This window comes from Platichthys flesus, chromosome 11 (assembly GCF_949316205.1).
Source record: "Platichthys flesus chromosome 11, fPlaFle2.1, whole genome shotgun sequence".
NCBI lineage: Eukaryota > Metazoa > Chordata > Actinopteri > Pleuronectiformes > Pleuronectidae > Platichthys > Platichthys flesus.
In genome coordinates this window covers 19009628-19150470 of record NC_084955.1, presented here as the reverse complement: position 1 = coordinate 19150470, position 140843 = coordinate 19009628, and the positions used below count along the sequence as shown (strand labels likewise).

At 43.0% G+C, this 140843-nt stretch overlaps 13 protein-coding genes across 22 annotated transcripts in view; 4 read left to right on the top strand and 9 right to left on the bottom strand.

The window, feature by feature from the left end:
• erfl1 (Ets2 repressor factor like 1) overlaps positions 1-4095 on the bottom strand; it is a 36075-nt gene extending 31980 nt beyond the window's left edge. The window contains exon 1 of the mRNA XM_062399990.1: positions 3932-4095. The gene's annotated coding sequence lies outside the window, so the exon portion shown is untranslated. The remainder of the gene's footprint in view (positions 1-3931) is intronic.
• Positions 4096-58102: 54007 nt separating this feature from the next.
• LOC133965406 (oocyte zinc finger protein XlCOF6) lies at positions 58103-61648 on the bottom strand. Of its 3 annotated transcripts, none has more exons than XM_062399945.1 (4): positions 61533-61648; positions 61143-61341; positions 60539-61023; positions 58103-59899 (listed from the first exon to the last, which is right to left on the bottom strand). In XM_062399945.1, the coding sequence occupies exons 3-4, from the start codon at positions 60981-60983 to the stop codon at positions 58515-58517; spliced, it is 1830 nt and encodes a 609-aa protein (XP_062255929.1). In that variant the 5' UTR covers positions 60984-61023; positions 61143-61341; positions 61533-61648; the 3' UTR covers positions 58103-58514. The 3 variants fall into 3 exon arrangements, with proteins under 3 accessions (XP_062255929.1, XP_062255928.1, XP_062255931.1); XM_062399944.1 differs by having other exon boundaries at positions 61172-61341; XM_062399947.1 differs by having other exon boundaries at positions 61244-61341.
• A 785-nt stretch (positions 61649-62433) lies between these two features.
• Positions 62434-81357, bottom strand: megf8 (multiple EGF-like-domains 8). Its single transcript, XM_062400089.1, has 44 exons — positions 80880-81357; positions 80142-80331; positions 79510-79673; positions 79204-79413; positions 78889-79069; positions 78538-78626; positions 77902-78115; positions 77632-77815; positions 77196-77341; positions 76998-77108; positions 76740-76891; positions 76540-76641; positions 76184-76331; positions 75641-75804; positions 75069-75272; positions 74530-74727; positions 74105-74362; positions 73850-73968; positions 73616-73747; positions 73365-73478; positions 73113-73196; positions 72493-72732; positions 72198-72382; positions 71823-72036; positions 71464-71704; positions 71215-71347; positions 70794-71044; positions 70413-70523; positions 70217-70335; positions 69897-70134; positions 69624-69795; positions 69275-69438; positions 69015-69150; positions 68690-68921; positions 68461-68587; positions 68163-68373; positions 67832-68046; positions 67524-67719; positions 67242-67410; positions 66957-67149; positions 66689-66859; positions 66123-66253; positions 65825-65957; positions 62434-65668 (listed from the first exon to the last, which is right to left on the bottom strand). The coding sequence occupies exons 1-44, from the start codon at positions 80901-80903 to the stop codon at positions 64169-64171; spliced, it is 8670 nt and encodes a 2889-aa protein (XP_062256073.1). The 5' UTR covers positions 80904-81357; the 3' UTR covers positions 62434-64168.
• A 609-nt stretch (positions 81358-81966) lies between these two features.
• Positions 81967-85968, bottom strand: trim35-28 (tripartite motif containing 35-28). Its single transcript, XM_062399991.1, has 6 exons — positions 85322-85968; positions 84963-85058; positions 84045-84275; positions 83910-83932; positions 83677-83795; positions 81967-83288 (listed from the first exon to the last, which is right to left on the bottom strand). The coding sequence occupies exons 1-6, from the start codon at positions 85730-85732 to the stop codon at positions 82753-82755; spliced, it is 1416 nt and encodes a 471-aa protein (XP_062255975.1). The 5' UTR covers positions 85733-85968; the 3' UTR covers positions 81967-82752.
• A 4636-nt stretch (positions 85969-90604) lies between these two features.
• Positions 90605-93793, top strand: cxcr3.1 (chemokine (C-X-C motif) receptor 3, tandem duplicate 1). Its single transcript, XM_062400013.1, has 3 exons — positions 90605-90662; positions 91892-92293; positions 92581-93793. Exons 1-3 carry the CDS (start codon positions 90639-90641, stop codon positions 93319-93321), a joined length of 1167 nt encoding a protein of 388 aa, XP_062255997.1. The 5' UTR covers positions 90605-90638; the 3' UTR covers positions 93322-93793.
• A 2013-nt stretch (positions 93794-95806) lies between these two features.
• Positions 95807-99259, bottom strand: LOC133965450 (C-X-C chemokine receptor type 3-like). Of its 4 annotated transcripts, none has more exons than XM_062400020.1 (3): positions 98825-99259; positions 97759-98108; positions 95807-97445 (listed from the first exon to the last, which is right to left on the bottom strand). In XM_062400020.1, exons 2-3 carry the CDS (start codon positions 98095-98097, stop codon positions 96690-96692), a joined length of 1095 nt encoding a protein of 364 aa, XP_062256004.1. In that variant the 5' UTR covers positions 98098-98108; positions 98825-99259; the 3' UTR covers positions 95807-96689. The 4 variants fall into 4 exon arrangements, with proteins under 4 accessions (XP_062256004.1, XP_062256003.1, XP_062256001.1 ...); XM_062400019.1 differs by having other exon boundaries at positions 97759-98111; positions 98825-99258; XM_062400017.1 differs by lacking the exon at positions 98825-99259 and adding an exon at positions 98318-98818 and having other exon boundaries at positions 97759-98111.
• A 1531-nt stretch (positions 99260-100790) lies between these two features.
• On the bottom strand, positions 100791-103515 carry cxcr3.2 (chemokine (C-X-C motif) receptor 3, tandem duplicate 2). Of its 2 annotated transcripts, none has more exons than XM_062400016.1 (2): positions 103366-103515; positions 100791-102535 (listed from the first exon to the last, which is right to left on the bottom strand). In XM_062400016.1, exons 1-2 carry the CDS (start codon positions 103399-103401, stop codon positions 101435-101437), a joined length of 1137 nt encoding a protein of 378 aa, XP_062256000.1. In that variant the 5' UTR covers positions 103402-103515; the 3' UTR covers positions 100791-101434. The 2 variants fall into 2 exon arrangements, with proteins under 2 accessions (XP_062256000.1, XP_062255999.1); XM_062400015.1 differs by having other exon boundaries at positions 100791-102538; positions 103366-103509.
• A 3927-nt stretch (positions 103516-107442) lies between these two features.
• On the top strand, positions 107443-108862 carry cnfn (cornifelin). The gene is made up of 4 exons (XM_062400085.1): positions 107443-107636; positions 107835-107960; positions 108045-108181; positions 108268-108862. The coding sequence occupies exons 2-4, from the start codon at positions 107837-107839 to the stop codon at positions 108355-108357; spliced, it is 351 nt and encodes a 116-aa protein (XP_062256069.1). The 5' UTR covers positions 107443-107636; positions 107835-107836; the 3' UTR covers positions 108358-108862.
• Positions 108863-108992: 130 nt separating this feature from the next.
• tlr21 (toll-like receptor 21) lies at positions 108993-114227 on the top strand. Its single transcript, XM_062399909.1, has 3 exons — positions 108993-109058; positions 109575-109710; positions 110769-114227. The coding sequence occupies exon 3, from the start codon at positions 110887-110889 to the stop codon at positions 113797-113799; it is 2913 nt and encodes a 970-aa protein (XP_062255893.1). The 5' UTR covers positions 108993-109058; positions 109575-109710; positions 110769-110886; the 3' UTR covers positions 113800-114227.
• A 138-nt stretch (positions 114228-114365) lies between these two features.
• si:dkey-250k15.4 (uncharacterized) lies at positions 114366-120262 on the bottom strand. Of its 2 annotated transcripts, XM_062399936.1 has the most exons (5): positions 119993-120262; positions 119630-119684; positions 115883-117092; positions 115166-115290; positions 114366-115043 (listed from the first exon to the last, which is right to left on the bottom strand). In XM_062399936.1, the coding sequence occupies exons 3-5, from the start codon at positions 117078-117080 to the stop codon at positions 114426-114428; spliced, it is 1941 nt and encodes a 646-aa protein (XP_062255920.1). In that variant the 5' UTR covers positions 117081-117092; positions 119630-119684; positions 119993-120262; the 3' UTR covers positions 114366-114425. The 2 variants fall into 2 exon arrangements, with proteins under 2 accessions (XP_062255920.1, XP_062255919.1); XM_062399935.1 differs by lacking the exon at positions 119630-119684.
• A 1894-nt stretch (positions 120263-122156) lies between these two features.
• Positions 122157-126296, top strand: pafah1b3 (platelet-activating factor acetylhydrolase, isoform Ib, gamma subunit). 2 transcript variants are annotated; one of them, XM_062400060.1, is made up of 6 exons: positions 122157-122313; positions 122477-122599; positions 123891-123980; positions 124127-124243; positions 124400-124522; positions 124922-126296. In XM_062400060.1, exons 2-6 carry the CDS (start codon positions 122519-122521, stop codon positions 125180-125182), a joined length of 672 nt encoding a protein of 223 aa, XP_062256044.1. In that variant the 5' UTR covers positions 122157-122313; positions 122477-122518; the 3' UTR covers positions 125183-126296. The 2 variants fall into 2 exon arrangements, with proteins under 2 accessions (XP_062256044.1, XP_062256043.1); XM_062400059.1 differs by having other exon boundaries at positions 122159-122313; positions 122474-122599.
• Positions 126297-126691: 395 nt separating this feature from the next.
• On the bottom strand, positions 126692-133508 carry LOC133965390 (carcinoembryonic antigen-related cell adhesion molecule 5-like). Of its 2 annotated transcripts, XM_062399912.1 has the most exons (12): positions 133454-133508; positions 133257-133345; positions 132769-133062; positions 131806-132084; positions 131423-131692; positions 130516-130791; positions 130067-130318; positions 129686-129961; positions 129317-129568; positions 128555-128824; positions 127709-127963; positions 126692-127229 (listed from the first exon to the last, which is right to left on the bottom strand). In XM_062399912.1, the coding sequence occupies exons 2-12, from the start codon at positions 133309-133311 to the stop codon at positions 127141-127143; spliced, it is 2568 nt and encodes an 855-aa protein (XP_062255896.1). In that variant the 5' UTR covers positions 133312-133345; positions 133454-133508; the 3' UTR covers positions 126692-127140. The 2 variants fall into 2 exon arrangements, with proteins under 2 accessions (XP_062255896.1, XP_062255897.1); XM_062399913.1 differs by lacking the exon at positions 133454-133508 and having other exon boundaries at positions 133257-133437.
• Positions 133509-134366: 858 nt separating this feature from the next.
• Positions 134367-138300, bottom strand: LOC133965456 (carcinoembryonic antigen-related cell adhesion molecule 5-like). Its single transcript, XM_062400027.1, has 6 exons — positions 138187-138300; positions 137755-138063; positions 136070-136351; positions 135719-135973; positions 135396-135476; positions 134367-134764 (listed from the first exon to the last, which is right to left on the bottom strand). The coding sequence occupies exons 1-6, from the start codon at positions 138239-138241 to the stop codon at positions 134730-134732; spliced, it is 1017 nt and encodes a 338-aa protein (XP_062256011.1). The 5' UTR covers positions 138242-138300; the 3' UTR covers positions 134367-134729.
• Between the last annotated feature and the right edge of the window lie 2543 nt (positions 138301-140843).

The window sequence follows — 140843 nt, the reverse complement described above, 5'->3', positions numbered from 1 at the left end:
GGATGCGCCACAGAAAAATAGAGGGAACCTTGACGGGAGAAAAGCCAGTATGAGAAAATGAAAGAAGATAAGGAGATGTGCATAAGCTACTTTCCCCTATGATGGAGAGCTGCTTAAAAAATACAGATGCATTCTGCACTGATGTGAGTCAATGAAATCATGTAAAACAATTTCCATTCAGCTGTCCAAAATATTGCTGAACAAAATCTATGACCTTGGTGTTCAATTTGTTCCATTCTTTGGCTTCATAATAACACACTGTTGTCCTGTAGTTATGTGGTGCAGCAATTATGGACGCATTCGAGTGTGCTATACACTGCTCAAGCACGTCAAACAAAAGAGGCACAAACATTGGAAAGGGCCTGAACAATAGAGATGGCAGCAGCAGAAGTAAACCTTTTTACGGCTACCCATTACTTTCCCACTTAACAAGACAGACCACAACCTCTCCCTCGCTCTGACTCTATGCAGAGTTGGCTGCTATCACCGCACTGCTTGAGTGGGAGATAAATGGAGTGAGTGTGTGTATGTGTGCGTTTGATTTATGTACTGTTGTGTACGTGTCAGGCGGCCTGGGCTATCAGGACCACCATCTCCCAATAGACACAGAAATGCTACAGCAGTGGAGGGACCTCTCTGTCGACCCCGAGACCTCTGATACACATCTGGAACAACAGAGCACACACCGAGCAGGGATTGGAGGGGTTCGGTGGAGTAGGAGGAGGAAGAAGAGGAAGAAGAAGAGGAGGGAGGGTGGGAGGGGTGTACCTTCATCGCTCCTGCTTTTGTCTTTTCTTCATTTTCATTCAAAGAAGATTCCTCCACTTTGTCCCTTACTTTTTTCATCTCTCCTGCCTCACATGGTCGAGAGGGAAGCGGCCACCGTACTCCCACCGCAAACTCAATCTCGAAAACTTCTGTCCGCTCTCCCAGAGATAATCTCACCGGTGGCGAAGCTCCATCATGCAAACTGAAGGTCACGTTTGGTTGTGTTCACATTAAGCTTCTGTCAGCAGGAGCCACAGCTGTATGATCCTGATCTCACGGGACATCCATGAAAGAAGTCCGTTGTTCAAAAGACACCGCGAGAGCTATGACCAAAACCTCATCCACACTTGAAAAAACACAGATGGAGGTTGATCTGACTTTAAGGGATATTGTGTGTATGTGTTAGAATGTGCGAAAGATGTGTGAGTTTAATGAACAGATGTTTTCTGTTTGTATTTCTTTAGTCCATTGCCTGATACCAAGAGTTCAGACACCTGTTTTATTTCCCCTCTTTCCTCAATCACTCTTTTCTTCCTTCCCTCACTGTCTCCTCTTTTTCTCCCCCTCCTCTCTTCACCCTCTCCATCTATTTCTTTCTCCCTAGGAAGGAATCAGTCTCACCTTAATTGCTCTTAAATCGGATTAATGACTGACCGGGGACAACTTGACTTAATCTCTCTTCTAGTAAATCTCTTCCTCTTCTCTCTTCTCGTACATCACTCTTCCACATTTTATCCTCTCTTGCCCTCCCTCCTTCTCTTCCTTTGTCTCCTGTCTTTTCTTTTTCTTTCCGTCCCCAGCCCTTTCTCCACTGCTCATTTAATCTTTGTCCATCCTCCTCTCTACAACTTTTCCCTCTTTCTGCTTTGCTCTCTGTCTGTTCTTCATTCCTCCCTTCTTCTTCTCTACTCTTTCACCATCCCTCTCTCTGTGAGTCAATCATTCTTTCATCTTTCTGGACGTGCATGTCACGCTTCGGCTCTGGCCGTCATCCGAGTCCCCTCATAATTTCTCTCTTCTTCTTTTCAGGCTCTTTCGACAAAGTTCTATTTTCCTTTAACTTCATCATCCTGAGACTTTGCTCAAACCCTTTTGAATCGGCTGTCACTCTCTCTCTCTCCATTCCCCACCTCGTCCCTCAATCATGTGTGTGTGTGTGTGTCTTAGTCTACAAGGTTGGCCAGTCGCAGGTTCTTGTTGTGTATGTGTTAGCGCATGTCGATGTGCTTCTGTCATTGACTCCTAAGTGCTTTGGCAATACTAGGCCTCTGCTGTCAAACCGGTGCAACTAATCTCAATCGAATAACATTGAACTTGTATTGAGATGGGGATAAAGGACATGAGCGGTTGTCTGTGTGATTACTCAAGCAGCTCCCTCGCACCCATGTGAAAAGAGCACATGGATGAAAAGTGCACCCCCAACACAAACATTCCAGGAATCCTTTTATATGACAGTGACACATTTGTGATATTTACCCAAATCCAAAGCAAGAAATAAAAAAGTTCACTGTGGTGATACCGAGGCAATGGAATCGTACCACCGTCCAAACCCCTGCAGTTCAAAAAACTGAGGGGAAAAAGGAGGCCAGCCTTGTGGACAAAAGCTCATTTTCCTCTTGGTTGCACACTGCTGCAGGCGGGCTAACATGCCACAGGAGAATTCAACCACTCATACACCTTTGTTTTCCTCTGGTTTTTCTCAACTTTACACACAGCAGCAGAGCCGTAACCGAGAGTGAACCAGGATTTCTGTCAGCCCAGAAGGGAGATGTGCCCGGCCTGTCTGGCCCGAGGCCAACTCAGTGATCTGACAGCCAACAAGTCGCCGCCATTTGGGTTTGGGACTGAGAAGAGAAGAATCTGTCATTTCAAAACGTGGTGCACATTTGCTCAGCTTCCAGTTTTGCTTCGACCACTTCCCACGTCTCCGTCTTTCTCTCCTCTCCACTCCCCGACTCTTCCAGTGTACCCCCACCGGCCCTACTCCCAAACTGTCTGCGTGCCCATCTGCTTCACAGCGCTCCTGTGCTTGTCCTCCCTCGATCTCACTCTCTCTCTCACAGTGCAGTCAGGATTAAGCATTTATCTCGGTGGTCCTCCTTTCGGCCCTAAACACCCGTGAGGATGATAAGAGTCGCTGGGATTTGTCAAATTGTGTGCCATTGATTAACTGACCTTTCACGCCTGCAAGTCTCTCAGCCACTCCACTAACTGCCGACAGGCTAGATAGAGAGATAGATGGATACATCTGGCTGTTATTGTTGTGTACAAGTTTGTAGTTACCAGGTGTGGCGGCGAGAGACGACACGGGGTATGAGGGCCACAGGAGAGAGAGGTGTGGGAGGGAGGGGGGAGGAAGGGCCCAGGCACGGAGATGGTGGGAAAGATACAGGGGGAGTCCTTCAATTGCCCTATAGGCTCGGAGTGTAACAGGCAGAAAGGTCTACCAGCAAACATTAATGAGTCCCGAATAATGAATAATGAAACACAAATTTTAAGGTGTGCCAAGGGGCTAATATCAGACAGGAAGAATTAGGGGGAACAGAGGACCCAGAGGAAGAGTTCAGACATTGGCTGGCTGGAGGTGAAGCTCACATGTGATCTGTAATGGCCAAGGGCTATTGCATGGAGAATTGGACACTTTTGATTTTTCACAGACAGGTTTGCACGGCTTCACCGCCAACACGTTTTCAAGATCCAAGAATTACAAATTCCCCAAAATTTACTACATATAAAAAAGTGAAAAAGCCTCCAAGACATTTTTGCATTAAAAAAAAAATACATTTATGATTTGTTCTGTATCTTTCGTTGTTCACTGTTTGCTGCCCTGTGAGTCTCTGAGTAACAGGCTCTCAAAGATTGTATGTGAAGTTTTCAAATTAAAATGTTACTCTTAGAAAATGAATTAAAATACAGCGCAAACCTAATTTTTCACACTTGTTTGCCCCAATGGATAAATTCACTGGGGTCTTCAATGTTAAATTAACTTTACCTCCTCCTGAAAAGATCTTGATCTTAGTTCAGCCCCTAACAAAATGATAGATGCGATGGATTGGTTGGTGTACATGAGTTGTGTGTTCCTTTTACACTCATGTAAGAGAAACAGGCAAATGGACATTTGGAGGCTTTTTCGCTGATGAAGATGAGGAGGAAGTTCACCCACCTGGACCTCCGCGTCGCCCCGCCTCAGAGATGCACCTGAGGCCGAAGCCCGATCACCGTGTCTCGGCCTGGATTCGAAGTTCGGTCGCTGCTGCGCTTGTTCCGACCCGGGTGGGAAGGAGGGAGGGTAGGGGGGAGATGGAAGTGCCTGTGTTGCACTGTACGGAGGCGTCACTAAAAAAAACACAACAGATAATAGAGTTAATTCTATTTAGGTCTGAACAAAAATCCTCCTTCTGCAAGAGAAGATCTAAAATATAATAACATAATAAACCAGGGGACAGGATACGCTTCGTGTGCCGCAGGATGGAGCCGATCCTGGGGCTCGTGTTGCGCTGTTTTCCCGCAGGACCACTTCTGCCCCATAGACCACAGATCAATCACCTTATTTACTCTTTACTACAGTCACCGAGACACAGAGAGGCTGGAGGAGAAGCTAGCACGAGAAGAAGAAAATCATTATAATATATATACTCATGCACTCACTTAAATTGTGCGTCTTTGGCACATCTTTGCGGATGACCTCATCGCAATTGATGATATTTATTCCTCTTCTCGAGTTGATGTCTCTATTATTTCCAAACAAAATTCCCCCCGGTGACAAATATTTTTTGGTGTATTGATATTGCATCCTCCCGTAATTTGTATAGGTATTAGCGCCTTTTACGCACGGGATGTATCCCGGTGTGTGCGCACAGAGAGCGGGCAGAGGCCCTGAGTGCAGCTCGGTGAGAGGCTCCGGCTCCGCTGCCTTGTTATCGATATATGAGAAGCTGGCTCGAAAGGATATTGACCGCACTAACTAGCCGCACTTTGATCATACGAAATTGCTTTCCAGATGACAACACATTAAGGATGAGAGCATTTTAAAGAAGAAGAAAAAATCAAACCCGCCTCTCGCACCTGTCAGAACTTTCTTTTCCGAGTGAGGTGGAGGTGAGAGCCCCAATAGATCGACTGGCGTGACGGAGAAAGGAAAGAGAAATTGTCTGTTTCAAAACGAGAGGATAAGATGAATAAGTTGAGGATATAACAAAGACAAGGAGGTGAAATTCCGAATTTTTTAAATTGCAGATGAAAAGAATCCCGATCGCAATCCGAAAAGTTGTAATCTGCGCATAATGAAAACTAAAATTAACTCAAACTAATTGGGAATAAATGGCCAGATAAAAACGACTGAAGAGAAAATGATCATGAAAGAATAGATGCTAGAACAAATAAAAAAGAAGCAGCCTGACAAATATTATTATGTTTTGAAAGTACACGTCTACGTTGGTTGTGCCCATGAAGTTGTTTTAGCAGTTTACAGGCGAATATTCTTCTTCTAAATTTTTTATTTAAAAAAGAATCTGTAAAATGAAGCTTGAATCGTCAAAAATTAAATTAAAAAAAATATGAACAATATTATAACATAATTTAATATCTGAGTGCAGTTTAAAATCAGGAGGCTTTGAGAAATTAACTGCAGATTATTCGTTCACATATAATTTGTATTATTATTGTTAATATGATTATTACACAATAACAATTATAATTAATACAATAGTGATATAATAACACATAATGCCCGAACAGGCCTTTAGGCTGGATGGAAATATTTGTCATACTGTTTGCTTTTGGATTAAATCGATTATTATTAATATTATGATTTAAATTATTATTATTGTTGAGGCTGTACTTTGTATCATTCCTGTAAATAAATGGGAGTTTTATCCGATAAATATTTATAATAACTACCTCCTTCTACTTTGCATAGTGCACAAACAGCAGCGGGCAGCCTTAAAGAGCTGATATTAGAACAAATGTAATTGGACGGGTTAACGAGTTCAACGCGGCCGAGCAGAGGTGAGGCATGGCGGAGGGGAGGGTGAGTGACGTGCGGTGGGGGAGAAAATTTCCCCGAATGCCATTTAATGTCGGAAATATTTCCTGCCAGGTATTGACAGCACGGAGACGGATGAGGCGGCCGGCGAGAAGCGACGCCAAACCAGGGAGGTAATCCAATTAAACGGGGGTGGACTTGGAGAGGAGAGAGGTTCAACACGTTGGCCTGAAAGTTCACACACGCACACACACACACACACACACACACACACACACACTCAGGGGGAGGGAGGACACGGGCATGGACGAGCTGTCTGTGGCCCAGACACTGGGGCTCGGGAGCCGGGCAGAGCGAAGCTGGCCGCTCGCTGTGGAGCATTGACCAAAAACCAAAGTGACTTCAAATTGAGCCGGAACAAAAAAATTAAACTTGGAATTTAGCATTTTATTCTATTTAGTCTGTTCGTCTTTTTAAAAACACTCACATCGTCGTTATCACTATATTATTATCATCAAAATTATTATTATCAGTTATTAAGTTGGGGTGAATTAATTTGTGCTCAGCTGTGAATTAAATCATTCTACCTAGACCCTCCTCACTTGCCAGTCCTCTATTTTCCACGCGCACGTTCTCCCACTGCACGCACGTTTTTTAAACTTTACTGAGGAAGGCTGGTGCGGTTGAAAGTTAGATGTGAATAATTGACGCCGGGAAAAAACAACAACATCGGTCGGGGTTAGGGGTGGATCCATTGATCGATCTCTTAATCTGCAATAGTTACATGCATGTATTGATTTACAGACACTGTTTATCTGGAAATATACAGGCACAAATAATTGATGGAGTTCACCCACGGCACACATAAATATGCATCAAAGTTGTAAGAGGGTAAACACCTAAAAAAAAAAGAGGAGAACGGAAAAAAACTGAGGCAGAGAGCAGCGAATCCTCACAGAGATTATTCCGAATATGTGTTTTCTTTTTTTTTTCAAGTTTGACTCACTGTATCGATGCGCCCACTAGTAACTCCCATGCGAGTCTGAACTAACTCACACACACACACGCACACACAACAAACACACACACACACCCAGAGTAAACTTCAGCATTTTGTTGGGATGAACATATTGACGGATGGCCACAGACAGGAGCTGCTGTTTTTGGAGAGGAGTGTTTCTGTGGAGAAAAATACTGAGGCGTAAAAAATGTTGCAGGAAGAAAATTCTTTGAAAAAATATTTTGGTGAAACTTAAATGAAGGAGAACAAATATCCATTATAGTATTTGCACGTGCAATTAAATCCCGGAGTAGCCAACAGAGCACGAGCAGCAAGGCACGGACACATTACGCACGCACGCACACACACACACACACACCCCAACAATCCTTATAAAGGTAAATTAGACGCGGTCATTCACACACGCTCGCAGAGATATGGACGAGAGGGAGAGACTGGAAAACGAGGGAGGGTGTGTGTATGTGTGTGCGCACGGCTGGAGTCCCGTGCAGCGCGCAGTGTGTGTGAGCGGTTGTTTAATTGACTGATTGATACGGCGGTGCGGAGGTGAGGGCTGGACGCCTTAACAAATAGAGACACTTAAAGGCTAATCCGGGCCAACGCCGGCAGCTGAACGCATCAAAGTGCTGCTGTACACAGTCGAGACTTCGACACCTGCTCACATGCGCGCCAAAAAAACACGGTATTCATCCCCCTTTCCAGCTCGCGCGTTTTGTGTGTGTGTGCGTGTGAGAGAGAGAGAGAGAGAGCTGCAAAAATATGTAATCGTGTCTAAAGTTACAAAAAGAGGAGTCAAAAAATGAGGAAATTACATCCAAGTTTCCAAATAACGGTCATGCGTAAAGTACGCACGGTCCAACTTTTTGGTACAAGGCTGCACCGCACACTGATCGCAATACAGGCAAAACAACTGTTCCAATAACAGCACAATTATGGCAACAATCAATAATAATATCGCCAGCACACATCGATCACAATATACATTTCAAACCCACTCGCAAAAGGACACAAATAACAACTTTTTCCGGGTTCATCTTCTCAAGATAAACAAAACAACTCCATCATCATTTGAAAAAAACATATATATATTTTCAAAGGCCGGTGTAATTGAAATGTGCAAAAAGAGGACCACGTACCTCCAGGTATTATTTTCAGGAAGCGGTGTTAAAGCTCTCACCGGCTCAAGTGCGACCAGTCTATCCACACGCGTTCACCCTGACGGCGCAGCGAGCCAGCGACCGGAGAGGCAGCATCACAACCAACCTGAACCCGGAGAGGAGAGCACAGGGAGGGAGGGAGGGAGGGGGGAGGAGGAGAGGAGGTGTGCATCCTTCCCTCCCTCTTTCTCTCTCTCTCACACACACACACCCACTGTCTCTCTCTCTCTCTCACCCAGTGTGTGTGTGTCTGTGTAAGTAGTTAATTAGTAAATCCCCATTCGCTGTGCCTCGGGTCGGTTTGTTTTCCCCGGTCGACAAGCCGAGAGGAAAGAGAATTTGAAGTAGGATTCGACCCGTTTCCGCTCCTGTGTCTCATATAGGAGGTTTGTGTGTGTGTGTGTGGAAGAAAGAGGGTGTAATGGTGTGTGTTTTTGAATCTTTTGGGGCTGTTTTTGGCATCACAAGAGGAGCCCCCACTCCTCATGTGTCACCTCTCAGGAGTGACTGTGTTCACCAACGTTCTGACCCCAGAATGCTCAGCTGGAATCCCCCACAGAAGACACAGTGAAACCGGCCACAAGGAGTTTCTAGTGCGAACGAAACAAGTGATTCATACAGTGCCCAAATCTAAAGCTGGATTCACATCTGGAGCTGGAGGAATCACTCCAGCTTCCTATCTTCATGGTGGAGTAAACTGTGAGAACAATATTTTCTCTCAAGGAAGCGTATAAAACACCAGTCACCGGAGGTCGAGCCCCACCTGTCAGCCTGGCTTTAGAAGATCACAGAGAAGAAACTCAATGCTGTTGACAACGTTTTCACTTGTGACCCTGCAGCAAGATCCACATGACGACTGAAGCTCGTTAACTGTCATCAACTCAATGCTTGACTTCTATCAACTGTCTGCATGAAACAAACACACACACACACACACACACACACACACACACACACACACACACACACACACACACACACACACACACACACACACACACACACACACACACACACACACAGACACAGACACACACACACACAGTGGGGGAGAATAGGTCCCTGCTCTCATGCCAGGAAATTGACTCGGCCCTTAATAAACTTTAATTATTTAATTGATCCCCAATCAGCAACTTAATAATCAATTAGGTAAACCGATGGAACTCACTTGAGTGCAGAGAACCAGCGTCTATATGACACAGGAATCAGGAGAGGAGAGGAGAGGAGAGGAGAGGAGAGGAGAGGAGAGGAGAGGAGAGGAGAGGAGAGGATCAAGGGAAGGGGAGAAGAAAGCTCTGTTCTCTCTCTCTCTCTCTGCTGGGTATCTCAGTTGTTGTCTAGTTGGGTCTGACAGTGGAATAAGGTCAGTTTCTTGTGCTGCCAATATGACCAGCTTGTAAACAAAGAACCAGGTGAAAGTGAGAATGACCACAAGTTCAGGATACGTCTCGTATCAGTGATGGGAAGCTGTTTGGTGATGATCAGTAGACTTAAACTTATCAGGGAACCTCCTGTTTTTCACTCTTTGTTGGACAAAGCAAGCAATCGAAAGAGGTCACCTTGAATTCTCGGAAACGGCAAATGGGAAATTTTCCACTACTTCTTGCCATTTAACAGACTAAATGTTAGATCACTTCATAGAGATAATAATCAGCAGATTAATCAATAAAGAAAATAATAACTAATTGCTCAAATGGACACATTTATTTGAAAAGTATCAATAAACTAAAAAAAGGGGACCGAAAACCTGTTTGACTGAATGAAGTTATACCGGTAAAACATGTCCATGGTCATGACCAAAGCACACTCACCATTACCACACACTCAGACACACAACCCAAGCACCTCTTTATTGCCCTCTAGTGTCGACTGCTAATCTGAGCCTTCCATCGCTGCTTGTTAACCCTCCAGCTGACACCTTCTCAACTCCTTGCCCAGAATTTTGGGGGTTCCCATTTGCACACAGCTTCACCAGTGGGTGTACAGGGTATGTATTTTTTTGTATGACCAATTTTTCTTTCGTACTGTATGAAAGGCGTTTGTGTGTGTGTGTGTGTATTTGTGTGTGTGTGTCAATAGCAGGGAACATCAGACACTCTCACACACTCTGCAGATGAAAGCTTTGCCAATACTCACAGTCCCCTGAGGGTCACGGCAATATTGATGTGACCACTGGTGTGTTTGTGTGTGCATGCTGCCGGTGCATGACAGTATGCGTACATGCATGCGATATGCGTGTGTGTTGCAACGGTGTATGTCACCTCTAAAATCCAAAAGGGCATAAGCTGCTGCGGACACACTGAAACATGTCAGTAACCTCTAACCACTGATCTCAGACCAGCTCATTCGAACATCCACCATCGGCGGTGGTTCCCCCCCCCCCCCCCCCCCCCCCTCTCCCCTCCCTCCTGCAGAGCTCTGTTCAGCAGATGGAGCGTCTGAACCTCTGACACCTGGGAGGTATATGTGACAGAGTGGGGAGGCGCTGGAAGAGGATGAATAACTGACCTATCACATCCCCATTGACTGAGTTAATTAATATAAGTAGAGCAGAGGATTCTTAGCTCACTTTTCACTGTATGGATTTGCTGTCTCCTGACATTTGGTGTGTTTTATATCTATTCGATGCAAATCCAATGTGTTCCGTCCCGCGGCCCAATCATGACAGCTAATTTTGGTGTGAGGGCTATTTTGATAGGGCGGATTTTAATTGTGGCACAACACAGGGCCTCAATGTGATTGATTGATATACCATCTCATGTGAATGGATGTCCAATTGAGGCAGAGTGAACGGGTAAAGGCTTGTCCTGTGCACCCTACCATCGTCTCAACTGTATACCATCGTCTCAACTGTATAATTGTCCACGCTTCCTTTAAGCTACAAAGTGGTGTTTGTTATTTGTTCAGACGTAGGACGAGAGGTTAGAGGAGATTCTTGTTGATGCAGACATCGGCGGGGGGGGGGGGGGGGGGGGGGTAGCGAGGGCAGGAGAGAGGAAGGACAAGGAAATCCTCATAGACTCTTTACACACTCTTCTACATGCAAAGACTCTTTCTTCCTCTTTGTGGCTGTGAAAGACAAGAGCGAGGGAGAGAGGAACACAGGGAGGAGTGTGTGTCTGTGTGTGTGTTTGTGGGGGGGGGGGCTGACACAAGCAGGACAGACAGGAAGACAGGCAGAAGAAGGTGGGAAATGGGGAGAAAAGGAGGGGAAAGAGAGCAAGAAAGAGCTCCACTGCCTAGTCTTAATCTGAGCTGTTCTGATCAATAGCCCATTTCCCATTGTTGCCAGAGCTGTTCGATCGCTACACCACGGAATTAACACACCCACTTTAATCTAGGGGGAGAGGAGCGAGGGGAGGGAGGCGAGGAGGAGGGGAGGCGGGGGAGAAAGGGGAAGAAGGGGGTTAAGGGGGCGAGAGGGGAGCAGCTGTGGAGGCATTCTCAAATGAAATCAAATCTAATTGTTATCACTGTAGCCGCTGCACTTATTACTACCACTGTTACAATTATCCAGCCACCATATAGCTCTTCTTTCCCCCCTCCTCTCATACCCCGCGTCATGTGGTGTAAACTGGACGTAAATAATCCAAATTAGTGTTTATTTGTTTCATTTTGCAGGCTGTAGATTGGATTGGGTTGGGAGGTTGGGGGGTGGGGGGGGGGGGGGCGGTGCGGTGGAAGGCAAGGCTTATTCCTCGGTGACAGGGAATGGGGTTTGTGGTCAGGTGTATATATACAGTGCCGGATACACTGAGACACATCTGGACGTCTCAATACAGCTCAGCTGCTGTGAGGCTGTTTCAACACGGCTTCAGGAGGAAATGTAGTTCATGGGCACAGTGTTTTATTTATTAAATGTAAGTAGATTTGACGCTGTGGCACCAATCAGCCATTTGTTTCTACTGTTCAGCTCTCGGGTCACGTCTTTTTATGTGTAGAAAACTAAAAAATATTTTTTCTTTTAAAGTCAGTTCAAACAAGGTACTAATAAACATTAATATGTATCTGAAAATACAGATACAGTAGTTTTTGTTTGATGTGGTCTTTGAGGTTCTCTACTTCTTCCCAAAACAGCAGAGGTGAATTGAACTTGAGATTCTGAAAGCATAACATTCAACAGTAACAGATCAGATCAGATCATTTCAGTTTAAATTACTGGTTATTCAAGATTGTCAAATCCTTGGTTTTCAATTTTAACTATTTCCATGGAAAATGTTCATGGTTCCTGTTGAAATCTATAGCCAGGTTAGTAACACAAATCCATGGATGGCAATGATGGTCTGTCCGTCCAGCTCTTTAAAATATCTCTGCAACTATAGACCTTTGTCGAGGCAGGAGAAGCACATGTGAAATAAATTGGTGCTGCAGTTATTTTAAATTGTATCAATTACACATGTTCTTGACCCGTTACGACAAGCCAAAATTTTGTCAAAGTATTTTGTACAGTTTAGTACCAAAGAAGAGGAAAGTTGTTAAATACATAAAAATCTGCGTCATTGGTTTTCTCTGTCATTGTTTACAGACCTTTTATCTGGTTAGATGTATTTTTTTCCTGTAAGAACAAGAATGTAAACATCAGTCACCTCTATTGTACCGGGGCAGAGGCAGAAATGCCAGAGACAAATCTGTGTAAATGAAAACACCACCATTTCCATTGGTAGAGATAAGAGAGAAATCGATTTTTTTACTCACATTTAGGTAACTTGACACTTTAAAAATCTTGGATTGTGCACAAAATGTAAAAGTATTTAAGTAAAAACATGTGTTTTGTTTAAGGTCACTTGAACCTGATATTCATCATGGTCACCATATTACTACACATGCTGCAGGGCTGATATGGTATGTCTGTTATTATTCATGGGCTTCAAAAGACCATGGCGTGTACTGTACAGCTATTACAGGTTGCCACTTTCAATAGACCAAATGTAATAAGCTTCAGCTTAGACAACGACCGTAATGTCATTTCATACACAGTGCAGGCAATCTATTTGAAATCCATTGGTCACACGAGCTACATCAGCGTTATCGCTGTGTATATGAAACATGATGTGATGTGTATTTCTTTATGTCAGGGACATGAAATGCAAGTTAAGATACGCGAGACATACAGAATATGTTTTAGCTGCTGTGGTTAAAGAAACTCCAACTGGAAACCAAAGTCTTCTCCCCTTTTAAAACAAAGCTTTCACACATTTTCTCCTCCATTACACTGATGTGAATATTTTCCCACCGCCAACACTTGAGTTTAGCTGTTGAATATTATAGTCTACAGCTCTGGGTGATGCCCGTGGAGTCTTTGCTTACTGCCTTCCACCGAGACCGCTTGAGGGGGGAAACGCGGCAGAGAAGCTCTCCCTTGCCACCCGAGGCTACCACCCAACTTTTCCTCCAATCCATTCTACTTACTCGAGTCCTTTTGAAGTCATTTCATAACAGAGCAATTTTCTCGTTAGCGTTGGCTTTAATTGTGGGTAATTAAGCGTGCTCCAGCAGTATAGAGAGCGCTGTTCGGAGGACTGGGGGGAAATTAGCCGTAGTTCAGCTGTGAAATACGGGGTTAAGTGGGAGACTGGGTAGGGAGAGGAGAGAGCCGAGGGGGGTCAGTGATTCCAAAACAGGGGGTATTGCTGTCTAAAAAGAATGCTGCTTTGGGTGGACGATGGGGAAGGGTGCGTGGAAAAGAAAGTCGGGAATACAAATCGGTAGTTTCAGCAACAGACACAATTCAAATCGAGACTCAAAGGGGCTGAAGGAGACGAGCTCCGAAGGTTGAGCTGGAACCAACAGACTAGGAAAGGAAAATCAAAATGGACAGCGGGACAAAGAGCGAGAAAGAGGAGGATGTTCAGCATCACCTCAATGTCATCATGCAAAAGTATGTAGGTGTCGTATGATGCAATAAGAGTGCATGTAGTGACTTGATATTGTTAGCTAATTTAAGGAAGTTTTCACTTCACGAATCTAACAACAAATTGCTCTTGCACATAAGAAAGTCTTGTTTACAGCTGTGCAACCAGTCCAAAGGATTCACAAATTTAAACTACGTGTCTTTCTGTTTTGTTTTTTCACAATGACAAACCAAACCGTTATTAATAAATTGTATTTGTGTGATCGATAGTTTGCATGACCTTTGTCCCATTTGAGGGACTAAAATTGCAAAAGAGAATTTAATTCATCGCCTCCCTCGAAAGCAACAAGCGGTCACCCTGAGATTGCACTTATTGCCACCAAGAGGATTATGGACTTCACACAGAGTAACCCTTGATTAAATGTAGCACCATGTTCAATAGAGCTGCTGCCCTTCACATCCGCTAATGCTTTTATTTTAACCCCATAACAGCGATAAACGTCGGTGCGACAATAAAGCACATGAGGAATGATTGGAGCCATTGACTGTACTGTCAAATACTCAGTGGATGGGGACTCACTCCGCGGGGCCCTTTATGAGCGCTCCATCTCCACCGGTGGAACCATCCCCACTGACGATAATGAACCTGTTAAAGCCTCTATAAATATTGGCTCTCGTGCTTAGTGGTCGTTTGAATACCTCCGAAAGAGAGCATGGTTTGCAAACAAGTGGCTGGGCGTTGGAGGTGGTGCAGCTAATACCTAATCAATGGAGGGATGCTCCCTTGCAGCGGGTCCGCACAAACACCCTGATTCATGCAGAGGGCGCGGATATAATGTGGTTTAGAATAAACACAAAACTCCGGTATTGATTAACAAATTATCAGTGTCTATTGGAGGTTCTTTCAGGAGGAGGACTTGAAGACTACAGGGACGTAGGGCTATTTAGGAAGAAAAACATCCAGACTGCAGTGGAGGGTAAATATCTTGCTACCAGCTTTAGAGAGGAATTCACACTTAATAACTTTGACTGCAGGACCAGTGTCACCATGTTGAGCACTGGTGTTACAGATGAGAACTGAGTTCAGGTTCTCCCAGGAAATCCAAACCCCTAAATCCATCCTGTTCACGATGAAGGGAGAAATTTAGGTTTACGGAGTTTTAAGCAAGTCTGTTCTGCTAGAGCTCAATTGATTTAAAAAGAAAAACAATGAATTTAAATACTCAACTAGGTTATTGGAAAATTTAGATCTATACAGTGTATTCACAGACATAGCCTGTGCCGCCATGACACTCCAAGGATGAGTCCATGTGATTTGCCACAGGGAATTTTTTTTTTTATCTCTAAACTTTTCTAAATAAAAGAATAGACCAATCTAAAAATGCCGCTCATCAGTTGCATTTTGGATAATTTGTAAGTATCTAATAAATGCAATAAATAATAGAGCTTGTCAAAAAAGAGGAGAAAAGCTGCACGTTGTGGCTTTTTAAGGAATAACAGATCAGCTGACGGTGCTAAACACAATATTAAATTCAAATGTAAACTAGCTCATGTGATGCAGGATTATCTTTGTGTTCAGTCACATTTAACAGCCAGTTCACAGAGTCTGTTTTGAACCTACAGCTAAAAACTGCAGTATAAGTTTTGTCGCATCAGTTAATGTTGATTTGACAATCTCAGTACTTTGCAAACCATTTGTTCTAATAATTTATTTTACTGTATAAAAGCTGTATAATGGTCCTATTATTATACTGTCAGCAGCAGCGTTACACTGCACCGTCACCGGCTGACATTTTTCCCGTGTAGCCGTTTGGATAGAACACACACAGATGACATGAGGAGTTGTATAAATTCACGCTTCACATTGGATTTTGATTTATAAATGAGGAAAAAAAGCAGCTGCCGCCATCTCAGTTTAACAAGGGAGGTTTTTTACCGTGCGCGACATGAACTTGAAATCAATGAAAAGGTCATGCTGACAGTATCCATGGGAGGCTTTGGACACAATGTGCGAAGGGGAGATGATTCTTGAATTGGGGAGCGTGGGAGAAGCCGTTTTACAGTTTTAACAATTTCAGGGTGAGCATCAGTGCAGGATTTAATTAGTTTTGACGAGTCGATATCTGAGAATATAAAAGCATCCGACCTGAATTCAAAGACTGGTATGGAAGGGATCTTTGAATGTTGTCATAATAAAACTGCACAAGTCACGGTGTAAAATAATTATACACAGCAAACTGCTCAAGGATGTTACCCATCGTGAAAGAGCCTGTCTGACCTTGACCTCTCGGGTACACTAGCTTGTTTGGCAAGTGACCCGAACGCTACATGGAGCTTGCAAAGCGTGCTCAACCAAACATTGTGAGTTCACAATGTCGCGGTCTCCCTTTCCGTATCAAAGCAGCAGCTCCGAGTGTATTTCAGCCGGACATCAAAGATCCGTGTCTCCCTTCTGTGCTCTGTGTGTTTGGGATGGAGTCCTCCACAATCACAAAGACCGAGTGGACCACCCCAGGCCACAAAAGATATGATGCTGGGTGAAATTCTCTTTCATCACAGCAACCAAAAGTTAAATTAGCCCAGATTTGATGCGATTGATGGAAAATAAAGAAGGTGTTTTTGCACCATGATGCACAATGGATGTTCTGTGTGTCTTCAATTAAAGCAGCTATCATGGTGTTCTGCTGAAATCTGATTTACTGCAAATAATTAAGGATGTGGGGATGCACCTACACGTATAAGTGAGTACATGACACTATCACTGCATGGCTATGCTTTCCTTAACGCATACAGAGGTAACAAATCACAGCATGAATAGGCAATCAGTAATAAAATACTGACATATGTCCTAGTGCACGCACGTGTAAGCGCACAGCCACCTGTAACGTTTAGAGTTGGATAACTTTTCGAAGTGAATAACCTCAGTCCCCCAAGTTCGAGCTCCACTCCCCCCCGACCGCTCTCACACTTTCCCTCTCATGTTTGTCTCCCATCATCCCTTGTTCCTTTTCTCGTCTGCGTCCCTGAGGCTGCAGCAGAACGCATCCTTCGCAAATGCAAAGCACAGACACGTTTTCACACTATCACACAGGAACCTGTTAAGAATTGTTGCCGATCTATTTGCGGGAAGACGCACTGCGTACTCGACAACTCTCCAGCTCACCAGCGCGCGCACACACACACCGGCTGTACATCAATCAATTTCTGCAGGAGGCGCACGTGTTTCCACCTCGCTAAAGTCCATAAAAGCCTATTTATTGTGAGGATCTTAATCCGGTTTCAGGTCTTAATTATGAATGCCGCTTGTCGGTATCAGAATATGCAGGATGCTTACCTTCACCGATGCATTGACCTGACCAGTAGCTCCCACTTGGTTCGCTGGGAATCCTGTGGAACGTGCGCAGAGGACTGATGGTAACCGGGGCAATTTAACAGGTCGTTCCGCGCATCCTTCCTCCAGCATGAAACAACACTGGTGAAGAGTTACACTGGCGGGATCTATGAGCAGCGTTGTGGAGAGACAGTGGGACGATCAAGACAGGGGAGACGGAGAGGGGCAGCGCACAGGACAAAAGTTGTCCACGGACCAACACAAAAAAAGTTGTCAGGAAAAACAGGGACTCCGCTGCAACCTGCAATCGTCCTAAAGTGGCGGGATGTACTTTACATTAGGAAAGATAAAGCAAAGTCTGAAACAGGGAAGCGCAGGCGGGTGTGAGCGCGCAGGGGAGAGATCCGGGCGCAGGGGAGGGATGAGAGGAGGAAGAGCGCTCACAGAGTGGGAGAGAGAGGGAGAGAAGGAGGAGGTAAACCACAAGGTGCTGAGCCCGAACCTCCACCTCGCATCAGCCCGACTTCAAGTTTTCTATCGGCTGCGGGACTTGTGTTTACGAGACAGCGAAATTGACCCGCACGTTGAGGGGAGCGCACAAAGCAAGAGAAATATATGTAGACGGCTGGTGGCCAGAGAGCGGATCGATCTGGTTATAATTTTGTCCAAAGTCGAGGGGGGGGAGGGGGGGGGAGGGGGGGGGGGGGGGGGGGGGGGGGCGATGAAGTTCATGGAGGAATGAAATTTGAAAACAGATGGCGAATCCCGTCGCCTCTAAATAAGATTCGATCTTTGGGAATGGAGTGTAGATAATATTTGGTTGGACGTTTGATGAAAATGACGGCTTTTTCATTTCGGACAGGTGGGGGTACACGGAGGGAGGGGTGTGTGGAGGTGATGGAGGGTGGATGTGATGTGTCGAGGGACAGAAACTAAACTTGGGGGAGAGTGTGAGAAGAGGACGCAGTGTTTTACCCCCCCCCCCCACCCCCTTTCAGATTTCATCCAAAAAGGACCTCATCCCCATCCAAGGATCTCATCCCCGTTCCCCATTTGCGCCCAGTGCGCACACAAGTCACACACGCGCGCGAGCACACACCTCCCCTCACTTTTCTCCAGCTCACCCCGCAAAGGGGGGGCAGTCGGTGGAGGGGGAGGAAAAGGAGAGAAAACAAGAATACCAAATAAATGAGAAATTTTCGTACAGGCCCCGCTTCCGTGCGTTCCATGCTAGCAATAACAATTAAATATCGACCGCTTTCCCGGCCAGAGAGAACCTGAGATACCCAGAGACTGCCAAGTACCGAGACCCCCCCACCACCACCACCCCACCGTACCCCTCCCCTCCACCCCTCCCTCCCCACCGTCCACATATGCACTCACTCACTCACTCACTCCGTGCTCCTTTTCTCGTCATCCCCTCCCTATATACCTCTTTTCCTTCTAATCCAAGTCCATCAGGCCAATCTCTTCTAATTTGGTGTATCTCATTTCTCTTGATTCCATCCCACAGCCCATTTCGGCTCCACTTTTATCATTGCTGATTTGGGGTCGGGGTGGGTGGGGAAGGGGGAAGGGGGGGTGGCCTCGCTTACGCAGTCTCATTTTCTCTCAGCGCAAAGAGGACTTCCTCACACCATGCATGTTAGTTTATCAAAATCAATTACGGGATTGAGATTCACGTTGCTTTTCCCCCTGGATGTTGAAACACACGCTCATTGGAGCTTTATTGGCACCGTCTGCCTCAGCCCTCACTCTGACGATGGACGTGTCCTGTTCAGCACATGCATGTGTGGGTCTGCTTTGCAACACTACATGCCCACAAAGACATTTATCTGACCCAGCGTTGTGTTAATAAGTATGCTGCGTTTTAAAAAGGTAGCACAAGTGCAGGTATGAATGTGTCGGAAATGATCTGTTTTCTACAGTTGTGTCAACCAGTCTGACATTCACCAGCACACCAGTAGAGCTGTTCTAAGATCCAGTTACAGCCTCTCACACTGAACTGTTAGGGCAGTACTTTCTTCTCTGATGAATGAAATCTGGGTACTTTTCTCAGTTATCCGAGAATCATTGTAAATGTTCCGGAGGTCACAACCAACCAAACTAAAGAAGTTAATATGACGAATGCCATGCTCTTGGCTATGATTTGCTATATAATGACAAATGGGTTGAGCTGCTAAGATCCAGTGAATCTGTGAGAACCATTTACTGGATTGTATTGTTTTCCTTTATGAACAGATTTTCCTTTTTATCATGGATGAATCCATGTTTGGCATTTTATCTGCGAAACATGTAAAGCTCATTGTAAAACAATGGTGAGTGAGCTATAATTTGGAGGACAAAAAAGATGTTTCAGGGGCTGATCATAGCTATGAAAACGAAAGAAATGAAAATATGGATCACTTCTGTGTCCACGAATCTCTTCTCACGTGACGTCTTTCCAGCAAATCTTCCTTGTGATGATAAATATAAATATGGATCCCTGTTATGTCTCTATTTACACATCTCCTTTCATGCAGTGTCTTTTCAGCCAATCATGCTTGTGATGATGAACGTGACCATGAAGTGTTGAGCTTGTTGTTCCTGTCTCATGTTTCAAAATAAGAGCCTTGTGTCTGGAAAATTATCGTTTCTGCACATTAAATCGCTTCGGAATCTAGACACAGCGCAGAGACGTCGGTATTGAGTGTCCTATCCTTACTCTGGTCCCATACGCACATTTTCCACAAATTGCGATAAATTTAAGCTTCTGGTACGATACTTATATTTTCCATCTGGCAACCCTGGACATGAACCTTGGTTTGGACCATGGTTCGGACTTTCAGGTGCTAAAAGTTCACAAGCAGTCGGAAATGACGGTGAGCGAATGCACCTTTAAAAACATGTGTGAACCCTTGTGCACTGTGCTCTATATCCAGCAGGGAACATTGCATCTGGGGGTTTGAGTCTTGAGACCACAAGACAAACAGGTGAACTCCATTCCTCTCCAACAACCTCCTTGTGTTGACTGACGGGCCCCTGGATTTGTGCAGCTCGTGACAGGACTGCCAGAGGAGTGGCATCATCACGGACTTACAAGTCCTGAGCACGCCGGTGCCAACTTTCCAAACGAATTGCACAACTATCAAAAGTTTCTCCATCATTGTCGTTGTGTCTTCTCTCACTCTCTATTATATATTTTTTTCTGCCTCAGAACTTCTCCTTGCTCACACCCGAGCCATTCAATTTTCTATTTATTCCCCCCACCACCCCCCCCCCCCCCCTCTCCTCCGCTCCTGGAGCTCTCCCGCCTCCGCCGCCACCAACACCTCCTCCCGGTCTCCCCCATCCTCTCTCTCATCTCTCCCCCTTTCACAGCTCCTCGCGTCGCTATTAAAACCCACTCTCCCCCTGTTGTCGCCCTAATTCTCCTGTCTCCGTCCCGCCGTCTTTTCCCTCTCTCCCCCTCGTACTTCCCTCCACCTCGTTATCTCCCCCGTTTGACTTTAATTAGTTAATGCATTAATTATCTACGCCCCAATACCTGCACCATTAACATACCCTCTCCTACCCGTGGCTCCCCTCTCTGCCTCACCCCGAGGCCTCTGGGCAGGAGATGCTTTATGGACACAGGGCGCACCGACGCACACGCACAGACACACGCAGTCGCTCTCTCCCCTTTTCCTCCCTTTTCTATTTTTTTTACCCCATGCCTCTTTTCACTCTATTTCTCGCTCTTCCACTATTTGCCCCCTACCTATTTCCCCCCAAGTCATCTCTCTCCCCCCGTCTATCTTTCTTCTGCCCCCCTATACTCTCCTCTTTCTCTCCCCGTGCCTTGCAGTCGCCTCTGCCGGCTGGTCTCTCTCCCCGGCGACGGAATTATGAAAAATGCGCCCATCGACAGAGCGCCTCAGCTTCGATTAGCCGAGATGGGACATGACAGGCCGCGATCAATACTTATACCGTCCTATAACGTGTCAACTAATGAATCAATCTCGGCTAAATTTTCCATTTTTCAAAAGCCGACGCGAGAGACTGGAATATCCTCTTTTGTAAAGATATTATTATCGATTTCGTCGGCAATTTGACATCGGGGGTAGTTAATTCCACTCTAGAATAAAATTGAAAACACTTGAGATTGAAGTGAGAGAGGGAGAGCGGGAGTGAGAGGGAGAGGGAGGGGAGGGAGGCAAGGGCAGGCAGGAGGGGAGGGGGAGACGGCTGTTGACTTGATAAAAGAGAATGGGAAGATGGAAGGAAGGGGAAAAGGGGGTAGGAGGAAGAGATACTAGTGGTGGTGCTGCAGAGACAGCAGCAGTATATCTATTTATCCATCTTTCTATCTGAGATAGACAATACTAAAACAACCTAAACACATGCAATTCAATATATCCCTGCATTAATAGGGCTGCACCATTGTAGTTAAAAAATAATATTGCGTTTATTGTGGACAATTAAAAAAAAACAACATTTTGCGTAGGAATGCTTAGGTATCAAAGCAAATGCAGTGATTAATGACAAACGTTGAAATTGTACAGAATGTCTGTTCAAGGCAGATAACTAAGTATCGAGCTGAGAAATGTTTGTAGAATAAGCTGTGAGTTAACTTGCGATGCTGGAACCCCCCCCACATATATGCAGCCTTTTGCGGTAAAATGCAGCCTTTTGCGTTTATATAATAGCACAGGCTAACATCGTGATTGCGATTAGATGAATCGTGCAGCACTCACACCTACTAACACTTGCTAGTCTGTTTTTGTTGTTGCTACTGTGTCACGGAGGCGTCGAAATACTCTGGTAATATTTAATGGGTTAGTTCCTGACTCCTGTTCTCGTTTCCACCCCCTGGATTTAGATACATAAAGAAAACAGGCTGCTCTTGCTGTTGCATTCCGATAATTCCTTCCTGAGACAAGTCATATATGTTCAGTCAATGAAACGCAAGTTGAGACAGTCATCATTTGAGAAAACTTCAAATATCGTCACAAACATACGAACCTTCTTCATCGGCACACGAACAAATACACAAGTTGTGATAGCAGCACCATTTGTGAGGTATCCGTGCACACACATGCACATGCATGGAAGTGAGTGTGTGTGTGCCAGACGACACAACAGAGAGTCAGCACGTGTGTCAGAGTGAAATATAGATGGAGGAGGCCGGTGTGTGTGGGGGTCAGCGAGGTGCAGTGTAACTGTCGACAATCACAGCCTTATTTACCTGTCAAAAACACTATCATCCCACACAGCCCCAGCCAAGCAATTTCTCCTGTCTCTTCCTCCCTCCTCTCCTCTCCCTCACTCTCTTTCTCTCCCTCTCTCTCTACCTCCAATTACAACCTAGAGGGCTATTTCTCTCCAGGACAAAAACACTACCCACAAGCCCTCCCTCTTCTTTCCGATAGCCCCTTCTCTCTCCCCATCGTTTCTACCCTTCTCTCTTGCTCTCTCCTTTTTTTTCTCCATTCCCCCCTTTCTTTTCCTCTGCTGAGAGTTGGAGAGTGGAAATGAACAAGCTGTAAACACACACCACTTATCCCAGTGTATGCTGTTGTGTGTTTGTTGGCGAAGCGAAGGCTGATGTATATGAGGCCGGAGGTTTGGGGCTACCTTACCAGACGGAGAGACGTGAAATAAAGATGCACCGCAGGTTGAAAAGCAGTTTGATCAATGCACCGCTGGTCACTCGTTACAGCCTCCTGCTATAAAACTGCACCTGCAGAAATGTGCACGGTTACAGTTGAATTTTTACACAGACTGTAGAAGAACTCTTGTGATGTCTGCTGTCTAACACTGTTTTACAAGGCTCCGCTGGTCTCAGAGGATACTGATGTCAATAGGAGCTTTTCTTACTGATGACAAATTCCAAATAAAAGAACAAAACCATAATTGAAAGTTCCTAACAAGCTTTTACTCTTTGTGCAACACGTTCATTGCAGGGCGAACAGTATAAAAAACACAGAAATGAGCCACTAAATATATATAAATCCATCCGTCAAAACAGCCGACGACATTAACTTTTCAATACAGTTTCAGTTGCAAAAATCTAAAAAAGACCTCAGCTGTTTTAAGAAATCACGGAAAAATTAAGCCGTTCATACCGAGTTCAGATGAATGGGATTTGAGCTAAGTACATATCCAAAGAAATGAAGTCAAAGATGATTAAGAAATGGACAAATACATCATGTAGTAGAATGATTATGTTGACATTGAGAACAAATACAGTATTAAAGATGACTTACCTCTGCCGCATGCTAATGGCCGATCTCATCACGTTGAAGAAACAAAATGAAATTCCGGGATCCACCTCTTTATTTGGATCCACTCCAAAATGTAATGGGTTCTTCCTTGAGGTCATGCCCCCCCCCCCCACAAAACCTATATCAGTAAAATAAGACAATCAGTCCAAAACACTTAGGTGCTGAACACTTTGAACTTGGTGTTGGTGCTAAGGTGGACATATTCCCAAAAAAAGGGATCTTTCATATTCATTGAATCCAGTGTTTATGGTATTGTTCAACTTGAGCTGACTTCAGAAATGTATCAACCGTAATGTTGAGGGAAAATCTGATGTATATCCAGACTGACACTGAGGTGGGAGCAGCACTAAATTAAATATGATTTTGTGTTCTTAACTGTGGGTTGTATATATGTGTTTGTGTTTGTACAATTTCACAGCAACTGTCATTTGATCCAGTAACATATCAGATTGATTAAGTATGTCAATGGGCTGAATAACAGACGGTGACAGACAGGAGCGACTGTCCCGCTGCCAGATTGAAAAGCCGCTATAGGAGGAATTGTGCTGATACATGACTCTGGCGGATACTAGTGTGGCCTTTTATTTCCTGAATCAAGTCTTGATGCATGTGACTGAAACACACAACCACGCACAAACACACACAGAGACACACACACACACACACACACAGACTGATAGCAGTCCCCTGTCCATCTTCCCGACTGGCTCTGTGAAAAGGCCATCTGACAAAGCCATTAACAGGGCGGTGTAATACCTGTGTCTGCAGTGAGCTGCGTGACACAAAAAGACATTTATGGGCACTGCCATGACAGGAGAAGCACGGCGACATCTGACTGACCGGATTGCGAGCTGGCTGACAGATAACGGCCGACAGAGACACTGACACCACCGAGACAGTGATGGAGACGGGAGACGGGCCCTGAATCATGTCAGAGGGAGAGGAGGAGGATTCACATGTGCGACACGGCTGCTGGATGGCTACACATGGGAAGACGTCAGCGGAAAGCCACTCGCTGTAATGACACCTCGGTGCTAAAGTTTTTCAAATCTATCAAAACAGGGGCGAGATTTTTACACAGTCGGGGTCAGCTGTGAGCAGAAGAGGGTTACGGCTAACGGTTCACTGAGCGTTGTATTTGGAAAATTTCACCCCAAAAAAAAGGATTTTCATTATCAATAAATGTTACACTCTGTGGTAAATTATGGGGAATTTAGATGTCATTTCATGATTCAGGCAGAAAATGGAAACATCACTATAAAGAGCAAAAGAGCGACGGGGAGAGTAAGACGAAAAAGAAAGTCTGAGCATAAATGTAAAGAGGGAGACAAAGCATGGGAGGAAGAGAAGGAAAAAGAATGATGCCGAAATGAGAGTGTGTGTGCATGTGTGTGTGATGGTGTGTGCAGCCAGGGCAGCAGGCAGAGGCAGCTAAGCAGAACCAGCCAGCCCTCACAAACCAATCAGGCCTTCATTAGGCTGGGCGGGAGGGATCGATGGCCAGCCCGCATCAATTAAACAGCACCCATACCATACTATACACACACATACACCTATTATATACACAACCATCATCACCATGTACACACACTCACTCACAATTTATACACGAACCTTTTCGGCAACACATATTGAAACTATTAAAAAGGCAGCAATAGATAAATCTGAATCCTACATATTGTTCATACCTATTCTTCACACTGTTCTCACATTATACACAATGTACATACACGTGATTTTCTTGTTTGACAAATCCTCACTCTAACAGGCTAAGGTTGGGAATATTCCTTGACATCTCAAGCCATTCAAACCTATCCTCACTTTTCCTATAGCGCCACATTCAAACACAAAATGAACAGAGAATAAAAGCTATTGTTATTTTTCATAAACCACCTTGGAATGAAAGAGAGAATTAAATGGTCCCTGCCTTGAAGACACTGAAAAGCACTGAAAAAAAAAAAGAATAGACTTTTAAGAGCACTTTCCAAACTGCGAGCACACTGTATCCTGTCCATTCGCTCCCTCACCCTTGACATACACTCACAACATCGATAACACCCAATTACACACACGCTCACACACGGTGGGTCCTGAAAACACACAATTACACAAGCTCCGGACACACTTTTTATCAACACTCAATTACACACGCGCATAAATCACTGACGCGCCGTGCAGCCACGAGAGCGTAACTGCGGAGACTGCCGCGTGAGGGATGGATCCTTTTCTTTAGTCATTGCTTTCACAATTAAGTCAAAATAATATGTAGGTATAACATCAGGACAGGCTACAGATCGTTTATAGTGGATAGACACCGTTTTGTCATTGTTGTTATGGTTTGGTTTTGGATTTCAGAAGAAAATGAAGCAGCACTATGGTGTCCCAGTACCAAAGTTCTAATGAAATTGAGATTCTCCTTTTTTGCATTGTTACCTCACAACTGGAAGGTGTTGTAGATTTCTACCCTGGTGGAGTGTGTCTGTGTTGTCCCAATGTTTCCCCTGAGTGCCCCATTTTCCTCTTACAATCCAAAATAGACTTGTCGTTCTGTTTTCAGACACACACCTGAGTTTTCCTTTCACATGTGAAGAATGCAGCCGGAGATTATCCGGGTCAGGGAAGTTCAGTGCATGTCTGAGTGCAGCTCTACTGACCCACTGTAGTCACATTCATTCATTCATTGTTTGATTTTGAATCCTTCTTTTCATCACTAAATAACTGGATTATAATGGTCCCTGATGTTGAAGGCATGTTCACATTAATAATGTGTTTAAACTGAGTTAAAATTTCCAATTACAATGAAGTGAAATAAGTGAAATCAGACAATGTATTTTGTTATTTATTAGTCAAATATTTCAATCATATAGGTGAATATCTGTTGTTTATAAGGTCAGATAAAGAATGGACAATTATAATTCCTTAAGGGGTTTTACAAATGTCACTGTCTAATGTATAATCAATCAATAATGGAATTAGAACTGCTGGATCAAATTGAATGCATAAACCCATCGCAAATTATTGAAGACAAAATAATATGGGATTAAATACTATATTTTATACAAATGTTTTTCAAATCCTCCAGTGATTTCTATTCATGTGACGGAAGCCTGATAAACAACCATTATGTTTGAAGGGAATTTCCTTGAATTTGAGGATCAACTGCAATACAACTCTGAGTTTATTATTTAATCTAGATTTATAATAAAGTTTAACACCAGCCAGGTATAGATAAGGTACAGTGCCCCTTCCTTGACCGATGGACAGAAGTTTCTTCCCTTAAATAGCCGCTTTGCTGCGGCAAAAAACGCTGTGGTAAAAATATTCAACTCCAAAATAAATGTGTCTGTATTGGGCGATTACCGGGCCACGCTTCCTGAGCCCCACGCGTCACCTGCTCGCCGTGGCATTGACACGTCAGTCTCCCGCAGCTAACGCAATGTGACAGTGTTGAGATTATAATATCTGGCCCGTATTACCGGGCATTAACGCCATTACCGCGCCCCACCCGCTCAGGTGGGCCACTCCGGGACTGAGGGATAGAAACAGAGAGATCAGGAAATTGAGGGAAGGCACTGTGGAAAAGCAGGGAGGAGGACGGTGAGACAGATGAATGAATTTGAGAAAATGAGAGAAGCTGTTTGGCTCCAGTAAAAAGGCCTGTACAATCGTGCAGTGATGGTTTAAACATCTGACAATCAAATGGGAGAGATGAGGCGTTTCTGTCTGATTTTATGGCATTTCAGGAGGATGCGTTTAAAGAATAACTGGGGCTATTACCAGCTGTGTGTGCTTGTTTTTGTGTGTGTGTGTGTGTGTGTGTTTGTGTGTGTGTACATATTATATCTCTCGAAGGATGCTAGGACATTTTGGACAGTCCTCACACCACTTGGTGTTACGGTTAGGAATTAAAGTAAGTGCTGGGTTGAGACATTTGGTTGTGCTGGTGAAGGTTAGGTTTAGGGCCTAAGTTATGTCAAATAGAGTAGCACTCGGAAGAGCACATAACTCTACCAAGGCCCAACAGTCTCCTTAAATTGAATAAAGCAGTACCCAATTGCACAATCTTATACCTAAACCTAAACGATATGAATTTTCCCAGTTGTTTATATGTCTATCTAGATTTTGTCATATACAATATACAACACATACGAGTGTGTCACAACTGTGCAAGAAATAGTTACAAATCTGTACACGTGTGTAGTTGAGATCAAAATGAAAACCAAGTTTGGTGAGGTGTGAGCAGATGGATTTGTCATCTGAGGTAGTTCTTATTGCACAGATTTTTGATCAAGTACTAATTCTTCCAGGAACCTAGGTTTTAAATAGTTTTCTGATGCAATAAAAAAAGGAGGTGAAACGTCATGATTGACAGCTGAGACTTTCTTGTGATCACTTAAACGTATCGGCTGGACATTGATACCATGGTTCCATCCTCAGATGACTATTGTGCCGCTTCTATCTTAAAACGTGCACATCTGGGATACTTTGGCTTCATTTTTTGGAAAAGAGGGATGAAGTGGAGATACATCGTGCATCTTTATCCAAGTCTATTGGTCTGACCAACGAGTCCTCAGAGCTCATGAGTCAATATGTTGGCGGGCATTTTATATGATCCTATCACACGATTATCTCATGTTGTGATCCTGCCTATGGCGAGTAAACTATTTACTTTATAATGATGAAATCTGCCTTCCACATCACCAGAGCACAAATGTCTCAGTGTGTGTGTACGTGTATGCGTGAGTGAGTGAGTGAGTGAGTGTGTGTGTGTGTGTGTGTGTGTGTGTGTGTACATATTATATCTCTCGAAGGATGCTAGGACATTTTGGACAGTCCTCACACCACTTGGTGTTACGGTTAGGAATTAAAGGAAGTGCTGGGTTGAGACATTTGGTTGTGCTGGTGAAGGTTAGGTTTAGGGCCTAAGTTATGTCAAATAGAGTAGCACTCGGAAGAGCACATAACTCTACCAAGGCCCAACAGTCTCCTTAAATTGAATAAAGCTGTACCCAATTGCACAATCTTATACCTAAACCTAAACGATATGAATTTTCCCAGTTGTTTATATGTCTATCTAGATTTTGTCATATACAATATACAACACATACGAGTGTGTCACAACTGTGCAAGACATAGTTACAAATCTGTACACGTGTGTAGTTGAGATCAAAATGAAAACCAAGCTTGGTGAGGTGTGAGCAGATGGATTTGTCATCTGAGGTAGTTCTTATTGCACAGATTTTTGATCAAGTACTAATTCTTCCAGGAACCTAGGTTTTAAATAGTTTTCTGATGCAATAAAAAAAGGAGGTGAAACGTCATGATTGACAGCTGAGACTTTCTTGTGATCACTTAAACGTATCGGCTGGACATTGATACCATGGTTCCATCCTCAGATGACTACTGTGCCGCTTCTATCTTAAAACGTGCACATCTGGGATACTTTGGCTTCATTTTTTGGAAAAGAGGGATGAAGGGGAGATACATCGTGCATCTTTATCCAAGTCTATTGGTCTGACCAACGAGTCCTCAGAGCTCATGAGTCAATATGTTGGCGGGCATTTTATATGATCCTATCACACGATTATCTCATGTTGTGATCCTGCCTATGGCGAGTAAACTATTTACTTTATAATGATGAAATCTGCCTTCCACATCACCAGAGCACAAATGTCTCAGTGTGTGTGTACGTGTATGCGTGAGTGAGTGAGTGAGTGAGTGAGTGAGTGTGTGTGTGTGTGTGTGTGAGTGAGTGAGTGAGTGAGTGAGTGAGTGAGTGAGTGAGTGAGTGAGTGAGTGAGTGAGTGAGTGAGTGAGTGAGTGAGTGAGAGAGAGAGAGAGAGAGAGAGAGAAAGAGAAAGAGAGAGAGAGAGAGAGAGAGAGAGAGAGAGAGAGAGAGAGAGAGAGAGAGAGAAAGGAGGGGCTGGTGTGATATAACAACAAAGAGAAGGGGTAAGAGTAAGGGCAGCCCAAATGGATAAAGCTATTCTAATAATGAACAGCTGAACAAGCACCATCACTTCACTTGATTTATTGTTTACACCATTCCACGCCCGGTTTCATATCGCTTTTCCAGGGCCTTCATTTGTTTCACCCACAGAAAACACTTCTATTCCACAGCCGTGTTGTTTTAATTAGGGAAATTAATAAATAAGAATAAATTAATGTAGCCTCCTCGCCCCCTCCTGTGCCCCCTCCAGAGCGGTGGCGGGCACCACCGCCTGCCTCCCTGCCTGAATGGGATGTATTTGCGTGCCATAATTAACGCTTAATAAGTAAGTGATTCATTATGATTAGCATGCGGATTCACCATAATGGCCCCCTCTCTGTGCTAGCAATCAACCTCACTGTTTATCCACACATAACCCCCTGATCCATCTCTGTCTGTGATCCCCAATCTACATCCACCACTGTACTCCATTCCTCTGGTCCTGATGCCGGGCCATTTGTTGGGCGGCTGGTGGAGGCCTCTATCAATCTGAGGGTCATTAGTCAAGCTGGGGGGGGGGGGAGGAGGAAGAGGCCTCATTGTCATCAGAATATGGGGGGGGGGGGGTCATAAGATGCGAGGATCACTCATTTTGGTGATTTGGTATAGATGTAGAAATGAAAATCCGTTTATACAAAAGAAGATTAATATGTTTGCAAAGTAGATGCAAGTCAGTGCGGAGAAAACTTCATGTGTCAACGGATCACTCATTACCACTCATCAAGTGAAGGATGTTGATCGGGGCTCAGCACAAACCCCAAAGAGTAAAGGAGATTGATTCATTATTGTTTCAAGTTTGGGGTGGGGGGGGGGTCTGGATGGGAAGTGCTAAAATACCGCGACTCTTGTAATGTGATAGGAATTCATTTAGTTAAAGTCTCCTGGGGGCAGTTTGTTTATTGTTTTGCATTCACTTACAGCCCCATGGGGTTGGTGTTTAATGCACAAGAGGCTTCTGTGACAGGAGCTGTTGATGACAGAAGGAGAACAATAACTTAAAATCACTGGTTTGGTAAATACCAATAAACAACAAGTCAATAATAACAGAGTACTCACAAGACATGCATGTGTTAAAATACTTAATTCTCACTGAAGTCACCCCCCCTCTAAGGTTGAAGTTTGCGTTGTCTGACCCATTTGAAGGAAAAAATGTTGATAACTGATCTCAAAGATCTGCCTTTGATATTTTGTGACAGTTGATTTCCAAAAGGATCAACAGTGTCGCAATCAATTTGGCCATAAACTGTAAAGATGGACAGTGCATCTCTACTTCCTCCCACTATCCAGAAATTAAGCCAGAGTCTTAGCAGTAGGGTTCGAGGAATTAAGCCTCAGTAGCAAGACCCTGTTGAAACGTGCGCTCAACCAATCAGTCTCAGTTATTAATCGGGACCTTTCACCAGGTTTTTAATGCATCAAATAACTAATATAAACTAAACTTACTGGAAAAATAAAGCTGTGTGATTAGAACTACCAAAAATGACAGAAATCATCTTTGAGAAAACTGTAATAGACTTTTTAGTTTGGTCCATGTGTCATTAACATATATAAGGCAGGTTTTTTACCTACACTCAAGCCAGCCACCAGGTGGCGATCAAGACACTGTGGCCTCACTTTTTGGGAGCAATCATGTCATTCATTGTTATGTACATTCTATGACTTTTAAATGTAAAAAGTGATCTTAAAAATAATGATCACCCAGATTTGCAAATTTCAGGTATTAACCGCAAATTATGATCATTCCCAAATCTTATCCAAGGACTTTTGTGCCTAAGTAAAGCCTTACCATAGCAGTGTCATATTTAAAAAAAAATTGGTGATTTGGTGAAGTTTTGGAAAATATCTGAGCTTTGGATAATCCATCCTTTAAATTCGAGATTAATTTGAGATTAATCTGAGAGGTTTCTAGTCCTCACACCACATTGTGTGCATGTTCATACAGCCAAACATGCAGGAATGTACAACACACACACACACACACACACATAGACAGACAATAACCCCTCAGCCGGCTCCGTGGGGATCTACCTGCAGATGCACTTAACAGCAGCTTGCTCAAGCCATTTTGTACCCTTTGAGAAAGGTTTGCACTTTCCATCTGCTCCCTCTCCTTCCCCCCATACCTCCTAGAATGTTCATTGCCCAGAAAATAATTTCTCTAGTCATTTCAGCGCCTTTGTGAGTGGCAATCAATTTCTCTTCTCTTCATGATGGTCCCGGGTGTGGGCACAGAAGTTTGACCTTCTCTAAAAGATCTATCAATTTATCCGTCCATCCTGCAACCTATCCATTAATGTTTTCATCTTCCACGTTTTTTTTCCACCTTCTCTCTGGCTGCTGACTGTTGGATGGCGAAGTGGCTTTGAGCTCATGTACTCATCAGGACCTAGGTAGTGTCTGTTTGTGCAATTATAGTCTTAGAGCTGTCTTAGAGCTGGACCAAAATCAGCCATTGGAGAAAATGAGGGTCATTTTAACTGAGGAGAATATGCTCTTGAGACAATGGGAAGGGAAGCCCATTTAGAGGATGGTGATGATGGTGAACCTGGGGAGGGGACAGGGTCGGGCTAAGGGTAAATGACATATCACATTACCAGCTGGGGGGTCACCCAATTTCTCCCAATCTGCTGGCAGCATTTCTGAAGCAGCAGAACTGTGATAAAAAAAACAACTATTGTTTCTCTGTTGGTCTGTTAGAATCTCTTTCTCTATTTCTGCTAAAAGAAAAATGTTATTCCTCAGATACAATAAAATAATTCATAGTATAACAGCACTGAACAGCCGTGGACAAAATAAATGTTGACCTATTAGTCCAATATGTCACTTTGACCACTGGGGATCTCTTGATGAAAACAACAAACAAAATACCTAAGTTGATGACAGCGTAGGGAAGCGTAGAATCATGCTAGTTGTTGTCTTCACCGCCATTGCCAAATGAAAATCTCCCTGATGCCTCTAAGGTGCAAGTTGTGTTCACTGATGAGGTAATGTATTCAAGTTTGAGTCATGTTACGCAGTATTGAGTAAATGTGATTCATTTACAAGTGACCGATACATATATTGGAAGGAAAAACAGCCAACTAGCTCAGTAGCTAACTGGCTAGTAGGATGTTTTTCCTTCGTCATACTTTTGTTTGCCTCGGAAGTTATAGCAGAGATGGACAAAGCAGATATGACGCAATTAAAAGGAAACCAAAACAAAATGTCCCGTAACCTTGAGTCAAATTGTGGATTACCGGGTTGAACATTGTCGTAAAAATATATCACATAGGTCCAGTCATTTTGTACTATTTTAATAAAACATTTTTAAATCAAATCTCGGCGTGTGACTATTGTTACTACTGGTATTCTTTTTCTTTTGCTGAGGACACATTTATTGCAAAGAAATACTGATGAATGAGTAGATTTACCTCATCTACGAGCACCTATTAATGTTGCCTGAAAGGGTGCACCTTGCATTCTATGGCAGTCCCACTGGGATAGAGCTGGTTCCAGGATGCCTGAGAGGGGTCATGACCCCAGGAAGTAAAACCAGGTTGTGAAATACTGATAACTGCCTCCTCTCTTCCTGTCTGGACCATTAAACCACACAAGAAGGCTCTTTGAGATGAATGATTTAGAGCATAAAAAGACGTTTGTTTTGGAGTCTGCGTTCAAAAGTGAAAAATCACGTTCATTGTTTCTCTCTCGACATAATCCTTTTATTCTGATGCTGTTAAATGTTTTTTGTCTCCTTTGGATTATCCGAGAAGGGGAACTTTGGCTCTGCAGATATTCTCTCTGTGGGCCTATTCAGCTGCATCCTCTCCATCTCACTGATCCCTTTCTTTCTTTTCCTCTCTCGCCCACAAACCCTCCTTTCCTCCCATCCACACCACCTACCCTGAACCTTTCCATTCTCATCTCTCTCCCTCACTACTTTTCTCTTTCCCCTCATTCACACTGCTCTCTCTGTCCCTTCCAATCTCTCTCCTACTCTTGCCCCCCCTCTCTCTGGCTCAGGACAGTATTATATATTCCAGTCTCATGCTTTGCATGATTTGGGCAATAGATGAAGCCATATCCCTCTGTCCTCTTTGGGCTCTCCCCTCCCTCTCTCTCTCGCCTTGTTGTTTAATGTTTCAATTTGGAGGAAGCAAACATTCAATCAGACAGATTAACTGTTTAATGCATGTCATCAGTCAAACTGTCTACGAGAGGGGGGCCCCTCGGCCTGGCGCTGCCTCTCCCCCCCTAACTGCCGCTACGTCCTTCTCACTCCCCTGCTCTCCACACGCACACTGTCTACTCTCATATAGACGGGCCCATCCGAGCTCCAGCCCAGACGCAGAGGCGTCTGTGTGCACACACACATGCACACAAGTACAAAAACACATATATTTACTCATGCACACACACACATCCAAACACAGACATATACGTGACCGGCAACCGTACATGCATGGACACACACTTATATGGATGATCATATACTCAGACAACCATGTGTGAATGCAAGAAAAAGCTGATATCCATATAAATATAGTTTAAACAAAGTAGGGAATAAGCTGGGACACCCGCAGCCAAATACAAAATGTGTGTGTGTGTGTGTTTCTGAGGTACTAGGATTACATGAGACGTTCTATGTAATTCCAATGCCACATATACTGATGTGCTAAAGGACACATCCACTGATTCACTTACGATTGTGAAGCTGCTTTACACAATTAAGTCATGCTCTCTTAACAGACAACAGACACAAACGCACACATTTATATACACACACACATCCCACAGGCCAGTGGATAGGGAAATCAAAGTGACACGGAGGTAGAGCAAGGGGAGTGAGAGATTAGAGGAAATGAAAAGAGTAAAGAGGAAAGAGGGAAAGAGGGAATGGGAGGCAGAGCGTGCTGCAGATGGAGTAGACTGTAAAATAGGGAGTGACGCTCACAGCGAGTTTATAAATGATACTGTATGAATACAAGATGAGGATGTACACGATGACAGCCTACTTAATGACAACCCATAATATGACTGGGGATGTCACATGTTACCTGAGTGTGCAGAATGAAATGTATGAGATATCTATATCTTTATCAATGTGCATCATTGTAATTCTAAAATATGCTCTATGGAGTCCTCTTGTTCTCAGTGAAGTCCTTAAAACTGACCTTTTCCCTTTTGTAGAACATTATCACCTTTTGTTTCAGTGGCATATTTCAGTTTCGAATATTTATTTGAGCATATGATCAGCTATAAGTTCATCCGGTAAAAACTAATTCGATCTAGTATTACAGTGCTGAAATAAAACCTGAATTCATTATACTTTTACTAAAACTGCTCTAGAGGTGTTGATTCAACTGTATGATGATGTTGGAAGAAGTCATTTGTGGTGCTGTGGACCTTTATTGCATTATACAGAGAGGTGGTTCTATTATTTAGCCTTCTCTCATTGATATAAAATTAATAAAATAAAGTCCTTTTGGGAATATCCAATTATATGCTAAGTATATTTACATGATAGCTAATCTATGATCTTGAATTGAAAAACAGATCTTTTAATATCTGTATGTATAAAATTATTAAGGACTCTGAAACCTTAAACAAAAGACCTTTAGTCAATCAAATTCATTCAGTCAGTAAATTGACTCTACTCCATTTAATAGTTACAGAGATCAGAATGAACCTAAACGCAAACCTCAATAATATTGTAATGCACAAAACTTTGATCATTTTAACAGCTAAGGGTCATTTGATTAGTAACAAATTATTTAAAAACAAAAATACATACTGTTTGTGCATGTTAAACTGGTTATTATTTGATTTTTGATCGTGAACTTTTAACTTCTTCACAATTGCATCATGTCATCACCCTTTGTATAATTTTCTAAGGTGAAAACCAAATATGTCAAAATATCAACTATAGATGTTTTATTGGTGGTTGTTTGAGTTGTTATTGTGACAAACATATGCCCAACATAATTCCTGAGTTTGCAGTTATTGCTGTCACTACCGCATCTTACAGTGCTGTGATGTTATATTTGTACCTGTATTGATTTCTGCTTGTGATTTTATTGGTATTAAGAGCAACTTGCCAAAAGACTGCAGATGAAATTTTGCTGGCTGGCTAACACGCTTTTACAGAAATGTTGATTAATGTGTATTGTCCACACTCACACACTGCATTAAGGGCAAACATAAAAATACTGTTCTTCCCACAACCTCAAGATTGGAGGTAAGAGAGATTAGCAAAATCTTCTAGTTAAGTTTGATGAAGTTTCTTAATATATAAGATATATAATCATATATTTACATATTCTTTTACTTAAAGCTTTACATGCCAGAAATTGCGACGCTGTACCAAAGTGTAACAGCCTAATATAGGGCTGCTACTAGGCTGCTGACCAGCTGTTTCGCCACACTACCTCCCTCCATCATTTTCTTCTCCATCCCTCTTTGTTTTACTCTCCCTCTCATTCATTTTTATTTTATCTCCCGGTGCCGTGGAGCATCTCGTGTGTCTCCCTCTCTCCCCCACTCTCTGACCACAGCGCAGAGGGTGGCCAAACCTGGTAAGTATTGACAGGGAGCTCCAGTGACACGGAGCGAGCCAGTCAATGCCCAGACACCCAGGGCAGGGGGTCAATGACAAAAAGGTAGGCCGCCTGGAAAGAGGGAGCTCTAGGAGGGAGAGAGAAGAAGATAGAGACGGAGGAAAGAGGTTGATAGATGGGGAGGCGCGGGAGATATGCAGCGAGATAATACAACTTTGAAGCAAGACAAACACAAGGTGAAAGAAAGATATACACAGAGGGACGGGCCAGACAGAGGAACAAAGAGAAAAGGGAACAAGCAAAAATAAAAGATTAAAAGGTATTTTATGTTTTACAGATCAAATAAGACAGTATTTAAGTCTAATGTAAAAGATATCAGAGACAGAGAGATCAAGCTAATGTGAGTACATAAATAGATAAAGAGTTCAGTTGCAAGTGTGACTGGACACTGGAGAAGGCAACATGAAGTTCAAGACAAACTGTGATGCCGTGAGAACAAATGAGATTGACATGAACGTTCCTCAGAGACACCGGATGGGACAAGTGAGATAGCACACTGGACTAGGATTACCAGACCTGTACTTGCAAGCGCACACACACACACACAAAGCGTGTTTGTGTATTGACACAGAGAGTGTCAGTATGTATTGAACGGCGGGCAGTAAGTGAGCCCTCCTCTGCCGCCCATCCCCTCCTCCAGCTCTCCTTCTCTCTATCGGATATCAGTCCCTTCTCTTCTAATCATTTCCTTCCTTTTGGCCCTCTCTTCTTTCTAATGCAATTATCCCTCGTTCCTCCTTTCCTTCCTCCTTCATTCTCTGCACTTCTGTTTCAAGCACTTCCACCCTTCTCCTCCTGGTGGTACATTTATATTTTACCTTAAACCTTTATCCTCTCATCTCCTTCTTTTTTTCCCCTTTATCTCTCTAGTCATGTTCGGGCTAACAACATTGTGTCTACCATTGTCAGTTGTACTTATTGTTCCTTCTTGTTTGCACTTACCTGACGCTCTCCTTTGTTTTGATCTCTGGTGATCAGTCTCCCGTATCCTCAGTGTGGGACAAAAAGGTTCTCATTAATCAATATCACTCTGCAAATGTGATAACATTCTTCTCCGAGCCTCTGCAATATGGTGAAAAGAAACAGATACAACTTGTGAACACGGGTGCTTGGAAAAATAACCCCCATCTTGTAACCAACATTTTTCAAGAGAGAGGTTAGTATTTTTTTTTAAATGTTTTCAAGCTATTTCCTCAATGGTGACTTTTGTTCACAGATGCACCTGCTTTGTTAGTTGCCTCATGTTACTTTGAAATGTCACAGATCAAAGCGATAATTGCCAGACACAGTTTTCTAGCTGCTAATTGGCATTGTATCTCACACGATTCACGTCTACAATAGTGTTTGTAATTGTGAATTCAGTTATTTAAAGGGCAAGTTCTGTTTGAATAAATAGTTCACATGATTTCGTCTAAACTGTGTAGTTTGGAAGCTCAGAGAAAAGTCAAACATGCAGGAAAATTTATTTAATGGTATTTTAATTTTTGAATATGGATGTATGGATTTTTATTTGAATTTAAATACAGTCAACAGTATTTCCTACAATAGGAAAATCTATTCATTTCATTTTCTAAAGTCCTGTTCCCATGTGAGTAGATACCTCCCTTTCCGTGGCCTTGGGCTACAATCGTGTTAACATGTTTCATTCACTGTGAAGTGTCTGCAGGTTCCTTTGGTCTCAGGTGATGCATCTCCAGGCCCCATCGTCTCACCTTTGCAGGCCTATGAGGTAACACCCCCCCAAAAAAAGTGAGAGCAAGTGGAGATCTCATCATTTATCTGGATCGGTTTCAAATCCACCAACAGTGTCACCATGATAGACACAGAGCTCTGGCTTTAAACCACAGAGCTCCACATTTGCTTTATATTAATTTGTTTAAAATAGAAATAGCAAACATGCCACTAGAAGTTTATCTGATTTAAATGAGATTAGAACTATACAGAGCGAAAAGATGGGAAGATCATATCTTCTGCACAGGTTGGTATTATGCTGTTTTGCTGTAGATGCCCGGGGCAGGACTCATCAGAGAGGTGGAGATTGGTTTGTCTCTCTGCCAGTTTACCTTGACACTAACTCCCTTCTTTCCTTTCTCTCTCTATCTTTCACACGCACAACGTGAACTGTACCACAACCTGTTTCCCTGTGCCTTCATCAGTGATATATCTCTACAACGTGAACTAATTCGACACTCTGTCCTCGAGTTATTAGGCTGGTCTTCCTTTCTGTTCTGCAACACTTCATTTCTCCTGCTAGGCGTACAACACGACAGACAAGTAGAAATGCAGGAGGAGGGAGGGGGAGGGCGATATTTCACAACAAGCGTCTTGGCAGACAACCACCTTTCATCCCAAATTTGTGAGTCTTACATCCTGCGTGCCCCGTCGCCCGGCACTCTGCCGGAAACAGATGGTTCCCGGAATGTCCTCGAGCGGCGTTCTGAAGAGCTGCTACTACCCCGAGAGGCGCGTGAAGGAGGGAGGGGCGCACAACGTCTTCCCGACAAACTTAACTTCATCTGCCTCTCTCTTTGGTCTTCCTGGTTGATAAGGATACTTAATAATAATTCAGCATAATTATATTGTCAAGCAGTGGAGCTTGTCGCGTTATCAAAGTGAAAAGGAACCACAGCATAGTCTAATTATGCCAGCTTAATGAGAGGTTTGGAGGTTTTAATCTGTTTTGTCTGTAGTAAGGTGCATCTTGGCATTAAATCCTCTGAGACTGAATCTGTGAGACAAACTTGTTGTTAGGAGACGTATGCTTGTTTCACGGGTTGTTGATATGACAAAGCCCCCCCCCCATCAGCATGGGTTGTGGTTTTCTGTTAGCCGGCTACGGATGGACATTCATCAGGTCCCTTGTTGACTCAACAAATCTTAAAATGGATAGATTAGTGATACTTAAAGCCTACGGAGCCGAGGGAGGCCTATAAAGAAGGTCAAAGGTCATCCGAGAGCTTTTAGATTGACTAAACACAGCTAGGTTGATGGGACAGGCTGGTTTCAGCACCACAGACAGCGAGCATGCGTCTCCACAGTGGGCCCAGCAAGTTCAGCACCGTGGACAGCGACCGCAGAGAACACACCATGGGACATTGGGACCTCGCAGAGATGACAACAGCCTTAAGTATTATTCCACGAACATACTTGTGTGTGAGGCACATACAACCCTGGCTATACATGGACAATAATACCTGTGCCGTTTCATCTAAATGTTGTGGGACTGCTTTATAAATGTTTTACCTTTACACACAGCTATATATTCTCACATAAAAACAACAAAGAAACTTAGTGTTTTCATTAATGTATTGTGCAATTTTATGCATGTATACGTCAATATGGATTTCACTAACTGAAGTTCATTACTTTCAACGTCATGGTTCTTGAAAAAAACAAACAGATGAAACAGTATATTATATGGTTGAATTAAAACATTAAAATCCTGCTTACTTACAATGCAATACAATGACAGCTATTGTATTCCTAGATAATACTTTTCATATACAAAGTGTATTTGCTTTATAATACTCTTTGTGTGAAAGGCCAAAGTGTTTACACCTTGGTATGGCTGTAGAAGCAAAGAGTATCATTAACAAATTTCTTTCACCACTATTACCATAAACAATATTAAGGGATATGACGTGCACTATAGCCTGGAAAAAAAATCTGGATCAAAAGTCTTAACAGGGAAAAAGCAAGGAAACTACTTTTAACCTTGGTCTTCATTTAAACACCCATTAACGGACTGAAAGCATTGTTTCCAATTAGCCACTGTAATCCACAGCTCATCCCCGTCTTTACGGCCCACTTGTCCTACACCCGATACTTTGATGCAGACTAGTCGGCACTTGACGAGCTGGCCCTTTGTTACAGAGCAGGCCGGGGCTAATCTCACTGACCCGGCGCAACCTTGACCACCCACTCCATCAGCCTTGCAGGGTTGGTTCATCGCCGCCCCGGACACACAGCGCTTCCCGGGAGGGGGAGAGAGAGAGGGGGGAGAAGAGGGGAGACGGGGAGAAAGGGAGAGAGAAAGAGAGAGAGAGAGAGCTCCTGATCGTTTCATCAAACCCGTTCCCGCTGTGAGAGCAAGAGCGCGCCGCCGACCTCCCACTCGTCCCAGCAGCGGGGATAACAGGGGGAAGTCGATGCAACAGCGGCGGCACAGTCGATGATCCATAAACGGTAGCCAATGAGCAAGTGTGGGGAAATGAGGGACTTCATTTAAACTTTACGTAAACGATAGGAAGCAACACTCGACCTGATGGATGGGGGGGGTGGGGGGGTGGGGGGGAGACACACATCTGGATGTGGATGTAGATGGATGGACAGCTAAAGCGTGAAATAAACTGATCTGGGCTCTGCTGAGAGATTACAGCGGTGTTGTTGTGCAAAAACTGCAAATATAAAAATACACATTCAGAGTCCACAGCAATGGACAATAACACACACACACACACACACACACACACACACACACACACACACACACACACACACACACACACACACACACACACACACACACACACACACACACACACACACACACACACACACACACACACACACACACACACACACACACACTTAAAGTCAAGCAGAGAAAGAGAGACTGAGAGGAGAGAAAGAAAGAGGCACCTTTCACCAGCCCCCTCTATCTCTCGTTTACACCCCCCCCCCCTCCTCCTCCTCTCTCTCTCTCTCTCCTCTAACATCCCCCCCCCCCTCCCCTTCTCTCTGAAAAAAAACGGCAAGGAGGCGCGACTCGCAGGGCCGCACATAGCTGATCAATATTCGATTTAGTTGCTAATTTAGGGCCTTTCTATAGCTGTCATCCCGTGATGTATGAGTCCTAACCCGAGGTCGCCGCGGAAAAGAAGAAGAGGGAAAAAAATACGAAAAAAAAAATCAAACACCAGTCAACTTTTCACTTAACAATAGAGCGACTTGAATATTATTTATGGGCGAAAGACCCACTTTATGGGTGAATTGCTCCCATCGCTCGTGGGATGATGAAGCGCCTTGTAAGTACACGCCACACACGCGCTCTGACACCGGCGTATAGCAGACATGCAGGCGCGCGGCGGTGAGAGGAACATGGAAACACTGCTTTTTAAAAAGCGGCGCGAGGCCGTGAGAAGAGGGGAAATATTCACATCAGCGTGCGTCAATATCCCGGAGTTCAACATGCAATCTGAACGTACATGTTGATTAATGGTCTGTGGTAGAGACCCCCCCCCCCCCCCCAAACACACACACACATACGTACGTACTCTCACGCGCACACAAACCTCCTCCACTATCACTACCTTTGCACAGCCCACGGACGTTCTCGTGCACAACACACACGTTTGGGATGAAACAAAAGAAGATATCCTATTTGTCTTGTGGACTATATTGTTGTGTAGTGTGCACCCAATTGTTTTTGCACATTGCTGTACGCACGCACGCACGCACGCACGCACGCACGCACGCACGCACGCACGCACGCAGGCACGTAAACAGGTCCTCCACCGTCACCACACACCACGGACGTTTACGTGCACGCAGGCAAGTTAAGAACGACAAAGGAAAGATATCCGATTTGTCATGTGGACTAATATTAGGTAATGTGCATCTAAGATTTTGCCCACTTTACTTACACGCACGTGCACGCACCTCCTCCGGCATCACCACTCTTGCACACGCACGAGCCACACACGCGCACACATGGGCGAGTTTTGAATGACACAAAGGTTATAATAGTATATATTGTGAATCTAAGTTTTGCACATTGTCTTACACACACGAGCGCGCGCACACGCATACAAATCTGCACTATCACACTTGCACACCCACGAGCCACAGACGTTCACGTGCACACAGACAAGTTTGGAATGACACAAAATAAGATATCCCATGTGTCATGGGGATTAATATTGTGTATTGTACATTGTTTTTGCACACTGCTTTACGCGCACACACACACTTACATACACACACACACACACCCATCAAATCCGAACGCGTCTGCTTTATTTTGCCACTTAATGTCTTCCCGATCGATCACTGTTCTAAGGATGTTATCAATAATTTGAGAGCTTGATTAACTTCAACGTTTCCATAACAATCGTACACCGCGCTCATCCTCTCTCGAATTTTTTAATTAACGCTTGCTTAATTAGTTCGAGATCGTTTAGGAGTGAGATACTTTGTTTTAGACGGAGGGGGCAGGAAATTAACATAAAATCTCTGCTGATAAATTGATATATTATCAGGAAAGAAATGTTGTAGGGATTTCTAGGCGGAACGAGTCATAAACACACATCCATCAAAGGGAGACAGCTTGAGACAATGTATAATTCCTTGGCAGGATTATTTAATTATTTAATGACTCCGCTGTTGTAATTTCTTCAAATAATGAGCGCGCACATTCTCTCTGCTTGAATCATTCATAGACAAAGAGACAGATTTATTACATGCAGCATAAACAGGAAACCAATTTCCTCAGGTGACAAAGTATTGTAAGTCTCATAGTGGCTGCATGTACTGGGAGCAGGCCTCGACCAGAACCAGCATCATCATGCTTAATGGGCTTAGTGGGAGTTAAAAGTGTGAGGTGAACGAAGGTCTTCGTCCGAAACAGAGAGAAATCTGTTGAAATTGTTGAGAGAAATGTCTGTGCATTTGTGCAACAATTGATCACTGAATGCAAGTGGTCGACTGCCATGTAAACCACTGAATGAATAAAAGGCATTTTAATTAGAGCGATTAGTTAAGGAATCAATGAGCTGGTACTAGCGGAGCTTAAAAGGAGACCTGAGATCAGCTAATGGAGCAGTAAGACACTAAAGTAAGCTTTTACAGCACCTGCTTTGACTAGAAACTCCTTATGTTATTGGCTGGTTCCTGCAAGTGTAACCTTCCAATTCTGGAAGTTAGGGATGTTGTAGAAAAAGTTGTTTAAGTGCCCGACAAAAGTACATTATTGATAAAATGATACAAACCTTAGATCCCTTTCTCTAACTAGTTTGATAAACAGATCACGTGGTTGCTATACAGGAGCCCGATGTGTGATTCTCACTGAATTTTTTACGCAGGCCACACATCACAGATTTAGTGTTTAGGAGTCTCTTTGCATATAAACTAGGATATGGAGAGTGGGAGGGTGTGTATTGGCTGCTGCCAGCTGCTATGCTGCCTCCAGGTTGTTGTGTGAAAGTGAGAGTGTGATTTCCCCAGACCCTATTCTCCGGGGACGCCTGGCTCCCCTCTGCCATCTCCCCAGAATCCCACCGGTTAAACGGACAGGTCATTGACGCACAAACACATTCTGCCTTTCAATCTCCTCTCCGTAGATGGGCCCCCACTGCCATATGAAGGCCACATTTCCCTGGTCATTAATGGCAAGTCAAAGAGGATCTCCCACCTCACTGTATACACAATAATCAGATCAAACCTGGAATTACGTCATTAGAAATAAAGCAGGAGGCGAATCATAAGGAAACGACCCCGTGAATAATAGTCTACGCTGCCAATGAGACTTGTAATTGTAAATCTGATTCTACCCCTTAACCACATGCTGTAATGAGCACCCGGCATTGTTTAAATGACTCAAATGAAATTGATGCCGATTCACCGAACACGAATGACAGCTCATATGAAGATGTGTGCCGGGAATGAGATATGATGGGGGGGCGGAGAATTTATGTATGCACATTTCAGCTGCGCGTGTCTATGGATGGTGGCGGCCCTTGAATGGGGTGTTTAACAGTGGTATTAATAATCTCCATGATCTATGAGCTCGTCTGTTGTCACTCAGCCATTAGAGAGACAGTCTCTCTGTGTTCTCCACACCTCGTTTCCTCCCCCACGCCCGTGTCGGCCCCCAAAATAATTGTGTGTTAATGGCTGAGGAGGAGGGGTGGAAGAAGGGTGCTTGTGAGGGGGGGGGATTAGAGCCCAGGGAGGGAGGGATAGAGGTATTATCAGGGAGATGGGTCACTGTTAACAGAAGAGATGATCAGGTCTGATGCTCGACCCTTCCTTGTCACAGAGACAGTGGAGGAGAGAGGTGGCAATTATTAGGTGGCAAAAAAAACTGCAAAGGAATGGGGAGAAATTCTGCAAAATAAACAAATGTAGTGACGGGTTGGGGGCTTTTAAAACAAGACGGATCTGAATGTGTGATAATGAAAGAGTGAAAGCTTGTGCTTTGCTCGTATCCCTGTGAGATGTAGAGATCCATAGCCAGGTGAAGTAGCCTAAAGCCATTTACAGGTCCTAATCTGGGTGGAATGAGCCGTGAGAGGAAGAAGGAACTAAAGTACACTGACTAACAGGTCTCCCCTGACCCTTCTCCAACTCCCACTCTCCCACCTCTACTTTTCCTCTTCCTCATTTCCTCTGTCCTTCCAACCCCAGCTCCCCCCCCACTTCCATCTACAAAACAAAGTTGCCTGGCATTGACGGGACCCTAGAGGCTGTCAGCTAGGAAAGGTGGGAGTCACCGTTCGGCGGCGAGAAAGAGGTAAGAAAGCGAATGAGGTAAAGAAAGAGAGAGGAAAGAGGGGGAGTGAGGGGATTGAAGCGTTTCTAATTTAAATAAACCCTTTGGCAGACTGAAACTGGCAGCAAGCTTCCCCTTTGCTCACAAGGAAAAGAGGGAGAAGAAAGGAAAAGGGTAAAGGAAGGGAGGAGGGGGAGGTGGAAAAAGGAAAGGAGATAGATAGATGGATATAGAGATGTCTCCATGTGGTTTGGTTATCCGCATGGGAGAGTTAGAGCCCGGTGGATGGGGAATGAGGGGAATATATAGACTGAAGTGGAATAAGATAGTGGGCCAGAAGGAGAGGGGACACAAACAATGCGGGGGGAAAACACTGACAAGATACAGGGGATAAGGGAGAGGAGAAAAGGAAAGTGCTTTGAAAGTTAAGTAATAGAGAGCTGTGTGTGTGCATGTGAAAAGATGGAGGTGTGATCAATCTATTGGGAAGAATGCCTCCATCCGGCTTCTACCAAGAAAACAAAGTGAGAGTGAGAAAGAAAGTAAAGTGGGGCTCTCTCGGCAGTGGGTCCGATCAGTCTCATCTTATCAAAACTTGGCAGAAGTTTTTTGGACGGATCCCAACTCCAATCTACTTGAGCCGCCGCACTCTTCTCCGTCACACTGTCTCCCCCTGTCTGTCCTCTCAGCTCGTCACAGCAGTGGCCTGCTCGCCGGGGCCATTCACTCCTAATGGGCTGCCGTGGAGAGAGGAGCCACAGCAATACGGGCTGTAATCTAAACTCTCACCACTGAACGCCAGAGGATGCCCATTTTGTTTGTCTGCTGTTTGTTATGTTGGATGGCTAAGAGGTGACAACGGGCAAACCACACAGGGAGGAGATTCAGAGGGAACACGCTGCTCAGGACAGATGAGTCAAACAACACGAGAAAACAACAGCTCAAAACATCAAATCAGGGCTGTGTGGACGGCTCACCCACAGAGCTGCCACAAGATCCTTTTTTACCTGTAGATGAGTCGATTGACATTTAAAATCCATGATACATCATTTATAATCCTGCAGGCTACAAACCAGAACATTTAAAGGAGAATCTATCCTGCGTTTTCTAAATGTTGGGCTTTCTTGTTTATGGTTCATACCTTACGCCAGCTGAAGGTCAGAGAGCCCTTTGTAGCCCTGTACCATGTCACTTAACATATTAGTAGATTAAGTACCATGATCATAGTCTTAAAAACGGGCTTTGATAGATAAATTACAGTCAACAGACGATTCAGGGCTTCATACAGCTGTTGACGAAAAAAAAAAAAAAAAAAGACATGTGATTACAGTCTCTGGATTAAAGGTGCGTGTGTGTGCGTGAAGGCGCGACACGCATGATGTGTATAGGCCCACAGGTAGGGGCAAAGTCCATATGAGAGAGAGTGAGAGACAGAGAAAGAGAGAGAGAAAGAGAGAGAGAGAGAAAGAGAGAGGGAGGGAGGGAGGGAGAGAGAGGGACTCCCGACCCCCTCCTTCAAACATACACAGCGAGAACTGGCTCCGGCTCCGGCTTCGCTGGAGTGGAGAACCATAAATCTTCATATAGCGGCTGTTTTGATTAATGCAGCCGAGTCGAGCTAGGGGGCTGGACCTATCCCATTACGGCCTAATGGAAGATGGAGCGGCGCTGTCTCCACCACTAGGCCCCTGTCATTTGTTCCACTTTGCAGTCCATTTGGCCGAGAGACTACAAGCCACTCCATCAAAAATATTTTCAGAGTTAATTTCCGCCCGCTTAATTCGCCTTGATTCGGATTGCGTATCGAATGGCAGGATCGATTTTCGCCTGGCGTCTAAATTAAATAAAAGAGAGGGGGTATACTTTAACTCTGCGTTTTCTTTATTTTCTCTTCTCCATTCCATTCTTCTACCTCTTTTCCAGCCATCCTTTAACGTGTGCCCGCTCATTCTTTTTTACGATGCATCTCATTTCCTCCTTTCTCTTAGATTTTGATAGACCTATGTTTGCAGAGCAGGAGGAGGCGGAGGAGAAGGCACAGATCTGATTGTAGTTACAGATGAAGGAAAACCTTTTGAAGGATGAGCTCAGGTGCATGGATTTATGGATTTATCATAAATTACAAATAGACACATAAAGAGAGCGGTACATGGAGGAAACACCTTTTTATGGCAGGTGGATTAGAAAGAGAGAAAGAGAGAGAGAAAGAAAGAAGGAACTTAAATCCACACACGACCAAACCAGGATGCCTCCACATTGTGTAGATCTTGAAGAATAGATTTGAAAAACAGAGTGAAGAAGAATTGGACAGGCCTACAAAGGAAAAGTGGGGTAAATTAGGGGCATCGGGGTATTGAAGGGGTGAAAAATAATAGGGGGACAGAAGCAAAAAAAGAAATGAAAAGAGGCAAAAAGCACAGTGACAAATTGGTCGAGTGTGTCGCGAATTCCCTTTTAGATTTAAAGCCGCGTGTAGCCTATCGTCATATCTTTCCAGAGTAATTTATTTTCTCATTTCTCTCTCTCTCCCCTCACTACCCTTCTCCCTCTCTCTGTGTGAATTTATCTGGTAGTCACGTGGAGAGAGGAGGAGGGGGGGTGGAAAGTCAATAAAAGTCTCTGGCGACAACTGTTTCCCCCATCGGTCTCTTGTCTCCTTCGAACATTATCTCTCCTGCTTTTCTTTCTATTTGTTTATTCGCTGAAGCTGCTTTGCTCCGACGCATTTCCTCCTCCTTTGGCTGCGTTTCCTGTTTCGGATCCTCACTCATATCACAGGACTACAAGCCTATACCTGCTCCTCTCCACAGAGACCTATTGATTTTATTCTCCCACTAACAGCAAGCCCCACGCTTTGAAATTACAAAATCAGGAAGCTGTAGGATCCATCTCTCGCGTCCACCGCAGAAATGTTTCGATAAGCGCCAGAAAGTTCTCAGAGGCTTACAAGTTGGAGATGAAGGCCAGTGAGCTTTGGCCTGCAGACACGGAGCCACTTGTAGATTTTCTCAAATCAACAAAAGGAATTAAAAATGAATCAATTTGATTTTATTACACTCTGCCGAGTCAATGAGTCAGTCTGCAGTTCTATTACCGGCACGGAAAGACAATGAAGGGATGAAGGAAGAAAGGATTCGTACAATATAGGAGGATTTAGGAAAAGGAGAGATCGAACAAACCAGGGCTACGAGACAAAACCAGTTACCTCTCCAGCTCCAAACCACACATAATGTACCTTTCAAAATGTAGGCTGGGTATATATAAAAAAATAAACATAGTAATATTTTGGATATTTTACTCACTCACTTACAATTTTAGGTGATTGGATTAGTAAACGACAATGTAAGATTTAAGACCCAAATTCCCAATCGAGAAACTCTCATAGTGACGGGAGAATTATTTCGATCTTTAGGAAAAGAAGTACAACCACTTTGTACAAACAGCATTCTGACTTTGACTTGAATGAGTATCAGAAGTAAAAGCACTCTCAACGCAGGCAGAATGGCTCCTGTCATTGTTATAATCTGATATGTCTGTACTTTTACTAATATGCATTGATCTGTTTGCTGTTGGAATAAGTGATCCTGCAATTGTACAAATCTGAGAAGAACAATAAAGGTTCATCTTTTTAAATTGACCAGTTTATTTTGATGCAAGAAACAGCGATATTTATAGAGCGGTCACTGATTGCACATTTAACTTTTATTTTAATAATTGTACAATTATGCACAAAAATACAAATGCAGCTTTTCCTTAAAATAAGATCTTCTTTGAAAATGTTGACTCAGAATAAATACTGTAGTCCATATCAACTTAAGGACACAAATATCAGAGGCGATTCTATTATTATGATTATGAGATTTTCAGATTCATTAGACAAAATATCCCATCTTCCGATATAATTTTAGCGTATTGTAAATCTGTTACAGCGTATATGTGCCCACACATTGCACCAGAAATATCATTAAGGTAATTTTGAAACTGATGCTATTACATAGTTTGTACACCAGAGAGCACCGTCAATTAAATTCTTTCCTCTGCCAAGGTCATGTTTTTGTCTGCATTATTTAGTTAGTTAGTTAGTTAGTTAGCAAGATTATACAAAAACAATCCAGACATGTTTTCTTCTCTTTCTTTAACATTGCGAGATAAGCCATTTTCTAAACGTTTCATTGATTTCTAACGGAGTAATTCATGGCTCTCGATTGGAAAAAGTAAAGTCGGGCACGTATAGGGGTCTGATATGTTTGAGTATGTCCATTTGGTGCACATCCAAATATAAATCCAGATCTAGTGAAGGTAAATGTGGTTTCACAAAGGGACTGTAGGGCCTTGCCGGAGGTACAGAGTGTGATCCATATGTAAAAAGCAATGCTAATATCTATCAGATTAATGATAGAGAGTTTGAAGTGCAATATTTACCCTTAAAATCTAGTGAAATTTAACTCAGGATATTAAAATTAACCTTGCATTTCACTTGAGTACATGTACTTTCCACATATGCTAAGCTCGAACAACATATTTCCACACACATATTTCTGGCTCCAGCTACGACACTTATGTACAGCAGCTCGCGGCCCATGCTCCTGTCGAGCTGATGGGGTTGATAAAATTGAAGGGTCTCTGTGCTCTGTATCCTTGGGGGGTTTTACAGTTCCACAGGACTGATGGTCGACCCGCCCGGCAATATGACTTGTTCACTCAGCCCCTACGACACCGCAGTCTCCATTTCACTCGCCACATCTGTTATTGTCTGATTCTTAAGAAAAAAGTGGCTGAGCAGAGGATAATGAAATCAAAGCCCAACACACACAGTCAACAAGCCCCTGGTAAGAAACACAGTGTCAATATTAATCTCCCTGACAGAAGGTCGAAATATGGCATCTGTCACACATCATCTTCCCTCTCTCCTGTCTTTCTGCGGAGTGGAAAAAGATGGAGAGGAGGTGGTTGTTGGTGGGAGTGAAGAGGGGGAAGTTGTTGGAAATTGAGGACATGGACCGGAAAGGGCACCGGACTCTGGGATTTAAAAGGAATACCTTTTTTCTTGCATATGCCGTGGAGCATATTTGGAAGTTGAGTAAATTAGAAGTACATTTTGAATTGACGAACACTGTCTAGAGTATGACAGCTCAAAGAGTTTATGTTGCTGCTCTAGTGTGATTAGGAAGAATAATCAATGCACAATAAATACTGCATGCCTCTCAGTAAGCAAATACATCGGCTGCAGCTTCCCTACTAATTGTTAAAAATCTGTAAAAAACTAATAATAAAGGCTTTGTAAGAAAAGGGATACGGGCTCAACAGTATTGGTTTATTTTATTGCAAAGCCTTTGTTAATAGTTGATTGTGAATGAATGAAGTTAACCTGAGAAAACAGTTTTCGCACCTCATGCACATGGCACTTAAAACTCTAATAAGCATGAAAAAACTCAGTTCACAATGAAACAACATGACCTCCAGATGCGAGTGCAGGTCCTCGAGAGCATAATCAAGGTCGAAATGTGAAAAGCAACAAGTCTGAGTGGGACATGACCTTCCTGACCAGAGGGCTGCAAAACTAATGTTACTCCCATAACACGATGCTTAAAGGCAGCGAACGCAAAACAAGATCTCTTGGTGATGAGATATAAAATGTCCTCCTGTATTTCATCACTTGTGCTCATGCTTGAGGTTTTTTCCTCCCGATGCACATCTGCTATCCTTTATTTATCCTTCAATCATCCAGGACTCTCTCCCCCTTCTCGGCCTGTTATCTCTTTCTCCCACTCGCTTCACCCAGAACACTTTCCTTTCTTTCATCTTCTTTCCATCTACTTCCTATTCCTCCCACCTCTCTTCTTCCTCCTCTTCCTCTCTCCGTCTTTTGGACATTTCTCTTAGTCCTTTCTGTATCCCTGCACCTTGCCTCCAGACACCCCCCTCTCCTCCCCCTCTTTCCCCTGTGATGAATGAGTCTGTCTGCTGGGTGCAGTTCATATTTACTGAGCAGGGGAGCGCACACTGTCAGTCTCTCTCGCCCTCCACATCTCTATCCCTCCACTAAAGAGACAGAGAGAGCAAGAGGTTACGGCGAGAGGAGGAGGAGGAGGGAGGCCGTGGTCACGGCGATCTACTCCGGCAGTCACCACGATAGCAGCTGGCTGTGTGGGAAACGTGTTAGTGGGGCCCCGCATAGTTTCTCAGCGTTAGCATTAGATGTGGTTGAGGGAGAGCGAAGTCTTCCTTACCTCTTGGCCAAGCTGTCAACATGGTGATACTAATAGGGAATAAACGGTGTCTTTCCATCCCTTTATGTGCAACTCGGCATCCCACTCTCAATGCAACACGATTGAACAGTATTTTCTCCCTTCTTCCTTTGTGTGAGCCATGCTTTTAGGCACATTTGGACTTGAGAGGGAGAGAAGTAAGAGCCGCTACCAGCTGCAGCTTACCAAAGGCCCACAAAATACCCGGTTTCATCTACGCCCACACGCACCCGAGTGTTGCGGGGAGTCAAACGGTGTGTTTTGACCCGTGTTTTGACCCCTTCATGAATGAGAGGAGTGGATGTGGGCCTGTCGGAGCCCAAAGGGACAGGCCAAGAGCCGCCGCAAAGCCCTGCAGAGCCACCATCTCTTCCCACACACTGACCTCCGAGGCCAGCCAACACCAAAACCACTGGAGCGTGACGACACCGGTGACACCCAGCGCCAACGCACACAATATGTTCCTCCGCCAAATTGACAAAAATATAGACAGTAAATACAAGGAAAATTGGATAGCTCAAAGTACATTACAAATAGAAAATCCTCTCAACTGGACTTTGATAACATTCAATATGGGGGTAATTTAATTCTCAGACTGCAAAGGAAAAAAAAAACACTATGACCTGTCTGTCAGAGGGGGCAGATTGAAAATATTTTTTAACCCATTTGGAATTGGGATAGGAGAAGCTAAGTAAATGTAAGATTTTATGTTTTCATTTGTGGATGATTTGCGGCGGAATCGAAGCCAGTGTTTCGGAGCGGATTAACCATAATGTCACTGAAAACATTCGTATCATGGAGCCACATGTCAGGATCTAAGGAGGAAAGAGAATCAGGGGGGAAAATAGGAGCGGGAGAGAAAAAGGAGTAGAATGCTGAAAAGAGGGAAGGAAAACATCACAAAATAATCATCGGAATATTAGGGAAAATTGGACTCGGGAAAGGCAAAAAATTGGATATGGAATGATTTCTGAGGAACAGAGAAAAGCCTGAATGCATCAAATGTGAAAACAATGACCAATATCAAAACGGATGGAAACAAATGTGGGCCCCAGTGGATAAATCACTGCTGTAAAAGATCCTTTAGGAGGTTCTAAAAGCCATCTTCAGCAGACAAATGACAGGGTCAGAGGTCTAACACGGGGACCACTATGAGATGAAACAACACAGTTTATGATGGAGGAGGAGGTATGATGTAGCTTTACAATGGGACATAAAAAAATCTTTTCTATATGCAATTCTGGCCACAGGCTTATGCCATATAGTTCTAACAAATGGCACAAACTTCTGCCGAGCTTGTCTATTCCCTGAAGCATCCTTTCCACAGCTATCCATTTCCCCCTGGTGCCTCAAGAGAGGAACTACTGTTGTTTCACTGCGGCCTCTCGCAGCAAATTCATCAGCCGCCTCATCCGCTCTGGAGCTCATGCAGGCCTCAAACTGTGATCTATCCGGCTATCACCCGCCAGACCGTGAGATATAAACACCCTGCACGGAAACGGGTAAACAGTAACGCCTTTATTTGTCAGGATGTGTTTTCTGCTGCCGTGTGTTTGTGTGCTGCAGCCGCCGCAACCCCCCCTCCCACCCCTCTCCGCAATCCCTCTCCAACCTCCTCATCCCTGGATCACATTTGTCCATCTGCCTGCCACGCCGATGGAACGTTCCAAAAACGGCTGCTGTGCAATCTATCTCAATTTTACAAATCTATTAACTTTCTTTGTGTGGCCTCCCTCTCCTCGAACCAGATCTTTAAAAACCGTGGCTGTTCAACAATTATGATAACTGCAACAGGGGGAATTAGAGGATCCACCCATTCATCTCTCTGCCCCTCCTCCGCACAGACATGACGCAGCTAAATGAAAAATGGACACGCTTTAAGAAGTATTGATTCCAGCTTTAAACAAAGGTACAGTCAATATTATTTACTCCTAAATATATCTTTGTTATCTGTGGCCGAGTCGTAGTTACGGCTCTGTCCTCGTAATTGCGGACATAAAAATAATAGACCAATTCCCACTGAATTGACTGAGACAGGTTTGAATGTGGCCCTTGTCCTGGTGATGCATATCCTGGGTGTAAATAAAAGTGTGAGAAAGGTCTTCCTCCGATGGCTGCCCTGCAAGTGGCAGAAATACATTTCCATCCAAACAGGAAATAAAACGCTAGCGACACACAGTGAGATAACGAAATATATACAGCACTTTTCAAATGTAATCTAAAACACTAAAAGAGCAATTTATCCTTCCTACAATAATTTTTTTTCATGCATTTAATTCAATATTTCTGCTTTTCTCCTCTTTGTCACGTACTTAGCCCCCTACTGTTTCTGTTGTCATGCGAATAATCCAACTTTGCTTGGTTTTTCAAATAGTGATTCATTTTTCTGTACCAATTAACCTCGCCACACTTCTCCCTGGAAGTACAAGTCTTCACTTATCTTATGCTACGTCTATCATTTATCTTTTCGCACATATATAGACACATTTAAACCAATACATAAAATTTAATTTATACGTTATTCTCAGAAAATCAGGCTCATGTAAATATAATGCAACTGAACTTCTTTCACATCCATATCTGTCAAATATATGGTCACATTTATTTTTAACAAATCTAACAGTACAATTTCTTATATATGCTGTCATGATGATTCTTAGTGATTCTCAGTGTGTGTAGTGTATCAAGCTGTCTAACTGTAAGGAGCAGTAAAAAAGAAAAAGAACAAACTGCAAGAGAACCAACGATGATGTTTCTTCATTTTTGCTTTGTCGTGAAGGCAGCAAGGGTTTAAACTGTATTTATTACTCAACAACTTTAACTATAATTGAACAATATGTAAGTGTGTGACACTGCGGGTATTTGTTTAAATTCAGGATAAATAAATGGTATAAATTACTACCTCTGCCAAAGACATACTGATTTAATCTGTGCTTGTTTGTAAGTCTATTAGTTAGCAGAATTACACAAAAACTACTGGACAGATTACCACAAAACCTGGTTGAAAACCTAAATATTATTCATATTATTTATTTAATATTATTTTATTTATTTCAACATAAGGCTGCAACATGAAATGTAAAACAAAAGTGAAAGAGTCTGAATACTTTCTGAATGCACTGTAAATCTTGACAGTGAGGTTATTGCAACAACATATATTTAAATTAGCTTCAAGCATGAAAATATTTTTAAGTTCCACAATTAATGGAAATTGTTACCAAAAATGAATCCTTCAATAAATCTGTACTGGTCTGAGCAAGAATTTAATATTCTAATGAGTAAAAACAAGCTTCTAGTTGCACGGAGGAGGATCAGTGAAAGATTAGATGTGAGGGGGCTTACTTGTGTCGCATTCGACTGCCTCAGCTTGTGGTGTTGCCTCATAGTGTCCAGTTAAGCGGGGCTCAGTCTTTGACAAATGCCTCCAGGCCTTCAAAATTAGCAATTCCCAAACTTTGTTAGACGGCAGATTTTGTGCATCTGAGGGTCTCCTGCTCCACTTTGACTTGTTAACAGTCAGCATCATTCCAGCTTTTTTAATGTGTCCTCGTCTTCTCTTTGCAGACCTGATCACGGTGTTAATAAGGTTGTGTGTCACCAACTGTGAGGTATTGTTGTACGTCCCCCAGATCCCCTATGGTATGATTATACAGTTTGGTTGTTGGCTGGCTAGAGCTGCTGTCAGGCATGAACTTGGGGAAATGTACAAAAAACTGGGACCAGATATTTTCCAGAATATACCTTTGATATATGAAGAATGCAGCAGTAGACTCTTCGGGTCGGACGCGCTCAGAACAACAGGAACCTGGGGTGTGGCCTGAGTAGAGCACACAGGAGGAGGGAAAAGATGTTGGAATTCTGCTGCGTAAAGAGCATATTATTGTTTATAACATGACCCGGGCCCTTATCACCAAAAGCTCTTGAATCGCGTTTTCCTTCCAAGTTGACATATTCGTCTGCATCTTCTACATGTATGTCTCTTTTTCTCATGACGTTCATCTTCTCCTTGGTGTTTGCAGGTATTTCAGGATGCTGGGTAATAACTCCTGCCTTCTTCATCAGCGCAGAGGAAATCATCTACAGTGGGGGAAGCCAGAAATCCGTGTAAGCTCATGAAAACACACACGCTACTATGTCAGCAAACAACACAGTTTGTGATTTGTTTTTACATGTGCACTCCATTTTACAACACTTGATTAGAACACCAGTTAGAGAGTGAGCCTGACTTCATATTACTGAGACTTGTTGCTTTGTTATAGCGATTTAAACTAATTCAACCAACATTTTTGGGAATAAAAATCATGCAGTCTCTTAAACAGAACTGCATCCTCGGATGCTGTGATTTCACTGCCACATCATCCTCGGTGTATCTTGGAGAAATTACCCTGATGTCACTCGCGGTCTCTGACTATCACATTCGATCTTTATCCGGCTGTAAGTCTGCTTTAACAAGGGATACATAACGTTGTACTCCATTACTATCACTGATATCACTTTAATGCTTTTACAATATAATGTGCTACATCATGCATGCAGTCACGAGGGCCCCTCTAATGCAAGTGTGAACAAATTGCATTTTTTGTGTAATTGAAATGTGTCACATCCCCTCAATTCATTTTAAATAAAGAAATAAGTGTATTGATTATGTGACAAACTGAAGAGGCCAATTCACAGTCTAGGAGATACAAAGAGAAATCTAAGACTTGTCCTTCGATACAGCTGGTGAATCATATGAATGTAAAGATATTTCACTCGTTCTTAACATTAATTTGTAAGAGCAGACTGATGACAAGACAACATAGTGAGAGTGAATGTACATGATATAGACACAGCTTCACTTTCAGGCTTCTTCAATATTCACTGAGGATTATTTGATGCAACAGAGAATTAATTTAATACCTGTTTCACAATCATACTGGCAAACAAAGGGTGATGGAAATCTAGTTTGGCTGATATTCTTTGAAATAATTGATTACTATAATTATATATTATATTCTTATTTCTAATGGTTTTATGTATTCAACCATTATGACCTGGACCAAGACAAACTTCAATTAATGTATGGAGGGATTAATCATCAAATTAGAGGATTAATTTAATTTAATTCACTTACTTTGCAAGTAAACACTCTCCCATTATAAGATGTGGTCCAGCTCTCCTGTAGCACGTAATTTTCCTGACAAGCAAAATTAAAATCATTATGAAACTAAAATCCCAACCTACAGCTGGAAAATGAATGATTCAAGATTTTAGCAAATTAAACTCAAGACTTTTTCCCCCCTTTTAATGTTTTCAGAAACAGACTGTAATGTTAGAATAAGAGTTTTACAGAGCTGCAGAAGCACCACTTCCTCAATGGAAAGGTCTATAGAGAAACCACATATTTATTGTATAATTCAATTGAGGAGTTTTACGCTAACTTCGGATAACAAAACTTTTTAGTCGAACTTAAACATGTTCCTTAAGAGGTTCCATCTTCGCTAATCTTCTCAAAATGCTAACAGCTACATGAAGCGGTACACCCAGTTTGTTTGTTACTAGCTTCTCGGCGCAGTCCCTTTAATTGACCGCAGCCACAGGTGTTAGCATCATTAGCATCGTTAGCCGTCTCAATCAGATGGTTCCTGACGGTGTTTGAGGTTGTTTCTTTCTTTCCACTGCTCTCACCGTGTTTGCAGATCCCACATAGACTCGTGCCGGCACTTTAATGGCTGAAGTATAAAGTCCACGGCAGGAGAAGAAGAATGAATCCTGATTGTCAGCTGTTGACTCCTGTTCACTCCCGGTGGGCGGCCATCTTTGTTTTGATTGGGACCCAGGAGGTTGTGACCTTGTGACCCAGGAAGTAGTTTGAATGGACCAGGCGCAAGAACCCGCCAAGAAGGTATGGTTAGTTAGATCGTTAATTAGATAGTTAGATAGTTAGATAGTTAGATAATTAGCTAGTTAGATAGTTAGTCTGTTTGTCTGTTTGTCTGTTTGTCTGTTTGTTTGCCAGATTAAACAAACTCAAAGTTAGAGATGTCCAGGAAACTTGGTAGATTGAACAGGATTGGGGGGGAAAAAAACATTGTGCAGATCCAGGAGCTTTTCTTAATAATAAATAATAATAATAATAATAACAATAATATTAATTATAATAATAACAATAATAATACAACTCTATATATGTAGCACAAAAAACAAATTTACAAAGTGCTTCCAAACATAAAAACAGAAATGTTACATACGCAAAGGCATAAAAATCCAGTTGAAAGATATATTATAAGAATGAGTCTTTAAACGAGATACAAAACAATGAGGTAGCTTGTCTGAATCCCAGTGGGAGGTTATTCCACAGTCGTTGAGCCTTCACTGCACTAAAGCTCTACCGCCCTCAGTTTCCAACTCCGCCTGGGAACCAAAAGCTGATCTGCAGATCTGAGATTACGAGCCGGTATGAGCGAGGATTAGAAGATGAGTGATATAAGAAGAGGGCAATAACACTAAGAGATTTAAAAACTAGCAATACAATTTTGAAATCAATTCTCAGCGTGACAGGTAGCCAGTGCAATGAGGCGAGAATGGGGGTGATGTGTTCATACTTTGGAGTTTTTGTAAGAACTCTGGCTGTGGTATTTGATCGAGTTGGAGACGGTTCATCGATTTCCTGGGCAGTCCTGCAAATAATGAGTAACAGTCATCTAGATGGCTGGAGACAAAAGCATGAATAACAGTTTGTGCATCAATGAATGTAAGGAATTATCTAATTTTGGCAATACTCCTTATACGTATGGGTGTGTTCGCTTTCTCTAACATCGTGAGATAAGGTGTTTTTTGACGTTTTCACCAGCTTCTCAGTTTGTGGATCTTGATGGAAAAAACCTCAGCAGATTTGGGGACTGATATCAATGAGCGAGTCCAAACTGGTGCAGCTAGTGTGTGCCATTCTAGCTTGTTTGTTTATTAGCACTATTATGCAATAACAACTGAATTTATTTCTACCAAACCTGGTGGAGAAATGGGGCCTAACATGAGCCCCATTATCTTTAACTACTCATATGACTCATAAATCATCTAGGTTATGAGACCACCTGGTTTGCTTTTATATTTCTACTATAATAAGAACATCCAGGGGGTCTTTAGGAAATCTGGAAATACCTTTTGAATAAAGTGATTTTGAAAGACTATTAGTCGTTCACAGAAAATTAGTTTCTCAACTTAATGATAACTAATTAATCATTTCAGTTATTTTTAAGCAATTATTTCAAAAATAATAATCTATATTTGATTCATGAAGATGTACAAGTAAAATCTCTAAATGTTTTTTTTTTAAACCAAAGTTTATGTTCATCCTTATTGTAAGTATAATAATGTGCACAAATGCTTCAAATAATTTGACCGCTCCTCGTGACTTAACACACGGTTCATAACACACAGTGTTCATGCTTTCATCAAATAATTTATTCTTTTTTACAGATATTACAGCATTAACCAGTGGTGCAAACAAGCCATTATATGCATGTCCCACTGAGCTCTGCCTCATGTCTTCAATTCTCCATTATCTTAGTGTTTTTGCACAACCAGATTAAACCTACTCTAGGAAAAAAAAAAAAGCTTGAATAGTACTATAAAAAGTTCCATGCAATAACAGGAATGATTCATGTGTTTTAATAAGTTACAACAGTCATCTAAGTCGAAGGTTACACAAACGTTATATAAATAATAATCTACAAATATAAGTTTTTCACTTTAACACAATCATTAACATAAAGTAGTAATAGAATCTCCGCAGCTCCCGTTATTACAAAAATTAAATCAGAACTAGTGTATTTACAGTTTTCTCCAACACGATCAGCGACATTTAGCCACATGTCCAGAAAGATGGTGAGAGCGAGCGAACCTGCGCAGACAGTTGGGGCAGGAATAAGGTTTCTCCCCCGTGTGCGTCAACATGTGAGTTTTCAGATGGCCCGACAGACGGAAGCTTTTTCCGCATTCTTGACAAGTGTAGGGACGCAGGTTAGTGTGACTCCTCCTGTGCTTGCCCAGATCGCCGGACGTAGTGTATCGGCGCTGGCACTCTGGACATTCAAAGGGCTTTTCCCCGGAGTGTATGCGTTTATGCTTCACCAGGTCGCCGGACTGAGTGAAACTCTTGTCGCATTCCGTGCATTTGTACGGTCTTTCACCAGTGTGGGTGCGTTGGTGATTTCGCAAATGTGCAAGGCGAATAAACCTATTCCCGCAGACTGTGCAGTGGTACGGTCTTTCTCCAGTGTGTGTCCGCAGGTGTATTTTCAAAGTCCCCAGATCGACGGTCTTCAGCCCACAGTCCCCGCACTGGTGAGCTTTCTCATTGGTATGGAGTTTGGTGTGAGTCCTCAGATTCCTCGGGGTGTTAAAGCTCTTCCCACACACATTGCAGTGGAAGGGTCTCTCGGTGGAATGGGTCCTGAGATGGAGAACCAGACTCGACTTGAATCCAAACTCCTTCCCACATTCAGAGCAAGAATATTCCTTCTTGCCCGAGTGGGTCGTTAAGTGGGACTTGAGGTGGTGCGACCTTAAAAAGGTTTTCCCACACACCTGACATTTGAACGCCTTCTCCCCGGCGTGTATTTTCATGTGTTGCCGCCAACCGCTGTGCTCAACAAACCTCCTGCCACAATCTTTGCAGACAAATGGCCGGTCGCCCGTGTGTGTGCGCATGTGACCCTCCAGACTTTGACGTGTGCGCACCTTCTTGCCACATTTGGGACACTGCACCCCAGTGTCCAGACAGATTGGCTTATCTTCAGGTTCGGTGTTAACTGGTTCATGACACAAGTGGGGCCCTTGACCCCAGGTCGCTTTGAAACTCTTCCCACAGTCAGCGCAGCTCAGGTGCCCCCCTCGGGTGACCACAGACATGCTGTGCCAGCGCTGACAGTGATTCTTCAGATTCTTCAGGTACTGGAAGCTGCGTGCACATGTTGGGCACGGATGGAGCCTGCGCGGAGGGGCAGAAGGATGGACCTCACTAACGTGCACTCTCAGTTTGACCTTGGAGTTAAAGGTGCTGCAGCAGACAGTGCACCTGTGCTTGGGAATGAGGTTAATTGTGCGGCTCGAGAGGCATTTTTTCAGTTTGTCGAGATACTCTTTCTGATGGACCCACTTGACGTGCTTCTCCAGGAAGTCCAAGTCAGTAAAGGAGACGGTGCAGTGAGGACAGGGAAAGAACTCAGACGAGGACTCTAAGTAGGAGAGAAACACACAAGAGGAGATAAGATGAAATAAAGGAAGAATATATCATTATACACTTTCCGGTTCTGAAGTTGATTATTTTCTTTTCTTTTAATGAACATTAATGGTTAATATTCTTTGTACGTTATACATTTGAACGGCTTCCACACTAGTTTTATGATACATTGCTAACCACTAAGGCAGAACCTCCAAAGGCTGATCAGACCTGGGCGTGTCTCCCTAGCATCACAGGGTTTGGGTCTTGTCTCCTGATCCAGAGTCACTGGCTGCAGCGTTCTACAGTCCATGATGTTTCTTTTATGATCTACTGACTATAAACTGATAACACCTCATTGAGGAAGCTGAGTCAGGGTATGTGGATTCTAGTGATGCATCTTTTTAGGCTTTAATGTGTGAACTGTTCTCAACATATCATCTGAAACTGAGATGCATTTTTGCAAAACAGCTAATTGTTCAGACCTCTGTTAAAGTAAAAGATTATCTCCAAGTTTCTGATTATAATGTAATGAGAGATGCAACCATGGAGCTTATAACTAATATTAATCATTCATTCCTGCAACCAAAAACATGAACCTGAAAACACCTAGGCATCCCCAGGTTGTGTGTGCTTGTGATAAACTGACTCCCACCTGTGGAGACCTCCTCTCCCTCCTCATAATCCTCCTGGATGTCTCCTGCCTCCTCCTCCCTGTCTCTCTCCTCTTTAATCCACGACTCTGCCTCCTCCTTGACGGCAGCTCCGGTGAGTTCACACTGGGGCTGATGGTCAGGAGAGTGGCCCTCCTCCTTCACGTGTCCCTGCGGATGTTCAACATCTGACAAGGATGTCACGGAGTCCGGTCTGAAGCCTGAAGAGCTCGAGGTGTCGCCTCCCGCCTCCTCGCAGATCTCCTGCGCGTTCGGCTCCTCCTTGATTCGGATGCTGAGACCGTCTCCGTTGGTGTAAACATCACCTGCCTCCTCCTCCTCGATGTCCGGCCCCGGCTCACTCTCAGATTTCACAATGACCTCATAGTGTTGCGTCTCCTCTTCCTTTGCCTTGTTCAGCCGAGACTTCTTCTTGGAGGATTTCATCTTCGTGTCATCACCATCAGGATTCCGCCTCGTTACTTTGCTGTGGTGCAAAATCAATCAGGAGGGGGGACAAGTTAGGAGGCAAATGCAGCTGGTTCGAGTGTGTATGGTAAATGGTTTTGTGTTTATATTGCCTTTCTAGTCTTGATGACCACTCACAGCTCTTTTCAATACAGTTTTACATTCACCCATTCATACAGTGCATCTATTAGCAGCACTTTGTTGTTCTATGAGGGGAAATTCAGGGTTCAACATCTTGCCCAAGGACACTTCGGGCATGCAGATGGGGAAGACTGGAAATCGAACTGCAGACCTTCAGGTTGGAGGACGACCGCTCCACCCCTCAGCCACAGCCGCCCTGTACCATTGGGACAAACACTTCAATAAGATATTTCATCCAACGTTAGCATCGTAGCTAACTGTCCAAACGCCACATTAGCCTCTAGCAGCACCGCTAGCACCTGGGCTCGTCTGCTGCACTTTCCCTGCAGCGGAGCGTCTGTCACTGTCATTCTCTGCTCGTCTGCGTAAAGGAAAACGAAAACCTACCGTGTTGTAACGGACCTGAAGTCAGCCGAAGCCTCCTCTGGACAGGGACGCTGGCGTTAAATGGCTAAATTGCTGTGCAGTGATAATAAGCACAGAAAATAACACAGGAAGAGCAGCGCACTTCCTGATGGTCTGGCCAATCAGCTCCAGCCAGTACTGTCCAGGTCACCGCCCACTGTACAATTAAAGGGAATCCATATATTTGTATTTGTATCTAAATAAATTTGATCTGTAGCTGAACCGAGAAAGGCTCGATATTTATTGATATTATATTATTTGGAATCTGTTAAGACAACCCTTCTATTAATCAGTGAACTTATAGATCTTTTTTTCTGTATAACAGGCAGAATATCTACATTAGCTGTAATAAAATGCTAACTCACTAATAATTTCATAAATTGTTTTAATTAAGTTAAATTGTTTGAGATTTCATTACAATGTTATAGATATTTTTTTGTATTTGCCTTTATTTAACCAGGTCGGTCCCCTTGAGATACAATGACCTCTTTTCCAAGGGAAGCCTGGTCAAGACAGCAGCATACAAAATGTCAACAGTCACAAGACACACACAAATCACATAACACAGATCAAATAAGATAAGTTCCCTGTTCCCTTAAGATAAGGCAACAGGACTAAAGCTCCGGATTCCCACCAAAACAAGAACAAGTGCTGTATGAAGCAGCTCCAATTTCTATAATATTGATTGCTCAGAAACATTTCAATTATCCAACTGTAAATTACTTTAATTTAAACCATTAAAGTTTACAATGTGGCAGCATAGGCTTCCCAGTTGTTGACATTTATTGTGTGGGTCTCATGTCTTTAGGATTTAAGCAGCATCCTATAAGGGTGTCACTATTAAGACTTGTTTACTCATCTGTAAAAACACACACACATACAATCTTGTTCCACAGACTTTATTTCATCCGACTCAGGACAGAGAATCTTCGCGCAGCCTTTCATACAACACTGTTCCCTTCTTTTGAAAAAAAAACAAAACACAACAAAAAGTTATGTACAAAAATAAAGTATGTTAAAAAAAATACACAAAGATACGAGACGAAAACAGAACAGAATTAATGCTTGTTTGTGGAGGGTTGCTATAAATAGTGACAATATTTATTTGAGCTTTAGTTTGCGTAACAATTCAGTTCATGACAAAACCTCCCGTGATTTCTCTTTTCTTCCATTCGATAGAAAGCCAGCAGCACCACTCTGAGGTCATCCATGACACTGTGTGCCATCGGAGGCTGGACGACATCCACTCTTAGTGTTTCACATGAATAATGGGGCTCATCGCCTCCATGCAGTGCAAAAAGGGAAAAACAAGGAGAAAACAAAAAAATACCAACGCCAGTCAGTGAACGAGTAACTCAGTCTCATTTCAAATGAAAACAATTTCCATCATCTCTCACCAGGAGAACTTTTCTAACACAACTCTTCCCATGACCATTTCATTAGAGCAACATTTATTAACAATATTTTCTTCCTGTTGCCACGTCCAAATGTTTTGATCTATATGTAGCTACGATTGGCTGATACAATCATCTACACAGGCACGTTGCCTGAAGAAAATAAAAGTCTAGTAAAACTAGCCAAACACAAACATACATTTCATATCAACAAAACGTTATCTAATTTCATCTAAATGGACGAGTTCTGTAGTGTAATTAAAATATTATAGTGTAAGGAAGCCAGGACTGAAAACATCATCCTTCAATTTTCTTTACGAAAACAAGTCATGGAACAATATGTAAAATATGTCATTGTTATTACGCCATCCCGGATCGGCACCACACATTTCCATTAACACAAGTGACAAGTGTAAGCCAGTGGACTCACAGACAAGGCAAGAAGTGAAGGCAATGAGCAGAAAAACAAACAATGCAACGTAGCAGGTGAACGAATATGCAAGAATATACTCAGGAGTCTGTTTAACAAACATATTACCTAACAAGCCTGCCATGTACTGAGATACAGTTAGAAATCATTCATATCAACTACTATATAAAAAACATCTTGCAAGCGACACTGCCTTTCTTTTTTAACTGCGCTGAGCTGACAATCAAAACTTTGCACATTATCCAGAAACAATTTAAATACGTCTTTTGTTCTCAATGGCAATGTTGATTGTCACTTTTTTTTTGGGGGGGGGGGGGATATAAAGCACATGTTGGTTCCAAAGTGAGCAGATGTCTTTCTTTACATCTCTGTTGGTCAATGAGAAGAATTATTAACATCGGTCCAGCTTCAGTCTTCGTATGAGACTGACTGTCGAGTGCACTCAAACCTCTTTAGTGATCCCAGGCAGGATGCAACACGGTTCCGTTGATACGTATAGCAGTTGTAGTGCATTCTAAAGACAGCTGGCTTGGTCATGTGAAGCACTGTAATACAGTATAGCAATACATAATACAATAAAAGACACTTAACAATTCATTATACAGTGTATGTACAACTCTGTTCAAAAAGCTCAGGTTAACTGACTCTGACTCAACTCTTTTTTGGACTTTGTCTTCGCCTTGCAGCCATGTTTCTTTCAAAATATTAATTTATTATATAATATCAAAAAATGTACAGACTTATCCCATCTCCTTTGTTCCTGTTGTATTTCATTTATATCTTTTTCTTTTTCTCTACATAGCCATAGTGGTCAGGTGCTGATGCCCTAGAAGCCCCTTGCGCCCGGATCCCGCCCCTGCGTGGCCCCCTCCGCTGCCGTGGCCGCAGTACTCCTGCAAGTTCTGACGCAGAGTAACCAGTGCAGAGCCCAGACAGGCCCGATTTGGAGCCAGGACACCCCCCGGCAGCTGGAAGAGGACAGTGGCCACCCCGGCCATGCCGTCATCTGTGGGCTCAAGCGTGATGGGCCCCGTCTTAAAGGTGGAGTAGGAAAAGCCCATAAGCTGAGAGAGGAAGGGGTCGGAGCGGCAAAAATGCTGGTAGCCACTGTATGTGGATGGATGATGATGATGTGAGGCTGGGGTGCCAGTGGTGGTGCTGGCATAGTGGTGGGTATTCAGGTAGTGCAGCGGCAGGTGCTGGCCACTGTTGCCCCCTCCACCCAGGGTAAGGTGATGGTGGTGGTGGGCTGTGGGTCCGGAGCCCGGGTCATGTTTGTAGGAGACAGCTCCTGCCCTGCCCCTCTGGCCCACCACCACTCCCCCTAACTTCCCTGTGCGGGCGTGAGCAAGTGATACAGTGCTCCCCCCCACCCCTCCTCCAGATGAAGGCAGATAGATGAGCTGAGGCTCCTCTGGTTCAAGGTATATAGTGAGTTTAGCAAAGGGTCTTGATGCCATCTTGGTCATCTCCTGAATGTGGCGACGCTGCTCGCGACGGAAGTCCAGGAACTGCTTGACCTTCCACAGGAGGACGCAGACGGACAGGAAGAGGAAAAAGCAGGAGAAGAAAACAGAGAAGAAGACAAAAAGATCGATGTGGGCTTGGTCCTGTCGCAGAAAGAGCAGACCCTGGGACTCTCCCTGCCTGTCGTTAGTTCCCAGACCTCTTAAAGCAATGTAGAAGCGACTGGATTTCAGGGAGTGCACCTCATGGGGGAAAGTGATGACCACTCGATCTCGAACACCACGCACGATCAGCACTGTCTGGGGTTTCCACACAGTGATGTAGGAGATGAGTCCTTCAGCCCGCTCCTCTGTAATTTCTCTATCAGCCCCTGGAGGTTTTGCTTGCAGCTGCAGGGGATTGTGGGAAAGCACGGGACCTCCGAGACCGGATGAAGCATTGGCAAACACCTTAATAGGGGACGGAGGTGAATCCTTGTCTCCCCCGGTTGTTGTTCCCCGAGTTACTGATTCCTCCTCGATCTTGATGGTGTGAATCCCTGAAAAGCGGTCCACATCGACTATGAAAGTGTCATGGGAGTTGGACACATACACCTCCACCTCACCGAAGGTAACATCAATGGTGACCCGAATGTCTACATTGGTGAACTTTGGCTGGGCTGCGAAGAACACCGTCCTCCCCCTGGGCAGGTTGCGAATTGTGGGATCATGGAAGCAGTTGGTCTGGGATGTGGGGTCAAAGCAGCACTCGGTGTCCACGTTGAACTGACGGTAGCACTGACGCCCATTCACCGGGGTTCCATTGAAGGAGTCTTTGCACTTGGCACACTAAATGTGAGAGGAAACAGTTGATCAAATACGTTTAGAAATTTGATTTTGTCAACAAAGAGTAGGAAATAGAAAGATATCAAACGAGACACCTGCTGATCAGAGAAGAATAAAACCCTTGCTCCATGTTTGTTATTGTTAATATCAAGTGCATACCTGTTGCCTGTAGCAGTCTTTCCGGTCACTCTGAGGGCTACTCAGACAGGAGGAGGTCTCTGTGTTGTTTTGACAGGGGCAACCAGTGCCATCGTGTTCATTACATGTGTCTGCATGGCCATTACACTGACACCTGCAAAGAGGAGACAATCCAAACACTGAACAGGAAAAAATCTGATCCTGTAAATGACTTACAAACGTCTAAGGAAAAGCCAAATAGTTAAAATGACAAAGTTTGTTGCCTCTGAAAATATTAGCATTTTCCTTTTGTCTCAATGTATTTATTCTTTTTACTCACTTATCGCACTTCCCCTGCAGCAGGAAGTAGCCACTGAGGCAGCTCTCGCACTTGTCCCCAACACTGTTGTTCTGGCAGTTCACACACACGGCATTCTCTTCTGTTGGACCCTCAGACACTCGGTTCTGAATCTGATGAAGAGAGAAAATGGAGATGTATGCCTTAAGGCTGATGCATGCTTCTGCGTTTCCACGGGCCCGTAAGCGCAAGAGCCCTTCAGGCCCCCTTACGTGCTTATGTATCCCTTCTTACGTGCTTACGTGCGTTGCCCAATTTTTCTAACTATAGACAAAGCTCTGCAAGCCTCCGCCAGCCCGTCGACGAAGAAGAAAGAAGTCGTCTTCGACAAAACACGTTACTCCGCCTAGTGTTCTGGCGGTGAACACACGCAACGGTTGGGGAAGCATGAATGACAACGAGTCCTGCTCCACAGCGGCGTGAAAAGCCGCAGACGCAGTTGCAGAAGCATGCACCGGCCTTTACACTTAACAGGGATTTAGAATAAAGACAATACCAAAGATAAAAAAGCATTTACACATGACCCATGAGGCCATAAGGACACTTACGCTGTTGGGGTCCAGAGGATAGAGCCGTGGGTTTTCAAGGGCCTTCTTATGGTCGTCCCGGGACAGACACACAGCACTGTTTCCCCTGCAAAACTCTCGACATGGACGACAAGTTCCTCCCCCCTTGGCAGAGCCAACAAACAGTGGCTTACACTTCTCACAGTGTTTACCCTGGAATTAGGGGAAGCAGAAATCAATGCATAAAAATTAATGTTGAAAAGAAACCAATATTTACAGTTTGGGGATGTATAGTTCTATAAGCACTTACAATGGTGTTATTGTGGCACTCGATACACACATCTGGCGTGTTAACACCAGCACAGTTGCTGTGTTTGTTGCAGCTGCACTGAGAGGAGCAGTTTTCCCCCACAAAGCCAAAGTGACACCGGCAAACTCCCGGGGACACACACGTCCCATTCACACAGCCTTGTGCACACACGGGCTCACACTGTCCAGTAATACTGAATAAAGAGAGAGGATTTGAGTGCACCTGTTCAATTACTGTGAAAAACATCTAACTATTCAGTGCCTGAAGCAATAAATGTTAAGTCACCTGCTGAGAATGTAACCCTGCTTGCAGGTGCAGTGATATCCCTGGGGTAGATCGTGGCAGTCCTGGGTGCTGTTGCAGTGGTGATGACTGTTTGCACACTCATCCTCCTCTGGACAGTGGAGGAAAGACCAGCTGCTGTTTCTCAGGGGACAAACACCCTCACTCACCCCTAGGAATAAAGAACAGAAGGTGAGTTGAATCAGGGGTTAAAAACAGAAACAGTAAGAAGATAAGGTAACATCTACAATCATCAGCTGCCTCAGTCGAAAACATATTCCTCACCATCAAGTCCTCCTTGTAGACAACGTCCAGCCCCGTTGCCTCCACGACCACTACACCAGCCACACTGAGGCCTGGCAATGCAGTGGGAGCACTGGGTGAGCTGGAAGCACTGAGGAGAGCAAGAGTCCCCCCCTGAGAGCAGGCGACCACACTGACCGGCCTCACATCGCAGGGGCACAAAAGATGGGCTCATGCACTGGGGGAAGAGGAGAGAGGTTGATTGTCATGGAACAAGTAGAAAAAAACAAAAAACACACACACACACACAAACGAAGGTATTCAGTAACACTCTTAAAGGGCCGTCATACCTGCTGCAGTGCCATGCTCCAGACACAGTGCTGCCAGCCCCCATCAGAGCCTTTCGAGCCCAGACAGAGGCTGCAGTTATGGAGTGTGTGGCAAGGGGGAGGGCATGGAAGAGGGGGAGAAGACTCCACCTGCATGGGTGAGACGTTGAGCAAGGCGTAGCTGAAACACGTCCAGTCATAGGTGGGGTTCACACTCAGGATGCGCCTGGTTTCACCTGGAGAAATCACAATGAGATGAGATTAAGGAATTGTCTTATTTATTTTCAGCTCTGGACTGAAAATCAAAGAACTTCACAATTCCTTCAGGGCTTGACAACACCACACCCCTTACCTGTGCGTTTGAATTGGCGAGTCCACATGCATTTTCCTGAAGCAGTACACTTGGGGCAGTCCGAGGCCTCGCAGCTGGTCTCAGTGCAGTTGCTGGACAGAAAGATCTCCCTCTGGTTGATCCGACAGTCGTGTTCAGATGTGCAGCTGACCGAGCTGCTGATACAGGCCCCCTCCGGACAGTTTGTGCACCATTTACACTGTAGAGCAGCCTGGGAAATTGAACAAAGAACAGGTTTTACCTATCAGCCAGTCACTGTCTCCCTTCAAGTTAGTGAGTAGTGTGTGTTGTATGTTACCTGTGATTGACCAGAGAACGTCTTGGGGTGACGGGCCAGACATTCACTGCAGGTTTTCAGTCTTCGACACTGGTCTGGCTGACGGGGGGTCGGGGAACAGGGAGACTGGCCAGTAATACAGCCCATTCTGACGGAGAGCAGAAATAATGGATTTTAGTTTGGTTATAACTTCTGACACAAGAACCGAGTACATTTTATTCAGTGATTTGGCTTTAGCCAAATATGTTACCTCTCAGCAGTATCAGAAGAAGCACAGCTTCCCCTACACCAGACACAGCTGCCTGTGGTGGCGTTGCAGGCCTCTGGCGTTGGCAGCAGCCCACAGGGGTCAGAGGGCACAGTCAGTGTTAGAAGTCTGCCCAGTGTGACACCATTGAAACCTCCTGACAGGAAGAGACGGCCTTCCCAGCTTGTCATAGCAAGAGACACTGAACGATTTACTGGATCTCCTATAGCTGAGACTGAGGGAAAGAGATGAAATGTGAGTCGGTAATGGTCTGATAAATCAGGATTTGACTGTTACTGAAGATACATGAGGACATTGAGATGGTCACCTGGTTGTATCCAAGTGTTACAGTTGATCTGATACAGGGATACCGAGTTGCTGTAGTCTTCTGCTTCTGTCCTTCCTCCGACAATGACCATGGTGTCTTTGATCAGGGCTGCCGCGTGGAAGAACCGGGACAGTGGCTGCAAAAATAATGACAGAGAGAATGGGTAAGTTATCTTTATGCACGGGACAGATGGAGGACAACTGCCTGGCTTGTCCTAAAAACTGACCTGGAATAGTTGACAGGAGAGTTCAGCGTCTTACCTTGTTACCCTGCGAGGGGACCAGCAGAGACCATGTGAGGTTGGGGTAGTACAGACTGTAGAGCTCGCCTGAGGGCTCCACCGTCTCCACATGAAAGCGAGAGCCTCCAAAGACATAGATTGCATCAGTCTGCTCATGATAGATGGCTGAATGGCCATATAAACCTGAATGAAGAGCAAAAAGAAACAGAAAAGTGAGGTCAATCTGTACATGATGTTAATCTTTACACATTTTTTAAATGCCCTGAATCCCTAATTTGTCTGTGAGGTAGACTAATGAATCGCTAAATAAAAATAATAAATAAATGGCAACAATATTACAATACGTAAAAACAGAAAGTCTGAAAAACCTGTAGGTGGTGTGCCCAAGTGTTGGGCAATGGTCCAGTTCCCAGAATGAGGGCTGAACTCCAGTAGGTGGTGGTTGAAGCCGTTCTCTGGAGAGTAACCTCCAATCAGTAACACTGAGGAGTCTCGGCGTACAGTCAGCGTGTGGCCTGCCAGCGGGGGCAGCACAGAGCTCTGTCGAAGATTCAAGAGGAATTAAATTGTTAGGCAAACATAAGTAAGACGCATGGGAATTTTCAGATGTTGTGCAATTCAATGTTTAATCTTATCCACACCTTGTATTCCCTCCAAACTAAACTGCTGAGATTGAGACTCCAAGTATCCATGGCAACGCCATTTTGAGTGACACCACCAACCACCAACATGAAACTGTGACTGGCTCCGTGGCTTCCAGAACCCAACTCATGACTGGTCAGCAGTGCAGAGGCGTGGTGATAGCGAGGGCTGGGAGTTGAGCCTTCTTCAAAAGAGCTCGTCAACATTTGGGTCCAACGATGCTCCAACACAGAATATCTAAAGGAACCAGACACAAAATGTGTAAGACAGTACATTCTAATATTTTTACAGTACAATAACACCTTCAATGTGTCTCTACCTGTAGACATTTCCCAGGATGCCCTCTGACAGAGAGAGTCCTCCGTACATCCAGAGATTGCCCTGAGCTCCAGACAGCAGAGAGTGGCCCATCCTGTGGAGGAACCTGTGGGCCTGGTTCTACGGAACGACAGTGCCCATTAGAGTGTTTGTGTAAAATTCTTCAACTTACTGTTTATGATGGGTTGTGCACTTACCACTGTCAGTTGTGTATCCAGCAGTGTTTCCCACACAAGGCTGTTGGAGTCCCGAGGAGCAGAGCAGTCTGAGCCAGCCCAGCCTTCTGAGCACACACACACTCCCAGAGACTGAGACAAACCACATATGTTGGTTAGTGATACAGAAATTCAACCACTTGGTGCTCAAACTTGCATTATTGAGAGTTTACATTGGCTGGATAAAGAAAAGACATTCCATAGAATAATGTGCTTGTATAAATATGTTATGGTACTGTGGTACCAGAAACTTAAGTTGATCATTTCTACATTTTATTCATTGACAAACACTTATAGTCTCCGATATAAAGTGTCACTGCTATATATCTAACTATATGTAACATAAATAATCAAAAATCTTACTGTATTACAAGCTCCTCTTCCCTCTACTATTCCACAGTCCTGAGAGCAAATGGGCCGATCGCAGTGGGGGCCCCCGTACCCCTGCGGGCACTGGCAGAGCCCACTTTGGCACTGTGCTCCTCCAGGACACACAAGCGACCCCTCGTCACCTTCTTCAGAGCTCTGTTGACAGCGACGCACCCAGAAAGATGCATTGAAGCCTTGGGGTTTGTTTGACGAGACGTTGGCCTCAAAGTAGACCGAAATCACACCTGGTGGGGAAAGAGAAAGTTCAATACTGTGAAGGTATCCTAATATTTCATAAATTTAAATAACCTAAGGGGGGAACCTACATTAGGGTTACACTGTGAATAGTGTGCTTGATAGTGAATTAGTAGGTCAAGCTATTGCTCTAAATAAAGTGATTAGGTTTGACAGATACCTGACGTTGCCTCCACTGTGATAGGCTGGGTCCTTGTGGTGCCACAAAATGCTCCAATCAGGTTGTGATCTGAATGTACAACTCCATTGGCCAGAAAACGAGGCAGGCCATCAAACACATAGACAAATGAGCTCTGCAAGATAAAGTTAAGGTAATGTAATGAAGACACTGAAGGGAATGGAGACAATTTTTTATACAACGGCACAGCTAACATGTTAATTTGTATGATCCAGGCATGTTTGTACTCACTTTACAAAATGTGTGGGAGTCTGGATGCAGCGTGAGGGCTACAGGGGGACACAGCTGTCGGGGCATACAAGGGGCCAGGTTCTCAGTCACAGACAGGACCCACAGGCAATGTGAAAGTCCTCCTTTCCCTTCTGTGCCACTTCGCCATCCCAGAGAAGAGGAGAGAGGCATGGAGGACGACGAGGTGGAGGAGAGCAGGACAGAACGGCCCTGGCACTGGCGGTAGCATGTGCCGTTGTTCCTATTGGACAGAGAAGGTCATGATGAAAAAATCTGAACATTCCAAAATCGACGACAACAGTTTCCCTCTGTTTTAGTGTAGACTCAGAAATGAAGACTGGCCATTAAACTTTAATTACCTTGGATCTCCATAGTATCCAGGCAGACAGGACTCGCAGTGTGGTCCCTGAGTGTTGTGGGTGCAGTAGCATTGGCCAGTCTGGTTGTGACAGTAGCCCTGGACTGGGTCGCCGTGGCCATTGCACTCACAAGGAACACAGCCGCTGCCGCCAGCCAGGGCTGAACCAAAGCTTCCTGGACGGCAGTGCTCACAGTGAGGCCCTGTTGTCCAATCTGAGAGATAGAGCAAGAGAGGAACATTTTGAACTTTAAGTCGGTACATAACCAATGGAGTTTCAGTTTTATGAACTGTAAGTTGGATTTGAATGCATAATTTAGGTAAAGAGGACAGCAATCTTGCCCTGGTCCCTGAAATCCTTCTATTAATGTCTCACCCTGACATTCGTCACAGATACCCGGAGCAGTAATACAGGTGGAGTGGAAGTTGCAGCCACAGTCCACATCACATTCAACACCACTCAGAACCAGGGTGGCAGGGTCAGACGTCCAGCCCAGGGAACACTCGCACTCAAACCGTGGGCTCCCGCTACATTGACCCTCTCGACATTCATTGTAGCACCTGTAGGAGGGAGTAGATAAGAGAGAGGGATGTTTTAAAGAATCTTGCTTAGGATAAGACAGTGGAAGCATGATCCCAAAGAGGAACACATTTTCGTTGAAGACTCTTACGTCTGGTTGCAGTGCAACGTGCCATCCCCTGTGTATCCTCTCTCACAGTGGCACTCGTAGGAGGTGGGAGTGTTGATGCAAGTGGCGAAAAGGTGACAGTTGTGGAGACCCAGTCTGCATTCCTCGACATCTGGGCAGCTGGGGTAGGACCAGATCGCATCTTGCTCTTCGTCCTCCAAGTGCTCCAGCTCCATCTCCATTTCCAGCGGCCGAGGCGGGGCTGAGGTCTGGGGCTCAGGGCTGAAAGAGCAGGACAAGGACACATGAGTTTGAAAAGGTACACTATATCCAACTATACTATATCTAAAACAACTTTAAAATGTTGAGGAATCAAAAGAATTACATTTATTATGTTTTGTTGCAACAAAACAGGACAGGGATCAGTAAATATTAGAGATGTAGAATTCAGTAATAGTAAACATTTCCATGGTCAAATATGCTTGTGCAATACAGCGTTATATTAACCTGCCCTTTAGAGCACACCATGTCGAAATCAATTATCTCAGATTCTGGGTGTGGAGGATGAACAGTTCTTATGCGATTGACACACAAACACACACTCACAGAGAGATAGAGATTCTTGCTTCATACTTAGACACGTGAAACAAGAGATAACATACTTGGCAGCTCGTGCTTCAGCCACAGCCACGCTGCAGTTATACACAGAGGGATCGTCCATTCCAGCCCAGTCTCCTCTCAAACATCTAAAGATAAACATAAAGCACAGAATAAATACGAGGAAATCACAAGACTGGTAACATGTCTGCGAAGTGATAATAAAAAAGGATTTATTGACAAGTGCTTCAACCAGTGGTATGTTGACACTACATGTTGTTTTTCTGGAGGATCTGCTTGTCTATGTATTTACTTACTTTCCAATTGTGGGATTGTTGTAGTCACCACACCAGCCACACTGGAATATTCGCAGACAGTCTGTGCATGTGTTCAAAGCTGAACACTGTTTACACTGGGGAACCGAATGAACGCTGACAGGTAAGAAAAGAAAGAATGAGAATATTAGATAATTGACCCAAGGTATATTAACTAGTTTGTTTATGTTTATCAACTCCCAGCTAAAGAAAAGTACAACAAGAAGATTTATAAAAAACGTCCTCATTTTTACCTGTCATACCAGTCTCTGCACTCTCCATAGGGGTATTTTGTGAGGTAGGCAGCAAAATAGAAGCAGGCCTGGGCCGACTCACACCATGCACACTGGCTGGAGTTAGAGAGGCACTCACCACACGTCTTTCTCCTTAACATGGCAAAGAGTTAACCAGAGAGGGGAGGAGATAAGGGTGAGCAGTAGGTTCTTGTGGAGATCTATGATCTGTAAAATAAAGTATTTGTTACTCACTGGTTGCAGACTCGAGGACATCCTCTTGGGTCACGTATGGATCCATCCAGTCTTCCCCGTCGACTGCACAGGTAGTCGCCTTTCTTGCTGGAGTTTATTTGCCACTCACAAAAAGGATCCTGTTGACAAAAATAAGCTTTGCATGACTCAGGGATAATGTAGCCCCATAATCATGCTATACAACATACAATTCAATATCAGCAGCAAGGAGAACCTCTATGTGAAAACCTTGAAGTGTCACTATCAGTGTTGTACCTGAGTACAAGCAGAGCAGTCCCTGTACTCTTCACACAAGGTGCACTGCTGGGGTGCCAACAGCAGATGGCGCTGATCTTCATTTTCCTCATCCAGCTCTCTTTCAGGGCAGGGTTCAATGCCTGGGCCGTCCCGTAACAGGCAACGGGACAAAGACGGACACCAGCCACAAGACTGGTCGGACAGACACGCCAGACAGGACATGTACCCTGAGCAGGAACCTGAGCGGTACGGCTCCAAGAACAGGAAGGAGATTTCCTAGAGGGAGAGAAGTTATCGGGAAAAAGCATTTAGGAGTTAAAAGTTTAGCTTTTGGTGGAATCACAGAAAGAAGCATAAGCTACTTCAGGTTTTATTTTATTCGATGACTTTCAAAACTTTGCTGCTGTAGAAAATAACACAAGTTTAACTGTGTCAGTACTCACACTCCCTCCAGGCAATGTTCTGTTCCAGATCAGAGCCATCTCACTGGTTTGTCCTGAACCAGAGTTATTAAGGTAACCCTCAGCCTGAACAAGGTAATGGTTGCCCCTGGTCAGGTTGGAGAAGAGTTTACTGCCATCGGTGCGACTCAGCAGCTTCAACTCCTTCTCCTGCTGGGCGGCCCAACGACCCACTACCTCCTGATTAGGAGGAAATAAACACAGCAGATGTCTTAAGTAAAAATGGGAATAATAATTTCTGCTAATTTAAAGCATATTTGTCAGTGATTTAAATTAGCATTACACAAATTTCAGAAAGTTTCCTAACAAGGAAAATTAATATAACGGAAAAACCTGATCTAAAAAATGTACGGTTTTAAATTATGGAGACCGAACACTTGTCCTACACCAGTTACTCCTTTGGGGAAACCGGCCTTCCTACACTAGCAAAGGAGTGATACAACAAATTGTGTATTCTTAAATGATATTATAAGACTTGTTCTATAGAACAATTTAATGTGCTGACGTCCACGTTCCCTCACCAGCTGGCTGGAGTTGGGCCCTGATGCCATTCGAGCCTCAAAATGGAGCCTCTGGATGCGCGCCCACATGGAGACATTGTCGGTGGGAGGGGTTGCAGGTGGAGGAGCACCCCACAAAGGGTGGACGAAGCCCCTGAACTGTAGGGCTACGTCCATTTCTGTGGTGGGGCTGAGGATGATGTTGGTGCTGCGGAGGATGGCAACCTGGGGAAGGGGTGAGGAGGATGAAGGCAGGAGGAAGATGGATGGAAGTGGAAACACATCAACAGAAGCTCTATTCTCTACAAACTGCTCCACAAATTTTATATATATTCTACTTAAAAAGGGAATCTTTTCTATGACAGCATTGCAGAAAAAACAGAGACAAAAAAAAGAGAAGTGAACACTTGAGTCGAGAGGTTAAAAAAGCCAAGAGCACAAAAGGAGAAATAAAAATAAAAGAGAAAGGATAAAGATTTGTCATGAGTGTCAAAGTTATTTTGGAGGGAGGAAGGAGGTATAAGTATAAGAAAAGAGGGAAGTAGTTACAACCACAACGAGTACAGTTAGCACTTCAGATTTGGCCTCCGTACCTTGTCAGGCTGGGAGTCGTTGCGGGGGTGCTGGAAGGTGAGCAGGTGCAGTCCCGGGACATAGTTCTCGGTGCGACAGGAGTGGAGGGAGGTTAGGAAAAGGGTACGCTCCCCCCACCAGCCGTACGCCCCTGAGATCTGGTCCACACGGCACGCACTTCGCTCTGTGAGACCGAGAGGGAGAGGTCAGCACACAAAAAAACACATCTGACCTCGTAATAGCTCATAATACAGCAGTTTGCTACAGTGTACTACTGTACTGAAACAGATGTGATCTGGGACTTTTGTGTGACGTGTGTTCAAGAGGAGTAACAACACATGACCGCACTGCACCAACAGCAAAGAACGCGATTGGACAGCCAAATCAAATTATCATCTGAGTAGCCTGTCCAATCTTTGCTGGGTGCAGTCAGGTCATCGTGCTCCATCTCTGAAACACGCCCCACATGAGTCTCTCCCATGTAAACTCCCAACATCATTTATTTCCTGCGTAGAGGCTTAGCCCTTCTCTTCCGCCCTCCTTCCTCCCTCCCTGCGTCTCACCTGACACGGGCAGGCAGGACTCATTCTGAACACACCAGCCAAATTCACCAGGGGCACGGGCCAGAAAGGCTGGGGTGCCACTCAACACGAGACAGGACTGGCAATCAGACAGGAAGCGCGCCAGGCCCAGGCAACCAGTGCTGCCACACTGTAAAAAAAACACAAGGTTATAAATTTGCAGAGGCAATCCTGGCGCACATTCATACAGACACATCCCGGTGATACAAATAATTAATAAAGTCTGAAAGTGTCTGAATGGATACCAGAATATATATTTTATAATTAAATAAAAATAATAAAACCAGAAGGGATCTGACAGAGAGGAATGTGGCAAGGTGGTGTTGAGGAAGTGTTACCGGATTAGTGGGCTGGTACTCTCGACAGCGGCCCTCACACCAGCTGCACTCTGGGTTCTTGAGGCACATACTTTCATCTAGTGCCTCAGCACAGACAGCATCCTGACAAGGCAACACACACAATGATTTTGTTATTGAAGAATTAATATAGTCTTCCCAGTGCTATGATTGTTTAAGGACATTATGACACCTTCACTCACCCTGTCACCTTGATCACTACTGACGAACAGCGGAACTTTGTAAGCCACCAGGTCTCCACGGGCAACCCCGCTGTAGCCCCCGGCCACCAGCAGCACTCGTCCTTCCATCACAGCGGCCACATGCGAGTAACGCCCCCGCACAGCATCCCCACCTTTAAATACATTTCATTTTTGTAGGTGAGTCTTAATATGCAAGTAAAAATTTTTAGAAAAGAAAGTTGGACTGTGTTTCAGGGTGTGAGTTGTGATGAAACTCACGCAGTGACTGTCTCTCCCCGGTAGACACCCACTGATGACAACCCAGATGGTAGAAGAAGATCTCCTCATCATAGCACTTCTCCTCATGGTAGTGAATATGTACATTACCCCCTGGAGAGAGAGGAAGGAAGAAAGGAGGATAAATACACATGGGATTACCCTGAACGAACTGTGCCTGCTAGTTCTGCCGATGCTCACCATAGACCACCATGTAGTTTCCAATGACAGTGGCTGAATGGAAAGCTCTCTCTCGGGGGCCTGTCGCTGGGAAACGGGAACGGAAGGATGTCCAAAAGCGTTTGTCCACGTGGAACACATCAGTGTTGTTCACCCTGACACTGAACCTGAGAAGAAACATAGAGCATCGGCACATTAAGTATTTATAAAGACTCTCAATCATTTTGGATTTACTTTTGGAATTATTCTCAAATGCTCTTTGGGTAACCACTAGTTTTACTACAGCTTGGCTTAAGACTTGGTGATTAATTACAAATAGGGGTGCATCCATTACAAAACTACAAAGGAAAAAGTCAAAAATGTCTACACACGTCATTGACCTGATTTTCTCTCTCTCTTCCAACTGGCTTTGTTTATTACTGTATCCAGCGTACTCGTATATTAAAGATGTGTTTACCTGGCAGTGGTGGGCCGGTGGCCTCCATAGACCAGCAATGTCCTGGAGGGGCTGTGGAACACCATGGAGTGGCCAGCGGTAGCCGGGGGTTTCCCACCGGTGGGCTGAACCTTCTCCCACCGCCCAGAACCACTCAGGCCGAACCGATACAGAGAAGAGGAAAACATATCCTCCTCAGTGCGACCTAGGATAATGTTTAAGACTTGGTTATTTTTTTAAAGGTATATATGAAACAAGGACTGCAAGGTGACAGCATAATGTGAAACCCACCTCCAAAGACGTAAAGATAATCGTCTACCACAGCTGCAGCGTGATTAGCGAGTCTAGGAGCCCCAAGTGTACTGGAGAAGCCGAGCTGTTGCCAGTCATCTTGAATTGGGCGATACATCCAGACATCACTGGCCAGGGAGCCGTTGGCGAGCTCTCCTCCAAAGATGATCATGTTACCCGTCCATTCCGACGCTGTGTGGGAATGACGAGCCACCTGACACAGCAGAGCCAAAGAGTGCAATAAATATCAATATTTATGTTTATACTTGTTTATACTTGTTTCCATGTTATCCAGTATGACAGCACAACAAGGAGACAGGCTCTGTGAATACAACTTTTTGAGACCTGTATATTTCAGCCTAAGTTCATTACCACACTTGCAACAACTCTTTTTGTTAGCTTTCGTTCTTCTGCCAAGAGATTATTCCCTAACTAAATTCGAGCCGTGGTGGTTGACAGGGTTCAAGGAAACCAGGTTTCTTGTTTACCTGATATTTTAAGGTTGAAGTTACAGCAGAAGCCTGAGGCTATTACCAGGACATGTAGGTGCACGGAAACAGTGTAAGTGAAATGCAAGAACAGGAGGAGGTGAAGAGAGAGTGTGTGTGTTTGTGTGTGCATCCACAAACCACTTACAGGATAGTGACCGTAAGACCGGGTTTCCCATTGGTTGGATGTGAAATTGTATTTGATCAGGTCACCGAGAGCTCTGTTCAGATCAAACCCTGCGGGAAAAATAAGTAATAATCAAACATACACTATTGACATTAAAGATCAAAAACACTGATACTGGAGAACAGCAGAGTTAAAGGTGTTTCAACGTAAAAAATATTATTCTGAAGCATTAAACAGGGTTAGGGTTAGGTAAGTTAAAAGGTGATAAATGTGCCATGTCAGGAAGGAATTCACTGACAAATAGTGTGATAAAAAAAAAGAGGGTGGGGTTTATCGCTACTTATTAGCTGTTTACAAGTGTGTCGCGCTCACCTCCAAACAAGTACATGGCTGCAGTGGCAGATAGATAGACGCCAGCAGAACCTGTCCTGGGAGCCGTGTAGGGGTTTCCTTCACTCACACGCCACCACTGCCCCACCCCGTTGTCATCATGGAGACCCAGCTGGCAGCTATGACCAAGGAAGCCTGTGCTGCACAGGCAGCTCTCTCCTTTCTGAGATAACACACAACATAATAAAACAGTTGAAGACGAGAAATCAATATTTCAATAGACTGCACAATGGTCATAATCAAGGTGTATTTGGCTTAAGACTGTTTGCGTTGTGTGTTCATTAAATCTACTCCTGCCTTGTCACACTGGCCATTCACAGAACAGTCCTTGGAGCACAGGCGGGTTGTGCACGCTGATCCTCCCCAATCCTGATGGCATTGGCACTTTGATGTAGAGGAATCACAGCGGCCATGACCACCACACGCTCCAGGGCACAGAGAGAAGGTGTAGGTTGCATTGAAACCAAGGAGGTCGTAATTAGCATCACTGAAGAGATGAAGCAGCATCTGTAAAAAAGGAGATTAAATAATGGATACAAAATTAGGTTATTTGCCATAGTTACAATTCCTCAGCATCAGTTTAAACATGTCTTAATTAGTTACCTTGCCAGACTTGGCTTCAATGGGTTGAGGGAGAGTGTTGCCACTCAGACTGGCTAGGAGAGGGCTCTGGTAGGAGTCCCCGTCATACACAAAGAGGTAATCATAGGTACACTCTGTGTCCATGAAGGTGAAATTCAAGACAATGCGGTGGCTGTTGCTGGGAGCTGAAAGAGATGAAACAGGTGGGAAATATCTGTGTAAATCATTTCAAACTCACTTCTGGCTGTAGAGCTATCTTCAGACATGAACTCCAGAAAATGTCAGGAACATTGGTTGTGGATCTTTTCCAGAGTTTGACTTTTCACAAATGAAGAAGGCCGCAGGAGGTTGTCTGGGTTGAATGTATTCACAACAACGGGGAAAGGTCCGGAACATTTATGACAGTGGTGGCGTCTGGGTAGTGCATTAAGAAGGCAGGACATGATGTATAAATTATAAACATCAGCATCTGCCCTGGCAGGGGGGGAAATCCAGAAACTTTCTGGAGCAACTAGCTCAGACATTTGCTTTCTCACATACATCCCCTCTGGAAAATGTCCCAAGTCAACTGCATGTGTGAAAGCAGCTTGGGTTTGTTTTCCACAGCACAAATTTCCCCCGACCAAGACAACATCTTATCTCAGTGACCATACCTTTGATAAGCCACTCGCAGTTCCCATTGACAGAGTAGTTTCCTGGCCCATCAGTGACATAGCCTGGTGTTCCCCTCAGCACCTGCCGATGGCCCTTGCAGTCCCCGGCCTGGCACACAGGCGCCTTTGCCAGCAGCAGGAACCCCAGGATGAACGAGACAGGGAGGGGAGAGGCCATCACTGGCACCGCCTGCAGGATGGGAGGCAAAATGTGGGGGAGAGAATATTTGCAGTGTGTCCAAGAAACAACCGTTTACATGCTTCTCGTCCACTGACTTTATCATCACACGAATACAGTTTGACCCTGCGTAAACCCTCCATTGACAGCGATGTCATTCTTACAGTGGAGAAGACACGATGGCTGCCACCTTACAGTTGTTACAAAGCTGTATTACCTTATGCACATCACGAGACTCTGAGGTAGCATCGAAACCCTGATTGCGATGGAGCTAACAACAGTTAGCATTAGGTACAGTAGCGTTAGCCCAGCGCTTCAGCCTCACTGACAGTACTGTTAAACTATCACACACTTAGCGTTAAGGTGTTAAACACTACATGTTGTACACAATCATGGCGTCTACGTATTGTGTTTCCTCCACCCGGTTCGTTGGAGGAGAAACCAGCTGCTTGCAGCAACAAGGGCTTCTCCGCAGGCTATCACAACAGAGCTAACGTGACGGGCTGCTAAGCTAGCTAGCCCAGTACCGTTAGTCGGTTACTTTGCATGACCACACTCACCAGTTCCCGTCTCTTTGGCCCCATTGCACTTTACATTTTCTTCTGCTCCTCCGGTGCAAGCGTCCACGTAATCCTGTCCGTCGTTAGCAGCGGCTGCTGGAGACTGACAGCTTCGTTTAGCTGGAAGCGACCGAGTCGGATGAACCGCTGCGGAGGAGGAGGGGGCGACAACACAAGCTAGCTTGTTGGCTAGCTAGCGGAGGCTGCTCAGCCAAATCCAGATGCGCGGTCGTCAGTGGCCGCAGAATCAACCACAGCGGGTCACACGAGGGGAACCCACCACCGCGGGATTACAACCCGTCCCTGGAGGAGGAAGAGCCGCTGATAAGGAAACCACAGCATCGACGCGAGTCCTGCGGTTCATCCCCCGGACAGACGCCCGTTGTTTGGGTGTTTATGGCTGGAGACCAGTGAGCGGCGTTAGCAACACAAAAGACCAGGAGCAGGTCCCGATGCTGCCCCCAGCGGACACAACAGACACACACACACACACACACACACACACACACACACACACACACACACACACACACACACACACACACACACACACACACACACACACACACACACACACACACACACACACACACACACACACACACACACACACACACACACACACACACACACACACACACACACACACACACACACACAGTCAATCCAAAAATATGAAACAAGTATAAAGTGATGAAATTGATCATAAAGGCTACAAATACTATGTTTGTCTGTGGTGAACGGTGTTTAATGTGAACATATTCTCTGTACTTCTATTTGATTCTATTTTAAATCTTCTATTTAATTGCCTATTTTCACATTTACATGTTCTCTTGACTACTTTGTTCTGACCATCTGCTGCTTCAAACAAGTACATTTTCCCTTTGTGGGATCAAATAAGTTTATTTAATCCTATCATATGTTACAGGAACTGAGGAAACACCTGCACAAATCTCACTAATGAGAAATGAGGAAGCAGCAATGACCAGTTAATCCCATGTGGTGAATACTGATGTGCACCAAGTGCTGCATTTCCTTAGCTTACATTTTCAACAATTCATAGTTCTAATTCATGAATCAACTTACATTTATTTTAATCATATTTTATTGAAGAAGTGTCAATATGGAGACAGATTTCTTCACATGCAGATTCAGAGCAGTTGAAGTAGTTTATCATCCTTTAGTACTGTCCAGGACGTGACTACTCCCTGGCCACGCTGTGGTGAGTGATAAACAGCGAATCAATATGATTGTCGAAAAACCAACAAGCCCAAAGAGTATCACAATATTCTATGCTAATCAACAAAAGCATATAAAGTTAGGAGAGCGATGACTAAAAGCACATATTCCAGAGCATAAAGACAAGAATTAAAATCAAATGTATGCATCGATAAAAAACTACCACTATAATGTCCCCTCGAGTATGTGCCTAATCTCACAGTGCTTAATAATCAAAGACAAGCGTAGCTATGGAAGCAAGAAATTGAAATAGTTAATTTCACAAATATTTGTTGATATTGAGAGCTGGTATCAGTATTGATCAGCAGCTTCCACCATCACTTTTTAAATCGCTCAAGCTCTCTAGAGTAAAGTGTCAAAAGATGATTTAACACTGCTTCCTTCAGCTAACGCACATTTCTTTTCTATAAATGGGCTTAATCCTCCCTTACTAACCCATATGATTTCTCACATCTCAGCTTCTGTTAGTTATCACAGTCTTTTCTTGAGAAGCTTTTAAATTATGTAGTTTTTTCTCTATTAATAAAAAATTAGTGCACATTACACTTTCTAATAAGTTTTTTTTTTCTATATCTTATTTTCAGTTCTACCGGTAAAAGTGAAACACTTCATCCCTCTGCCGTATCATAGCCCATTATGAAGTGTGCACAGCAATTTTTCCTTGAACTAGAGTCATAGGTTCACTATGGAGTCCTGGGCCAAAAATAGGAAACATTTTCTCTTTAAAATCGTGTGTAAAACTGATGAGATGCTGTTGAGTTTCCCCATCCCAAAATGACACATCCCCCTTATCTATGTTTAGCTTGATGCGAATCCTCTTTGGACGCTGCTGCAGATGAAGCTCTGTACGCTCGGGTGTGAGGGCACTGTACACCCCTTTGCTGAGGCTTATAGACCACACACCGCGGCTCGTAGACAACGTGAACTTCTTTTTGCGGACCACCGACTCTTGGCATACTCCCACAATCCATTTAGGGCTGTCCCCGACGACAACATCCCATCTGTGTTTCCCGGAGGTGTAACCTTCAGCTCCCAGGAGAAAGATACAGGGGTCGAAGCGCTCCGGGTTTTCCGGGACAATCAGCCGCTCTGAGCTTTCCTTCACACTGGTCATGTCAGCGCTCACCGACAGCCATGGATTAGCTGTGTTTGGGTTCAGCACCACTGGATCTGCACACACAGGAAGACATGCACTATTAGTCAAATTGTCTTTTAGAGTCCAACTCAAGCATCTTATTACACGCCTTAAAACTCTTCTTTGTTCTTCAACATTACATATTCAAAAGATTTTCCTTAAAAATTCCCCTCATGGCCTTAAAAGAGCTTAGATGTAGATACACTTTCCGTCCTCATTCAGTGAATATGCTATAACCTTGCCCCTGCTCCCTGTCTCTCCCATCTGCACATGTAAAGAACCAACAACCCCACCCGATTGTTCACAGGATTGTTTTTTGTATAATTTTTCATACTGACAACTGTTTACTGCAGTGTTGAGCACAGTAACACATACTCAGAGGCAATGAGGATACCGCAGGTAAACCCAGAGAAATGTACTCACAGTGGTTGACATGGGTTTGCATAACCTTCCAGATTTTGAAGCTCAAATCCCCAACATGATGGCCCATGTTCAAAAGAGAGTCATCAGGGAGGCAAGGGTCTGCATGAGTCCAATGGGCTCTAGAGCAATATGTGAAGTTAACAAGAGACATTTGTACATTGACAGAAAGCAGTGGAAACCTGGATGAAGCAGAGCGTATATGATTGTAAACAGTTTGTTTTGCAGTTACTTACTTTTTCTTCAACATCTTGAAATTCTAAAACACAAAAAAGAGAGTGACTGAGATAAGTAACACCATTTAAAATCTCTGTAAAAACACTACAAGATCACAGCCCAAAAAAAAGTCCCATGACGATGGAGTCTTTTACCTGCAGGAGTTTAAGATCCTCATTGCCCATTTCCGTCTTCAAAGTATCGATGAGCTTTTTCAGAGCGACGACTTCATATGTTGTCTTGTCGATCAGCTCCTTTATGGAAGCAATCTTCTGCTCCTCCTCAGTAGCGAGGGCTTGAAGACGCCGGGCTTCCTCCGTGCGAAGTGCTTCCTGGAGCCTCTCAAACTCAGCCTTGATGTGTTTCTCCGCCTGCCCAGCTTGAAACTGCATTAAGCCAGAGGAGAGGGTTTACATGAATAACTGTGCAGTTGATTTGTAATGTCTGAGTCATTGACAAATTGTTTTTTCAGGTACAAAGCAGCTTTGGTGGAGTTTGCCCAGCTTACCATATTAAGACTTTGCATTGATTTCCATTCATTGTGGACGGCCAAATGAAAACCTCATCCCTAACCTTAACCATGCCAAATCGTAACCTAACTACAATCCACGTATCTCTCCAAACCTTAACCAGGCCCTCAGTAATGACATCTTGCATCATTAGGGCTTTGGTCCCCATGATGTCTACTGGTCCAGGGTCAGTGTTAATACTGGAAAAAAGCTCAAAGTAACAAATATGACAACAAAGTGCACTACAATTATCGAGCAATATTTAGGTAGTAGTAGTATTAGTTGTCGTATTCAGCCTTTCACTGTATTTTTTTATATATTTGAGCTTATTAATTCTTTATACTCAGTATTATTGGTTTATTATTATAAATTTGTTTTGTTTAAACACATGTATTCTATTAATTCATCTTGATGTTTTGTCTTTTAAGCATTTTACCTTTGCTGCTTAACTTAATCTTATTAATGGGGATTCCTTTTCACACGATTGTTCTTGTACAATCGGTGTAACAATACAGAGCTTGAATCTTAGGATGTCTGAACCTTCAGACATAAGAGAAACTTTACCTTGATGTGCTCCACTGTGTCGTTGAGAAGGAGTTTCATCTTCCTGTGCGAATCCATTTTCTTTTCAAAGATGTCCACTCTGTAACTGAGCTCTTTCTGTGGGAGTCGGAGAGCAGAGTGTGAATTAACCAATGTGAAAGAGCAGCACAGTTATTTCAGGCTTGGAACTGTTGTTGTGGCAAAAACACTTCACCAACCCCAAAATATTACATTAGAACATGTGTTAGGTGAAACATCAGGGAATATGCATCATCTTCTAAGGAACTACTGAAGAGAAACAGGACTAAAGAACATAATTTTAGTTTGCTGCCAAACTGCTGCTCCACAGCCCTGGCCTAAACCTGCAGGGGGCGCTGTACCTTACACAGCGGAGCTCCCTCTTTCAGCGGCCACAGCCTGTGCGTGTTGTGCTGGGAGAAGCAGCCCACGCACACCGGCTCCTCGTCCTTCTCGCAGTACAGCTCCAGCGGCTTCAGGTGGATCCGGCAGATGTCCTCTCCGGGCCGCTGCTGGCTCCGCAGCCAGCCGGCCTCTCGCTGGAAGACGTCGCAGGCGTCGCTCAGCACCCGGTTGGAGATGGCCTGTCCCTCCGTCACCTTCTCGCGGCACAGTGGACAACGGCGCTTCACCTGCATAGACGTTTGCAGACATTTCCGACAGAAGCTGTGGCTGCAGGGCAGCAGAACCGGGTCCCGGAAGATGTCCTGGCACACGGGGCAGGTCAGCTCCTGCTTCATGGGTAAAGGCTCCTCGTCCTCGTCCACGTCCATTCTGCCCGTCCTCAACACTTTTTTACTTTCGTTTTTGAGAACTGCCCGAAGCGACGACTGCTGACTCCGAACCACTCGGTGTGACACGTCGAGGCTTCGCTTGATGGTTTATCTTACCAAAGAGTAATACAAAGAAGTTTCGGGTCCAGTAGAACGCTCACGAGCGACACGGGTCTCTTTGTAAACACTCCCTTCAACAGAGCCGAAGTTCGCTGCTCCTTTTTCCGGGTTTTGCAATCCTGTGGCGGGGTCAAATAACAGCGCCCTCTAGTGGAAGTACAGGTCGCAACACAAATGATAATTGGAAGTTGAGCAGATGCTTTCCTGCATCTGTCAGAGACACACACTTTTTTGTTATAATGAAATATATAGATACAGATAGTGGGATTTGTGAATATGGGCTATATAAATAAAATGTGATTGAGTAAGAAAGATTATCAATCCAAAATATATAGTCATTTTATTTTCATCTAAATAACATTGTCTAACCTCCCATAGACTACAATACTGTGGCACATACACACAGATCAGAAATTGATCTGATGTCTATTAATAATAATAATAATATACTTCATTTATATAGCACCTTTTAAGACACAGGAACAAGGTACCTTACAATTAAATAGACTGGGGCAAATAACAGGAAACAGTTAAAAAGCAAACAATAAGAAACAATCAATAGAGAACAGATATATAAATAAAAATGTTACAGATAAGCAAAAGAGTAAAGACAAGACAGGTTATAAAACAGATAGCAAAATGCCAACTAGGAGGCTTAGGGTCTCTGGGTATATGAGACCGTGCCAGCTTATTTTCCTGCTGGTAGCTGATAACACTGCAATTGCTGTATCTTTATGCTGCAGCATGAGGGACTGAAGCCAACTCTCTGACTTCAACAGCAAACTTTTGAGTTATTATATATTTTTTTGTTAATTATGAATTTTATCTGCATACTGCCTAATCGAAAGGTAGACATAGGCCCTCCTAACTAGTCTAGTCTTGGTCAACCTGGCTGAAGCTTTAGTCAGGGAAGAGGTATATTCATGTGGTGTCCGACCTTCTTTGAGTGTTTGAACCCTGAACCACAGCACTCTCTGGTTGGTGGGTCAGCAGTGGTGAGGTGACCAGCTCACTGCCCCTCTCCTCCTGCCCTCCAGCTCATCCCCTTCCTTGTAAACCAGAGCAGACAGGAGAGGCTTTCCTCCAGCTCCCTCAAACTTCACACCGCCTTTTGTCTGGAGGAGAAGAAAGATAGAAACCACATGGACATGGTGTGTGACATCCATTGCTACAGTGTCAGGACCTTTTCAAATCCCCTTTGACACATTTTCAAATGTTTGTGTCAAATATTAATTTAAACCACACGGTCACAGAGGTCTTTTTATTCAAAGCACCCCTCTGGGAACTCGTATGTCCAACAGATGGTGCCACTGCACCAAATCGGAATGTGATGACACTGCTGCTGAAGAGCAACACTGCTAAACCACAATTAAGCAAACCGCAGTTTCTGGTGTTGTTGGACGTGTGCTAAATGTAAAGAATTTTTTTATAAACATTTAAAACCGTTCTGCTGATTTCCACGTCCATTTCCATGAACTAAACACGTGATGCTACGTTAAGTCTTTCGAACTCGGTCGCCCCGACACAGACCGAAACTCTCACTTCCCCTCATTGTCCATGTGTCAAATAAATAATTTTCATTCCAGCTATTTAATTCCCCCAAACATTTTAACAGTGTATGAGGGACTCCAATATGTCAGATTCTAAAGTTAAATAACAAATTAATCTGTTTAATATATTCCTGTTAAGTGGAATCTTTTTGTGCATCACTCACATTCAGAGTGAAAGAAGCAACCTTTCAGTTGCACATCTCTTCTACGTTACCTGTAAAAGGACTATTTTTGCTCATTGCTGTTTCGACTTCACTGCACATGACATAATGCTTGAATGTAAAAGAAGAGATATGGTTTGTAACAGCTATGGCTGCAAATGTTACGCAGGAAATCCACAGACTGCGGGTTGCGGGTTCTGCCACTTTTTTTTTCTTTTCCTTTTTGTATGTGTCTCTTGAAGTTTAACAGCCAATGGGGGAAGTTTTTTTAACTCTTTAAGTCTTCTCAATAAATTAATGACGGTATTTTCCCAGAAAATATTATGTAAAAAGAGAAAATTTCCCTAAATTCAAGAAAACAAAATAGAGAAAGACTGAATAAGTGTAACCAGGTTATTTAACCTTACAGCCGACCCAGCCTCATCAGACCCAGAGGGGGTCGTCCCACCCACTCTCACACTTTCGTTTTTTGCCACAAACTCTAGAGAACAATGTTAAAACTCAACGAACTTTTTTAATATACTTTCCACACTGAGCCACCTAGGCCTTAGTATTTACTCCCTAGTATGCCAAAATGTTGAGTGCACATGTGAAGCACTGCATCGCCCACCATCCCTGACACAAGGGAGACAATCGGGATCATGAGCAAGAGCAAAAAGCCAAAATTACACCCGGTGTTTGTATCCCTCCGCCAACCAGGGATCATTAATTTTTTCCAAACTCCTGAGGTCAACGTGACCTTTGACATGTGACCTCTGACATATTTTTTCATAATATTAAGAGATTTCTTAGAGGCAGGCTTGAGATTTCATGTTCAAGAGGCCAAGGGATGCTTTGTGAGGCTGGTAATTGGTGATTTGAGCCCTATCCTCTTTTCCTTTTACTCATCCTAAAGCCTTCTGACAATCTAGACGTCCATGTGGCCTCTGATGTGCTCAGGTTTAGAAGTCAGTGGCCTCTTTGTGGTAATGCTTACCACTTCCAGTCAAAAAGAACAAACAGAAGCGCATAAGGGAAGGAATAATCGCTGCGTGTGCTCAAACAACTGTGAAAGCATCATTATCTCAAGCTGTTCAGATATTTTATCATCATGAAAAATCCTCTGAAAAAATCATTTTGTGTTCTCCTGGATTAGTGTACTGATTGCAAATGGCCAAATAAAAATGATATGACAACTTAGCAACGTGACAACCAGACCCGTACATCCTGTGCAGGAATCAAAACTAGCTGGTGGAAATTTCGGTTCCTCTAGTAGCATATTGCAATGGTTTCACAGTTGAACTTAAAAACATGGAAAACATGATCGTGATCCAACACACCGTCTGAAAAATGTACAGACTTTAAATTTGTTTTGATCTTTATTAAGATACTTAGCTAGAAGATTCAAGACAGATGTGGCAGGTGTTTTTTTCCTGTTTAGGGCTGTGCAGCAGGTAAGGCTGAAAATCTCAGGAAAAACTCAAGAGCGCACATTTGCTTTAAATTCTTCAGCTGTTTGAATAGTAATGAAAAAAATACTAATTAAATGAGATGCAAGGGATCGATATTTCCTATCATACTGCAAACTGAATGTCATGGCGTTTTAAGGTTTCAGTCTAGAGTCCAACACAATACTCAGGTACGACCGCTGCTCTTATGGGTTAGTGTTATCTCATTTGTGTTTCAGAAAATGTTACTCTCGGGTTCTGGGTTAAAAAGCCTCCAGCGCTAGGCATTTGTGCTGAGATGTTGGCACTTCCACAACCTGCTCACCGTCAATATTAGAGCCGTCAAGGTGTGAAAACAACAGGAAGGTAGATCCTGTCATCTCAGAACTGTGCTGTGCAGGTGTTGTTTTTGCATACTGCTCCGACTGTGCACACACACAATGAACAATACTGAGAAATAAAATGGGTGATAAAATCTTGAGGTTGTGGAGAAGGACCTCAATATGTGGTATTGCAGCTAAAATGATTTAAAGAGATTTACAACTGATAAATACATAAATACCACAGAGAGGAACAAAGTGACAAAGTCCTTGACATGAATCAAAAGCTTTACATTCATGAATCAGTAAGTCTGGGTTGTTCCTGCCATCAGATCATTAATGTGATGGAAACTCATTTCCCTGTTCAGCCACTCAGTTTTACCGTTTTACAGTTTGTATTGTTACAGGTGAAGTTACAGGCTCATTGGTTGAATTCCTTTCTGTTATTTGTCTTTTGTTAAGCCTTTTGAACCTTTTATATTTGTCTCTAGCATGATTGCTGTATGTTTGCTTAGTGATTACTAAAATGAGAGTCTTACACCGAGGCAACAGTGCAACCCTGCTCTGCTCAACAGAACTCAGCTATATGCATTGACTTAAACTAACACATCTTTTTTCTCTTCAGTAGTTTATCAGAACTATTGATACTCATCAGTTTCTCAGGAAATTGTCTGTGGCTTCACTCACATGTTCGACAAAAAAATCATATATCCTTATGTTGATGCAACGTGTCGTTTTTTTAATCCAAATAAAAAACGCAATTTATGAAGAACCCATTTTATCTCTTTAGTATCTTTATAGCCAGTTCTCTTGTTTGCTGTGAATCAAAAATAAATTAAAGGTTATAATATGTATATATACACTATTCACTGCCATGATAGATGTTGCACTAGCATGTGCTTCTTGGATCAAAAGGGATACTTTGTCGGACACAACAAATCGTCATTGTGGGTAGTTCAGAGAAAGTTACAGGTGCTTTTACATTGTTTTATTATACATTATAAATTATATATCATATTGTGATGCACATATTTTTTACTACCTATTTATTTGATATCTTAACATTTATTTTTGTATATTTAAATAAAATGCAAAGTAAAATTAAAATATTAAGACATAGGTTTGAATTACAAAAACACAAATGGTTGCATTTTCCGCTTTAAAGAAATTAGTCATGTAGTTGAGTGTGTGTGTGTGTGGGGGGGGGGGGGTGGAACACAGTGTGGGGGCGTGCTTCCTCTCTGTGGCCCTATAGATATCGCTATTGGCAACGCTGGTCATATTGAGCTCAAAACAGCCTCGTGCACCTGCTCTCTCTGGAAAATACAATGTCTTATGAGGATAACGAATGGGTAATTCATTGCTTTATTTATTAGATAATCTATTTAATATGTGTTACCAGGATGTAGATGATTGAAAATTTCAATAAATATACATTTATGATATCGTATATTCTCTTATATTATATCATATTAGTTGAGGAATCCAATTCAAATCTCTCATCTGTTTTGCCTTAATATGTGATCTTTGCCTTATTCTCTAATTAATGATAAACATGAATTGAATTTACGGAGCAACACACCTGTTTTTTGTTGTATTTCATCGTGTTCATTTCATATTGTTCACAATTTTTTTCCTCTTGCTCTCACACTTGTAACTCACAGTGAGGGGAACACTGTGATGTGGTTTGTAGATCGGCAGTGACACACATTTCTCTCCCATTCAAAGTAGCAGCACTTTCTGAAGAATGTGACACAACAACAGCGGTTGCTGTCCAACAATTTACTCGTACAAAATTATACAGATGTCGTGACTCATATTTTAGTTTCCTGATAAATCCAACTGCTAAATGTGGATTTTTACACACTTCCTCTCGGACACGTGCATCAATTTATCTTCCCCATTTGCCAGCACAGAACAAATTTCCACACTGACTGCTGAGGGTCATAATATTTTCCCTATTACCGGGTAACAGAAGTGATTTTAATCATTATACTATCACTCCTTAAGAAACTCTGTATTCATGTAGTTTATATTTGGTCAAGCACTACTCGGTGAGGACTGATGCACCAGCAGACTTACTGTGATGCTTTTCCTTGGTATTCTCCTGAAAGGTCATTAGCATTCTACCTGATCAGAATATACAGCCTGATATTTAAGATTTACATATTTTATTTTCTAAAATGTGGATCAAAAAACAAATCAATACATTTAATGTAATGCATTTTTGGTCAAATAAAGAAATTAATTTAACATTTGAGAATAATTTTTTTATATAAAAATGTATTAAAAAATAAAAAAGAAACAAGTTAAAAAATACTAATAAATCCATGGTGGAAATCTTACATAGGATTAAAGTACATACATAACAATTATGCTTGATAGTATTTAAGGAGTACTGCTGTGAGACTCATCTTTAGCAGATAGATAGATAGATAGATAGATAGATAGATAGATAGATAGATAGATAGATAAATAGATAGATAGATACAGACAGACAGACAGACAACACCACCATGTGGTTGAAACAGGCTTAACAACTCTCAAGCTCCAACCAAACAACTATCTTCTTTTTCTGCAGGACAAGCTGCTGGAGAGAGGTGGCAGTATACAACCGGACGGAGACGAGTCTTTGTTTGATGGCCTCGATTTTTCATACAACGACTCCTTCAACGGTAACATCAGCTGTTGCGATGGGGGCAACGTTTGCGACCTGAACGAGGGCAGGGACTTCGAGGCGGTGTTCATCCCAGTTCTGTACTCTTTGGCGTTCGTTGTGGGCATCCTGGGAAATGGAGTGCTGCTGGGAGTTCTGGTTCAGAGCAGGAGGACCTGGAGTGTGACAGACACCTTCATCCTCCACCTGGGTGTGGCTGACGTCCTGCTGCTGGTGACGCTGCCCTTCTGGTCCGTGGAGGCCGCTCAACCTGCTGGCTGGACCTTTGGAACTCCCCTCTGTAAGATCACTGGGGCTGTTTTCACGGTAAGAGGTTTGCAAAGTTTAGTTTTCTTTACCATAGAATGGTCCCTTTAGATTTAAATACGTTATATTTACATCCTCTCTACGGAGGCCACCATGTTTTTTACAGTTGCCCAAGCTGGACAAACTGAACACCGTTTGAGATTTTATGATAACTGAAGGCTACCACAGGTTCTCTCTCTTCCTTGGAAGGGGAGGGTGAGGTGAAGTTCAGCTGCAACATGCAACTTCACCACTAGATGTCTTTAAATTCTACACACATTGATCTTGGCTGATTTCCTTTCCCTCAGTTCAACTTCTACTGTGGGATCTTTCTGCTGGCCTGCATCAGTATGGACCGCTACCTGTCCATCGTTCATGCCACACAGATGTACTCCCGTAGAAAGCCCTGGGCGGTTCATGCCAGCTGCTTTGCTGTGTGGAACTTCTCCTTTCTCCTCTCCATCCCTGACTGGATCTTCTTGGAGGCTGTGGAGGATGTCAGACGAAAAAACAGAATAGAGTGCATTCCCAACTACTACAAGTTTGACTCTGATTCAGTAGGCGACTGGCGACTGGCATCTCGCCTGCTCTACCACACGGTGGGCTTCCTGCTCCCCTCGGCGATCCTAATCTTCTGCTACTCCTGCATCCTGCTGCGGCTGCGTTCTGGCTCCCAGGGCATCCAAAAGCAGAAGGCCTTCAGGGTCATTGTGGCCGTGGTGGTGGTTTTCTTTATCTGCTGGACGCCCTACAACATCACACTCATGGTGGACACACTTCATTCCGCCAACAGCAGCGATACCTGCGGGGTCAGGACGTCTCTGGAGAAAGCAAAGACCATCGCCTCCTCCGTGGGTTACCTCCACTGCAGCCTCAATCCCATCCTGTACGCCTTTGTGGGCGTGAAGTTCCGGCGTCAGCTCGTGGACATCCTGAGGGCTCTGGGCTGCAAGATAAAGATCAGCTCCAAATTCCAGTCTTTCGTCAGCAGCAGGAGAAGCTCTATTTGGTCGGAGTCTGCCGACACCTCCAACTCCATCGCTATCTGAGTGGGAGAGGCCTCCCCCATCTACAGTCATTTTAATAAACCTGTGGAGTTTACAGACTCTCTTCGACGACACAGATGTGGGTGATACAGCGTGTTCCTGTACGTTTCCCATGATGCATTACATGTATATAAGGCTGTGCTTCCTTTCAACTTTCTGTTGTTCATAGTGCCATGCTGCGACTCAAGATGCTTTTTATAACATTTCCCTTTCCTCATTACCACGCATCATTTTGCTATTAATCAGCATATTATGTTAAACTGTGGAGAGTATGAATGCTGTTTTTTACTTGGATTTTATATCATATTTTTTACAGTATATTTTACCATGATTTTTTACACAGAATATTCAAATACAGAATAAATCTTTATTGATCATGATCAAGTGTGTTTCCAATATCAAAGTACAGTGACAGTGCACAAGAGGACAATTCAATATATTTCAAATAATTCAAATAAAAACCCATCAAACAGTGGATGCAGTTGTGTGTGATTGTCTCTTTTGTTATATTGTAGACCTGTGTAGATGAATCCAGATGGTGGCACTATAATACCAGGTTTTTTAATACTGTACATTCTGCAAAAACACACATATTATACATTAGATGTGTGACTGATCATCCAAATTTGCTTTCGGCAGAAAACCTACTTAACTATTGTCGTGTATTTGTTAGAGTAAAACATGTTGACATATGCTTAAAACATAATGATAGGCTTACACTTATGGTGCTTTCCCTCTGGACACTCAGACATTCTCAGAGAGTCCACCAGATGTTTGTCTTATTTACTCTTTACTTGTTGGGGATGACTTTTGACCTAGGGAATCATTTCTGACCAGCTAATGGATGGGTTCAGAAGGAATGTTCTTGACCAATGTGTCTTCATGTTCGGACACAAAAACGTGTCCTTATTTTGTCAGAAATCCCATGTGGGATGTGTTTTACCTGAAGTCATGGGTGGAACCAAACTCCCTATATATGTGTGCTTTCATCCCCTGCAAGTCAGACTTTCACTATTGGCTGTGTGTCTCCGGGTATCTAGATGCCTGTCCCGACCTGTAATTTCTTGTAATAAACTTTGTTACACTGAAACTACAGGGTCCTCGGAATCCTTCCTTCATCATCAACAACTTCTACAACATCATCGACCTCTCGGCTGCATCAAATATACGATACTATACGATAGTATAGTTTAATTTACAGAAACTTTAAAATGACAAAATGAAACGTAACAGTTTAGTTATATGGTCTGAACGGGTCATTCCACAGCAGTCTGAGTGAGCACACATGATACATTAGTGATGGGAACTTTCCTGTTAACAGAGACCTTTGCTCCCGATGTTTAAAAGCTTCAGTCCAACTATATTTAGACAGAAGGAAATGGGTCCTGTCAAGATGTCAGGTTTATATACATTTCTGTGTAACTAGTTTTTGTTTTACTGTTTAACCCCAACACCTTTCAGTTTGTGTTTTGCCTGTGATATTTACTGTAGTCATTGTGTTGCTTTCAGTTGCTTTACTGCATGATTTTCTCCTACATCATGGTAACAGATGTTTACAGATAACAAATGAGACGGCAGAGAGATGAGAGGGAGGTTTGCAACGTCCCCTTTTCTTGCCCGTAGGTGTACCGGGCACATATATGAAAATGGTAATATATATTTACATGCAGCTATTTCACTGTTCGTATCTATCACCTCACTGACAGGAAATTGAAGCAGTAACAAGAAGCAGTCGCACATCCTGAAAACGTGTGGTTTCATCGGAAAGGTAACAAGAATTACATCAAGAGATTAGTGGAAATGTCCCCTGACTCAAGGCGAGTGTTTCCATTTCAACCAAAAAGCATGAGAGCTATCAAACAAACTACCTCTGCTTTCCCTCACAATATGTCTTATCGATATTTGCATGAGGCAAATATTCGGACTGCAGCAGGATGTTGGTGATGGTGGAAACATAGCAACAACCAGTGTGTGTGCAGGTTAAACAATTAAGTCTTGAAGCTGAAACACCACCGGCCTTCTCAGTTTAGGAGATATTGAGTTTGGCTTCAGCACAGTCAGACACTTCTAGTTTTGTGTGCTGTCAACAAGTTGTTGTCTTAACTTTTGTATGTTGAGCAATGTACCAGGGTTTTTTAAAGGGGGGGGGGGGGACAAAAAGGGTTTTGTTTTAATGCTGATAACAGGTTTACTACTTATTAACAAATAGCCCCTCGCCTCTATCACAGTTAAGATATAAGCTCCAAGGGAAACAGGAAATAACACAACTGTTGCAATGCTTGCGGCTATTACACTATAAATGTGACACGTTGCTGCTGCTACAGTCGAGCAGCATTTCAGATCAGACTGCATTCTTCATATGAGGCGTTGGCATGAGATGAACTTCAACACCTTTCAAGCTACAGCAGAAAGAGGAAGGCGAATAGGAAGACTGGGGGAGAGGAAACGGCTTCTTTCACTATGAAATGAATCTACAGCAAGAAAAACACACAATTGAAAGTACTTTTTATTGCATGTAACATTTACATGTGTTGATATAGTATTATTTTGCCTTGAGACCAGAAATCAAGCCGGCTTGCAGGCTTTAACCTGCAAAGCAGCATGGTGATAAAATGTGTGCTGTGTTGGGATCTTCAAGATAAGAGTTTATCTAGACTAACTCCTCTTCTTCCCTTTGTTAACCCACCACATTCAACTGCTCTCACAGACAGAGCACACCACAGTCCTCTCTCCACCCTCCTTTGTCTCACTCTGTCACCTGACTAATGACATCAGCACCAGTTCATGTAATCCTGTGTCCCACAGATCACACACATCCATGTTGCAACTCAAAGTAAAAAACAACGGCCGTGCATGGGATCCACTGAGGGAAATTCCCCCGCTGCATCATGACTATAACCATGCATCCACACACTGGTTGCGCAATCGTGGAATCCACACAGTCTTTAGTGCTTTACGCAGACAACATGTAGAATGACTGTTTCATACAGTAACACTGGCAAAAATAAGAGCTTATGTTCCCAAGAGCTTCAGTGATAATGGCATCAGCTTTATGATAATTGTTTAACGTCTGAGAAATGTTCACTGACTCTATATATAAAAAATCTGAAATAAAATAATAATGATACACGATTAAAAAATATATACCTACATTAAAATCAAATTAATGATTCAGGGTGAAAAGCTGCAGTTGTTTAACGATGAATACAAAATAAAAGTTCAACACCATGATGTGGCTCTGAAACTTTCACAGTTAAAGTGCAACATGTATAAATATCTATTTCTCAACATTACACACACGAAGTCCCCGAACAACTCAGACCTAGAACATGACTTCATGTTAAATTTCTCGGTGACGGTGCTTTTGTTTTTCAGCACTGAGGCGACTGCACCTGTTGATCGACACTCGTCACCGGTTTCATCTCCTCCTCCGCCTCCTCCTGACTCTGGACGGGCCGAGCTTCTTCGCCCAAACCCAGCTCGCACAGTGACCCTTGAGATTCATCGGTAGCACATGTCAGCAAGGCCACGGTCCGTTTCCTGAAGTTATCACACAAGCCGAAATAGAGCAGAGGCCTGAGGCAGGCGTGGACGCAGCCCAGAGCGGCTGTGACCATCATAGCTGTTTTCAGAGAACCTTCTCCAAAAGAACCATCCTGAGGTTCCTTAGGACCGTCCCTGAAGGTGTCCACAATTAGCGTGATGTTGTACGGCGCCCAGCAGAGAAAGAAGACCACCACCAGGGGCAGGAGGAGCATGAAGGCAGTCTGCTTGTGGGAGCTTTTCGATCTCTGCTGCAGCCGGAGCAGGACACGGACGCAGCAGAAGATCAGGACGGCTGCAGGCAGCAGGAGGCCCAGTGTGTGGTGGCGCAGGCGGGACAGCAGTCGCCCGTAAGTTACTGACTGAGAGTAGTCGTTTACACAAACAGCTCCTTTATCATCATTCACAGTTAGAAAAATCCAGTCGGGGATGGTGAGGATCAGGGCGATGAACCAGGCGAGGAGGCAGATGAGATGAGCCGTCGCAGGTTTGTTGTGGGTGAACAGCTGCGTGTTGTGGACGATGGACAGGCAGCGGTCTACACTGATGCACGCCAGCAGGAAGATCCCGCAGTAGAAGTTGATCTAAGGGACATATAAGGGAAAAAATGAACATAGTGAACCAATGTAACACAGAAACGTCCGGCCATAACCTTTCACTCTTCTAATCTCCCCCCCCCACCCACACTCCCTCTTGCCTATTCCCAGAACGAGATGAGGAATGTGGAAATCACTAAAAAACATCAAAAACATCCCTAAATGTAATGAACTGTGTCTGCCAGGTCGATTAAACAGGAAATATTTGCCTACATTCAAAAACAAATGTGTCCAGCTCAGCCTCACTAAACAATATTTCACTTTCAGTCCATTCCAAATCCACACACCACCCTGTACTTACATTAAAAATAGCTCCACTGATCTTGCACAGCTCAGTCCCAAAGCGCCATCCGTGTTCAGCGGCCTGCACGGCCCTGAGGGGCAGCGTGGCCAGCAGCAGGGCGTCCGCGACTCCCAGGTGGAGGATGAAGATGTCTGAAATGCTCCAAGATCTTCTCTTCTGTATAAGAATAACCAGGAGCAGCACGTTCCCCAGTTGACCAACGACCATCACGGCGGAGTACAGCAGCGGGATCAACACGGCCTGGCCACCCTCCGATTCGTCGTCCGGTTTATACTCATAGTCCTCATAATTGTAGGTCCCGTTCTGGCTCAGAAATCCACCAAGATCCACGTCCATGTCTGCTTCTTCTGCTGTGGAGGGAAAACGGGTCAAACAAAGAGAGGAATCACTAAAACTGCAGCGCTTCAGAGGCTTTAGGTGTAAGAAAGATCAGCTTGTTCCATGCTCTCTCTCTCTCTCTCTCTCTGTGTTTGTGTGTATCATCAGCTTAAGTGAAGTCTGTAAAATCTCTCCTCGGAAAGCCCGGCTGACGCTTTATAAACATGGGCAAACTCACATGGTGCGATGTCACTGGATGAAGCAACTGTGGAGTGGATCGAAACCGACAGCTAAGTTCCCCCTAGTCTCTCTCTCTCTCTCTCGCTCTCTCGCTCCCTCTCACACACACACACACACACACACACACACACACACACACACACACACACACACACACACACACACACACACACACACTACATTACATTATTAGAACTTTGTATTACACTTGAGTCACACCTTACCACTAACCATAAGCAAGGTCTCAGAAGTTTTTCCTCATTGGGACCAGGGTCAAAAAAAGGGTCAATGTTTATGCTGAAAAGGGCCCTTTAGAGCCAACACACATACACACACACAGAGTATAAAGCTATTTTACACACAGTGCCAGTAAGTTGTTTTCCTAGGACGAGATAAGACACATTTCTTATGAACTAGAGACGCGTTACATCATGAAGCAGTTTCGAGACGGAGACAGGAAACCGAAAGAGATAAAGAAAAGGCTTAAACAGATAAAATCTCAAACCTCGAGATGTGACCGGAGCTGCAGAGCGAACGACGAGAAGCGATCAGAGGAGAAAGGGGGGCTGGGGTCAAGACACCCTCGCTGTTCTCGGACACAAACTCCTGCAACTGTCGCGCGTCTGTCACCTCCTGCAGCCGGACAACGCACGAGAGCTTCCGCCTTGTTTCCGCACACACGTGAGGAAGCGACACCACTTCTCCCGGAGGTGTGATCGTGTTTCTGTTTCTGAACGAGCGGAGGTTGGATGCGCCCAGAAAGAAGAACAACAACAACACTACAGGGGAACCTGAGGAGCGGATGATGGAGGAGGTTGCGCTCACCACCCGCTGGAGGTTTTCACAACACGGACGCGCCTCACGCGCGCGTACTGAGCGTACAGTAGTCCGAGTCTATGGCAACATGCACTTCGGGTCCGTGGCTCGGTCACTCCGCTCACAAGCTGCCACCTCTGCACAACTCAATCACCGCGGTTTTCAAAATAAAACTCGTAGTTCAATTTGCTGAGGCTACAAATGGAAATGTTATAAGAAAAACGCCTGCTCAAACTATGAGATTCTTTGGTTTACAGTAAAACGCAAAGAAAATAATAAAATGGCGCAGCCCTCATTGTCTAGGCTCAAGAGGTAGTACAAAGGTGCTTTATTCTGAAGGCTTTATTACTGTACTTCCGCTTTCTCACTTTTTCTGACTTGACGCAACTGGACACAAAGCAGTCAAACAATGAGCCGCAGCGAGGGCCACGGTCCACTAGTTGGCGCTGCTGTACACGTGTTTCAATAGAGTGAACATTATAGATAGAACACGAGGGTTGATCCAACCTGCAGGGTATTAAAATCATCAATCCTTATCCGTACTTTGCATTGACTTCCATTCATTGTGGACACTCAAACCAAAATAAATAAATAATAATACTCATAATTATATTAAAACTACTACTGCTACTACTAATGATAATAATAAGTCAATAAAATCAGCTCAAGTTTTTTTAACACTGTGTAAAAACTTAAGTAAGAAAACTAGGTAGTACCATATTGACCGGGCTTACTTTACCTTTTCCACCTCTTCATTCATCTGAACGTTTTTGACTCATGAGAGAGACACATAAAATACACTGATAAAGCAGTGTGAACCTATTTGCGGCCTCTTATCGTTTGTCATGAGTCAATGTGTTGAGTTGTGTTTCCTCAATGGAGATTGTGTTTCCTCAATGGAGATTTTTCTTATCTGAAACTCTGAAAAGATTTGTTTGTAAGCAAGATCACAAAAAACAACCAAACAGATTTCCACAAACCTTGGTGGGGGGGGGGGGGGGGGGGGGATATGAGGTCAGGGAGGAACCTGTTAACCTTTTGTGTTGGTTCAGATCGTGGAGCAGATCCATGATTTTTTTTTAAACAACTGGCATTTTTAGGGAACTGATATCTGTGAGTGTGTGAAATTTTGTGCAGCTTGACAGAATTTAAGGGAACTGTGGGGCCCTGGTTGAGGGATCCATTCTGCTGAGGCCCAAAGAGGTCAAATCTTACAATAAACCGTTTTCACAATAAAGATTACATCTGTATGTAAAATTACTATTGGGGTATTTTTACTTTGCTTTCTCACTACTTTTACTTAAGAATGTAATATAGTACTCTGTATAATTATGTATATTATGACATAATTATGATGTATAATACATTGTATTCAATACTCTCAGACTGAACTTCACATACTGCCTTTCTTATCTAACATTTGCTGCTGCTCTGTGAGCAAACAACACAAACTTTACTCTTCTGGATCCGCATTTTTAACACTGTCCCCGTGGCTCAGAGCCAGGTGAGCATCTCTGTCCCAGCATCACTTCCAGTTCAATAGCTGCACACTTACACTCCTTATTATTTGCAGGAAGTCAGTGCATGAACGAAAGTTGTCTGTAAACCCGCGAAGAAACTACTTTGAAATGTTGATGCACACACACCCCCGACACTTTGTTTTTAATACAAAATATTTATTATACAAATCTTTGCATACCTCACAAAGGGATTGGGTTTGTCATGTCACACATACAAAATATTTAAGTTATTTCCTCCTCGGAGCAAAGAGTAAGATCTTGACACATGCGGCGGCAACGAGAAGAATCAACGCATACAAATTACAAAACGATTTTCCCGGTTTTACCAGCTGCAAACTAAAGTAGAGACTGATGAGAAGAGAATCTGCTGACGACATGAGACATGACCACAGGCGGCAGCTTTAATGCTGAGCAAGCTTTTGTGTGAGTATGAAGAAATCTGGATATTTCACTGAATTTCACCAATGGACACAAAAGTTCTCACAACCATTGAGAGGAGATGACGGTCTGTTGCTCTCTTTGTCCCTCTCTCACTTCATGATTTTACAACAGTATTCTTGGAAGAAAGAAGAAACAATCTGTTTTAGCTGCACGTATAACCAACTGCAACGTGGCAAAGAAACCCATCACAGAAACTAAGATGATGGAACAGTTTTAGGGCAGAAAACTTTTAGCCCCTGAGAACATTTCAACAGCACATGTTTTTATTTAGGTCCCTGATTTCCTTTCATGGAATCTGTCCCATATCTGCCTCTTTCTTCTGGTCTCTCTAACCAGTATCACACCATGACAGAGATGGAGGTGTTTTCACTTTCTGCTGAGCTAAACGAGCCCGTCGGCCTCCTGGGCCTCCTCGGCTTCCATCCCTCCATCCCCAGCCGGCCTCTCGGTGCCAGCAGCCCCTTGAACATCCTCACCAGCTCCCTCCTGAACTTCACCCCCACGAAGCCGTACAGCAGAGGGTTGAGGGCGCAGTGAGACAGACCCAGACTCTCCGTGATCAGAGTCCCAATGTCCACAACACGGCCGAACTGGCAGCCTCCGGCCACCATCCCCAGCTTGTGCAGACTGTCGGCCAGCTGGAAGCAGTTGTACGGGGCCCAGCAGATGACGAACACAGACACCAGGGAGATGATGAGGCGGAGGGACTTGCGCCTCTGGCGGCGGGTGGCATTGCACAGGGACCTGAAGATGCGGATGTAGCAGTAGAGCATGACCAGCAGAGGGAGCCCGAAGCCCAGAACCACACTGATCAATTGCAGCCCCACCTGCCACTGTGTGGAGTTAACTTCAAACCACATGTGACACAGGAGCACACTCTGCTGGCCCGAGGTGTTCACACTCATCACCTGTTTAAAAATAATGTCCACCCCACTCAACCCCAGGCAGACCACCCAGATGAGGGCGCACACGACCTGGGCATGTACGGTGTTGCGCCTCCAGCCGGAGCTGACGGCATGGACGATGGACAGGTAGCGGTCGAAGCTGATGCAGGCCAGGAACAGGATGCCACTGTATCGGTTCAGTGAGAAGAGAGCGCCGGACATCTTGCATGCTGCCAAACCGAACACCCACTTGTGAGCCCACTGCACGGCGAACATGGGCAGGGTGAAGGCCAGCAGGAGGTCGGAGATGGCCAGGTGGAGGAGGAAGGTGTCGGTCAGGGAGAAGGCGCACGCGCCGCCGCTCTGCGATTTTCGGTAGCGTCGGATCACACACAGCACCAGCACGTTGCCCACGACAGCCAGCAGGAACACCAGGGTGTACACGACGGGGGAGTACCTCTGTGCAAAGCCGTAGATGTCCCCCTGCAAGCACGGCGCAGCACGGGTCCTGCTCGTTTCAGAGGACGAGGAGTTGTCGTCCTCATAATCATAGTTCTGCTGACAGGAAAGAGAGACGGGCTCAGACTTGGAGGAGATGGTTCAAGAAAAGCTCAGTTCACTGTTAAGTTAATAAAGTTGAGCCTGGATGAGGGCCCGTTTAACATGAAGGTCATACAGAGCCAATCAAAAAGCAACATGAAGTAAATTCATGTATAGATATCAATTGATGAACCGTCCTCCTAACACATCTGGTAAAGGACAGAGTTTACAATCTGTCAACTAGAGAGAGAAGGAAATACCAAAAGTAATGTTTAACGTTTTCCCACAAAAGAAACAGTCTGCGGCAGTGTAAAGTGTGATAAAGGTTTTGGCAGTAATAGTAGTTTATGTTGGCAGGCACATTGTATATCTAAGTAATTGTAATCCACATCCACCACACTGTGGCTGCACCCAGACTCCTGGATCTGAACTTTGTCTACTGGTGAGATGTGATGATGCACTGGATGATGGCAGCTGATCCTGGACTTTTATTATCAACAAGACTGCTTGATAAACAATATGTCTACTCAGATACCCTGCCAATAACTCCTCAATTAATTTACTTTCCATTATGTTACAAACTGTTTATTCTATTCAACGTTGTTATACTTTTTATTTTGGCTTATTTTCTCAGTTACACGTGTCATCTATTACACTTCTGTCCTCCCGGGGAGAGGGATCCCTCACATGTGGCTCTCTCTGAGGTTTCTTCCTTACTCACTATGAGGGTTGAGAACAGAGGATGTCTCACCTTCTTAAGCCCTATGAGACAAATCGGGATTTGGGAATATGGGCTGTACCTATAAAATTTGATTGATTTGATTGATTGATATTCTTGTACTCACCCAGTAATCCTCTGTGGTTGCTGTGACCAGATCCATAGTTGTAGCAGAACACCCGAAACCCTCCGAGAGTCCTCTAAGCACCACCTGCTCTTACACACATTAGTGAAACATCCCCTTTTCGGTCTATCTCTCCGTCTGCACTCGTCCAGATGAGGTGGGGATCAGAAAGGAGAAGTCAACATTTCAGGAACCGAATCCTTGCACATTGTAGGCAGATGTAGCTATATAGTAGGAATGAGTGACTGTCTCAGGGGAATTATGACATCTATTTTTTAAATATGGCTGCAGCCAGCTGGGGCAGACAGGCAGTACGTGACTGGTGACCTCAATGTGGAAAAAAAACAACATCTATTTTTTTGCAATGTGAACCCACAGGCAGTTTATGATACTTTGACATATAAATTTAAATTCTCACATAAAGGGAACCAAGAGGCATAAATTGATTTGACAAAATAATCCACGAAAGGAGGAGAAGTGAAAGTGCTTGGTTAGCAGGAATTTCACAGTGTCCCCTATGTTATTTTCCCTGTTTTGATATGTTATGCCCTGCACGTAGACTTTTGTTGAAACGTGGTGTTGACCCGACAGGAGTTGTACAAAGCTTAGAAATATGTGTGACATTTGTGTCAGCATAGGATCATAAAAATAGTTTCTGGATGCCAACTATCACGCTGATGCAGGACACAAGATTATATACAGATTAGATTCCCTTAAACAGAACACAAGAGGAAATCCACATGATTAAAAATATCATAACAGATACATTAACATGATTATATGATGGTAAGGATGGTTTGGACATTCAGTAATAATGATTTCACCGTTTTTTTTGCAGATGCCTGATAAACAGAAACGCCGTCTGGAACTGCATTTTGTGTCCACAATACAAATATTTTATTCACTGTGAAAGTCAAGGAGAAGATTTAAGGGGGAAGTAAATAGACAATATGTTCAAGAGAGATGTTAAAACCAGCTCGTTCAGTTTTACAATATAATTTCTCCAAAAGAAGTAATGTGTAAAGTGTCAGAGGAACTGACGGCACTTGTGGTTTTATCTGTCTTGACCATGCGTCTTCTGGTAAATTATATTATTGTGCAACAGTTGTTTCTCTTCCTTCTGACATGGTCTGACCTATTGAAGGACAATGCATTAAACATACCACAGAACCTATTGCTCTAGCAGGTTGTTTATGTATGTTCTGTTTACTAAATGTGAGATTCAATCCAAAGTGACTATGTGCAAGTCATTTCCACTATTGCAATTTATCAAGCTCCCTTACAAACTGCAGATCCTCTTAAATACTATAGCCAGTTATGTTTGAGAGAGACAAATTTAATGAATATTGCAAAAAGGTTAATACTTGTGTTAAATGTTGATATTATATTTACCTCGACATTTTAGTCTCCAGTCTTGCCAAACAAATTTTGCAATAATTATTCCTCAAACCAAATAGAATATAAAGCCTTCATTTTCATCGCACCAAAGACAGCAGTTACGACAAGATCAGAGATGCTGGTGCTGAAAAAATGTCCAAATGTACACAGTCAATATATATGATTATGAAATAAAATAATTTAAGTAATCCTTATTACACCACATAAGGAATAGGCTCACACAGTAATCGTCTACAGTTGGTGTGACCTAAAAAAAGTCACTCAAAGACTACAAGTCCCTGAAACCCATAACAAATACATGGCATCAGAATCAGTTGTATTGGCCAAGTAAGTTTGCACAAACAGGGAATTTGACTCGGTAAAGTGCCTCTCAGTTACTTACAAAGAATACACATCACAAAACAAACATAACAAAACAAAACAAAACAAAGCAAAACAAAACAAAACAAAACAAAACAAAACAAAACAAAACAAAACAAAACAAAACAAAACAAAACAAAACAAAACAAAACAAAACAAAACAAAACAAAACAAAACAAAACAAAACAATACAACAGTCCGAACAGTGCGACGGTCTAAGAAAAGAAGTGCAGGTGTGCATATTACAATTTTCCAGTGAGGGTGAAATAAGTAAACATGATTAAATATAATTATAATATATATTATATATAATATAATATCATTTCGGGAGTAACTGTACAGTGGTTATTATAAGGATCCAGAGTTATTGCACAGTGCCACAGTGGGTTGGCTGTTCAGAAGTGAGACGGCGAGGGGGGAAGAAACTGTTTTTGTGTCTGGTGGTTTTGGTGAACAGAGATCTGTAGCGCCTACCAGAGGGGAGGAGTTTGAAAATGTTGTGACCAGGGTGAGAGGGGTCTGCAGTGATTTTTCCTGCCCATTTCCTGACTCTGGATGTGTACAGGTCCTGGATGGTGGGCAGGTTGGCACCGATGATCGTTCCTGCAGACCTGACTGTCCGTTGGAGTCTGTTCTTATCCAATTCAGTGGCCGATCCAAACCAGACAGTTATGGATGTGCAGAGAACAGACTCGATGACTGCAGTGTAGAACAGAATCAGCAGCTCCTGAGGCAGGTTGTGCTTCCTAAGCTGGCACAGGAAGTACAACCTCTGCTGGGCCTTCTTGAGTATTGTGTTGATGTTGGGTTCCCTCTTCAGGTTCCTGGAGATTGTGGATCCCAGAAACTTGAATGATTCCACAGCCAACACAGTACTGTTGAGTATGGTGAGGGGGTGTAGTGCTGGGGGACTACTCCTGAAGTCCACTGTCATCTCCACGGTTTTAATTCTGTTCAGCTCTAGGTTGTTGCGACCGCACCACAGGACCAGCTGTTCGACCTCCCGCCTGTATGCAGACTCATCATTATCCTGGATGAGGCCGATGACTGATGTGTCGTCTGCAAATTTTAGGATTTTAACAGATGGGTCTCCTGAGGTGCAGTCGTTTGTGTAGAGGGAGAAGAGCAGTGGAGAGAGCACGCATCCCTGGGGTGCACCAGTGCTGACTGACCGGGTGCTGGAGGTTATTTCACCCGGCCTCACCTGCTGCTTCCTGTCTATCAGAAAGTTTGTGATCCACTGACGGGTGGAGGCAGGCACAGTGAGCTGGATGAGTTTGGTGAGGAGGACTTCTGGGATGATGGTGTTGAACGATCATTAAAAAGAAAATGGTAGAGCAGCATTAAATAAATGTTTTATCCAAGTAGTGAACTATTTACAGATGTATGATTGCCTAGTGAGCCGCACAGGTATAAAAGTCGAGATTCAGAGATAGAGTTTGTTCCAGTCGAGCCTGTAAAAGTAGTGAGCCCTGGGCTGGGCCATGACTTTTATGGAAATACATCTTGTTAACTTTTTATGTTTTTATCTTATGCAATTCTGAAATTTGATGCATCACCGATGTTTGTGTTTCTTATCATTAGTAGCTTGTTTGTTTCTTTAAATTATGTACCCGCTATATGGCTGAAACTGTGCTATTTTTTGTTGGATATCTGTGCTTTTAATTTTGTTTTTTAAATTTTTGACAGAATAAAACTAATGTAGTGATTCTGCTTTAATTTGAATTTGAATTATGTCTCCCTATTACCTCCAGCAAAGAGGTTATGGTTTGTCAACTCGCTGAAAGAAATCAGGCATGTTTAGGGGTCTGATATTTATGAGTGTTTGTGATTTGACGCAGATTCAAGTAAGAATCGGAATCTCATGAATTAAAATGTGATTTTATATACGCAGACTGTTGGGCCTTAGTGGAGCTACACACTCTACTGAGTGCCATTCTATTTATATTCATGTATATTGAACGTGTTTTGGCTGTTTTATGTATAAACTCCACCCTAATGTTGAGCTAGCTGACTCAGATAACAAATAAAACAAAAAATGTACCCAGCATGCACGTGCTGGGAGCTGCCCAGTGGTTTCTGTTGAACTGTGTGTACCTCCAGACATACCACACAAATACACACGAGAAGAAAGGCCGACGTATTGTTGCGCAAACCTTGTTCTGTGCACTAAAGGCAAACCCAAGTATATAAACTTTTACAATTCAAACAGCCTCTGCATGCCAGCTTTGTTCTTCAATTACTGTGCGCTGATAAAAAAACACGTCACGTCAGGTGGACCCTTTAGAAAGCTGTGATACGCCCCAAAAACAAACATTTAACTTTTGTATTCACAGGGTGTTTGCACCAAGCTGAATGCTCATTGTGTGTCTGGTCATATCAGTAGAAACTGATTTCAGACATATGACTGATGTCACAATGGGTATAAGAGCTGTGGCCAGGCCCTCGCCCACCTGTTCCTTTGCCGGTGACCGTCGACACTGTCAGACCACAGCAACCTCGGGAGGAGAGATCAGGTGAGATTTTGTGAAGCAAAGTTAGCTCCAAGCTGAGGGGGTTCAATTCTGATTCACAGCGGATGCTTCAGGCTCCTTATTCAAATCATTTATCCTCAATAATTTCACAAATTTATTGCTATAAGTGAAGTAAACTTAATTGTTTTTGGGGCTGGAATGGAAACCTTCAGAGGCCTAAAATCCCTTTTCTTCCTTCAGCGATGGCGTTCCAGTCCAATGTGATCAGCTCGCAGCCTCAGGTCTCAGTCACCCAGTACACTGTGACTTCCGGAATGTCGGATTGGAGCTCAAATGTGTGCGACTGCTGTGAAGACTGTGGAATCTGTATGTGATTTGATTTAGACGAGCAGAAATCAGCCGTCACTGTGAAATGCATTCCAGTCTGACACCGTTGTCTTTCACCTGCAGGTCTTTGCGCCACATTCGTCCCGTGTATTCTTGGCTGTAAGGTGGCTCAGGACAATGGGGACAGCTGCTGCCTCCCCTTCCTTCCGGGTGCGATGATAGCTCTGAGGACAAGCATCCGCAGCAGACACCACATTCAAGTAAGTGTGCTTTACCCTAAGCAATCCCCCCCCCCACCCCCGCGATAATGGTCATAAATTGAATCTGCCTGTTCCTTTCCCCCCAGGGCTCAGTGTGTGATGACTGGGTTATCATGGCCTGCCTTCCTCTGTGTGGACTGTGTCAGATGGCCCGGGAGCAGAAGATGAGAAGATAAAAAGATTTACAAATAACAAGGCACTTGTGGAAAACGTTCATTTCTTGGTCTGTTTTCAACATAAGAATAATAGCTGTAAGATCAGACTGAACTGCAATTTTATTTGACTTTATTATTTTGTACTAATATACTATATACTGTATCTAATATACATATTTATACACATCACAGGTATGGGCAGGTTTTCAGTGAGTTGGAAGAAAAATAAATATTTCATTAGGCGTAAACCTTTGCCCCGAACCAACGTCTTTCATGTCCAGTTAAACAGCGACTCACTGTGTTGAAATTGTCTTCATGCAACAAACTGGCGAACACATGAACAAGCAAAGGCGGACCTTCACACTTCCTTGTGACGCAGCAGTTTATTGTGGTGAATTTACAAGAGTTAATACTTTTGAATATATTAATATCAGAATATTGTTATCCTTGCATATTAGTAACATGTTCATCAAATAATATAGAAAATAAATATGATGTATTTAATGGCAAATGCATTCAAACAACAGTGTTTCAATAAAACTTTGTCGGATTATCATGTTGGGACTTTTTATTTTGTTGTTGCTGTGACTTAATATGGAAAGAGAGGGAAGGGTTGTACCCGCCTTCCTCATTCTAGTTTCGTGAGAATCTAAAATGATCACGGTGCGATGAAGCTTGTTGATGAAGGAGCAAGGTCAGCTGAGAAACAATCCACTAAGCAGGTAATTGAGTGTCATTTCTTGTACATATTCTATGTACAAATTTTCTGTATTTTTATTTGATATCATTCTTCTATTTTCTATTTTAACATCTTCTTCCTTCTGACCTCATCTGCTGCTGTAACAAGAGAATTTGCCCAGCGTGAGATCTATCAAGTTTAGCTTAATATGTGAAGTAAGATATTTAGTGATGGTTTTTCTCGTCACGCCAAAATGAAAACAGCTACGTTAGAGATTACATGAGGATGACAAAACACACATTTTAAAGAGGGTTGAATTCGAAACGTATGGGAGAATATTCGTGACAGATATTGTTTGTTATATTGTTTATCCAAGTATATCAACCGTTTGATAGCATGTTTTTAACAGTGTCACATGTGAATCTAAATGAAGTGATATGCGTGTCTGGGGGAGGATTAGGAGGAACTCAAGAGCAAAGAGAAAAGGGATATGAAAACACTAAAGAAGAACCGAGTTAACCTCTGTTTTTAAACATTTCTCTGGAAACACCTCATCCAGCTGTGTCTTCCTGGGTGAGGGCGACGGGCTGCTTTAAGGAACCTGCAGACAGCGGAGCTCGGTTCTGGGTGAGATGCAGAAACATCAGCGAGCAGCGGCTTGAATTGCAGGTGCAGTGCAGACCATCATAAAAAGGGTATTTGTATTTTGTATTTTTAAGACTCAATGTCATTTCTATCTTGATCTGTTTTGTCGTGTTTCGGACTTTATAGACGGTAAAAATGTATTTTCGTCTTTCAAATAATTATTTGAGATACAAACAGGATGTAATGCATACAATTATAATTATATATTCTCAGCGTTTGGAGAGCTTTACCATTCTAACATGAACCAATTAATACCTATAACATTTTAGAGAGGATATCCTTGTCCTTTAAAGCAGGGGTCTTCAACATTTTTCAGGCCAAGGCCCCCAAGCTGGTGAAGAGATGGAGCAGGGACCCCATACTATATATATTGTATAAAATTGTGTTTTATATTAAACTGGCTCTAGTGCCATGTATAAACATAGCTACCCTGTTATTGTGCATTCAATACTAAACTATTCAAATATTAAACAGGTTCATATATTCATGTTTTTAATTTAAACATGTGCAAGGTACAGGTGGCCTTGCCACTGCCATTTATAAACATACATCTGGGATACAACACTGAGCTATTACAATAATTCACAGATTCATGTTTTTATTTTAAACATACATGTAGAAGAGACAGTGAATCCACAAGCCGTCTGTGGATGGCACACATACTCCCACATTAGTGAGATGTCGGAACCTGATGGGTAGCACACAACCTTTCTAACCTTGGACGGATGGAGGTTGTCAGGCAGAGGGTCATATCAGCCTCACAATTTGTTGGATGCATGTTAATGTCTATTTAAAGACATTTCAATTTGTGGGGGAAAAATTGATTGAAAACAAATTTAAAACATAAAAAATTGTCGTACCTCCGTGGACCCCTTGTTGAAGACCTCTGCTTTAAAGGTACAGGGAAACAGGATTAAAATGTGCAGTATGAATGGTGATATGTACATTACATATAGGGATGTGGGAAGAGGTTTGTAAAAGGACTTCCTGCTTAGAAAGGAAGAATATTCAAGTAAATGTCGCTACTGTTGTCCTGGTTTGAAACCGTAAGTTTCAATTCCCTCATTTGACATGACGTGATGTGTTATTTCCTCCTCTCTACCTTCAGATACCTGTGCCACGATCAACAAATCAACGACCCAGAATTCTCTGCCACAGATACAAGCAAACCAAATCAAAAGAGACAGAAGATTCAAAGGCGTTTCTCTGGACTGAAAGAAGAGAAAATGTCCTGTCTCACTCATCAGTTCTTGTCGGTTGCACTTATGCTTGGTGCTGCTCAACTCATCAGAAGTTACAGCTATAACAACTGCATTGCTGATGCGTACTCAAAGGGAGAAGGCTTCAAATGCATCAACCGAAAGGCAAACAACATATCTGACATTATAAGGGATCTGCCGCCATCTGTCACCAATCTCAACGTCTCACTTAATCAACTGCGGGCCATTCCCGACGACAGCTTTATTCATCTGCCAAATCTTCAGAACCTCAGATTAGATCAGAACCACTTGATAAACATCAGTCAAAAAGCTTTCCTTAACTTGCATCAACTTCGCTCCCTCAATTTGTCTTTCAACAACATATCCCAGCTCGACCCGCTTGTGTTTAAGGAGCTTCACAACCTCACCTTTCTCTCGCTGACCAACAATACATTGAAGCAGCTTCCTGAGGGAATTTTCTCTTCCAATCTCAATCTGGCCACTTTAATCATGGGGCAAAACCTTCTGATGAATTTCTCCGGGATCGTCGAGTCAGTGTCACATCTGACGAATCTAAAGACACTGGACCTTTGCTTTAACAGTTTGACCTCCCTCAGCCACGCAAATGCGTCACTACCCACATCCCTCAAAGAATTGTATTTGTGTAGAAATCAACTGACCACACTAGGATGTGAACGTTCCTTTCTGGTGTACATTAGACTTCTAGACTTGTCGTACAATTTCATGCTCCCAACGGTGGCTTTTCAGGGAGTGAACTTGAAACAATTGAACTATTTGCGTTTGCGTTCAACGAGTGTCAAGGTAGTGGAGTTCTTAGATACCAGTGACATCGATGCAGGACGCGTTGATTTCTCTGGCACAGGTCTGAGTAATGACAGCCTGCTCACAGAGCTGTGCACGTTGTTAAAAAGAAAGGTGAAAAGGATCAAAAATATGTGGCTGGGTAGTAATTCTATTAGGAATCTTACCAACAACTCTCTGCGCCATTGTCCTGAAATCACAAGGTCTCTGGATCTATCCCGCAATAAACTGAGAAAAACAACTTGCCTTACATTCCTCGATAGCCATAGAGACATAAAGATCCTTAATGTGGAGCATAACCTTCTCTACTATCTCCATTCCTGTAAAAACCATACCGAGATTCACGTCCAAGAGCTGAGCTACCGTTACAACCGGATCCTCTCAGTGAGTGCTTCTGCTTTCTATAATGTGCCTCATATCAAGACGCTACTACTTAACATAAACTCAATCGCTTTTCTGCATCGTTATGCTCTCAAAGGGCTCAGCCAGCTCGAAAAACTCCGCTTGGACAACAACCTCTTAACTGATTTGTTTAAAGAGAACTTTGAAGATAATGTCAAACTGAAAACCCTTAACTTACGCAACAATCGTATTTCTGTCATCTTCAATTCGACCTTCCTCATGCTCAGGAATCTGACTATACTGGACCTCGGAGGCAATAAGATCACTCATATTAAGCCGTCAGGTCTGGATGGACTCATAAGTCTGTCCAAACTGTATCTAGATGGAAACAACCTCCAACACGTTGACTCTTCCCTCTATCATGTATTTCAAGATACACTCACAACGCTCGATCTACAGAGTAATCAAATTCGTTTCTTAACCGAAACTAAGGAGTCACCGTTTAAGAATCTCAGCAGACTCAGTGATTTGAAATTGGATAGGCAGCGGCCTTATGGCATGACTATTTTACCCCGCACTTTTTTCCGTGGCCTGCACTCACTGAGATCACTGTATCTGACCTACAATAATCTCTATGATCTTTCCCCGGATGTGTTCGATGATCTGACAGGCTTGCGTTTCCTCAACCTGGACAGCTGCTGTGTCGGTGTGATAAAACTACGACCAGGAGTGTTCAAAAATCTGAGAAATTTGACCGAATTGGTTGTAGAAAATATGGGCATTCAGAACTTCTCAAAGCAGGTTTTCGGGAATCTTACGCGGTTACGCAGGTTGCAGATGAACCGCAATGTGATGCAGAGAATTCCTGTTGATGCACTACAAAGTCTACCTAACCTCAACTACCTTGACATACGTAATATTCCTTTAAGCTGCACCTGCAAGAACATCTTGCTGCAAAATTGGACCCGATACGACCCAAATGTCCAGGTAGTCTATCTGTACAATCTGCTGTGCCAATCTGATCCATCGATTAAATTCTACAACTTTGACACCAAAGTTTGCTTCATAGATCTAGGTGAGTACATGTTCTTCAGCACAGCAGCTGTGCTCTTCCTGTTCACAGTCTCTCCTCTTCTTTATGTCAAACTCTATTGGAAATTCAAGTACAGCTACTATGTGTTCCGTTCCTGGTTTAGTGAGCAGTGGCGCAGATTCAGGGAGGAGGAGGAAAACTGTAAATATGATGCCTTCATTTCCTACAATTCCTCTGATGAACAGTGGGTCATGGATCAGTTAGTGCCCAACCTGGAGGGGAATGGATCGTCTTTTAAACTTTGCCTACATCACAGGGACTTTGAACTGGGCCGAGATATCGTGGACAACATCGTCTCTGCCGTTTACAGCAGCCGGAAAACTATTTGTGTGGTGAGCAGGAATTTCCTACAAAGCGAGTGGTGTTCCCTGGAAATCCAGCTCGCCAGCTACCGACTCTTCGATGAGCACCGAGACGTTCTTCTGCTCGTGTTTCTGGAGCCGATCTCGGAGAGGAAGCTGTCATCCTATCACCGCATGAGGAAAGTCATGCTAAAAAAGACCTATCTGCAGTGGCCGGGCTCAGACTGCACCGATCCAACGCAGGCCCAAGACCTGTTCTGGAATCAGCTACGTAGGGGGATAAGGATGGAGAGCAGACTCGAAACAGAGGACAGCACTAAATGTGATGATAAAACTGAACATTTAGAGACATCAGATGATAAATATTACTTGCTACCTTAAAACACAATACTGTCAATTGAAGTTTAAGAGATAAACCCTTCAGCATGTTAAACAAATAATGAATTAAGGCTGTAGGGAGAGGGTCACAAGAATATCTGAATATCTGAATGTACAGTGTGATGTATTGTAGATCAACAAAAAGTAATTTTTATGAGCATGAATCAGCATTGTCATTTAACATCTGGTTATCAGAATAGCTTTATTTTGTGTATTTTAATAGCTATATTTGAAGCTTGGCTTTCCTCTTTTATACAATTGCACAAAGTGTTTTCTTCCAAGTTAATGCAGCCCATATAGAAAAGGAATAACTGAACAATTTTCACAATAGCACAGCCTTTGCAAATAATATTCCTCTGTACAGAATTTCCCATTATAGCACATATGTTAATGAAGACGTGCTCTGTAAATTAAAACAATGCTCCAGAGATGCAGACAACTCCTAATCGTGTGTTTCTTTATCTATTGAACAACACAAATGAATAAAAGAGCAAACTTGAGATAACAACTATTGTTATGACTTTCAGTGCTAAAAATGCCACCACACAAACAAACAAATATTTTCAACGTCTGTGAAAAAGATAAACATTTTGTTTAGTTGGTCAAACAAACAACTTGTCAAAGACAAATCAGTACAGTTTCATAGGTGGGAAGGACCAGAGCTCAGGGCTTGGTAAAGAGGAAAGACGAGGTGCTGGGTCTCTTTCTAGCATGTGAGAGGGGGGGTAGTGTATCATGTCTGTGTGGTAGGAGCTGATGGGAGGGCAAGTTAACGCGGGTCTGGATTGGTTGAAAGGCGGGAAGATGCTGCTGGGATTAGGATGCTGAATTTGGGAGGAGAAGGAAGGAGTGAAAGAAAATCTGTCGGTTTGAAACGGGTGTTGCTCTTGTGGAAAGTGCATTGGCCCTGCTGAGTGTCTATCTATCATGTGTGTTTGATAAGGAAAGAGGGGCTTAGTGTCGTTATACTGAGGCCCACAGCTCTTCTCTCTGAATGTTCTGGTATGGTCGCTAATGCTGTTATCAAAGGGATCAAAAAGGACGGACTCTTTGCATTTAGTCCTGTTGAGACCCACATCCCATCGCTGAGATGCTGAGGCTTTGTCTCCCCAGCACGAGGTGGGAGAGGATGTGAACAAATAATCAGGTTCAACGTTCTTGCGGAACTCGGGAAAGGAACTCAGTCTGAGGATATCATCCGAAGGCCTGGCAGAAGAATCCACAGGTCTCTTCAATGAGTCAGCGTTCTACACAGGAAACACCAGAGAGCATTTTATTCCAAACATTGTCTGATGATTATACAATAAAGGAGTACAGCTGGGGCCTATATGAAACTGATTTAAATGTGAGAGTGGAAGTTTAAACCTACCCCTTTGCGGCTCTGCTGTGGCTGCAGACTGGACTTCAGGTTAAAATGCTTGCTTCTCCTTTCTCTCAAGGCTGTGGCGTCAGAACATGGCGAACCGAGCGCGTCGGCTTGAAAGGCTGATGCATCTAAATAGAATTGATGACACAGCTGAAAAACATGTGTGCAGTGCTCAACAGTGCATTTTATATTAAGAAATTAACTCAATGAACTCCTAATAGAGGATCCCAATATCTAAAAACGGTCTTAAACCTGATTCAGTACATGCCACTGCAATGTGACATGTGTGAAGAAATGTGCCAATAAAAGATAAAGAAAAAGGCCTCAAGCTAGTAAACGTGATTGTTTGTGCTGCATATGTAAAAACTGCTTTGGATTTGAGGAAAAACATCATTCAACATGTTTATCAGACATAAAAAATACTTTCAATGTGTTGCGTTAAATGACCCTGAATGTTAACACAACTGTCTTTATAAGACAGACTCCACGGCCGAAATTGGTCGAGATGAAACATTTCAGATCAGTCGATATCAATAATCATATTCAATAAAAGTCACATATTTTACTTGTTTCTGTTGATGAGAACTGGGAACCACAATATCTAATCATAAGAAGGTTGTGACTGTATGATGATATATAAATTATTACATAAAAACAATCTTTTAACAGATCACAATTTGTTATTATTATTGAGAATTCTAAAGCTGTGTCACTGCCCACCTGTAGACGAGTGCTGACTTTTATCTATCATGGTTGCCTCCTGGTCACGATCCAAGTGGCGGCGGCGCTGCTGATAGAGAAGGTTCTCCTGAAGCCGGGGTCCATGCCTCTCCCTCAGGGCCTTCAGCAGCACCTCCCTGCTCTCTGCCAGAAGGTTTCTGCTCCTCAGACGTGGGAACTGCAGACAGTCAGACAAACGTGCTCCCACTGCGGAGACGCACTTCGATATACAGCCAGGATCTCGTCGTCTGTGCTGTGTGAGGAAGCTGTTGGTGGCAGGTGAGCTGGAGAGCTGAAGTGGACTTGGGCTGAGACGACGAGCGTGTGCCTGTTGAGCAGGAGGCGCCTGGTTCCTCGGAGTAGAAATCAATTTCTTCTTTACCTTCTTATAAGACTTCTTCACAATGTCTCTGTCGACAGTGGGAGTCAGCTGAAACTCTTGGTCCTTCTGGTGTATGACAGAGTTGACCTCCTTACTTATAATAACTTCAGGGGAGCTGTGCTTGGATGAGAAGATGCTTTTGTTGCTTTCAGATGAAAGATCATGTTGTTGCTGTGGTCTCTGCCCAGGTGTAATATCAGACTCATGACGGATTGGCTTCTCTTTTTCCTGACAAACAACCGGCGTCTTCGCAGCACCGTCTTCTTTCCTCTCAAACGGCAAAACCTCATCAGTACCGGCCTCTAACAAATCTCTACTGGAGAAAGGAGAGGGAATGTGAGGTGTCAAAGATGGATGGTTCTCTTCTTGTGCTTCCTGTCCACCTGTCTCCAGTCTCCCCTTTTGACCTAACAAGCGTTGAATGTCAATGGACTTCACCTCGTGGTTGAACAGGCCATGGTGTCCTATCAGGCGGCTGTCGGTGATGATGCTGGGCTCCTGTGTGGCGGTAACGACCTTTGAAAATGGGCCATCTTTTCTTGAATTACGGATTCCATGAATAGAGTTATGGAAATGTTCCCTGCCTTTACTGGTTTGGCAATGGCAGTGATGGTGATATGGTTTCGTCTTTGAAGCCTCTTTCCTCCTCTCCTTGCGAGTTTTCAGTCGTTTTATTTTCGGCTGCCCATCGGTCTTGCGAGGGATTAAACATTTGCAGGCTGCAGGGAATCTGTCCACCGAGCAACACCTTTTATATGTTGCCTGTGATGCCTTCTCTTCTTTGGTTGATGAATCCCTGACACACATGTGGCTCATGTTAGCTTGATTCTGTGAAAAAACAGCTACAATTAGTGATTTGTAAAGTAATACAATGCAGAGATAAGAGAGAGTTGAGTCAATTCTACAAGACGTCTGGTCTGAGCCATAGATCGTTTATAAATAATGGAACACTTATTGATTTCCACCAGCTTTCCATAAATTATGCCAAAATATCCTGGATATAAGGGTCTGTGATCATTAATTGTTTTTTAAACTTTCAAAATATCATGTGGTGCAATCGTCCGGCCATGACTGCTGTTGTGAAACTTCTTTGAAATTACTCAAAATCTATTCAAAAGTATTTTCTGCCATATTTGGCAGAAAATATTTTTTTTCAGAAAAAGCATTTTATAAAAGCATTTGCATTTATATATCTATAATAGTATACTAACAAACTTCGTCCGATGATGTCCATTTTATGAAATCTCATGTGGTGCGAGCATCAAGAAATGACCAATTTGGGACTACTTTGATGTTAGAAATCCATTCAACGACAGGAAGTTGCATCATAATCCATTTTGCCAAGGACCCATGGAGGCAGTAAGAGGTTGGTAACTCTATCTCAAATTACCGTTTACACAGCTGGTATGTAGTTGCCACATTTGGATATCATGTGGTATGACCTGAAAAAAAGTTATTTCAAAAAATATATTTTGATTATAAACTTCATAGTGATCTTTTGTGCTGACCTAGTTTGTTTTATTTAGGTGGCAAATTCTGTGGCTGTAAATTTTGACTGAACTAGAAAAATATCATGTAGTGCGACCAAATGTGGTTCGATCGTTGCAGACTGTTTTACATGAGATATATGTCCTAGATTGGGAGTTTTGGGGCTTTTTTAATTCAATTAATGATTTATATACATACAGTACTTTAGTTTAGTATTATTTGGAAAATATTTCTATGCAATTTTTGTATTTTGTTCTAATATTCAGAGACAACGGTTTATGTTAAATTTGTACAATTTGTTCAATAAATACCAACCCAAAAATGTAACATGTAATTTGATCTTGGTAATTATGAATTTGTTATGTATTTATTATTTATTAATAACTACTTAAATTTATTTTACCAGATGCCACTTCCAAGCAAAATAAAAACTGCTCACCATATGCAGCAGGTTAATTCTGACCCTGTAGCAAGAGCAGAGAACCTTACTCAGAGAAGAGAAAGGTATATTAAAACATGAAGTACATATTGCTCTTATGTGTTTTTCATTACTGGACGAAATGCATATTTGCATTAACTGTGCATCTATCATTAGTCAAAAATAACTTGATTTATGGCATGACATTGCATATCTTTTTCAGCTACGAAAAAAATAAACAGCGGGACGAGATTCCATATGACAAGTCAAGTGAGTTGACAGAGAGAGAGGGCTCTCTATGGAGGGCTGCATCCAGAGCTTACAGAGAAAGTAAAAATATGGCAAATGCTGTGTTAGACCTTACACTATCTATGGAGAATATTCCACCAGTTCTGGTTGATGAAGATGAAGATGAAGCACAAGAGCAGCCAGTTTAATGAAATGTTTGTTCACAACAATCTGTGCTGCACCTCAATGTTCTTGATGAGATTTTTATTAGAAAAAATGTTTAGGAAATGTTTGGGTTCATGAAAATTCTATGAAATTTGAATAAAATCTGGTTTAAGTTAAAACAAATTATGGAATATATTGTTTATTTATCTTTCTTAACGATAGTAGTTCTTTAGTTATAGTTTTCATATCATTTGGAGCGACCACCCATCATGTGGTGCGACCAATAATACGAAGACCTGTAGTCAATTTAAAGTAAAATATGCTATTTCTGATGCTGAAATATGAATCACTGATACAGTATGCTTAAATGAATGGTATTTTTTTTATTTCAATTTTATGCACTTTACGGTAAAAAAATAAGTCTGTTACTACATTTAATAAGGAGACAGTAACATTTTGGAACAAACAAATGAAATCATTATTTAAAAACTCTAAAGAAATGCAACTACTTTGCTACTAATGACTTTATATTATTGAGAAATTGTAAAAAAAAAAAATTTAAGCATATTAAGGAAATTGTGTCATTTTAAGATAAATAACAGTCACACCACATTAAATTGTTTAAGGCCACCATCAAATCATCTAGATGAAAAAACAATCAAATCTAATAATCAGATTTTTTTTGATCATTTATGTGTACACAATATTCCTAATGTTTGAATAATTATAATAGATGTTTTCTTTTTATTTTGGTATTATAAAATTGGCCTGTTGAAAATCCTTTTACGTCATTGACCCATAAACGCTGCCATCTTGTTCATTTAGAAACAGAGTCTGCTCGGGAGCAATCAGGCCATTCAACCAATCTTGAGTCAGCCTCAGCTGTCAATCATGATGGTTCACCCCATTCTTATGGCATCAATTCATAACTTTATCCGAATCATGACCACTTGAAGATACATCAGTGAGGTAGCAGCTACTGAACATGACAGAAACCATGTGTGAGAAAAACATATTTGAAGGGCACTTTGACTTTTTAAGTTTGTCCCATGTCCCGTCCACTTACACGCAGGAGGTTAGGCTGTACGATCGAGACACATCCATCTTCACAGACAATTAACCTGAGCCACGATAGTATTTCAGATGCAAGAAGTTAATCATGACAATATTTTAAACAAGCTTGTTGACAAACCTTATAGAAAATAACAAATTGAAGGCATCTGAGATTCAATAAATCATTAATAACCAAAGAGTTAACAACAAAACTGATCAATAATGGGATAACAGCCTTCTGATTATTGGGCATCTTCACACTTTCCACAGGTTACATCTTAAATCATTACAAGTTATATCTTAAACAACTAAACAATATCAGGGGTCTGCAAAGGCAAGGTACCTTAAAACAAAAACACACAAGTCAAAGTCTTACCCTGTTTACGCGGCGAGTAAAATCAATAACCATCGATCACGTGGGACAAACATCCATGCAACTGTCTCTGCCGCTCCAGACGTTAGGATCTCAGATCGCGTGTTAGCCAGTTAGCTTGTTAGCTAGTTAGCCGACAGGTGGCGATTACCTCCAGCTGCAGGTGGATTTCAACGTGGAGCTCCAACCTGTATGAAGTCACAGTAACTTCACTGGCTCCAGACACGTGTACTATCACATATAATCACTAGTATACATATATTTGTACACGGAGCTAGTTCGTGCTTCTAACTGAAATCACCTGTCGTTATCTGTCGTTACTTGGCAACATCCAGAGGACAGCGTTGCCGGATTGGGCCGACAGGGGGCAGCACGATCTGTCAGACCGTCAAAAACGAAGTTCTTTAAATTTAATTTATTAGAATAATTGTGTTTGTTCTCATCCTTTTTTCTTTCTTTATCTTTCTATTATATGGGATTTAATATTAATGCAGTTGAAGGATTTTTCCCCTGCAAACTTGTCCAGGAATCAGGAAGTATATGATGCTGCCACGATGCATTCAATGACTTACAAAGTGGGTGGGAAGCAATGGAGCACCATTTTTTAAAGCCTAAATTATTTGGTATTTTGGCTAATTAACTATGTCGATTTCCCTATTGGTGCTTCAGGGCTACTTTGCTTTGTTTGATTTCCTGTCAACCATCCCTGGCTAACTTTGACGCTGAAGAAAACATCAAAATCTGATCATTCTCAGGTAAGTTCTGAACAGTACACTTTTATATTTGTTTTACAGGTGTTTACTTGCATTGGACGTCATGTTTACATGTGTAAATTATGCATAATCTGGCTTTGTGACATAGTGCTGGAAGTGGCCTTTAGAGGATGAGTATACTGGGTGAAAGGATTAAAATATGCAGTAATACTCAAACAGGTTGTGGCATTAAAACGATGAAGGTATGAGGAGGCCCAAAATGCACAAGCACCAGCTTAAACATGTGCCACAAGGCAAAGTTGGTGTCTGGCTTCATGCAGTTGATTGCCCAGTTCTGATTATCTCTTTTCCAAAATATGTTTTCCAGTCTTCAGCTTTCATATATTGGTCACTGTTTATCACAACCTGACATAAGAACCTCGAACCAGCTCAAAACCATGATGTGACGATTAACAAAAACTCCTGTCCCACACTTCCATGACATTTATGTTAAACTGCTGCTACATGTGGTGTCAGGTGTTCCTAATAAAGTGCAAAGTAAGTGTTAGGTACAGGTTGATAAAAAGTGCATGTGCATGTCCCTGTCATCTTGTATCTTTACCTCACCTCATCCACACCTTCTTTTCAGTTTGAAACCCACTTGAATTTAGTTAAATTCTTTGGTGTGTGGAAACCACAAAACGAAACTACCCAACTATATTTACATATTTCGTTTTATATTTTAAGTATTAGGCTGTACACATAATTAAACAAATCATAAGAATTAACTCAAGACGAGATGATGAATGCAGTAAGATTCAATAATGTTCATTACCTTTTTTTTATATGTTTTCGAATCAGGGACTTGGGGCCCAATTTTCATACTCATGCTTTTAACATACATTATTTTTAATTCTATTAACTTTCCTTATATTTGAATTTCTTGTCTACCTCATTCTGACTTTCCTGTTGCTGTAACAACTGCTTTTCCCTGATGTGTGGATCAATAACGTTAACTTCTTTCAACATAAACTACTTTAATAAAGTAGTAAACACATGCTGTGACTTAATACTTTTTTTGCAGTCGGCTAAACATTGATGCACAAAACGATAAAGTGTTAAATAATAAATCACAACTGAGCTAACTGAAGTTATATCGACAGACCATTTAAATGAAGTTGCCCTATTATGCGGAGAAACCGCCCAAACTGGCAACGCGGCCCGCGCACGTCTCTGCGTAGCACGGTCTCCAGCCAACGAGCTGGACGAGTCCATCTACACAGACGAAGGGGGGTATATCCTCTCATTCTTCACCTCCTCTTTCACTCCAGAAACTCGTTACTTATCATCTAATAGCACCATATGAAACAGAAGTAATTTCCAAACATGTACTGATATTAAAATGTCACCAAATACTAAACTGCACGAATACATATATGATGCTGCCCTTACGCGACAATGGTACGCGCAGCTGTAGTAAAAATTACTTCCTGAAACTGAACTTGGGGTTGACGATGATATTTTGATTTAATGGCAGCAGATTTCCATTAATATCTCAGAAAGCAGCCGCCGTGCGAAGCTGCGTTTTGCACCGCTGGGAATCGAACATCTGTATCAACCAGTGTTTGACGGGTAATTTCCTGTCGCACCACATCTGTCTTGTGTTTCTGCGAGGAGGAGGAGGAGAAGGCTAGCTGGCTAACCGCGGCTAACCACCCTCCATAGATTTAGCTGCACAGGGATATTTGATTCATCGGTTTTGTTTCCTCCCCCCCCCAACCAAAACCCCTAGTAGCACAGCCCCACCGTGACTGCGGAGCAAGCGCAGCGTCCCGTCATGAGTGCAGAAGACCCCAACCCCGCCGCCACACCCACTCCCTGTGAGGACATCCAGGGAGACGGACGATGGATGTCTCTGGTGTGTGAGGACTCCTCCTTGTTATCATGCAGGTTTCTGGGTCTGGCTGCCCTGGTGTGACTCCGCTGCAGCGACAGCACCAGGCCCGGATCGTCAGGTTGCTCCAGTGTGAATGAGTGGTGTACACCTTGATGAATGAGTGTGGGAGCTGTGAGGAAGGTATCATAGCTGGTGACGATGATCCGGGTCTGACACATTGTGCTGCATGTTGCTCAGGGCAATAAAACAATATCTATAATGATCAGTTTATACATTTCATCAATAGCAACATAACGAGGTTCAGTGTATCTATATAAATATATTGCTTATGCATTGTGCCAGAACAGTGAGGAGGTTTAGGACATAATTGAACAACCTCATATTTGTCAAATGTTTTAGCTGTTTATCATAACTTTAAAACCACAACCTTTTGTGACAGCTATTGATATTAACTGATTTGAATCAAGTCTACAGATTTGAATTTTATAATAACAGCCAGCATTTGTTTGAATCGGGCTCTAAAACAAAGCAGATTAATAATTCATTGGTTGCCATTTTATGTTATATGTGACATGACTTATTGTAGAGCTGCAACAGTATCTCTGGTCAGTCACGATTTTTGCAAACGTCATTTTCTGTGCTGTGAAACTTGATGTTCCAAGTTCAATCAATTTATCAGAATTATGCATATGAATTAACAATTAAACACATTTTTAGCTCCAGTCTCATGTCCAGTTTAAGTGTAAAAAAAACAACTCAATACTAATAGATTTGTTAATATTCAGCATATTATGCTTTGATATTTAATACTCTCCTAAAATATCGTATCCAGTATTCAGGCAACTAAAAAAGATTTACATCTCTGGGTTATGTACAGTAAACAAAATGTACCTTTTGTATGTGTGTCTCAGTATCTCATGCACATTTAAAAAAAACTGTTTTATAGAACTACAAACAACCTTTGTTTACATTATGGATTCATCTGTATATAATTTAGAATATTTAAGCAAATTGTTTAAAATGTATATATTAGACTCTCCTTTAGGCCCAGTGAGATGTAGTCAGTTTGCTTGTTCAACCATCAGTTAAAAATTTAATTTTTGCTTTAAACTTAATCTATTACCGTGATAATTGCTGATTACTTTTTATATTGATTGACTAATTGATTAATTATTGGAGCTCTGTTTACTTTTTCTGTGCTCAACTGTAAGGCCTTACCTTTAAGAGCCGCCTCTGATGTTGCATCTTTTGGGATGTTTGTTATCAGAAAAAGAAATATCTTAAGATTTGTTTTCCCTTTGTCTCCCTGCAGCACAACCGCTTTGTGTCTGACAGCAAAGACAAGGAACCTGATGTCCTGTTTGTCGGCGACTCTCTTGTCCAGCTTATGCACCAGTTTGGGGTAAAACATAAAAACACATTCCTATATGTGTCTTGTCCGTATGTTGTTTTTGACACATTGTGATGTTCTCATGAACACATATGCACACTGTCTAATCGTGTGACTTTAATGATCAGCATGTGGACATTGTTGTTGTTTGCCTGCAGATATGGAGGCAGCTGTTCTCTCCTCTCCATGCCCTAAACTTCGGGGTGGGGGGTGATGCAACACAACATGTGCTCTGGAGACTGAGCAATGGCGAACTGGATAACATCAGCCCAAAGGTCCAAAACGTTGCAAACATGATCACGCTTATGTATTCACACAATAGGCTCATTGTGCTCAAGTTTGTGCTGAGATTCTAAATCCAGGTACACATGACCCCAAGCTATCAATGACATCTGCTTAGTCACACAATCTTTCCTCTTCTGTTGTTGCAGGTTGTTGTGCTGTGGGTAGGCACCAACAACCACGGCCACACTCCTGAACAGATCTGTGAAGGCATCATGGCTATTATCCAAGTCATCAAGAACAAGCTCCCCAATGCCAACACGCTCGTGCTCGTAGGTTTTCTCTGATACCGAAAGTGTTCATCTTCTAATTTGTTCATGTAACCGTCCAATTGCACAGTTTCCCCCTCATCTCAGTTTCATGGCTTAGATGCATTGCTGTTGTTTTGTTCAAACTTTTCCAAGTCTGGCCAGACCCACATGATGATGTGGCCAGACTCACATGACGATGTGGCCAGACCCACATGACAATGTATAACTTAGAAATTTAAAGCTGTCCCCAGCTCCATCTGTGTCTAAACACTATGATATTCCCCATATGAAAGAGGAAGCAAGACACATACATTTTCCGTTCCGTATTTGTCCCATATGACCAAACCAGCATGTGTGTGTCCTCAAATTGAATTTTGTAAATAAAAATGTATACATATTGTACATACTTTTGTTTTCCAGGGATTACTGCCCAGGGGTAAACTGCCAAACCCTCTGCGGGAGCGAAATGCCAAAGTGAACCTGCTGGTGCAGGAGGCCGTATCGACCCTCCCCCACGCCTCCTTCTTCGACGTCAACCCCGGCTTTGTCGCCTCCAACGGTAGCATTTCCCACCAGGACATGTACGACTACCTTCACTTGACCCCCCAGGGCTACCAGGTCGTGTGTCAACCCCTGCACGCTCATATCAAGTCCATGCTAGATAAACCTGCTGAGAATTGAGCGGCCAGTGCACCTGCTTACACTACCACAGTGGTCCTCCTCCCTGTTCCCAGAGAGCATCGCAACCATCAGTCAATTATTAAGGGCTAAGAGCTGCACACACTATTTGTGCAAGTCCTCTCCAAGGCCAGGGTTGGTGACCACTGTCAGAGGTAATGGGACCATTAAGTTTTTGGTGTGTGTGATACAGTCAAAAATTAAATGTACTGTACTATAGAGAGACAAAGTCCTGCCTCTATTCCCGGTAAGCGTCTGTTCCACTAGCTTTTTGTTTCAAAAGTGTTTTTCCCAAAAAAAGGTTAATTTAATTTCTTTACCACATGACATAAGGGGAACTATTGGCATTAATCATTGATATCAGAATGGTTATTAATAAAGGCTTTAAAAAGATGCAGCAACTTGAACATGCTGTAGGTCAAAACATTAATTCTGCACCTTTTAAAACTTTAATTTATAACGTTATGCTCTCTGCAGCTACAGCTCTCCTCTATCAAAGCAGCTTGATTTTCCTTGGACTTTTTTGAGAAGAAACCCTCTATGGCAGAGTATACTGTCAGAGTGGAGTTACTGGCACATTATTTGAGACAGGCTGTGAGACTGTAGCACTTAAGGTTCCAGGAAATCTGATAAAGAAATCGACAAGATACAAGAAATGCCCTGTGTAAGAAATCCCGTTAATTTGTCTTTAAGTATTCTCAGTTTCTCTAAGTTTGATCAATTCAGTTTACTTGTCAATAGCTTTATTTGCTCTTGTTGTGATGCCTTATGTCTTTTTGTACATGTTAAGTTGAACGACCAAATGTTTTTCACTGCCCGTTACTGCCTACTTGCGTTTCACGTCACGTTTTCATTATTGTCCTTGTACCTGTTTGCTTTACCCGTTGTGACAGTGACAGATTTTGTTGTGAAAGGCTGTGTTTATTTGAGTAGCTTGTGAAGTCACATTAATCCGCATATAGTTGCTTGTGCTTCAGGTGCAGTCCTCTCTGAAATGTAATGTCCCATTAGGTAATCTGAACGGCTTTACTGCACACTACAATGCTTCTGAATCATGCCCCAGGGTGGCTGATTGTGTAAGTGATAGAAAATGCATTAAACATGGAGACCAAATGAATTCAGGATCCCTTGACTGATTGATCAGTGCGTGTTGATGATCATTTATTGTCACTGCAGTCCTGCTGCTTTTGTAGAACACTATATTCATCTGTAGAACTGTACATATAAACAGGTGATGCCCAGAAGAGATCTACTGTTTCTGGACGACTGGTTTCTGTCTGAGGAATATCCGAATCCACAAGGGAGGGACGAGTTTGTATTCAGTGTCTCATCAGTTTATATGTAATGCCTCAGTACCAGAGGAGCTCATTTTACTAACCCATGCTGCTCTTGTGTATCTGGGTCACTTGGGAAAGGGAAGAGAGATGCAGCCTATTTCTGCAGTTTGACAGACGCAATAAAAAACATAGAAAATGCCAGATAAATTGTCTCCCCAAAACTGATTATGTAGATTTTTTTATTGATAAATAAATAAGTATAGCGAATCAAAGCATGATCAAATATACATTTACTGACTGTAAAATATTATCACACACAACAGAAAAGAATTGCAAGTAAAACCAAAGCAGAGGAAGAGACTTGCAGTTTTTTCCCCTCTGTTAACCTATGTACGTCTATAGAAATTTATTTTAATGAAGCTGGCTTCAGGAAAGTGACATCCGCCACCACAACCATAATATAAACCACTTCTACTTTAACTCAATAATTAACAGTTAAGATAGATAAAAATAAAAACGCAAAGCAAGCATTGCAAAATGAAATAATTTGCCTCTTTGACATTGGCTTGAATATGATGAATATTGAATATGTTCCCTTTTATGTTACAGTATGTTTGTTAAATAGACTGTAGAGGGAGAAAGAGGCCTTTGCACTCTGGCTATGTATTCCTCAGTGCCGAGGGCTCAGGTGAACAGCACAGGGATGAACACAGCAAACAGACCCATCATCATCAGACCACCTCCGGATGAGAAGTGGACGGCTGTGGCTCCACCTGGGAAAGAGAGAGACGGACGTTAATAATGAGGAATGAAGTGACGTGTATGTTGTGTGCATGTTTACAAAATGACTTGGGTGATGTGATCGAATTTATTTTTTAATTATCCTTAAGATAGAGCAAGTTGATCCTGAGCACATCAGATATCACAAAAACACTTTTGCTCAAATTTTTGTTAAGACTATAAAGCACATTAAAAACTACACTGGCACTCAGTAGAACACATTCCTCCGCCAAAGCCAAACAGTCTTAAATGTGGCAAATTTTTCCATGACTGACTCTGTGGGAACACCTTATTTCACAATGTTTAATGAAAGGGAAAATAAATTCCTGGATCCACACCAAAATCTGATTGGCTTCTCCCATTCATAAACCACACCCTTCCACTAAGTTGAACAGAAATCCATAAAGTTGTTTTTGTGACAGCTAGGGCTGAAGAGATAAGAAGGCAGAGGAGATGTGAGGCGTACACTCACCCATCAAATTGATTGATTTGGACTTGTACATGCTGATCTTGGTCACTGGATTTCTTGCCACACATATGTAGTTCCCAAGATTCGCTTGAGTTGCAGGGAAAGCGATAGTGGAGCCAGTCTTTAGCACCGCTGATGAGTTGTTGTTTCGATACCAGAGGAAGTCGCAGTTCGGCCGAGAATCAGCAGAGCACGTCAGTACAACAATGAGATCCAGTCCCACAACTGGACCACTGATGTCCATACTCAGAGGACCATCTGAAAAGAGACGGTTGGTCAGAATTATGTTACATGATTCGGAATATTTATTACTCTATTTTACTTTGGCACATTTACTGTCCTAAAGCCATCTTTACTCTGAGCAAAATTACGGTGAAGGGACAGATAATATTAGAGTGTCACGCATAGTTTGACTTCTAATAACACAACTGTTGTGCAAGGACATACAGCAGATATGGGACTAAAAAACTAAATCAAAACTAGGGAATTGTTAAATTCTATTTTTTGTCATCCTTTGTTCGTCTGAACGGCGGCTGTGGGGCGGCTGTGGCTGAGGGGTAGAGTGGTCGTCCTCCAACCTGAAGATCGGCGGTTCGATCCCTAGTCTGACCCATCTGCATGCCAAAGTGTCATTGGGCAAGATGCTGAACCCCGGATGGCCCCCCATAGAATAACAAAGTGCTGCAAATAGATGCACTCTATGAATGTATGGGTGAATGTAAAACTGTACTGTAAAACGCTTTGAGTGGTAATCAAGACTAGAAAAGCGGTATATAAATACAAAACTATATTTATCTATGAACCTCTTGCATTTTGTCTATATTTCCTCTTTTGCCCTACGATACTCACAATTCACCAGTAGTGTGTATTTGGGGCTTTTGAATTGAACAACCATATTGGTAGCGACACACTGGTATGTCCCGTCATGGTCTGTTGTCACTGGGGTGAAGTGCAGCATGTTGTTCTCAATGTGGTAGTCAGTGGTGTTCATTCTGAGAACTGTGTTGTTCTTCATCCAGTAGATGGTGTCGTAGGGCCCAGTGACTTCACAGGTGAGAGTGAAGTTGTCAGAGCTAATAGGCAAGGTGCGGTTGGTGATCGTCACTGAATGTATCGCCTCTGTAGACACAAAGCACAGGCAGTTCAGACAGAGAGGCAAAATATTACGCTCATATTCAGGTTCATCGTTTTAATTTGTGTTATTTCTTCAAAAGGTTAACATGCTCAATTGGTCATACTGTCCCACTGGTGCAGTGTCTCTGGATTTAGATCCTGTCTCTTTAAGCCCCCCCTCCTGATGAGGTCTAGTCTGCTCTGATTGGCCAGCTGGCCCACTTTGTTGTGATTGGTCAACAGTTTCCAGTGCCTATAGAAAATGGCAGCCTCGGCATTGGCTTTAAATGGCTTTGCTGGGGGAATCGCCAGATTGGTTTTCCCTTTCCTATAACACACTAGAGGAAAGGGAAAACTGAAAAAGCCTAATAGGTCTCTTATAACTCTCTTTGAGCTCTAAATTAACCAACATTCGACCCGTTACAGAGTCACACAAGTTGAAATGTCCACATTTCCTGACAGCTCACCCATCCCCTCCCCAGACTTGAGTGTTCTCACCAACGACCATGAGCATCGTGGAAACGCTTCTGTTCTTTCCCGTCACATGATTGTACGCCATGCAGGTGTATTCTCCGCTCATGTTTAAAAGCAAGGGCTCGCTCATAAACATTGACGTATTGGACACTTCGGTGCCGTTGAACCACCAGCTGAACCGACTGGACGGCACTGACATGGAGGAACAATTGAAGGCCGCGACATCTCCCGTCTCAGCGTACCTTGGCCCAGAGATGACAGGTGTTTCTGGTCCGACTGCAACAGCAAAGACAATAGTAGGAACACTGTGCCTTTAAATATCTCAGCATGTTGCCATCAGTTATGATAACGTGCCACCTACAGTAAAATAAATCCTTTTAAGGTTATACTCACAGTTGACCATGAGCTTGTGAGGAGGGCTAGTCATATTTCCAACGGCGTTCATAGCTATACATTTGTAATATCCAGTATCATTGCGGTATAGTGGGTTGAAGCCGAGTGTCTTGTTATTCATGACGTAATTATATACGCTGTCTACTTGCTGAACCGAATCATATTTCATCCAATAGACTTGATCAGCAGGTCCGGTCACATTGCATGTTAGCATGTAGGGATAACCTTCTTTGGGAGGATCCATTGGTGCTTCTACTTGGACGTCTGTTATTGGGTCTGAAACAAATAAAACGTAATTTATTTCTTATCGTCTGTCACCGTTCCTCTGTGTAAATATGACAAATATACAGAAACACAACATGTTCCAGTAAAGAGACTCACCAACAACAGTAAGCATCTTCTGTGCAGTCTTGTTTTGGCCGGTGATGTTGTTGTAGACCATGCACGTGTAGATCCCGCTCATGTCCTCAGTTAGACGAGGTGTTACAAACATAGCTGTCTCGGCCTTGAGAGAACCATTGAAATACCATCTGTATTGGGCGGGAGGGTAGGATGATGCATTGCAGGTGAGTGTGATGTTAAGTCCTGCCTTCACCAGGGATGGTCCCATGATAGTTGGCATCCCCGGCCCATCTGAACACATGGATATTAAAGTAAATCACCTTCTTTGGAAACATATGTCAGTCATTGGATGAAGAATTTTGCAAGGAGAGAGAATTTCACCAGTGAATTTCCACTCACACCAACAATATTAGGAGGTATTCTGTGATTAATTGGCTACATGTTAGCACTTTTACGACAGTGACAATGACAGAAAATGAAATACTCACAATTCACCATGACCACGTAGGGGCTGCTGGTCATGTTGCTCACATAGTTGAAAGCCTGACACTTGTAATCTCCATTATCTGAATGCTGGATTGCGTTTAGAGTCAGTGTCTTGTTGTTCATATCAATGATCGTTGTGTTGTCAGGAACGATAATCTGCCAGTTCCTCCACCACTGGATTCTGTCAACAGTTCCAGTCACTTCACAATGCAGAGTGAATGGCATATTAAGTATCGCTGGTCCGCCGACACGATTCACCTTCACAGCCTCGAGAGGATCTAATAAGGGAGAAGGGTATAGAGAAATTTGAATCCACACATGTATGAAGTTTGCCATAAATCTGAGGCAACAGTTTCACAGTTTGGAGATTATACTTCCTGTGTTGCAGAGACCGCCACCTCTCTCGTATCCGTCTACTCCATATAAGCAGGCCTAATATGTCAAAGTCACTTCTTCTTTGCTGCTCTAAATAAAACCACTCACCAGTGGCAGTACAGCTAAAATACTGTTTTGGAGCAATGTAGAAGAAATGCCTTGTTTCAACCAATATATCTGGTTGAAACTAGTATTACTTTAAAAATGTCGCTATTTTCCCCCCTAATGGATCAAATCAAATCAAGATATAACATTTATAACATTTATAACATTTTATGTAACTTTCGAGTTGCTGGTCGGCTCCTTTTATTTTTATTCAGAAAAAGCCCTCGCCAAATTATTTCAGTCCGAATGCAAGGCTAGCCTAACCACCTGCATGCTCCTTATCGAAAATAAAATAGCCCTAAAAACTGTCCAATTCAAATATTTATGTAAAAAAAAAAATTAACCCTTGAACAATTTCTTTCAAGTGATCAGAATCAAATTCAAACAAACGACCAACAATCCTCCAACGTACAACAAACTGAATCTTACCCAAAATCTGGATCATTGTACTCGCGCTGCTGAACCTGGACGTGACGGCGTTGTGCAGTACACATTTGTAATTTCCAGAGTCGCTCACTGAAGCGTTGATGAGGTGAATCCACGGGCCATATTTGTTCAGAGCCTTCTCATTGAGCATCCACTCAGTCGTCGCTGCAGGACTGGATAACGTCGAGCACGACAGCGTGAGATTAGATCCCGTTCTGTAAATGCGGTCCGACTCCGTGGGCATGATGCTCATCGTTGTGTTAATTGGGCCGTCTGAGGACAGGATGAGAGGGGAATTGTTTTCAGAGTTAAAGTAAGGAGTTGACTCATTTATATCATGTTTGACCGATTGTGTTGTATTTTGTTTGACTTTCGTTAAAACTCACAGCTGATGTTCAGGAACAAAGGGGGACTGGTTGCGTTGCTGATACCATTTGAAACCTCGCAGTTGAATGCCCCGTTGTAAAGGTGGGTCACAGGGGCTATGGTCAGGGTGGCGTTTCCGTTACTGAGCTGTACATTCGCTCCACTGACCACAGTGTTGTTCATCAGCCAAACGTAAGACAGGGACGTGCCGTTGGACACAGAGCACATGAGGACGGCCGTGTCATTGAGCGCCACCAGATTGGTTGCTTTTGCCGTCAGGGTCACATTTGATATTGGCACTGTAGAGAGAGAAAACACAAACATGCTGGATATGGACATGCTGAGGTTATACTGAATTGTAACCCTTCTGATTAAATACACATCTAATGTTCTCATTGTTCAAATATTACACAATTTCAGAGGCCAAGACTGCCAATAAACCTGCGAGCCTGGGCAACTCCGTTATTGTAGACAACAGTAAGCCTTCTGCTTTGATTTATTCCTTTATTGTTAATGATGTCTCAACTTTCTGCAATTGTGTGTTCACACTGCAAAAGAGCCAACCATGGTCAGGTGGGTCCAGACCCGAGACCCCCTCTCTTGGTCGGAACAGATTTTGATCCGTTTGTTAGGACTGTGGACTGAGGCAGGGATCCGAACCAAACATGAGACCAACTTGAGACCAACTTCTTACCATAGATTCTGTATATGATAAATGGCATGACAGCCCCCCCCCCCCCAAAAGTGAAGCCAAAACATCAGTATTGCCCCCTGGTGGCTGGCTGCTCTATAAGATATAACACACCCCAATCCACTGCGCAGATTCAGGCAGGATATTTTGTCTTCAGTTTTGATCAACAGCAGGAAGTTCAATTGCATGTTTTTTTTTTCATAAACAGTCTACAACGTGAACTTTAATCTGCATTTCTAGGATACGAGTTGGTATTTGAGGGGGAGAAACTTAGTGATAAAATGCTCCTTACCTCGCACGGACAGGTCCAACTCGGCACGAAACTGATTCAATGCCTCTAACACGTACACTCCAGAGTCTTCCAGCTTCAGTGACCTTATGGCCAACGACGAAGTGTTTGAGTCATACGTGATTCTATTGCTCCAAGAATCAGTTATGAAAGGGTTTCCCGCAAAAATCATCAAAATGATGTTGTTTTGGAACAGCCATGCCCCTTGAGTGACATTTCTCTGGCTGTACAGTGTCACATTGCTGCCCACAGCTACAGGGTTCTTAGAGGCACTTATTGTCTGGCAGGACCCGTGATCTAGAATCAGAAAGATAGCGACAGACAACATGTTCAGCCACCCTGAGCTGTAGTTATCATCTGCACACAATTATTAGTCAAAATAACAAAAAATACACTGAAGTGGTGTATTTAAAAAGACCCTTTCAATATCTGAAATGATGATCCATGAAATATAATATGTTAAAAGAGATATAGCTATAATTCAGTCTTACCTGTTGTAAAGCTTATCACGGCCAGGATTAGGAGAAACACCACCGAAGACTCCATTCTCTTCAGTTTCCCTTCAGGCCTTGACTGCGTCTGTGATGAAATCAAATCTTGTGATATCGTTTAGTCACAGTCGCTATATGCTCGCAAATATTTGCTTTGCATCGCTCTGGTTTTCTCTTCACCTTGTGCAAATGCTTACCCCAGTGTACCATCAATGGGCCACCTCTCCAACACAAACACACACACACACAGACACATATATACACACACACACACGCCACGAACACACACAAACCACACACACACACCCTGGCCACACCTTGTTTTGCCCTGTCCACTCTGAGCTTTTACTGGTACACACCGAGGAGTGTCCATTTACTGTAAACCTTTGTCGTTTGGCAACTTCTATCCGACCAGACTGATGTGTCATGGAGAGATTTTGTAAGTGGATGACTTGGAAGAATAAGAGCATTAAATCCCTCATACTGTGGAATCACATACTCTTTAACAAACGGTGCTGAGCAGCGTTCTCTGATGCATTGTGAACAAGCGCTTACGCAAAACATCTTTTAGGAATAAACCTTTGAATATTTGAAAAAAAGTAGAATAGCCATCGCCTCCTTATCAGTCAATTTGATCTTTCTATCTGATCTTGCTGTTACGGGTGATTTGGTGATGAGCTGTTGCATTATGATTACACTGACATGTTTTAATAGGGGACAGAGGACTGCCTGTTCTTTTACAGGACCTTTCTCTCTCTCTGTTTATTGTAACCAAATAGGATGAATATTAATTGATTTGTTTGTGAACATACAAGAATAGAAGGTTTTTCCATAAGAGGAGCACAACACTTTGAAATATTCTAAATAGCAAATAAGAATATTTAAATTCTTCTGAACTCTGTCACAGAAATTAACATTTCCTCGTGGTTAAAGGCGTAAGAATCGGCTGTTGCCACATCAAACCGATTTCTCTCAGCCTTCCACTGAAACTTATCCTATTCAAATAATGAAAGCAGTCCATGATGTCATGAGTGCTCAGCACGACACGACCTACAGAGACCCAAAGGTACAACACTCAAAAACTGTACAAAGAATTAATGCAGTGGTATTTAATCACTTTTATGTTATCAACCACAGGGCATTGTGAACAACACAACATGGAGGGGAATGATCTGATGAATATTACATTAACTTACAATGCAGTATTAATAGAATTTGTGACACTTCAATCAGGCAAGCTCAAACTTTTAACCTTTGCCACTGATCCCAAAGAGAGGACACAGGTTATCCTCAATTAACTTGTCCGTGAACTCAACCACTCACACACGCAGACAAACACACACACATACACACACACACACACACACACACACACTCACACACACACACACACACACACACATACACAGTGGTTTTGAATGCTTTATTGCTTGTTTACATAAAAGTTTGCATTGTCAAATTTATTTCACTGCATCAAAGTCGTCCATGGATTGAAGGAACAGCAACATCTGTGAAAGATAAGCAGTTATGAGTCAAATTAGGGACATTAATGTGTTCTTCTTGCCTGAGCTAAATCTCAAGTACAGTGGAATCTCTTATTTATACTCTATATTCATTTTTCCCCAACAAATACTATACATTTTTTATATATCCTTTACATGACAGTAAAATATAAATATAAATATAAAATATATATAAATAAGATATTTATGTTTTAGACTTGTTGTTGTCGCTATTAGTTTTTTAGTTTATTATTTCTATCAGCCACAGTAGAACAGAATGTGCAATGAACTACAATAGAGATTTCTGGAATCATGAATCGTGTATTCTTGTAGCTGATCATAGTGATCAACAATGTAATCATCTTAACATCCCTTGTGTCTCAACAGGAAGCAGATTTGACTTTACATCGCCTTCTTGCTAATATAATTTATTCTTTTGATTCATCATATCATGTTAAAGAAAGGAACTAATCTGATTAATGGAGAAAAACGTCACTGTTTCAAAGGGATTATACCACTTCTTTCTTTTATGGGAGAAAAATAATTGACAATTAATCCATTCATTAAGATATTTATGGGGAGTATGAATAATAAAAAATGTTATGTATTTATGACATGAAGTTATTCTACAACTTGCCATGCAACGAGAAGAGGATTCCCACCGATAACAGCAGAGAGAGGAGCCACACATCGGCGGCCTGTGGTTGAGATCCTGACTCTGCAGAGACAAACCAAAGGGAGAGTGAAGCTGGGAACAAACCAAGAAATATTAATTTATTCATGATTACATTTTTAGGGACCGATACAATCTACACAGACAAACAACATTTCATAAAAGGGGTTTTATGAATACATTAGGTTGAACAGAAGACCAGAGACCATGCAGGTAAACCATGGGACATATGTATGAAAACTGATGAAGAAATGTAGAGGCTGATGTCCTGATACCAAACAACTCACTTGTTATTGTGACGAGTGAGTCGATGCTGCTGTTCATGTTGGTGTGATTGTTAAAGGCCACACAGGAGTAGGGACCACTTTGATCCTCGGTGACGCCGTACAGCTCCAGCAGTGGACCGGTTGCGTTCAAAGAATCTCCTTTGAAAGCCCAGTGGAGCTGAGCCGGAGGGTTGGACTGAGCGGAGCAGCGCATGGTCAGATTGGATCCAACTGAAAGGGATCCATTCACTGTGAGAGCCATGTTGTCTGGGCCGTCTGAGGGAGAGAGGCAGAGAGCACATCAGAGCTCTGCTGTATGAATAGTGTGTTAATCATTACCATCAAGATTGTGATTATGATCGTTCCACTCACAGATGATGGTAAAACTGACTGGATCACTGGTGCCGTTACTGACGGGATTGGACACGCGACACCTGAATGGTCCCGGGTCATAGCGGCTCACGTTGACGACAGTGAGAGAGGAGTTTCCGTCGGTGAGCTGAACTCTGTCGCTGGCCGTGACCTCGGAGCTGCCGTTCATCCAGAGGAAGGAGAGCGAGGATCCGGAGGAGACAGAGCACGAAGCGACTGCTGAAGTGTTGAACTCAATGAAGTCGGTTTGATTTGCCTTCAGCGCTACATTTGAAATGGGTTCTGTGGAAGACAAGATTATATAGACATCCATTATGGGTGATCCATACAAAGACAAGACAACAACCAAACAGGCACAAAAATAATTTATTGTCCTTGTGATCCTATAGTTGAAAATATTTTACCAACATTAATCTGGTATTAGACTTGTTTTTGTTTAGATTATGTGCTTTATTTACTTAATAACAATTAACAATTTATTATTATTTTATATGTATTTGTTTATGTTTTGAAGACATCTCAATGCTACATCTTATCTATATAACAACATCGCTATCTATGAAGTTAAGTCACGCAAATAAAACAAAACCCTCAATGTTACAGGCATCGTGACTTTGTTAGTAAAGTGATACCGAATGAAAACATTTAGTGTTTGTCAGTCTTACTTTGTTATGTCCACTTTAAGATGACATTATACAACTTAATCATAAACAAATAAATGTATTTTTAGTAAGGTTTAATTAAAAGTGAGGAAACCCCGACAAAAAGTCATCATGTAATAGAGTATGGATAAACAGGGATGTGTTGTGGGCTACTGACGGAGCAGAAACAGTTCCTGTGAAAGTGAAGGAACACAAGGTCACAGGATAGAGGCGAGTGTTGACGGACACAGACCGACACAAGGCAGATGACACCGTCGCATCAGCAAACAGGCAGCCAAGCCTAAACACATGCAGGCTGTCTCAGTCGGTACTGGGCTGTGTAAATATCCCCTTTCTTTCCAACTATGACGAAGCAAGAACTTTCTGAACGTCGTTGTTGTTTTGGAATCTTTGGGAACCGGTTTCAGTAACGAGGGCACGGTAAACAAGTCATCAGCGTTTTCTCTCCTCCCCTATTAAAGGGTTAACTGCACTTGTTCGATGTGAACAAAATGCTAAACGCTCTGTGGAAGTTTTCATTTGTTCCCATTATTTTAATTGTAAACTTGTATACTTTGTTTTCATGAGATTTATGCTTGTCCTGCTTCAGTGCCTGTGTCCATGTCACTTTCTTTTATTATAATTTCTGTTCTGCCTCTAAATCTGATTTCCTTGTGGACTACAGTTTGGACGAGGGGAATGCTGATCACTGATTTATCCGGGTTAAGAACTATACGCCCACAAACCCACATGGACGTCTGTTTACTAAGCAATGGCCACAACAAAGCCACATTCTAGAGATCTGAGCGCTCACCTGCTCAAAAGAAAGATAGAATAAGTAAGATAGTGATTTTGTTACAGGTATTTTTATGATTGAAGTCAACATGGACACATTATTTTCCAGGAAGTTCAAAATGCAGAAACAAATTGTGATTTTACTATTTCTGTTTTGAAACGCCTCAAAAATCAAGTCCATATTTCACGTCTTTGTATAAATTCAATGTTTCTGACCATTGAATATCAACCATCGGTGCATTGTCTCACCATAAACAGAGATGGAAGCGCTGGCCTGAAGCTGGGGGTCAGTGCTCTGCACCACGTAGACACCTGAGTCAGCCACCCTGACGGAGCTCAGAGTCAGAGTTCCAGTGAGGACGTTGACTGTGGCCCTGCCGCTGTAACTGGGGACCACCGCCTCCTGGGGCCCTTCCCAGTTGAGGATGAGGGAGCCTCCCACCGTCCAGGTCCCTCTCTTCATGCTTGGTGGAGGAGACAGAGACAGTATCAGCGTGGCCCCGACCTCCGCAGGGTGAGGGGAGGCCTGGATCTCCACAGCAGCAGAGGCCAGACAACCTGAGGAGGAGAGCGATGTTCGTCAGTTACAATTAAACAAATCACATAAAACAACTTCTTAGATTTGCAGCCACCACTTTGTTAGAACATCATCACAAATCCACCAGCTGCAACAGAGCTTACATTGTAGTAAACCCAGCAGTACACTCGCCAGGGCTCCTTCTCGATTCATCTCCATTTTGAGGGTCTGCGAATATCCTCACTATCTCTGCTCTATTATACACGACCACCATACGTCCAGCCCCCTGCCCATAAATACCTGCCGTAGCAAATCGATTCCTTATCTGCAGGTGTTTCTGTTTATCGGGTGTCCACTCGTGTCAAACTGACAAAAGGTGCATTATGTTTCACGATTACCGTCCTGGGTGAAGTTTTATGGCCGATCAATGAAATGACAAATTATGACAGACGGTATGTGGGGCACGACTGAGGGGTGGGGGCTGTGGGAGAGTTTGGTTTTTATTCCTGTGCGTTTCGGTTTCATGCGACGGTTCTACCCTTCACAATAGCGCTCAGAAAACACCTGTGTCATTATTTGAACTGCGGTGGTGCAAAGTTCAGTATCTGAGTGCGCCTTTGTGACACACAATAAGTGAGACTGATATTGTTATTCGTGGAGCATTTGCAGTTTTCCATAGAGGACAGGAAGTGTGAGCATTACAGGCTAAATGTTCAAAATACTCAAATGACTGGTTTGCTATCAAGATTCATTGTACATGTAGTAGTAGTTATTATAATACTTAGTAAATACTAACTTAAAATATATGTTGCATTTCCACTTGGTGGTATCAAATTAGTTATACCAGTTTAAAAATACTCTGGTATATGGAAGTAAGTAAAAGTTCTGCATTACAACAATTTCACATGTTCCTTGAAACAACTACTCAGAATAATATCATATATTACTGGACTAACATCACTTAAATGTTGACGCGGGTAAAAAAGAGTCTATTTTCTTTTACTTTAAACATTACTGGGTATCGTATTCTATATTACTAAACAATACTTGAACAATATCTAAACAATACATTTATAGACATGTTTTTTTGTCTCTGTGTTCAGCCCTGTGATACTCTGGCAACTGGTCCAGGGAGCAACCAGCCTCTCGCCATCACCAGATGGTAATCTCCCTCTTTAAAAGCAATATCACCATCCATCACTGTGTTCAACATTACGTAACTTACACTGAGCGCCACTTGCAGCTGCACGTAGGGACTCACTCTGTTGGTCCTAACCACGAAGCAACAAACAAACTTATTATCAAAGTTTCCTGGCTGAAAATTGGAAATAAACTTTGGTTTTTAATTACTTCTAAGTCTTTTCAACAGCTTTATAGTTTGGAATGACTCTTTTTTGGACCTGATTCTGACAATCGAATCTTTAAGTATCAGTCAGTTCCACACCTCTCACAGGAGATGGTACCAGCTCACCAAAGTTACCAATAGCAAGGACCGATGCTCAAGGTGAGAAGTGGGAATGAAAAATGAAACATTGACCATATTCCATGTTACTGAACCATCAAACTCATTCTGAAGCTGCGAAGGTAGAAAAAAGTGACACAGTGTTGCTATAAAACCTTTCATAACTCTCATAGCTTCTGTCTTGATTACACACAAAAGTATCTCATTCAGATCATTCATTTTATTCCCCTCGGTTGTATCTGAGACCACAGCGCCTCCCTCTGGACATCAAACAACATGTACAGATCAGTGACAGAAAAAAAGACAAGGCAGAGGCATTGAAGCAGTTCTGACGCTTTACAGTCGATTTACTTTTTGTCTTATATCTGTATCACCGCCATACATTTTTAGTTTACAACAAAAACGTCAAATTTGCTTCACATACTTAGTGTTGGGTGAATTTAATAAAGCCCAGATGTTGTAACTAAAAAAAGGACAGATTCTATTGTTGTATCACACTAGGCAGCTGCAAGAGCCTCGGTCTCCCTCGTCTGTTTGCTCTGCATGTTCCTCTTTGTTCAGGATTAAGATGCATTTATTAGTCCCAAACACATGCACAGACATGCAAAGGCAAACTCATGCAGGTAGGGAAATTTAACCTCTGCTTTTGACCCATCTGGTGCAGGACACACAGAGCAGTGAGCGACCATGTACGGCGCTCGGGGAGCAGATGTTGGGGGAGTAAGGTGCCTTGCTCAGGGGCACTAGACAGGGTAGGGAGACTCTTGGATTTTTGGACAGATCAATCCAGGTTCGTCTTTTGTTGTTTCTCCGTGGAGTCGAACCAGAGACGAACCAGAGACCTTCTCTGCCCATAGTCCAAGTTTCTGCCACTAGACCACCGCCTCTCCTGTTTCCGAAGAGAGAGAGAGAGAGAGAGAGAGATCGATGTGTCATAGACGACAGGAGCTTTAAAAACCAAATCAGTGTACGTGAGTCAGGCATTTTATTTTCTAGACAGAGGCTGACTTAATGAAAGCCCCTATTCAGTATGGAGGTGAATCAGTAACCATTAAGGTCAGTGGTCAACCTCAGGCAATTTACACATCTGGTCTGTTAGGAGGCGACACTAGTCACACTGGTTCAACATGTAAACAGTAGACACAGTGGAAACATTTTATGCCGAATGGTGAAACACTGGAGTCAGTCATGAAAATGTCGTCATAAAAACACAGAAAAAATAACATATTATTTTTTCAATAGCACCTTTCAAACAAATCAACTGCAATTGAATGTGCTTTACAGGTGGTTGATAAAACATAGGATATCAAAACGAATTAAGAGTTAGATTAAGAGCCTGAAGCAAATGTAGAAAAGACA

Bases quoted from the DNA above. Each gene is read 5' to 3' on its own strand.
- LOC133965406 (XM_062399944.1), bottom strand. The intron at 59,900-60,538 runs GTGGGAGTCAGT...TCTCCTACTTAG, and splicing joins GGGAGAGGAGGTCTCCACAG to AGTCCTCGTCTGAGTTCTTT.
- megf8 (XM_062400089.1), bottom strand. From the start codon at position 80,903: ATGGGGCCAAAGAGACGGGAACTG. The intron at 75,273-75,640 runs GTACGGAGGCCA...CCCCTTCCCCAG, and splicing joins ACGACTCCCAGCCTGACAAG to GTTGCCATCCTCCGCAGCAC. The intron at 73,748-73,849 runs GTGAGTAACAAA...TGCCATGTTAAG, and splicing joins TGTCCTCGAGTCTGCAACCA to GAGAAAGACGTGTGGTGAGT.
- trim35-28 (XM_062399991.1), bottom strand. From the start codon at position 85,732: ATGGACGTGGACGAGGACGAGGAGCCTTTACCCATGAAGCAGGAGCTG. The intron at 85,059-85,321 runs GTACAGCGCCCC...CGACTCCCACAG, and splicing joins AGGGAGCTCCGCTGTGTAAG to AAAGAGCTCAGTTACAGAGT. The intron at 83,933-84,044 runs GTAAAAGACTCC...TTTGTGTTTTAG, and splicing joins AGGATCTTAAACTCCTGCAG to AATTTCAAGATGTTGAAGAA.
- cxcr3.1 (XM_062400013.1), top strand. From the start codon at position 90,639: ATGTCTTATGAGGATAACGAATGG. The intron at 90,663-91,891 runs GTAATTCATTGC...CTTTTTCTGCAG, and splicing joins CTTATGAGGATAACGAATGG to GACAAGCTGCTGGAGAGAGG. The intron at 92,294-92,580 runs GTAAGAGGTTTG...CCTTTCCCTCAG, and splicing joins TCACTGGGGCTGTTTTCACG to TTCAACTTCTACTGTGGGAT.
- LOC133965450 (XM_062400020.1), bottom strand. From the start codon at position 98,097: ATGGACGTGGATCTTGGTGGATTTCTGAGCCAGAACGGGACCTACAAT. The intron at 97,446-97,758 runs GTAAGTACAGGG...TATGTCCCTTAG, and splicing joins TCAGTGGAGCTATTTTTAAT to ATCAACTTCTACTGCGGGAT.
- cxcr3.2 (XM_062400015.1), bottom strand. From the start codon at position 103,401: ATGGATCTGGTCACAGCAACCACAGAGGATTACTGG. The intron at 102,539-103,365 runs GTGAGTACAAGA...CTTTCCTGTCAG, and splicing joins CAACCACAGAGGATTACTGG to CAGAACTATGATTATGAGGA.
- cnfn (XM_062400085.1), top strand. From the start codon at position 107,837: ATGGCGTTCCAGTCCAATGTGATCAGCTCGCAGCCTCAGGTCTCAGTC. The intron at 107,961-108,044 runs GTATGTGATTTG...TTTCACCTGCAG, and splicing joins CTGTGAAGACTGTGGAATCT to GTCTTTGCGCCACATTCGTC. The intron at 108,182-108,267 runs GTAAGTGTGCTT...CTTTCCCCCCAG, and splicing joins GCAGCAGACACCACATTCAA to GGCTCAGTGTGTGATGACTG.
- tlr21 (XM_062399909.1), top strand. From the start codon at position 110,887: ATGTCCTGTCTCACTCATCAGTTCTTGTCGGTTGCACTTATGCTTGGT.
- si:dkey-250k15.4 (XM_062399935.1), bottom strand. From the start codon at position 120,025: ATGGTTATTGATTTTACTCGCCGCGTAAACAGG. The intron at 117,093-119,992 runs GTAAGACTTTGA...GTTTTTTCACAG, and splicing joins TTACTCGCCGCGTAAACAGG to AATCAAGCTAACATGAGCCA. The intron at 115,291-115,882 runs GTGGGCAGTGAC...AATTCTATTTAG, and splicing joins AAGTCAGCACTCGTCTACAG to ATGCATCAGCCTTTCAAGCC.
- pafah1b3 (XM_062400060.1), top strand. From the start codon at position 122,519: ATGAGTGCAGAAGACCCCAACCCCGCCGCCACACCCACTCCCTGTGAG. The intron at 123,981-124,126 runs GTAAAACATAAA...GTTTGCCTGCAG, and splicing joins AGCTTATGCACCAGTTTGGG to ATATGGAGGCAGCTGTTCTC. The intron at 124,523-124,921 runs GTAGGTTTTCTC...TTTGTTTTCCAG, and splicing joins ATGCCAACACGCTCGTGCTC to GGATTACTGCCCAGGGGTAA.
- LOC133965390 (XM_062399912.1), bottom strand. From the start codon at position 133,311: ATGGAGTCTTCGGTGGTGTTTCTCCTAATCCTGGCCGTGATAAGCTTT. The intron at 132,085-132,768 runs GTAAGGAGCATT...CTCTCTCTACAG, and splicing joins GTTGGACCTGTCCGTGCGAG to TGCCAATATCAAATGTGACC. The intron at 130,319-130,515 runs GTGAGTATTTCA...CCATGTGTTCAG, and splicing joins CTACGTGGTCATGGTGAATT to ATGGGCCGGGGATGCCAACT.
- LOC133965456 (XM_062400027.1), bottom strand. From the start codon at position 138,241: ATGGAGATGAATCGAGAAGGAGCCCTGGCGAGTGTACTGCTGGGTTTA. The intron at 136,352-137,754 runs GTGAGACAATGC...TGTCTTCCACAG, and splicing joins CGCTTCCATCTCTGTTTATG to AACCCATTTCAAATGTAGCG. The intron at 135,477-135,718 runs GTGAGTTGTTTG...TTGTCTCTGCAG, and splicing joins CTCACTCGTCACAATAACAA to AGTCAGGATCTCAACCACAG.